Source organism: Macadamia integrifolia, chromosome 10 (genome assembly GCF_013358625.1).
Source record: "Macadamia integrifolia cultivar HAES 741 chromosome 10, SCU_Mint_v3, whole genome shotgun sequence".
NCBI lineage: Eukaryota > Viridiplantae > Streptophyta > Magnoliopsida > Proteales > Proteaceae > Macadamia > Macadamia integrifolia.
The window spans coordinates 22,108,807-22,252,985 of NC_056566.1; the positions used below are offsets into that span (position 1 = coordinate 22,108,807).

At 38.8% G+C, this 144,179-nt stretch overlaps 1 protein-coding gene across 4 annotated transcripts; it reads left to right on the forward strand.

Moving 5' to 3' along the window:
* The first annotated feature begins 27,403 nt into the window (after positions 1–27,403).
* Positions 27,404–110,689, forward strand: LOC122091379. 4 transcript variants are annotated; one of them, XM_042661278.1, is made up of 9 exons: positions 27,404–27,564; positions 27,811–27,941; positions 46,664–46,718; positions 46,848–47,007; positions 60,832–60,913; positions 61,858–62,074; positions 85,058–85,126; positions 109,705–109,769; positions 110,326–110,689. In XM_042661278.1, exons 2-9 carry the CDS (start codon positions 27,849–27,851, stop codon positions 110,578–110,580), a joined length of 996 nt encoding a protein of 331 aa, XP_042517212.1. In that variant the 5' UTR covers positions 27,404–27,564; positions 27,811–27,848; the 3' UTR covers positions 110,581–110,689. The 4 variants fall into 4 exon arrangements, with proteins under 4 accessions (XP_042517212.1, XP_042517213.1, XP_042517211.1 ...); XM_042661279.1 differs by having other exon boundaries at positions 46,851–47,007; XM_042661277.1 differs by having other exon boundaries at positions 27,405–27,564; positions 46,664–46,733.
* The last annotated feature ends 33,490 nt before the right edge of the window (positions 110,690–144,179 follow it).

Consider the following 144,179-nt stretch of genomic DNA (forward strand, 5'->3'; position numbering starts at 1 on the left):
ATCGTGAGTGGATGCACCAAGTAACCCTCCAAAATCGCCTTGAGTTGAGCCTAAGTGTAGAAGATGGAGAAATGAAGATCGAAGAGGCTTAAAAGCCCCTTTAAATCTGCCTCGGGTTGGACCCATGGGCCCTGACCCGAGTCGCCCATCTATGGTCGCCCGCCGGTGGCAGCCCGCCGGTAGGAAAAAAAAAATAATAATAATAATAGGAGAAATAATAACAGTAATAAAGGAAAAAAATTGAGCGGGACCGCCGTCCTACTTGTCGAAGCGCTAGCACAGTACTTTCGGGGCTAAGCTATGGCTAGATGCAAGACATCATATACTACAATACCCCATATTTTGGCATATGATTATGTGGCCAAGTTGAAAGGTTAAGTTCAATCTAAGAGTGTGTGAACCATAGAGTGAAATTGATTTTGTGGGCTATGTCATTGAATGGGAAATGATTATGTGCTTATGTAAATTCTAAGGTACTTAACCAATGTTTTGTGTACGGTATGATCCAGGTGCAAGAACACGATGGTACACACTAGATCCGGTAGCAATGCTCTAGGAACCTCACATCATGGTCCTCGTCCTATTGATCGACCACCAAATCCTCGAAGGTCCCGCTCTGTGGGGCAAACCCCACTTCCACAACCTCAAGAAACCCTTGACCAGGGTGTGGCACAAAGGGACCCACCTGTGACCACACTTCTGGATCCTTCACCTGTCATCACTCCGAGTGATGTTGCGACCATGGTCCAGCAGTCACAGCAAGCCTTCCAACAACAAATGCTCTAAGCAACAGCAGGCATTTATGGCTGTTATACAGCAATAGTTTGGCCTTCCTCAACCCGGTCAACATCCTCAGATAATTACTCCACAAGACCCACTTGTAGGGTCTGGTATGGGACCACAAACTGGAGGTGCCCCACTTGGTACGACACCAAATGAGCAAGCCGGAGGTACACCTCCAATTCCGCCACTCAGCACTCCTCCATATATGGTGCCCCCTCCATACCCTTACTATTCAGCATATTCACCCAATTACTTATTGACAAATAATACGACAAGGGTAGTGGAATCTTTCAAGAGGAACTTGCCACCTATATTCTCTAAGGTGGGGAGTGATCCTCTAGAGCCGGACCAGTGGATCCAAGAGCTAGAAAATATATTTGAGGTAGTTGAGTGCACTGAGGCACAAAAGCTTATTTGTGTAGGGCTGCAACTCAAGAATGAAGCCAACTCTTGGTGGCAAGCCTCTAAGCCTATATTGTTTGTCGCACATCCGGAACCCACATGGGAGAAGTTCAAGGAGTTGTTTTTGGCAAACCATTACCCTCGTAGCTTTAGAGACCGTAAAGAGACGGAATTCATAGCCTTGACTCAAGGGAATAAGACTATCCTTGAGTATCAGCAGCAGTTTGAAAGCTTGTTCCATTTTTCCCCTAAGCATATGAGGTCAGCTGAAGAAAAGGCTGCAAGGTTTCTAAAGGGATTAAAGGCATCTATTGGGTCAGTGCTCGAGGTCTTAGATTTGACAGATTATGGCCAGATTGTGTAAAAGGCTAAAACCATGGAAGATAAGTAGCAGGGAGAACAATCATTCACACCTGGATTGTGGAAGAGGACTAATCCATTTCCGGACATGGGCAACTCATCCAAGGTATACCGTGGGTCGTATAGTTCTGGGCCTACATACAGACAGCCCTATAGGCCATCTGGCTACCTTCCTCAACCAGCTGGTGGTCTGGGCTCTACATCTTTTCACCCAAACACTAGTATGGTGCCTACAGTCACAAGGCCACCCCGTCCCCCATCTACATTAGGTCAAGTACAAAAGGTCCCTGCCCCAGTTTTGACGTCATAGATCCGTTGCTTTAATTGCCACTCCTATGGGCATTATGCTAAAGACTGTCAGGTCGGACCAACCTTACCATCCAGTTAGCCCTCAGTATACAGACCTCCCCTAACTCGGGGGAATCAACCGCAAGGAAGAATGTATGCCTAGTCAGCAGAGGAAGCTGAGGCCAGCACGGAAGTGGTAGCAGGTACATTTTAATTTAAGATTTTCCTTATGCTGAATTTTGATGACTTGCTATACTTATATGCATTGTTACACTAGGTGTTCCACCTATATCGGGTATACCAGCCTATGTCTTGTTTGATTCAGGAGCTACACATTCATTCATATCTTAGAGATTTGCTGAGAAACTTAGTATGTCGCCTAGGACACTAGATCATGAGATGATTGTTAGTATGCCTAAAGCCAAAGTTACACAGTTGAAGGAGGTGTATAGGCCATACCCAGTTGAAATCAGTGGAAAGAAATTGAACGCACAACTCATCAAATTCAACATACAGAATTTTGACGTTACACTAGGCATAGATTGGTTGTCGACCCATCAAGCAAATGTGATGTGTGCTGAAAAATTAATTAGGGTGACAAATGATGAAGGGAAAGAACTAGTATACCAAGTAGATAAAATAAAACGGGTTAGAAAGGTCCTCATCTCCGCTCTTCGAGCGGTAATTTTTTGGAAAATGGATGTCAGGATTACTTAGCATTGGTACATGATGTTGATGCAAAGGTTATACCTCTAGAAGAGGTAGAGGTGGTTAAAGAATTTCCCGACATCTTTCCAGATGATCTGATGCAGCTACCGCCTGATAGAGAGTTAGAATTTACCATAGACTTGATTCCTAGAGCAGCTCCAATGTCTAAAGCTCCGTACAGGATGGCACCAGCCGAATTGAGGGAGTTACAGACGCAGTTGCAAGAATTATTGGAGAAGGGGTTTATTTGCCCAAGTGTTTCACCTTGGGGTGCCCCAGTATTGTTTGTCAAGAAGAAAGATGGCAGCTTGCGTATGTGCATCGATCATCGAGAATTGAATATGCTAACCATTAAGAACCGGTATCCATTGTCACGCATTGATGATTTGTTTGACCAACTACAAGGTGCAAAGGTATTTTCAAAGACAGACCTTAGATCAGGCTATTATCAGCTCAAGATAAGAAGCAGCGATATACCCAAGACAGCTTTCAAGACTCGGTATGGTCACTATGAGTTCCTAGTGCTATCTTTTGGGTTAACCAATGCACTGGAAGCGTTTATGGATTTAATGAATCGAGTATTTCACGATGTCCTTGATAAATGGGTAATTATTTTTATTGATGACATCTTGATCTACTCTAACACGGAAGAGGAGCATACTCAACACCTGAGGATGGTATTACAGAGGCTGAGAGAACAACAATTGTTTGCCAAATACAGTAAATGTGAATTTTGGCTTAAGCAAGTTGGATTCTTGGGGCACGTAGTGTCTAAGGATGGAATCGAGGTGGATCCTGATAAGGTGAAAGCAGTAGTAGAATGGAAAAACCCCAAGAACGTTATAGAAATTAGAAGTTTCTTGGGTTTAGCTGGGTACTACCGGCGCTTCATTGAGAATATTGCTCGGATCTCAACACCAATGACTAAGTTAACCAAAAAGGGGGTAAATTTTGAATGGACAGAGGAATGTGAGAAGAGTTTTCAAGAATTGAAGAAACGGTTGGTGTCAGCCCCAGTGTTGACAATCCCTGAAGGCACGGGTGGAATGACAGTCTACACTGATGCTTCTAAGGTCGGGTTAGGTTGTGTTCTCATGTAACGCGGTAAGATAATAGCATATGCATCCCGCGACAACTAAAGGAATACGAGAAGAACTACCCCACTCATGACTTGGAACTAGCCGCAGTCATTTTTGCCCTAAAGATTTGGCGACATTATTTGTATGGGGAGAAGTGCGAGATATACAGTGATCACAAAAGCCTTAAGTACTATTTCACCCAAAGAGATTTGAATATAAGACAGAAGAGATGGCTCGAGCTCATGAAGGATTATGACTGTTACATTCAGTATCATCCTGGCAAGGCTAATGTAGTGGCAGATACATTGAGTCGGAAGGCACAGGCTGTGTCACTCTCATACTTAGCAGTCAGCCCACGACTCGTACAAGAGGCGATGCTAATGGATGAAACCCTCTTATATGAAGGAGCAACCTTAGAGCTTGAACATTAACTAGAAAACCTTAAATGGTTGACTGTATCGTTGATGGCTCTACAGGTGCATCCGGCTATTAGGCAAGAGGTAATAATGAAACAACCTTTGGACCCTAAATTGCAGCGGATCAAAGTTAAGATTCAAGAGCAAACAATGAATAGCCCTGATTTTGTTTTAGCCAGCGATGGGGCATTATTGTTTTGAGGCAGGTTGTGTGTGCCCGATGATTTGGAGATACAAAACAAGATAGTGCAGGAAGCACATAGCTCTGAGTACTCACTCCACCCAAGAAGTACAAAGATGTATAAGGACCTCAAACAAAACTACTAGTGGCCAAACATGAAAATCACAATAGCCCTATATGTGGTGACTTGCCTTACATGCCAAAAAGTAAAAGCTGAGAGGCATCGACCTTATGGTACTCTCCAGCCACTCCCAATACTAGACTGGAAGTGAGATAGGATTACGATGGACTTTGTCACCGGACTACCACACACACCTAAGGGGATGGATGCGATTTGGGTGATAGTTGATCGGCTTACTAAGACCGCTCATTTCATTCCCATCAAGACCAAATTCTCTTTAGCCAAGTTAGCACAACTTTATATGGATAACATAGTGCGCTTGCATGGAGTGCCAATGAGCATTGTGTCAGATTAGGATAGAAGGTTCACTTCTTGATATTGGAAAAGTTTTCAGCATGATTTGGGATCATAAGTGAACTTGAGTACTACTTTTCACCCATAGACTAATGGTCAATCAGAGCGAACCATACAGATATTAGAAGACATGCTCAGGGCATGTGCAATAGAAATGTGTGGTAGTTGGGAAGAATATATCCCCCTTATGGAGTTTGCCGATAACAACAGTTATCAAGCTATAATTGGGATGGCTCCATATGAGGCATTATATGGTAGGAAGTGAAGAACTCCTCTGTATTGGAATGAGGTAGGCGAATGCCGAATGTTAGGACCCAAAATGATATAGATAACATGTCACAAGGTCGATGTTATTCGAGAAAGGATTAAGGCAGCTTAGTCACGTCAAAAGAGTTATGCAGACACCCGCAAGAAAGACATTGAGTTTCAAGCAGGAGAAAAGGTGTTTCTTAAGATTTCTCCTACTAAAGGGTTACATAGGTTCCATAGAAAGGGTAAGTTAAGCCCGAGATACATTGGCCCATTTGAGATTTTAACTCGGGTTGGCTCAGTAGCCTACATGCTTGCTCTTCCACCTTAGCTCGGAAATGTTCATAATGTATTCTATGTATCCATGTTGAAGCGATACGTTCACGATCCATCGCATGTGTTACCCATGGAACTAGAATATCTAGAAGCTAATATGACCTATAAAGAACAGCCAGTTGAAATCTTGGATCGAAAAGTGAAAACCCTTCGCAACCGCTCCATTTCCTTCATAAAGGTGCGGTGGGCTAACCATTCACTTCAAGAAGCATCTTAGGAGAAAGAGGATGAAATCCAAGCCAAGTACCCTCATCTTTTCGAACAACCAGGTACGCTAATTTCGAGGATGAAATTTTTAAAAAGGGGGGGTAAATGTGATACCCTACTTTTAAAACCTGGTTTACTTACACGGTTGACCAGGTTTAACCATGCAGGACCCGAACCAGAAAGGGTTAAGGTGGGTTCCCTATGGACCATGAAGGCAAGGGTGACTTTGAACACAGGTTGGCCAGACAAGTCCGAGTCAGTGCCAAAGGAGACGGGTGTACCCAAGTCGTGTACATGCACGTATTATAAGGCCATGTACGGGTAATGCTGGCATGTAGCCGTATCCTAAAGTGTATACGTATTATTTATCTTGTGCCAAGAGTGAGATACATGTCGAGAGTCGAATTCCATCGAAATCTCAATTGATTGGCTAAGTTTTGACCAATAGGTGGGCCGTCACAGGCTGGCGAACCCGCCCACAAGTGTGACCCACCCATGTGGTTACTAGATATTCTCTAGTATAAATAGTACTTATTGTGTTTTTTCCTTTTTCTCATTTAATGCATCAAAGAGTGGGTGAGAAAAGTAAAAAAGAGAGAAAAGAAAGGAAAAAAAGAGAACGAAGAAGAAGAAAGGAAAAAAAGAGAACGAAGAAGAAGAAAGGAAAAAAAGAGAACGAAGAGGAAGAAATGATTTTAAGTGATGCCGAGGTTTGATCTTCTCATTCCGGCACTGGAAAAGTGATCCCCAACACGAGACCTACGATTTGAGGTGAGCGAAGGCTATACTTCTTAAACTTTCACAAAACCCCAAGTGAAACCCTTGATTTGGGTAGAGTTCCGTGAGATCTTGTTAATCCCACTTGAGATGATAAATCTAAGGTTTAATAGATGGTCTATATGTCAATTTTGAAGGTTTAAAGAAGTGTTTACAAGATTTGAGAAGCATTGGTGATTTCTTGAGTTAAGAGGTGATTTTGTGGTTTTGGAAGAGTTCTTGAGCAAAGAAGGTAAGATTGCTTTTCAATCCCTGAATCTAACTTAGATCTAGGTTAGAATCATCTTATGAGACCTTAGATGTATATAAAATGTGATTGGAGCAGCCCCATTTGGTTTTCCCAAAGTTGAGGAGCGTTTCAAGGGAGAAAACCGATTTTCGCCCCCACAGGTGGGCAAAGACCGACGGGCGAAGCTGCCCGCCTGTTGGGGCAGAACCTTAATTCCTACAGGCGGCTGAAGACCTGTGGGTGAACCCGCCCGCCTGTTGAACCGGCGGGCTATCTGGCCCACCTGTTGGACCGACGGGTGAAGACAGGTGGGCTGTCTGGCCCACCTGTTGGCCCCCCAGTCGGATTTTTTATCCTGAATGGGCCCAAAACGGGTGGGCAACCTTCTTTTATGATTTTAAACATGATTTGAACATCAAACCTCATTAGTTTTGACCCCAAGGTGGTGAAATGCTAACCCCATTCGCTTATAATAGGTTCCACTAGAATTTACATTTCTCGCACCGGATCTCACCCGTACCGAACGTGAGCTTTTGTACCCAACAAGTAAGTGGGGAGAGGACATTTGACTTTATTTTAAGGCTTATTTTTGCATCATTAAATTGTATCTAGACTAGTCATGTCATCATGCAAATTATGTGTAGATTAGTCATCCTCGTATGCCATTTGCACGCACTGCTTGTGCATTCTAAACAAATGATTTATGATATGTGTGTTGTGCTTTACAATCTCAATGCTAAATGATTGATGTGCTTATGTGATAAATGGTTGGATTACTGTGCATGATGCATTATTAAACTAGACATTGTAGTCTGTTTGAAAACGAGTGCATTGGTGGCCCGTGGTATGGGACCCGGTGGCACTATGCAATCGTATTTTGTCATATAGGAGCATGCGGTTTAGGATTATCATTCCCTGAGCTACGACCCTTCCCAACAAGGGTTAAGGTGTTGGGTTATCACTTGGGGGAAAGCAGTGGTCGCGGTTTTCGGGTCACTATGGCGGTTAGGTATACTCCCAACTGGTCATTAGGACAGTTGACAACCTCAGTGGTATATTCAAGAGGGCCAATCGTACTGCTTTTAAATTGTCAGTGTCAACACCTTTACATTTCTGTCATTTACTTTTATGTTGAGAGCCAGTGGTCGGCATGCTTTACTTTTCTGAGTACTCACGGTGGGCCTTCTCTGAAAACCCTATGGGTGTATCGCGGGATGGAGTTCGCGACTCTTACCTGGGGCATACGCGCACTGTGATTGTGAGTAGCACATAACCTAAGACTTAGTAATGTGGTTTAGGTGGATAAGATTTAAAATGAAATGCATAGCATATAGTGCATATGGATGTAAATGTTTGTGTGGTCTTTCTTTTCACTTACTGAGCTAGTGGGCTCATCCCATGTGCACACCTCTTATAGATGATTTTGTAGGTCACTCGCCTGAAGATTAGGAGTCAGACCCCACAGTCAAGTTTCCTATTGAGGATTGGTGGGTCCCTAAGGAGTACAAGCACGGTGCTAATTACATATGCGAGGGTTGTGCTGCGAGACAACAGTAATGACACCGTACAGGATTTCGCTTTTTGATTTTTGATGACCTCCCTTTTGTGTGCTTGATATGTAAATTGTTATTCTTTTTTTGTAAATATCATGCTTGCGGGCCCACATGTACTTGGCTATATACTACAATTTGGGTATCAAGTGTATTGAGGATATTTACAGATAATTTAAGTCTTTCACTGAACTTTTGAACACTTATCTTAGATGTGGGTATGCTGTGGTGGGGTACTATATCAGATGATCCTGGCATGTTTTGGGTTAACCAGAGTTAACTCGGTCACCGGTCCTATTCTATGTGAACGGGGTATGACATGAAGGGCAAGTTGAGTCAAAGATATGTTGGTCCGTTCGGGATCTTAAAATGGGTTGGCTCAGTAGCATATATGCTGCCCTTCCGCCATCTTTCAGCAACGTGCACATTGTATTCCATGTTTCAATGTTGAAATGGTATGTACATGATCCATCAGATGTGTTAACTATGGAACCAGAGTACTTAGAGGCCGATATGACTTATGAGGAGTAGCGTACTGAAATCTTGGACCGGAAGATAAAGACTCTTCACTATCGATCCATAGCTTTTGTAAAGGTGCGATGGGCCAATTGTTCACTTAAGGAAGCATCCTAGGAGAAAGAAGCCGATATCCAAGCTAAATATCCTCATCTTTTCAGATTACTAGGTAACTTCAATTTTGAGGACAAATATTTTAAAGAAGGGGGTAGATGTAGAGCCTTACTCTTTAAACTCGGTTTATTGAACGATTGGTTCGGTTTGGTCTTACATGGTCTGAACCAAATGGGTTGATGTCGATGCCTTGTGGTACATGACGGCAAGGGTGACATCAAATGCGAGGTGGCCAGATGAGATTGAGCCGGTACCCTAGATGATCCATATGCCTAAGCTATGCCCTTGCACGTACCCTAAGGTCATGTATGAGTAGGAAATGTGCATTAACATATTTGAACGATAGGAACTTGATCTACAACATGTGGTGAGAGTGAAGTACATGTTAAGACTCCATTTTCCTCTAAAATATAGCAAGGTTGGCTTGCTTGGCCAACTGGTGGGTGTCGCTAGTAGGTACGAGACCCACCAGTGTGACCCACCTGTTGGGGTAATATGGGCCCCAATAAGCCCAACTTAGATGAGCACGTGTGTCTCGGCCTTCTCGTCTTAATAAGGTCTTATATGCCCGATGATGTTGGCTACCTCTCCCAAAAATGCGATTTAGTATGATTCGGTCCATAAATGAACAAAACCAAATGGACCCTAGAAGATATTTATAACACTAGTGTATAAATTGCCTTATAACACTCTCTCCCTCATTTATGGTTTTTAGCAAAGTGGGTGAGAGGAGTAAAGAAGAAGGAGAAAAGAGGAAGAAGGAGAGAAGGAAGGGGAAAAAGGCTCACCCCTTGGATTCCAGAGCCACTCGTCACCTTTCCGTCGTCAGAATAGTGTCCGGTGACTTGAGATCTTCATTTTGAGGTAAGTAACAACATGAACCTTGAGATTTGATGAAACCCTCTTTATATATGTTTGAATCTAGAGGATAATGAAGCCATTGTGTGATTTCCTTGAATTATTTGAGGAGGGAAACAAATATTTGGTGATTATTGAAGTGGCATTTGAGTTTGGGAAGAGGATTCCAAGATTTGGGGTTTTTCCAAGTAAAGGTATGATTTCTTCCGCCAAATCTTGTTGTTGTCTTAGATCAGATTAAACTTAGAATGTGTTGGAAATGATAGGGGAATCACCCTATTGGGGTTCCAAGAGTTGGAATGGAAGAACGAAGGAAAACAGAAAAATTTGAGAGAATCGACGGGTAAGACCGACGGGTGCCTGACCTGCCGGTGTGACCCACCAGTCACACCTACTCCCTCGGGTTCTACCGGTGGGTAAGATCAGCCGGTGCCTGATCCATCGGTGTGACCTACTAGTCATTCCTGCACCTCTGGTTCTACCGACGAGCAAGACCAATGGGTTCCTGACCCGCCAGTCTAGGTAGACTGCACAGGTGGAGAACCTACACACCTATATGACCCACCTGTAGCCCAAATGAGCTTCGATTGAACTCAAACTCGTCGACAATCTTCTTCACGCTATTATAAGTGTCATGTCTATATCCTACATCGATTATAATCCCAATTTGGATGCATTTCTAAACCCTTTATTTGTGCTAGGTTTTGAGAAACTCATCTTCTCACTCCGGATCTTACCTGTACTGTGAGTGCTGATTCTTCTACAAGAATAGGTAAGTGGGGAGAGGACTTTGATTCTTAATTTTTTGACTGTTTTTGGCATCCTTCGCATTCGTGGACTATATTGACATACCGATTGCCAAGCTCATGCATATGATTGATGAATAAGTGATGCATTAGAACTGAACATGTATATCTTAAATTCTATATGCATTGTTATTATATGTTGAAATCTTGAGAATGGATTTATCATGTGATGTTTATGATGCCGGCTTGCCGAACATGTGTGGGATTTCTAGAATAGATGTCGTAGTCAGCTTGGAAACAAATGCATTGGTTCATCATAGAATGGGACACGGAAGAATTATACAGTTATACTATCTCATATAGGAATATGTGCTTAGGATTTCATATTCCCTCGTGCTACGACCCTTCCCAACAAGGGTTTACGTGTTGGGTTATCACTGGGGGGAAGCATCAGTCACGAACCGCCGTGGTGGTTAGAAGTACGTCTGGCTGATCTTTAGGACAGTTGGAAACCTTGGTGATATCCAGAGGGCCAATCATACTACTTTTAATTTTTACTGTGGTTCGGCCACGATTTACTTTTTTGTTGTGGTTTGGCCACGATTTACATTTCTGCTGTGGTTCGACCACGATTTACTTTCTTGAGTACTCACGGTGGGCCTTCTCCAACAACCCTATAGGCGTATCGTGGGAGAACGCATCTCGGACCTAAAACATATGCGCACTGTGGTTGTGAGTAGCACGTTACCTATGACCTATAATGATTTGTTTAGGTGGAATAGGACTAAAATGAATCTCTTGCATATAGGAACATTTGCTTGCCATTGCTTGTGTGCTCCTTCTTTCCATTTACTGAGCTAGTGAGCTCACCCCTCGTGTACACACCTTTTTAGATGATTTTTTAGGATACTCCATTAAGGAGCCCGTGTTGGGTCCCACTGACGAAACCCCAGTGGGGGATTGGTGTGTCCCCGTAAAACTTGAACATGGTGAAGGCTACCCATGTGAGGGTTATGTTGCAGGATAACAGTGACGGATTATATTGACTGTACTCCTTTTTTATTCTTTTGGTATATTTCCCTTTTTGTGATCTCGATATTTAAATTGCTATTTCTTGTGTAAATATCATGCCTACGGGCTCACATGTAATTATACTATGTATAACAATTTGAGTATCAAGAGAATATGGGGAATTACAATTAATCAGATGACAAGACTTTAGCTGTATCATATTATTATATTCCATTGATCACTTGTGGGTTATTGTGCTATGGTTACTGTATCAGATGATCCTGGTGGTTTGGGTTACCTGGAGGGAACCCGGTCACTGGTCTAGTTCTATGTGAACGGGGCATGACAAAACGGGCCCACCCCCGGGTCCTAGGCCATACCCCTAGTGGTGAATCCAAATGTTTATTAAGGTTATTATTAGAATATACCTGAGGTAGATGGTCCCCGAGAATGGCGCATGTTACCCCCACAGCTTAGGTCATAAGATACCTTGGATGAAGAAATGATCAAATTGCTCATTTTAAGGTCAAGAGATGCTGTGTATGGCTAGTTTAACCAAAGCACCCCCATTGATGGCTAAATGATCGATTTATCGTTGTTCAGCTCACTAAATTCTTAGGATAGCCAAATGATTGATTTCCCCTTGTTGAGCTCAAAAGATTTTCTAGATGGTGAGTTGGACCTAAACTCCCTTTGCGTATGTCAGAAGAAGCCTTGGATGATGAAGCAACGGATTTATACTCATTGAGGTTAAAAGATTCACTAGGTGGCTAATTTTATCAAAGCAACATTTGTTTAGGTTAGAAATTACACTGGATGGCCAGTTTGACCAAAACATTGTTTGGTAACTTAACAAGAAGCCATATATGGCCAAATGAGGAATTTACCTTTGTTGTGGCAAAGAAATCCGCTGGGTCGTTGATTTGACCAAAATAACTTTCACGTAGGTCAAAAGATGCACTAGATGGGAAAATAACAAAATTTACTCGTTGAGCTAATGAAATGTTGTAGATGGTCAGTTTAACCAAAACACCCTTTTCTGAGGTTAGAAGATGCTCTAAATGGTTAAATGACTGGTTTACCTTGTTGAGCTTAAGAAACACCCTAAATGGCCAAATGACCAACTTACCCATTTTGAGGGTAGGAGATGCCCAAGAAAGCCAATTTGACTAAAACACCATTTGTTGAGTTTAGAAGATGCCCTTGGTGGGAAAATGATCAATATATCCTTTGTGCTATCAATAAAGGCCCTGAATGGCTGATTTGACCAAAACACAGTTTGCTGGGTTCAAAAGTTGCCGTGGATGTCCAAATGACAAATTTAGCCTCCTAATGTCCAAGAGATGCCCTGGATGCCTAGTTTAACCAAAATAACTTTATTAAGCTCAGAATATACCTTAAATGGCCAAATGACTGAATTAATCTTGTTGAGCTCAATAAATGCCCTGGGTTGCCAGTTTGACCCTAAACTCCATTTGTTGAGGTCAAAAGATGCATCTTTGGCCAAATGTCCAATTTACCCTTGCTTGGGTCAAAATAAGCCTTGAATGGCCAGTTTGACAAATGCACACCCTCTGCAAAGAGGTTAGAATTATGCCTCGGATGGCCAAGTGTTAGATTTACCCTTGTTGAGGTTAAATATTCCCCAACGTAGGAGTAGGAGTAGACGGTGTAGGATGCACAATAGGTGTCTCCTTAGCACGGATAGTTGTTGCTATCTCAATCATCATATCCCCATGTTGTTGCTAGACTTCTCTTTATTATTATTGAAGGTTTTGCTAGATGCCTTGCATCACATTAGTAACCATGGCAACCACATCCTAGGTTGTCATCACAGGTGGTGTAGGAGGTGGCACTGGTGATGCAGTTATTATCACATCTTCCCCCTCCTATTCAAATTCATGTGAAGGGTTAAGATTTTCCCTCTGGGTGTGATTGTGCTTTCACAGTTGTGGGTCATCTCGGGGATGGGCATGCTTCAGCATTTGGAAAATTCTCTGTGAAATGAACAGACTGATTAATTTCCCAAATGATTCATGCATACCATTTGACTACACAACATGCAACTCATACACAATAGAAATAGAAAATTAATGGTGGGAATCATCTGCTTAATCCACTGGCAGATGACATTAACCGACATCAAACTAATTCTCATATCCTAACTTGCAATATAGTTATACTTATGTATTTCCAATTTTTTTATCTCATTACATTTTATCTGTCCAACAACATATATATGATTTATGCTCTTTAGATTATTATCAGTGAACGGCTTTTGCACCTAGGGTAGTCTCCTATGGCTTGTACTAAAATTTATGTACTTATCTTGAAGTTTTTAAATTTTATCCAAATTGCCACCAGTAGAACTTGTGCATTTGTGGATCAAGGTAAAGCATCACACTCCAATACCATTCTATCACCCCCTGCCTTCACTAGGCCAAGGTATATAGCATTGTATACCCACATCTTGTCTGCCTAACCCTCTAAGATCACAGATGCAATACCTTAATTTCACAAATGCCACCAAGATCACATCTAAAATCAGAGTATGCTAACAAAATCATACAAATATTACAGGTGATTTACTAAAGTGATAAATTACATTATACATTACTAATGTCTGAAAACATCCACAAGTTATAATGGTATTACATATTTCACAAATATTTACATCAAAAGAAATAGCTGAAATAATAGAAGTGAAGTCCATCAACATCTTGGTGTCCTGCAGACACAAGTCTCACAACCACCGTTGAAATCCATTCCTACCTCAACACCGGTTCCACTATCTAAAAACATAAATCCACGAGGGGTTAGCTTCACAAGCCCAATGAGGAGTGTGCATGCAATCACGCACAAACAAATGATGCAATGAATGCTCAAGCAAATTATATGATGCTCATGATCCAGTTTTAGCACATAATACCTAGCAAGCAAATCCTAAGTCCAAGATAGGGTCTTAGTACTACTACAACATAGGTGGTATTCCTGGTCCCAAAAAAACCCATCGATCACCCGTGCTACATCCACCTCTGAGTACAGTACGTCATGCTGCGGATATGATATTATAGCATACCACCCCATGGGATTAGCCAGTACCTCACCCCCTACTAGCAAGGTGTGTAGCATCTGAGTTGTGATCCTAACCCGATGCAACATACATGAATGTATAACAGTCCCCACACATCACACACCATATATGCACACATCCTCTGACTTCTAGGCCCATGGTACTGGAACACACCTCGACCACACCGTGCCCTAAACCGTCAGAGTCACAGCTGTAACTATACTACTGACCTCTAGGCCCACGGTATCAATACTCCACCTTGACCATACCATGCCCGAGACTATCAATACCATAGTTACAACCATGTTCCATATCCACTATTGACAATCTCATAGTCACAATAACTTACCTCCACAATCCAAAAAACCATTCCATAGCCTCATCATGTAATATCAACAGGTTAGCGATAATAATAGTAAAAGATAAACTAATCAATCATATCATAATCACATGATAACAGTATGCATAGAAGCAATATAAAAATTCATCCATGCACATGATTCATGCAAAAATATAAACAATGCAAAAACACTCTGTAAATTAAGGTCAAACATCCACTCAACTTGATACCTAAATCTTGTCATTACCGTTGAATTCCCGTCACCACGTATCCTTGCCAGGTAATTTAGGCTCCTATGTAAATTATGTACAATCATGTTAAATATAGAGGACTCCTAACATAACTTAGTATAGGTTTTATGCTGAACCTAAAAAACCTTCAACAGTCCATACACTAACCTAATTCTAAAGCCTCGGAAAAGTCCCCAAACTACCTCTACCCATAGGGTCAATTTACCATAAGAAGATGTGTGGCATAACCCACAAGGGGTAGGGCATAAATCAGAAAAAGTAGGTGTTGATCAGACTTGAAACACTCCACCGGTGGAGTGTTTCAAGTCGATCAGCTGGCCACAAGACCCACCTCCGGGTCAGTTTCTGCAGAATTTTCTGCTACCCAGCAGGCTGCCCTTTGCTTGGGCTGCATAAGGCTGAGGGCCAATGCCCATGGCAGCATGAGAAGGGTCTTACCTTGCCTTTAAAGTCATTGTGCAGTCCATAAAACTACCAATTAAGTCCAATAATCTGTTACAAGGAAAAAATTAAATTAAGCAGTCTCAATTTCCCGAATCTGAAATCAGTTAAAATTCTGCCTACACTTTTCTGCAGAATTCTAACTATAAACAATCAATTCAGTCCCAATTTGCATCAATTTTACCTGAACACTGAAAGCCCCATGTTCTAGTGTTTACAGGGATAAATTTACTTTAAATTGAATCTCTAAACCCCTTTCAATTTTAAGGATTCGGCCATAGGGTATTGAATTCACTCCATAGGGACGCAGTCCCTAATTCTGTGAAATCTCTACCCGTAGCTAACTAACCTTAATAAACCACCTGATTTCACCAAATTAAAAGGGCACCAGTACATACCTAAGTGCAGGCAGCCCCAATCCAGCCCTCTTTTCTTCTTCTTCTTCTCCTTCTTCTTCTTCTCCTTTTCTTCTTCTTCCTTCTTCTTTCTTTCTTCTCCTCTATTGTTCCACCGAATTTTGCAACAAAATGAGGTCAACAACAGCTGATTTAGGTTTTTAAGGTTCAGCTGAAAGGGTCCTTAGGGCCTGTTTGGCTGAACCACCCTAATTCTTAAAACTAATTTTTAAAAACATAAAACTAATTAAAATTAAATTCCCATTGATGGACCCTACTAGGTGCTAATCTATTAGGTGGGATTTGATCAACATTAGTAACCCTACATACAGGGTAAGTGTGAGGGTCAGGGGTGTAGGGATGTGGGCCCCACAAAAGAAAATGCATAATTTTTTTTCTTTGGATAGTACCACCGACTGGCCAGTCGGCAGGTGGGCGACCTACCAGTGGCCTAAATTTTGCCCACCAAGCTGTTATCTGCCCTGGGTCCTCAGGTCTGAAGTGTGTGACAACCTAGAAACTCAAGGTGGCCCATCTTCCTTTACCCACTTGGCTCAATGTACACAGGCCAATTTTAAGTGAATTGTAGTCACCATGTACAATTTAATGGCTAAGTAAGCAACCCAGCTGCCCCCAGTGCCTGCTATGACTAAGCACCTGAGACATGCAGCTGGATTTTGATACGGGTATTACAGTCCTTCAACCCATTGGGAGTGAGACCCAATCCATTCCTTGTTGGCCATTTTCCTTCCATATATGGCCTGTCGAAGTTGCCAAATATGCTGGCCCAGAATGGGACAGACAGCTACCTTCAGTGTTAGTCAAGTCCAAACACTTGGGCATTCAGCTACTTCTGATTCAGGGTGTTACAATTCTCCCCTTATAAAAATTTCGTCCTCAAAATTTGTAAGGTCGTTCATCATCAAGGATCAATCCTGTTCATTTTAATAACACTCTGATCCACTAAGTTGCAACATAATTTCCACTTAGTGTTGCTAACATGGCCACATGTCTTGGTAGGCGGATTTCAGTAACACACATTAACACATCCATTGGCCATATTGGTCCCTTATCTATCCATGTCCTTAGTTTCTCGAGAAATGAGAAATCAACTTACCACTCCACTCCCTACTTTCCAATATCAACCATGTTATATCTTTGCACATACGAATATTGTTTCTATCTTGCACATGTATCTTTTACCAGGGTACTCGGATCTGATCTCTGTAAAGATTTGCAGAGTCCTAGAATTTCACACTAATTCTGTTTTATCTATTCCACAGTTTCACTCTCTTCACTTTATGAGAACCATACCTGTGGATTCCAATTTCCATATCATTTATCCAAAGTCATACTATTAATTATATTATTTTTTTATACTCCATCATTTACCTGGCTCCACAATTTGTCGTGGCTTCCTACTTTATTTCACCATACATATACACATACTTAGTGTACTATTATTATTTATTAATTTTTTTTCAGTCCCCTCTTTATGCAATCAAACTTTCATACCACCATTCACACTGCTTGACCTCTCACTACATTCAAGCATACTAAGTATTCTCAATATTCCACCAATGTCCTATTATCCATAGTTTACTCTAATTTAAAATTTAAATCTTCACAATTTCAGATCTCATGTTTTAACTTTTGGACAAAAAAAAATGTTTTAACTTTCATATACTTTCTTCACATACTCAGACATATATTAATTGATCATATAATCCAGATCTCAATGGTCCATAATGTTTCCTCACATTCTTACCTCAATTTTTGCTTTTTACCCTTAAATCACCTATACAACTTGGTCTCAAGTTTATTCACTTGGAAATGTTATCATTCTCATTATTCCACATTCCAGATACTGACACCACTCTACCCTTATTTCCAAAAAATTTATACACATAGTGTAGCCTTCATGTTTAGGGTCATTGTGAAGTCCAAGTTTGCTTCGTAACCCTTGAAATAACCTAGAGGGGGGGTGAATAGGTTATTCTAGTGAAAATTTAATCTTTTCGAAATAATATCCCCAATTGTGATTGTAAATTAAAATATTGCAGAATAAGTAAAATAAACACAATCACACAACGCCAATATTTATAGTGGTTCGACTTAATCCGAGTCTAGCCCACTCCCTATAAGATATTCTTGTAAGGTATTCCACTAGCTCTTCCCTTTCAGTATAGTAGGTAGGGAGGAAAACCTTTACCTTCTTTTAGAGATAAGAGTATCCGTATAATCCCCTTTACAAGTAGAGAGAAACCTTACAATCTTCTTTAAAGTAGAGAGGCACCTTACAATTTCCTTTAAGGTAGAGAGGCACCTTACACTCTTTTAAGGATAAGAGAATCCTTTACAAAAGCCTAAGTACAGTCTAGACTTATTGTAAAAACAGAGAAATAAGAGAAGTGGAATAATAGAGGATTATTTCTGGTGTGGTACAAATGAAATATGCAATGATGATAGAATGCACCTTTGAAGTCTTCTTAATGCTTGCAATACAAATGCCAAGATGTAGATGAAGACTTGTACATGGCTTTGAGTTCCTTTTGAATAAAAATTGAAGAACTTGAACTCAAGAGATGGTGTAGACCAATTCTCACTTCTAATGCTTAAATAATGCTCCTCTAAAGTTGAGATTAATTGTTAATTAATGAATAGCATTAGAGGTATTTATAGGTGAGCTTAGGTGGTCATTTTAGGCAATAAATCTCACTCAAACGGTCACATTCTGGGTCCCGATTGACCACCAAGAGCCATTGAGGCAAAATATAGCCGTTGGGGCACTTCCAGGCAGTCATTGATCGACCAGAGGATTTTTTCGATCGATCGGCTATGGTCTTGGACAGTGCCGGTCGACCGCCTCCAGGCAGGTCCAGATTTTGACAGATTACTGTTATACTGACTAGTGGTCAGTATTTTGGTCATATCTTTTCGGTACAACCTCAGATTGACTTGATTCAAGTTGCATTGCTATAACTTTTATGAAAGGTCCATCTCCTGATACCGAGTTTAACATTACCCAAAATGTCCTTGAGTCAGATCAATATGATTTTCGCAGAATTCCACTAGAACCTATTTCTCCTAATATGTTCCTAACCACTTAGGGACTTTCACACTTGGTCAAATTATGTCCTAAAGTCATTCTAGCATGGTGCAATGCAAATGCATGATGTACGTGCATGTATATTTTTGAAAGGTTACATATTACATATAAAAGACTATTCTATCCTAGAAGATCTTCATTGAGCTTTGTCACTTAGATCTTCCACTTCTTGGCACTTCTTCTTCAATCAATTCATTTGTAAATCCTTGTCTTGAGAGATGAGCTTCATGTGTAAAAGACTATTCTATCCTAGAAGATCTTCATTGAGCTTCGTCACCTAGATCTTCCACTTCTTGGCACTTCTTCTTCAATCAATTCATTTGTATGTCCTTGTCTTGATAGATGAGCTACATGTGTTGATTTCTTGAAGCTTGATACCATCTGATACATTCTTCAAGTATTGATACCAACTTGTTGTACTCTTCATTTGATGAGCAAAGATACTTGTAAGGATCCTTCCATAAAAGATATTTCCTTCATCTAGATTGTTGGCCCTATATATCATATGCCTCTTCATTAGGTAGGGGAGATTGAGTTGAACCCCTGTATACACACAAAAAGTGGCATATGTTTGCAACAAAGACACTTCATTGTAGTGCCCACTAGTTGGCACTACATTAAATTGTACAATCCGATATAACACTTTGAGAGTAGTTATAAGGTTCTTGAACTTAGCCCATCACCACACCTCATCTGTCAAGGTCAGGGTCATCTCGTCAGATTGTCTAGACTCAGGAATGTAGTTGCCTTGGTCTTTGATACACAATAGTCTTTGGCACACAATATAGTAATACAATAAAATTGGGCTTATATCAATGCCCCATAGTCAAGCTTTGCCTAGCATATGCATCCACAACTAGCTAGCATATGCTTACTGTTCATCCACAACCAACCATAGCATACATGCATATAATGTAAATCCAAGGTTAGAGAATCTCACAACCGGTTTCCTGGGATAACTGGGAACTTGCACTGACAAGTTTGGTGCTCACACCTTCTCTCCCCTTGCCTTCTTGCTCTTCAAAGCAACAACAAGCAAACTCTTCCTTGCTTTCTTCTCTAACTCATTGTTTTTGAGTTAATGCATCACCAACACACCTCAACCACCTCTTCCACCTCCTTTAATGGACTAAGAACAACTATCATCAAGCATTCATGTTCATTCAAGGACCAACAAAAATGAGGGAGCTTCTCTTGCCAAACTTGTAGCTTTTCCTCACTCAAAAGTTTTTTTTTTTTTTTTTTTTTTTTACTTCCATTGTATAGAGCTTAAAAAAATAAAGAAGCTGCAACTTGAATTGAGTCATTTGGCCTTAACGTTAGAAAGTTATGGCCATTTGAAGTTGGGCTAACTAGAAAGCCAGAAATGGAATCTTCAGAGCATAGGTGTGTGCAACGAGGGCACGATCTGAACCGTCGATCTTGTATAAGAATTCCCTTTAACACGGACCGTTAGATCATATAAAGGATCTTAAATCTGAACCATAGATGTGGAATCAATTGAAGATATGATTTGACTTACTGACATTATGCTGACATAGGCACATCAGCAACCTTTTGGTTGTCTATAGATGATTGGTTGTGACAGCACCTTTTAAGGAGCCTTGTCTCGCTTGCTTTTAAAAATGTGAAACATCTATCAGCCTTTAGATTTGAATCTGCCAGATTAAGTGCAATCTGTTTAGTCGATCTGGGATCTTCATAAGAGCCTCTATACACATGCGCTACACCCAATCCACTCTTCATTTTAAAACACAAATCAGCCCCTTTAGCCTTTAAAAATTGCAACTAGCCCCCTGAAATTTCAAAACAAGTTCCATAAAACCCTGCACTAGTCGAGAGCTATTTGAGTATTTTGGATCAGATTTTTTGAACTGATCTCTTGGAAACCTTCATAACTAACTCATACGAACTCCGATTGAGCCAAACGAAAAGTGTTGGAGCCATGACTCGATGCTCTACAACTTTTCAGAAGACTTGATCCTCCGACTCAGCCATACCAAATGACTATAATGCCCATGAACCTTCCCGATGTCGCAACTTCCTTATATGGAATAGAAATACAACAAAATCAGAAGCATTGGAAGATTGGATTTTTTTTGGTATCATTACATGGAGAAAGTTTCTTTTGAAAAATTTATCTTCAATGCCGAAACTGCCCCCAACTGCCACAAAACCCATTTTTTGATCGTGAATGACATAACTTCTTCATACGGTATCTAAACACAATGAAATCAGAAGCATTGTTCTTGATAAATTACAATATAACTTTTTTATGAAGAAACCTTCTTACAAAAAATTCAGTTTTACTACCAAAAATACCAACAACAACAATCATAACCTTATCCCAACTTAATGAGGTCGACTACATGGATCCGAGATAGGAATAGGATTATAAAGAGACAACATAAGTAGGGTGAGGTGAGGTACAAAAAAGGTAAACATAGAAGTCAAAGCATCACCGGAACATGCTCTATAAGGGGTCAGCAACTCGGGTCCTTGTCCTTCACAAAACTCTATCAGTGGCCATACTATAATCTAGCCCTACCATATGCATATCTCTTCTTACCACTTCACACAATAGTCATTTTGGGCCTACCCCTACCTCTTCTCGCTCTATCCAATTGAATCTGATCGCTATTCCTCACTAGTGCATCCATAAGTCTCTGTTGGACATGACCATACCACCTTAACCGGTTATTATGGAGCTTGTCTTGGATAGGGGCGACTCCCACATTGCTTCTAATGCGATCATTCCTTACTCTATCTCTTTTGGTCTTGTCGCATAGCATCCTCAGCATTCTCATCTCCATCAGACTCAGTTTATTCAAATTACTCTTCTTAACTGTCCAACACTCTGCTCTATAAGTCGTAGCTAGGCATATAACTATCCGATAAAATTTTCCCTTGAGTTTGATAGGAACACGTTTGTCAGATAAAACTCCTGACGCACCTCTCCATCTCATCCATCCCACTTTAATTCTGTGGGCAACATCATCCTTTATATCACCCTCTAGTGATGGATCTTAGGTATTTAAAATAGTCACTCTGAGGTAGTTCCCGATCTCCAAGTTTCACCACTCCATCCCTTCCACTAGTTTGGCTGAAGGGGCACATCATATATTCTGTCTTTGTTCTCCTTGCCATAAAACCTCTTGACTCTAAACATGATCTCCATAGTTCCAGTTTAGTATTAATCCCTTCCACTATTTCATCTATCAGGACAATATCATCAGCGAATAGCATACACCATGGGATTGGTTCTTGGATGTGCCTGGTTAGATCATCCATAATGAGAGCAAACAAATGAGAACTTAGAGCAGATCCTTGGTGTAACACAATCGAAAACTGGGAATTCATTACTTTGTCCCTCTATTGTTTTGACACCCATCACCGCTCCCTTATACATGTCTTTAATAATATCCATATAGTTATTCACACCACTTCTCTTCTCTAGGACATGCCAAACGAGCTCTCTCAGTACTTTGTCATGGACTTTCTCTAGGTCACTAAAGACTATATGAAGGTTCTTTTTGAGGGCTCTAAATATTTCCATAAGCCTCGGAAGGAGGTAAATAGCTTTAGTAGTGGATCTCCCTGGCATAAAGCCAAATTGATTCACCATAACCTTAGTTTCCTCTCTTAAGCAGGCTTCAATAACCTTTTTCCCATAGTTTCATGGTATAACTCATTAGTTTTATGCATCTATAGTTATTGCAGTTTTGGATATCTCCTTTGTTCTTGTAGATCAGTACTACAATGCTTCTCCTCCAATCATCTGACATTGTCTTTGTACTTAAAAACTTATTGAATAACTTAGTTAGCCAAGACACTCCGTGAACTCCTAGACTCTTCCACACTTCAATAGGTATCTCATCTGGTCTTGGAGTTCTACCTACATTCATCTTTTGCAGAGTCTCATGAACCTCAATATCGCTAACTTGCATTAGTTATGCTTGTGATGTGTTGGCATGATGTGTAATCTCGTCCACATTGGGGTTCATCCTATTAGTCAAGGTATCTTCATTAATAGGTCGTAAAAATAATCACTCCATCTCTTCATAATGTCTTCATTCCGTACAAGTACTCCACCCTCCTCGTTTTTAATGCATCTGACATGGCCAGATCCCTATTCATCCTTTCTTTTATCTTCACTATGTTATATATCTCTTTCTCCCCTTCCTTAGTATTAAGATTTTTGTAAAGATGCTCATCTTTTTTTCCCTTGTGCTCCCCACAATCTTTCGAGCTTCGTTTCTAGCTGTGTGATATCTTGCTCTATCCTCTGCCTTGTTAGTCCTTAGCCATATTTTAAAACAGTCTTTCTTAGTCTTAATGGTGGCCTGGACCTCTCTATCCCACCACAAAATCTCTCTAGGGGCTCGTCACCCCCCTTTTGATATCCCTACAACCTCCTTGGCCACCTTCTTAACACAGGTCGTCATCTTATGCCATATCTCATTAGTATCCCCTTCACATTCCAACTTGCATTGTCCAACCACTTTGTCAACAAAGGATATTAAAGAAGCTCCTTGTAGACTCCCTCATTTGATCTTAGGACATGTTTGCTTTGCCTTCTTGCATTGCCTCATACTTCTATTCTTCCTTCTCTTATGGGGCTAGCGTGCTTCCCTTAGCCGATTCCCCTTCTCGCTTTCCACAGTGAACTACGAACTTAGCACTAGTACCCCTCGACTCAGATTGCAAATTCTGACCCTAGGCTGGGAATGTGAGCCAAACGAACTTTTATCTCACTCGGAAAGGAATCTTCTAAGTTTAGAAGAAATTCAGTTCCCTTTCGAGCCAAGCTAGCTGCTATCTATCCTACCGCTTACTCTTGGTTGGCATCATGTTGAGAAGAATAAGGGTGGTTGTAGATCAGTCTCTATAGGGATAGCCTTACTGTCTTTACATATTAGTTTGTCAGCTCTTTTAGTCAGAAAAAAAAAAAATCAAATTGGCTTGCATGCTGTCCACTTATGTAAGTAACTAGATGCTCTTCTCTCTTTTCAAAGAAGGTATTGCAATGCAATAGTTATATGCCATTGCAAAATCTAACACTAAGGTTCCCTCAGCATTTCTCTCTCCTATTCCATATCCTCCATGCACCTCTTCATAGACTCTACGATCCTTTCCCCCATGTCCATTTAGGTCCCCTCCAATAACTACTTTCTCTCCTTGACCGAAACCTTACATTAAATCCTCCATGTGTTCCTAGAATTGTGCTTTAACACTTTCATCTAGTCCTGCTTGGGGCGCGTAAGCACTAGCTATGTTGATAACTTCACTGTCTAGCACCAATTTAATGGAAAGAATTCTATCTCCAAATCTTTTAACATCCACAACTTCATTTTTAAGGTCTTTGTCCACTACTATACACACTCCACCTCTCCCACTGTCTGTTCCTAAGTACCATAGTTTGAAGTCACTGCCAAAAATACCCCGAGCGTAATTAGGCCAAATTTACCAATTTTGACACGGAAACTCGCACCACCTACCATGGATGTATCAATCAACTCCATGCACACCATGCAACTATGTTATCTCATCGGCGACACTGAATGCTGCCACATCATCACTTTCAGCCATGTCACCAAACTGGCTACATTATCACCACCACATGGTCGGGTTGTCAACAAGGACAACCATAAAACAACAATCTCTTTATTAGAAACACTATTTTCAAGCTCCATTTTTTTTATCTGAATTCAAACACCTAAAAATAAGGATGTTAGGATTATAATAACCCTAATCAACAACATCAGCACCAAACAAATCCTTGAAGAAAGAAATTGCTTCCTCCTTTATTAACCGAGGCTCCTCAATAACACCATCAGCTTTTTTAATCTCCAAGATATCTTTTCTATTCTGTTGACAATTCATAATCTTATTCTTTACCAAAAAAAGACAATTTATAATCTTATGAAAGAAATTATTATTCCCATCTCCCAATTGCAACCACTTGACTCTCGACTTCTCTCTCAGATAGTTTTCTTCATCCCAAAGAGTTACCCATGACCTCCTTTTAGCTTCTTTTTCAAGCGAACAAGAGAAGTATCATCAGGAGAAGAAGCTAGATTGCTTTAAATCTATTGTAAATCAGTTTCAACATTTTTTATGCTCACAAAAACATCTCCAAAAGCTATTTTATTCCAGTTTTAAGTTCTTTTTTCACATTTCTTAATCTAGCTGCAAACTGAAGAAGAGGGTTATAGGTATTGTGAACTGAAACAATCCATCCCTTTCTTACAACCTCATCATAACCTTCTTTAGTAGTCCAAACATCAAAGAACCGGAAAGGCTTACGCCCAAAATTCTTTTCTTCTAACACGGTCAAATTAATTGCACTATGGTCAAATAAACCAGGCATAGAAAAGTAGCTTCTGAAAACTTTAATGAATCCAACCAAACACTATTGACCATTACTCTATCAAGTTTGCAACAAATTCTACCATGACCACTCTTACCATTACTCCATTTGAAAACTTCTCCTTTCCACTCGAGATCAATAACCTCTAACTCAGATAAACAATCATTGAACTCATCCACAACAATTTGCCGAGTAGGATCCCCTCCCAATTTTTCACCCTGATACCTTACCACATTAAAACCACCCAGAATAACCCAAGGTTCTAAAATACCTTGAGCTAAATCAATCAAATCCCTCCACAGTTCACGTCTTTTGTCAACATTATTAGAAGCATAGATAGCAGTGCATAAGAAAATAGTAGTTGTACCAACAATACTAACTGTCAAATGAATCAATTGATCACTTTTTTTTTTTTTTTTTTTCATCAACCTTCACAAACATTGGATCCCAACTTGTCCAAATACGAATAGTTGATTCGCTTTCACCATTATGAACATACTTCCAACTAGACATTAAAGAATGAAACACCCCTTGGGCATTACTTTCTTTGACCTTGGTTTCAAGAAGAATTCTCATTTTAAATCTTTTTTCAATAAGAATTTTCTTAATACTCCTTTACTTCTCAGGCGCATTCATACCCCTCATATTCTAGCATGAACAGTTCATCAGAGATAGTATTTAGAATTGACTGCCCCAATCTTTTTGGCTCCATTCATACCGGCATCCTCAAGAGAATCCTTCATTCTACTCTCAGCTCTCCGTTGCTTAATTTTGGTTTTTCCTTTAACTTGTTCCAAAAACAGCTCCATTTCCAGTCCCCCGATTCGATTTCCAACACTCCCAACACATTTATTCTATAAAGCATGAGACTGAACATCGAGATTCGAGAGTAGAAATAAGGGAGGACGACATACCTTTCCTAGATGGCAAATCTCTAAATTTCCTAAGAGTTTGATTCGTGCCAAATGTAGGAGTAGACGATATAAGAGAAAGCTCCACCTCGTTAGCTATCTCATGAGATTTTGATAGATTACGTTGTATGGCCATTAATCCCATCTCCCTATCTTTATTTGCCAGCTGTTGTAGAATCTTTCCTTTGCAGATCACCAATCTGAGGAGACATATTGCGAGGGGTGTCCACAGATGGCTGTAAAATCGGAGGAAGTGTAAAATGGGGGTAACAAGAGTAACTTCTTGTAGATTAGATTCTTCCACCTTGCCTTTCTTAAGAAATTACTCGTTGTTGGCTCCTTCAAAATCTTCTTTGACCGTGGCGATAAAGCAGTTTTGTTAACATATTCGCGTTACCATCTATACTTCCTTTTATCACCCTTTGGTTCTTTCTTTGAACATGGAATTTCCTCATTAGTCGGAAAAGGGAAATTCCCTTCCACAACTGATAGGATATCCTCATTAATCTCAACATCCTTATCCTTCCCATGACATTGGCCTTCACTTTCCACATTAGATGGAAGATTTAGTCCATCTAATCGTACTTGAGTAGGCAATTCTTCCTCTAAGTTTGCTAGAATGGAAAAAGGATTTCCACTCATCCCGTGACTAAGTTTCCAGAATTTTTTATACTCCCTTTGAAATTTGAACACAATTTCCCAATGCCAACTCAGCACCTTCGCCATTGACAATTGGCTCCACCACCACCAAGGCCTAAGACACAACCGTCGGCACCCCCTCTTTACCTCCAATGTCCACTGGAAACTCATGATTTGGTTTTTTCATACCTTTAACTCACTGTTGTTGCACGGATATGACTTAAGCATCAGAGAGTCTTGCAACGAAGAGTCGCTCATCAAAATCTACTTCGGGCCTCTTTTTCTCATTTCTTAGTTCACAGGTCATCCACTTGGACGATAGCAAATTCTCTATTTCTAATTTTTATTTTTTTTTATTTTTATCGTTTAATAATGAATTTGAAGAGAATTAAAAAGTGACATTGAGACAAATATATCTGAGAAAAAATACTTGTTTTGAGCAAGGAAAATCAAGTCGGAAAGCCTGATGTCTTATTATTTAATTTATTTTTAATCGTTTGATAATATCTCAAAATTTTTTTTTTGACGCATTCTGACTAGGTTTGACTCGCCCCGAGTCACTATGTTTTGTGAAAGGCGAATCAAGAACACAGAAACATAGAACTACTCTAAAAGAGTGATGTAGCAAAACAGATCCTAAACGACGACTCTTCTCACGGTCAGACGACTCAGGCCATATAGACGAAGGTTTGTTACGGTGTGTAACCGTGAAGGCGCGTGCGTACCCACAGTCGAACAACCAACCTGCGAGTAATCTCTCCTCTCTCTCTCTCTCTCTCTCTCTCTCTCTCTTACACGCACACACACATTCAGATTTTTCAGTTTCAAGGAAAAATCTTTTTTCCACCCCCCCTTTCTTCCGATAATTAATTTATTTCAAAGGCTTTTAATTCATTTCAAAGGCTTCAGCCTTCAGTTAATTTGGAGATGAATTAGTAAGGCTATAATCGGTTTCTTTTGCCTTTTTTGATTACTAATCTCGAAACCCATTTGCAGAGTGTTTCGTGAAGAAGCTTCATTATTTCAAGGAAGATATGGTCCCTAGATGTTCAGTTTTGTCAAATGAGGTTCGGTTCTTCCGTAGTTTGATTGGAATTCGATCCCTTGCTGAAAACCGCCCCTTCAAGGTAACCCAAGATTGAAACTGCGAATTGACGAAGCGAGAACGTAGAATCCATTCATTACTTCTTTTTTTTTTTTCCCCTTATTATATGTTTTTCCTCAAGTAGGAATTGAAGTTACAAGTTTGAATAATTTTACTCAAATGGGTTATTTGAATTCATAGCTATTGAAGTCTAATAATGAATTGGTATTAAGTCCAAGATAACTCTTTCTTTCACGTGTTGAGGATTACATCACAGCTTGTTTAACCTAAATTTGAGTGGCGGTTCATTAGAAACAATCATAAATTTGAATCTTCTACACTAGTTGAAGCTAAGTACTATAGTGATTTCAACCTTTCTTATTTTTCCGAAGTGTTTTGATGAGGATTTTTTTTTGGGTGAATAAGAATTTCATTACCAAAGGAGGAAAGGGGAAAAGGAATATACAGCCCCTAAGGTCGAAGAAAAAAAAAAAAGAAAGAAAAGAAGAGGGGGGAGAGGAAAAAAAGGAAGGAGGGAGGGAGGCCCTAGGAGACAACAATAAGCGTGCTCCATAGGGAATCTCTAACGGGGCGAGGCCGGATCATCTTCAGTTTAGAGCTAACGTCAAAGAAGATAGCTTTCCAAATCACATCAAAGGAGCGAGAGTTGGAAGTCCATCTTCGGAGGTTTCACTCCATTCAGATGGGAGAAGTTTTCGCCTTTTTAATATATTATTCCAATTAATAATTAAAAAAGAAAAGACATTTTTGGGGTCTGGATTTCCTTATGTTATATTAAAAGAAATTGAGGGAGACAAATCAACTAATCATCTGTGATGCGGATCTGGGTTCCAAAAACAGGGATCGGATCGCTTAGGGCCCACTAGGACACTCAATAAAACAATGGCAATAACTAATGGCAGGTTCCTATTGAAGTAAAGCTTCAACTAGATGGCAGAATTGTAATTAAACTTAAGTTTCAAAGATGGAAATTCTATAATTACATTGGAATTTCTAAATAGTGGCAAACTTGTAATTTATGAGCTATTCAGAACCCCTTTAGAATTTGACGTTCCCAAGTTGACACTGAGAGGGGGTGAATCAGTGGTTCAAAAAATTTCCTTGTTTGCAACCCAACAATCAAAACTTCCAATCTCCAACTTCTAGATTGGCCAGGACAATTTCGTAATTACTAATCACGCAAACAACACGTCCATCTCACACCACAATGTGGCTGGGTCTACCAGACAGTGTCCCACCACTATGTACAACACGCACTTCAAATATACGTAGAAAAATAAATGCGAGACAATAACACCAGATGTACGTGGTTTGGCCAGTGTGCCTACATCCATGGAGGAATACCCATATAGGGTTTCGTATTTCTCCAGTACTCAAATTTTTCAACTGCTACAACGGTCCAGGAACACCTATCCTTGCTTCAATCTGAGATGCAACTCAGACAAGGGCAACAACCCCACACCCTAGACAAGCCCCAACTTGCTAGGTTCACAATTTTAAATCAATAAAATAAAATCCCAACTCAATACATCATTGATCTAGAGTTTCTCAACAATGAACAGACTCTAGAATACAAAAATAGGGATTTCAGATATGGATTACTTCAGCCTGTGTAATCCTGTTGATGATCGCTTGCTTGACATATAGAAGAAGAAAAACAACATGCTCAAGCCATTAACATAGCAGCAAAAGAGTAACTTTACTTTCTTGTTTACAATGAAATCTCCATTGCACGCTCAATATAGAAAAGGTGTGATAGCCATTGAACTTCCTTTTCTCTTCTTGCTTTATTTCTCTCTAAAAGGGCTGCCAAGGGTTTTCCGTTTCGGTTTTGCAGCACAGTCCGAGACTCACGACCCTTCTAATCTGATATAATATTCAATAGCAACTGACTCAAGGATTCCGTATTAAAATCGAGATTGAGTACTGCAAAAGTCTCTAATGGAAACATTCCACAACTAATGAGGAATCCTCACCTTTTGAAACTCACTCTCTATTTCAAATTCTGCTAATATATTGAGTAGCAGCAGCTCACGCACATGAAACAAATGTCCCACTTCAATAGCTACTTTCTAGCTGTCCAATGAAATACTGACACATAACATCAAGGAATCCTCTTAAAAAATCAGATTGTATAACCTCCTTGTTGAACCAATAACACCATAGCAGCAACCGTAGGAGATGTACACCTGTGTGAAAGGAGTTCTACTCCTATTGGACTGCTATGCTAATAGAGCTTTCCCATCTCTTTTACAATTTCTGGCCGAAATTAGCTTTTAGTAACTGATAATAGAGTCATGATTGAACTCTACTGATGCAGATTCTTCACCAAAGTAGGCTTGTTTTATTAGGAATAAGCTTAGGGTTGGGTTGTATATGTGTTGGGCCTTCAGTCCATGTGGTTTGGAGTGTATTGGGCTACTTTTATGGGTCTAAACTAGGGGTTCTAAGGTTGCATACGGGATTCAGTGATTTGTTTCCTTTTTCTTTAGTTTTCTTTATAGATGGGGTTATTTAGTTTCTAATTTCAGTACCTAAATTAGTTTCTAATTTCAAGTCATTGTTAGTTTCTAATTTCTGTCTAGACTAGTTTCTATTTTCATTAGATTCTAATTTCCAGTTTTTAGTAACTTCTTGTAATCAATTTTTAGTAATTCAGATTTAGTAACTCTGAGTTACTATTACTTGTAAACCCTCCCCATCATTATAAATAAAGATGATGGCTCTTTTAATGAGCCACGATTTATGCTTAAAAAAAAAAGACTTGTTGCTGTCGTTGGCTTCAATGACTACTCCTTGTGTTTGATCAAGGCCTAGGGATTGGTGTTTGATCCAATCGACACTTTACGGCGAGAAGTATGAGTGGATCTGCTATTATTTTTTGGTTTTCTTTATTCTGTTATTGTTCTGCAACTCAGGTAAGAGAACTAATCTACTGTTAAGTTCAGATCTGAGTTTTTTTCCAGAATTCTCCAAGTATCGACTACTCTTACTGGGCTATCTAGCCATCGGATTGAGCTCCCCTTTGGATCGAGTGTCCCCCCTGTTGGAAGGAGGTTCGATCCTGATTCCATGCCCATCAGACCAGGGGATTGTCTGGTCTGGTTAATTTTTTGAATCTGGCCGATTGTGTTTCTGTCCAGAATTGAAATCTGGTTGGTATGTTCTGTCTCTGTGGTGTTGCTACTGAGTATGGTCTATTTTAATACCCTATTTTCTGCTACTGATTAGTCCTATAGTTGGTGTGATAGCTGATTTCTGAAACTCTAGTTCTGAGTTGAAATTTCTGCTTTACCAAGGGCTATTCGATTCCTATTTCTGGATTGTTGTGTATTGTCTATTTCTTAGGTGATTAGTGGTTGTTCTTTTGACTAAAAGTTCCTGCAATTGGATTAGTTTGCGTTTTCAAACTTAGTCATACATTAAGTGGTATCAGAGCATGGCTGAGAACACCCCCACCCTAACTTCTATTATGGAGTTTCTACAAAAATGGAAAACTGAATTGAAGGCTGAATTGGATGCCAAGTTGTTGAATGAAGAGACCCCACCACAACTGCCTATTGACGATTCACGTACAACACCCGAAGTAGAAACCACATTGAATGTAGTTGCTCAGTTGACTAACAGGAGAGCAAACCCTAATCTGAGAGCACCACAAAGGGTTCCGGTAGCACAACCTACTTTTGAAGAGCATGTAAGAGGATATTTTGAGACTGAGCGTCCCATGCAACAGAGGTAATCTGGAGATTCACAGAAGGTCAAGCTCGATCTGAAGGAGTTTGATGGGAGATATGACCCCCAATTGTTCTATGATTGGGTAGTCGCACTAGACGACTATTTTGACTATTATGAGTTACCTGAAGAACAGAAGATGAAACTAGCTCGTGCTAAGCTAGTTGGGGCTGCTCGTGAGTGGTGGAGGACCTATGAGCTAGAGTTAGAAGACCGTGGTAGAGACCCTACTAGTTGGGAAGAGATGAAGCTTGAGTTATCAGATAAATACTTGCCACGCAACTTCAGAGCTCGCATACAAGACCAGCTGAACTCTCTTCGTCAAGGGTCTATAACTGTTGCCGAGTACATGAACAAGTTTGACGCACTTTATTCTCGTACAGGCATAAGGGAGAATGAAAGGCAACTATTATCTCGGTTTCGACTGGGATTGCGAGTTGAAATCAACAGGGGTATCGGAGTTGTTGAAGTGCACTCAGTGAGGGATTGTTTTGACAAGGCCCTACGAGCAGAGGAGCTTTTAGCACAGCTAGTTCGAAGGTTTGGTTTCCAAGCTGGGGAGGTAAATAAGAATTTTTCAGCTAATAAACCTAGTACCTCATCACCTCCAAAGTCCACTCTTCCTCCACGAGTTGATCATAAAGGAAAGGCACCCATGACAGGTGGTAATAAGGTACAGTGTTTTCATTGCCAAGAGGTAGGACATTTTGCTTAGTCTTGTCCGCATAAGCAGAGGGTTAATGCAGTAGTTGAGGTCGAGGACTGCAATGAGGAGGATGAGTCAGCTCTGTACCCTTATCCTTTAGAGGATGATGATGATGGTGGATGTGGATATGACTATGATATGGAAAACACTAATGAGGATGATACTCAGGGAATAAATATTGTTACTCGCATATTGGTGGCTGAAACCAAAAGAGATGATTGGCGATGTAACTGCATATTCTACAGCCGTATGAAGTCAGGTGAGCATACTTGTCAGATTATCATTGATAGTGGCAGTTGTGTCAACGTCGTTTCTGAAGCCTTTGTGAAGAAAGCAACCTTGAAAGCTGACCCACATCCTCAGCCTTATATAGTATCCTTGCTGAATGGTAATACTCTAGAGGTGAATAAGAGATGCTCAGTTCCTTTGAAACTTTACCGATATGAAGAGAAAGTTTGGTGTGATGTGATCCCAATGAAACTCACAGATGTATTGCTTGGTCATCCCTGGATGTATGATAATGATGCCATGGTTGGAGGGAAGAAGAATCAGTGTACTTTCATGTGGAAGGGTGTTCCTACAACTTTCTATCCGATAAATGTGCCGGCTGAAATACGGTGAAAGAGATCATTAAGGTCAAATCAGAAGGACATTGACAATGAGAAGAAGGTATTAGCTATGCCCACAAAGGAGTTGCTAACTATTTCCCATAAACAGTTCTTACGCACAAGTCATGAGACTGGAATGGTTATGACACTTGTTACTAGGGAAGTCACTCCCCAACCTGAAGTAACGCATAGTGCACCTATCAGAGAGCTCCTATCTGATTTTTCTGACTTAGTCCTTGATGATCTCCCAGATGAGTTGCCTCCCATGAGAGACATACAGCATGCTATTGACTTGGTACCTGGTTCGGTTTTACCCAACCTTCCTGTTTACAGACTTAGTCCTACTGAGCATGCCGAGCTGAAACGACAAGTGGATGGGTTAATACAGAAGGGCTTCATTGAGGAGAGCTTAACTCCTTGTGCAGTACCAGCTTTACTCAAGCCAAAGAAGGATGGTTCTTGGCGTATGTGTGTTGACAGTTGAGCTATCAACAAGATAACAGTCAAGTATAGGTTTCCTATACCACGACTAGATGATATGTTGGATATGCTGTCTGGGGCAAAGGTCTTTTCCAAGTTAGATCTGAGGAGTGGCTATCATCAGATTCGCATCCATTCTGGGGATGAGTGGAAGACCGCCTTTAAGACCAAGGATGGCTTATATGAGTGGAAAGTCATGCCGTTCGGTCTGACAAATGCACCTAGTACTTTTATGAGGGTGATGACACAGGTCCTTCGTCCCTTCATTGGTCGCTTTTTGGTTGTTTATTTTGATGACATTCTGGTACATAGTAAGAACCAAGAAGAGCATTAGGATCACTTGAGGCAAGTCTTGAGAGTACTCCGTGCTGAGAAGTTATACATTAATCTCAAGAAGTGTTCCTTCATGCTACCCAAGGTTGTATTCCTTGGATTTATAGTGTCATCAAAGGGGGTTGAAGCTGATCCGAAGAAGATCAAGAGCATCACTGATTGACCCACACCTAAGACTCTAATAGAAGTCCGTAGCTTCCATGGGTTGGCTTCCTTCTACAGGAGATTTATTCGGAACTTCAGTGTAGTTATGGCACCCATCAGTGAATGTATGAAGTCGAGTAAAGGGAAGTTTGAATGGACAGTTGCAGCGACCAAAGCCTTCGCTCTTGTAAAGAGGAAGATGACAGAGACACCCATCCTACGCCTACCAGATTTTGACAAAGTATTTGAGGTAGCTACAAATGCTTCACATGTTGGGCTAGGAGGAGTGATAATGCAAGGAGGACACCCCATCGCTTTTTATATCGAAAAATTGAATGAGGCCAAGAAGCACTATTCGACTTATGATCTGGAGTTGTATGCAGTCGTCCAAGTGCTACGCCATTCGTAACTGTATTTTCTATAGCATCATGAAGTCTGGGGAGTATACTTGTTAGGTGATAATTGATAGTGGCGGCTGTGTTAATGTTGTCTCAGAAGCCTTTGTGAAGAGAGCAACCTTGAAGTCTAACCCACATCGTCAACCTTATAAGGTATCCTTACTGAATGGAAATACCCTAGAGGTGAACAGACGGTTCTCAGATCCTTTGAAGCTTTACCGGTATGAAGAGAAAGTTTGGTATGATGTGATTCCAATGAAACTCACAGATGTGTTGTTTGGTCGTCCTTGGATGTATGACAATGATGCTATGGTTGGAGGGAAGACAAATCTGTGTACATTCATTTGGAAAGGTGTTCCTATAACTTTTTATCCGGTAAATGTGCCGGCTGAAATAAGGCGACGAAGATCCCTAAGGGCAAATCAGAAGGACATTGACATTGAGAAAAAAAGTGGTTGCTATGCCTATGAAAGAGTTGTTAGCTATTCCCCGTAAGCAATTCATATGCACAAGTTATAAAAGCGGAATGGTTATGGCTCTTGTTACTTAGAAAGTCACTCCCCAACCTGAGGTAACTCATAGTGCACCTATCAAAGAGCTCTTATTTGATTTTTCTGACTTAGTCCTTGATGACCTTTCAGATGACCTTCCTCCCATGTGTGACATACATCATGCTATTGACTTGGTACCCAGTTCGGTTTTACCCAACCTACCCGCCTATAGACTAAGTCCTATTGAACATGCTGAGCTGAAACAACAAGTGGATGGGCTATTACAAAAAGGCTTCATTGAGGAGAGTCCTTGTGCGGTATCAACTTTACTCACGTTGAAGAAGGATGGTTCTTGGCGTATGTGTGTGGACAACTGTGCTATCAACAAGATAACAATCAAGTATAGATTTCTTATACCACGACTTGATGATATGTTGGATATGCTGTCCAGGGCAAAGGTCTTCTCCAAATTAGATCTGAGGAGTGGCTACCATCAGATTCGCATCTGTTCTGGGGATGAGTGAAAGACAGCCTTCAAGACCAAGGATGGCTTGTATGAGTGAAAAGTCATGCCTTTCAGTTTGACGAATGCACCTAGCACCTTTATATGAGTTATGACACAGGTACTTCGTCCTTTTATTAGTCGCTTTTTGGTTGTTTACTTTGACGATATTTTGATTTTCAGTAAAAACTAAGAAGAGCATATGGATCACTTGAGGCAAGTCTTGAGAGTACTCCGTGCAGAGAAGATATACATCAATCTCAAGAAGTATTCCTTTATGCTGCCCAAGGTTGTATTCCTTGGAATCATAGTGTCATCTAAAGGGGTTGAAGCTGATCCAGGGAAGACCAAGAGCTTCACTGATTGGCCTATACCATAGACACTAACAGAAGTCCGTAGTTTCCATGATTTGACTTCCTTCTGCAGGAGATTCATTCGGAATTTTAGTGCAGTCATGGCACCTATCATTGAATGCATGAAGGCAAGTAAAGAGAACTTTGAATGGACAGTTGCAATGACTAAAGCCTTCACTCTTGTAAAGAGGAAGATGACATAGGCACCAATACTATGCCTACCAGATTTTGACAGAGTATTCGAAGTAACTACAGATGCTTCACATGTTGGGCTAGGAGGAGTGTTGATGCAAGGATGACACACCATTGCTTTCCATAGCGAGAAATTGAATGAAACTAAGAGGCGTTATTCTACTTATGATCTAGAGTTATATGCAGTCATTTAAGTGCTACGTCATTGGAGACACTACCTCATTGGTAAGGAGTGATGCGGATTCGGATTCTAAGGACTGAAATCGGATCGCTTAGGGCCCAAAAGAATGACTAAAAATCTCAAATTTAATGGTTGAAGGGTATTCTTGTACTTTCAGAAACAAACAGAGCTTTAGAAATAATTATATGACAACTGGGGTAGTTCTAGAACTAAAAACTTTAATATAAGGGCTTATTCTGAATTTTTTTTAAGAAAAGTGGCAGAATTGTGAATAACTTGAAGTTTCTAATAAAGGGTGGCAAAATGGTAAATAGATGATAACTTGAACATAAGAGGAAATATCAATGGGAAAAAGCAACGTGCAAGATGGGAGGGGTATTCCTGGAAAGATGGGTAAACTGATACTTAAGGTAACAACTAGGTAAGGGGAAGGGCAATAGAGGAATAAAGGGTTAAATTATTAAATAGGTTAAACAAACCCACGATTCTGTTTGGGGGTTGTCTTCAACGTCTAGACAGCCAACACAAGAGGCGGTAGAACAGAGAAACAAAAAAAAGAGAACCTCGTCGATACCTGTCGGCTGGGTCTGATATTCCAGGCAAAGCATCAGCACAACTTGACCTCCCAAGAACACTAAGATTCAACCTGAAAGAACCTGCAACAAGAGAGATTAGAGGACCTGAACTAGATTTGGCGGTAGGGTGAATATCAGTTCTGAAACGGCTATTGAACTTCACAAATCAGAAGTGCTTTTGATCTCAGATTCAAATATCTGAATCGCCTTAGGGTTTGCAACAGCTCCTCGAAGTCTCAAACCAACAGATTTGGGTATAAAGAAGCTTGAACCAAACTTGATGGGTTGTTAGAGTCGGCTAATAGGGAAACCGAGAGGAAAACCAGAGAAGAAGAATAAAAAGAAATAAAGAGGGAAAGAAAGAAGAAGTAGAAGAAAAAAGAAGAAGATCAAAGAGGGAGGGAGGGATATGCAAGCCTCACGGCAACCATAGTTTCACCCAAAATACTCTTTCAATTTCATTCAATTCTTTACACTGAACTTCTCCATTGTTTACGTGTCCAATATAAAGGAAGAAAATGAAACAATTAATGGCAACTACTTGAAAGGAAACTATTCTAAAATTAAAAGCTAGCTAATTTAAAGATAACTTGTTTCTAAAACAAAAGAAAATCAAATCAAAAGATTTTTTTTCCCTAAGTCTATCGTGCAACTGCATCAGCTCTTCCCTAAGTCCATCGTGCTCCCAAGACTCCCTTGCAAATCGCTCGCCGATGAGGTGGCACATATTTCGAAACAGAAGATGGGAACATAACTCCAAGAGGAGGGAGAGTATGCTGACATGTCACTGGAGCAGGAGTCAGTCGACGATGTGGCATGTCGGATAATGCATGTGGCCTCATTAATTACATATGACCTCCTTGTTTCACCTTGATGGTGTTCCGTGCACCATCGTAGAGAATGCCTGCATGTCGCTGCCAAGGTCACCCTAGAAGAATGTCACAGTGTGCCAATGGGGTGACCAAGCAGGTGACATGGTACTGTAGTGGCCCAAACTGTAGGTGTACTCAAACAACTGCAGTGGCCTCTTCTCGAGCTATGGGTCCAAAACCTCGCACGTGAATCTTCTTGAAAAGCTGCTTCTGTGGAAGGTTGTGTGCTCGAACAAATTCAGCAGATATAAAATTTGCTTCTGCCCCAGTATCAACAACTGCATGAACATCAGTATGGTCGGAGCCGTGCAGAAAAGTACCCTTCTGTCTGAAGAGAGGAGCCTTATCAACTAGTCTATTCGAAAAAGATGAAAGGCTAGCTGAATGAGCTTCTACATCCTCATCTTCATCATCGACAATATCATCGTCCTTGAGGGGATAAGGATATAAATGAGATTCATTTTCACTCTTCTCGGTCGGCTGCTTCTCTGCTACATTCACAGAACGAGTCCTGTTGGGACACTTGTTGGAATAGTGACCCTTCTCGCCACAACTATGGCATATGATATTCTTCACCCCAACGCTATTCTTGTTGAACTCTGACCTTTTCTCTTCAACTCTGCGAGCTTCAGGCTTCTTTTCCTCCATACGTGGTGGAGGTCTATAAACTGAAGAAGTCTTGAGCATACCCTTCCAATAAATGGACTTCTCTTCAGCTGTCTTGGTATGAGTTGTTGCCACATCAACAGACCTGAAATCAGTGTTAGCCAACTCAAGTCGAATCTCAGTACTTAACCTACTGATGTATCCCATCACCCGTTGCTGGTTTGTTTCCTGAAGTCGACATCTTGAAGACAGTTTGTGGAATTTGAGGGTGTAGGAATCCACATCTTTGTTCCCTTGTTGCAAGTTAAGTAATTTATGGAACATTACCTTTTCATAATTAAGAGGAACAAATTTTTCAGTCAGGATTTGCTTCATGCCCTCCCAATTGGTAACGGGTCCAAGTCTTCTGAAAACCTTGCATGTAGTACATCATCCAACCATGAACATGAATACCCAATAAACTTGGTGATGATGAGTTCACACTTCTTCACGTTTGGAAGAGACTTATACGCAAAAATTCTCTCCACTTTGGTAAGCCAGTCAAGAAATTCCTCAGGTCCCTTTTCACCACTGAACTCGGGAACCTCAACTTTGATGCCATAATCTCTGTCAAAAAATTGCCGAGTAACATCTTGTGGAACAACTGGATCAAGTTGCTGCCTCTGAGGTGTATCTTCGATCCGTAAAGTGTTGAGCTGAGGAGGTAATGTAGAGGATCCTTCTTCAGCTCGCTTGTCGGACCTCTTCATAAAGGTAGTCATCTCTTCCATAAACTTGTCAAACTTGGCTTCAATCCTCTCAAGCCTAGCATCAATATTCTGTTAGTTCTCGGCTAACTCGCGATACAATTTGTGCAACTCAGCATTAGTGATGTGACCTGTCATGGTTAGAAAATTGCAGGAAAATTTGCTCTGATACCACTAGATGCGGATCCGGATTCCAAGGACTGAAATCGGATCGCTTAGGGCCCATAAGAATGACTAAAAATCTCAAATTTAATGGTTAAAGGGTATTCTTGTAATTTCAGAAATAAGCAGGGCCTTAGAAATAATTATATGACAGCTAGGGTAGTTCTAGTACTAAAAACTTTAATATAAGGGCTAATTCTGAATTTTTTTAAAGAAAAGTGGCAGAATTGTGAATAACTTGAAGTTTCTAATAAAGGGTGGCAAAATGGTAAATAGATGATAACTTGAACATAAGAGGAAATATCAACGGGAAAAAGCAACGTGCAAGATGGGAGGGGTATTCCTGGAAAGATGGGTAAACTGATACTTAAGGTAATAACTAGGTAAGGGGAAGGGCAATAGAGGAATAAAGGGTTAAATTATTAAATAGGTTAAACAAACCCACAATTCTGTTTGGGGGTTGTCTTCAACCTCTGGACAGCCAACACAAGAGGCGATAGAACAGAGAAACAAAAAAAAAGAGAACCTCGTCGATACTTGTCGACTGGGTCTGATATTCCAGGCAAAGCATCACCACAACCTGCCCTCCTAAGAACACTAAGATTCAACCTGAAAGAAGTTGCAACAAGAGAGATTAGAGGACCTGAACTAGATTTGGCGGTAGGGTGAATATCAGTTCTGAAACGGCTATTGAACCTTACAAATCAAAAGTGCTTTTGATCTCAGATTCAAATATCTGAATCGCCTTAGGGTTTGCAACAGCTCCTCAAAGTCTCAAACCAACAGATTTGGGTATAAAGAAGCTTGAACCAAACTTGATGGGTTGTTAGAGTCGGCTAACAGGGAAACCGAGAGGAAAACCAGAGAAGAAGAATAAAAAGAAATAAAGAGGGAAAGAAAGAAGAAGAAGAAGAAAAAAGAAGAAGATCAAAGAGGGAGGGAGGGATATGCAAGCCTCACGGCAACCATGGTTTCACCCAAAATACTCTTTCAAATTCATTCAATTCTGTACAGTGAACTTCTCCATCGTTTACGTGTCCAATATAGAGGAAGAAAATGAAACAATTAATGGCAACTACTTGAAAGGAAACTATTCTAAAATTAAAAGCTAGCTAATTTAAAGATAACTTGTTTCTAAAACAAAACAAAAGAAAATCAAATCAAAAGATTTTTTTTCCTAAGCCCATTGTGCAACTGCATCAAAGAGTTTATTCTATATACTGATCATGAGGCCTTGAAGCACCTTCACTCTTAGAAGTCGATTAGCCACCGGCATGCCAAATGGGTAGCTTACTTGCAGGAGTTCATATTTGCTATGAAGTACAAGGCGGGAAAAGAGAACACAATGGCTGATGCACTTAGCTGGAAAGTGCTCATACTTAATACATTTTCAGCACATGTTATTAGTATTGATCAGATACGGGGTGATTATACATCTGATCCTGATTTCAGCACTGTCTTTGCGGAGTTGCAACAGTGTGGACAACATTTAAAGTACTCCATTCATGATGGGTACTTATTCTTTGGCACACGACTATGTATTCCAAACTCTTCCCTACGTCATCACATTATACGAGAGTTACAAGGAGGATTAGGAGGACATTTTGGGATGGATAAGACTCTTGCACAGGTGACGGATTGATACTATTGGACATGCGTTGCAAAGGATGTCGATCATGTGATTCAAAGATGTCGTGTATGTCAGTTTGCAAAAGGGGAAAAACAAAACACAAGGTTATACTCTCCACTACTTGTTCCTCATGCACCGTGGCTTGATGTCAGCATAGGTTTTGTTCTTGGGCTACCCCCTACTAGAGAGCGATATGATTCCATTATGATGGTAGTGGATTGTTCTCTAAAATGGTCCATTTCATACCTTGTCGCAAGACTTTTGATGCTTATCAGGTTATAAAGCTCTTCTTCAAGAAGGTAGTGCGACTACATGGGCTGCCCACGAGTATTGTGTCTGACCGTGATGTTAAGTTCATGAGTTATTTTTGGAAGACATTGTGGTTGAAGACAAATACAAAGCTGAACTTTTCAACTGCATTTCATCCACATACTGACGGACAGGCAGAGGTGGTGAACAGAAGTTTGGGGAATTTGTTGAGATGTTTGGTTCAAGATTATGAGAAGACATGGCCTTCCATCCTCGATATTGCTGAGTTTGCCTACAACAGTTCAGTGAATAGGACAACGGGTCGTACTCCTTTTGAGATCTTACTTGGAGTTCAGCCTAAGCGACCTATTGATCTTATGTCACTCCCACCCCAAGCTCGAGTGAGCATTGAGGCTGATGAGTTCTTGCGCCATATTGTTGAGGTGCATGCCAACGTCCTACGACGTATTGCCTTGTACAATGGGATGTTTAAGGCTTCAGTTGATCGTCATCAGCGTTATGTGGAGTTCAAACCCGGGGACATGGTGATGATACGATCCTGAACGGTTTCAGACGGGTGTCAACACTAAACTCCACCCGCTGAAGATGGGTCCCTATAAGGTGTTGAAATGTATTGGACTAAATGCTTATATGCTAGAGTTGCCTGATGATATGACCATAAGCAATGTGTTTAATGTGGTTGATCTTCACCTTTATATTAGGCACCATTTGGATGATGGAGACAAGGAGCAAATGTTGAGGCTGCCCCAACTGAAGCCGCCCACTTTTGAAGCTATTGAGGATGTCCTGGATGATAATTATAAGACTACCCGCCGTGGTACCGGCTATCACACTTTCCTTGTCAAGTGGAAGGGCCGTCCCTGTAGTGACTATACTTGGATCCATGCTGATGACTTCAAGAGACTTGATCCCGAATTATATGAGCGTTACATGTCCCTTGTCCATTTGTTGGAGACGAATGTTTTCAAGCTGGGGAGAGTTGATGCAGCATTGAAGACCTACTCAAGGAGGAAGAAGAGGGTCGACCATAGTGGCTGAGATGGGTCGACCATGCCTAGTTTATTGGCCCATGATTTGGGCCTTGATGGGGGTTAATTAGTTGCTAATTTAGTTTTTAATTTCAGTCATTAGTTAGTTTCTAAATTCAGTCAAAAGTTAGTTTCTAATTTCAGTCTTCGTATTTTCCTAGATTCTATTTTCAGAATTGGAAACTAGAGGAGTTGTCTTTCATTTAGTTTCCTAATTGTAAACCCCCCCATCATTATTATAAATAAAGGAGAGGGCTCCCATTAAGCCCCACGATTCTTAAGAACAAAAAAAACTCTGTTGCTGCTGCAATGTCTCTACCGAGATGCTTCTTGTGTTTGATCAAGAACAATGGGTTTGGTGTATAATCTAGTCGACGCCTTGCGGTGAGAAGCTCAGGTGGTTCTACAAGTATTCTCTTCTCTCTTCAAGTCTATTTTAAACATCTACAACTGAAGCGATTACAAGGTACTTTCCTTCTAAATTCTCTGCCCATAATTTTCTGTAGAGGCACAATCGGCCCTTTGCTGTTGCAGTAGTTCTAGCCGTGAGTTTGTTCCCAAACTCTGGTCGATACTTTCCCCTTACCCACTAAGGATCGATCCAAATTTGGGCTGATTCTATCCAGCCATTAGTGAGTTATTCGAAATCACTATATTTTTGTCTTCTAGTGCCTGTAGTGTCCAGAATTGAAATCGATGGGTTTATTTCAGTTTCTGTTGGTTCTTAAACCTGTGTTTTAGATTATTCTGTTGATCTGAACCTAATTGAAGTCTTATCAATTCCTGGTTTAGTCCTAAAGGATTACTGTTGGTTTGATCTCTGTTAGTATTGCCTCTTAAGGTCGATAACCTGCTGGACTGTTATTTGTTATTCTGATTTTCTGTTATATTGTTGGGACTGGTTTTGGTTGTTCCTTTGATTAAAAGTTCTTGCAGTTTGAAACTTGGTTAGGCCCCTATCCTAGTCTACATTACACAACTCTAAGAGGAGGGAGAGTAGGTTGACTTGTCACTGGAGCAGGAGTCAGTTGCCGACGTGGCATGTCTGATTGTGCGTGTGGCGTCGTTAAGTACGTACGACCTCCTTGCTTCACCTTGATAGTGTTCTGTGCGCCATCATAGAGAATGCTTGCATGTCATTGCCAAGGTCGCCTTAGAAGAATGTCACAATGCGCCAATAGGGTGACCAAGCAAGATACATGGTACTGGAACTGTCCAAACTGTAGATGTACTTGAACAACTGCAGTGGCCTCTTCTCGAGCTATGGGTTCAAAACATTGTACGTGAATCTTCTTGAAAAGTTGCTTCTATGGAAGGTTGTGTGCTCGAACAAATTTAGCAGATATGAAGTTTGCTTTTGCCTTGGTATTAACAACTGTATGAATATCAGTAGGACCTGAACTGTGCAGAAGAGTACCCTTTTGTCTGAAGAGAGGAGCCTCGTCAACTAGTCTGTTTGAGAAGGATGTATGACTAGGGGAATGAGCTTTTACATCCTCATCATCATGATCATCGTCAATATCATCTTCATTGAGGGGATAAGGATACAAAGCAGGATCAACATCATCACTCTTCTCTATCAGTTGCTTCTCTGCTGCATTCACAAGACGAGTCCTATTGGGGTACTTGTTGGAGTAGTGACCCCTCCCCACAACGACATCTGATGTTCTTCACCCAACCACTATCCTTGTTAAATTCTGACCTCTTTTCTTCAATTCTACGAGTTTCAAGCTTCTTTTCCTCCATACGAGGTGGAGGTCTATAAATTGGAGGAGTCTTGAGCATACTTTTTCAGTGAATGGACTTCTCTTCAGTTGTTTTGGCATTAGCTATTGCCACATCAACGGACCTGAAATCGTTAGCGAATTCGAGTCGGATCTCAGTACTTAGCCCATTGATATATCGCATCACGTATTGCTAGTCTGTTTCCTGAAGTTGACACCTTGAAGATAGTTTGTGGAATTTGAGGGTGTCGGTATCCACATCCTTGTTGCCTTGTTGCAAATTAAACAATTTATGGAACATCACCTTCTCATAATTAGGAGGAACAAATTTCTCAGTCAGGATCTGCTTCATGACCTCCCAGTTGGTAACAAGTCTAAGTTTTCTGACAAACCTTGCATGCAGTACGTCATCCCACCATGAACATGCATACCCAATAAACTTGGTGAGGATGAGTATTCACACTTATTCGCGTCCGAAAGAGATTTGTTTGCAAAAATCCTCTCAACTTTGGTAAGCCAGTCAAGAAATTCTTCAGGTCCCTTTTCAGCACTGAATTCTGGAACTTCAACTTTGATGCCATAATCTCTGTTAGAAAATCTTCGTGTAACATCCTGGGGGACAATTGGATTAAGTTGCTACCAATGATGTGTATCTTCGATCCGTAAGGTATTGAATTGAGGAGGTAGTGTAGAGGATCCTTCTTTAGCTCGCTTGTTGGACCTTTTCATAAAAGCATTCATCTCTTTCATGAACTTGTCATACTTGGCTTCAGTCCTCTTAAGCCTAGCATCAGTATTCTGTTGATTCTCACGCAGTACCTGTTGACCCTCAGGCCTCAGCTAACTCACAATACAATTTTTGTAGCTCGGCATTGGTGATGTGACCTGTCATGATTGGGAGATTGCAGGAAATTTGCTCTGATACCACTTGATGCGGATCCGGGTTCCAAAAACAGAGATCAGATCGCTTAGGGCCCACTAGGACACTCAATAAAACAATGTCAATAACCAATGGTAGGTTCCTGTTGAAGTAAAGCTTCAGCTAGATGACAAAATCATAATTAAACTTAAGTTTCAAAGAAGATGGCAATTCTGTAGTAATTTCTAAATAATGGCAAACTTGCAATTTATGAGCTATTCAGAACCCCTTTAGAATTAGATAATTGGCTTGGGACACAAAAAGGAATTAAATTAAAAGGAGACAGTTGATTCTGAGAAGTAAAACAGAGGTGGAATTTAACTGAAATAATAAATTCAAATCAGGGCCTTCATTGTAATATCAGGAACTAGGGCTTTAAGTGTAAAAAAAACTTTAGCTTCTTCTTCCTCACACAATAGGGATGAACCCAGTGGTAGAAGTAGCTAACCTCAAAGGCCAAACTCTCTCATGGGATGTTTGATTGGGCGGGAACTTCAAAGTGGGCTCTGATTATAGAAGACCTTTGGATACCCAACATCAATAGCCAATGGAGATGTCTAAAACAGCAGTGCAGATTCTGCAAATCTCACCAGGCGATGATTGCAGGTCCAACCCTAGTTTCAGAAATAAATCTCTCACAGGAAAGGCGTTAGAGCTAGGGCTTCAGGGGTTTGATTCGCCCCAAGGAGGAGTACTTTCACCCCTAGTTTCAGACTGAGAGCTGCAGAATCGAAGGAGTTTGAACTCCTTCACTGGCTGCAAGTACCGCCTGGACTGAACCAGAGAAAGAGAACAAGGAAGCCAAAAAAGAAGAAGGAAAGGGGAAAAGAAGAATAAAGTCTGGGATGGGAAGAGGGAGATGCAAACCTCACGGCAGCCATAACATTCATTCAATTGTTCAATTCTTCAAATCTGTCAACAATGGACTACACAATAGTTTATAAAGACTAAAAAAGAACCTACCTTCCTAATCTGAAATAGAATTAAACTTGCATCTAAATCTAAAAAGAAATAAAAATCTCACTCAATTAAGAATACTACCAAACTAGTTCTAGCTCTAAAAAGGAAAGAAGGAATCAAATCAAAAGCTAATTTAAGCCCAATGCCCAACTGCATCAATTTGGCTCTTGGATAGCCAATTATATTATGCCCATATGTGTAGCCAATTGTCACTCCCAATATAGCTGAGGTTTTAGTTCCTTAAGATTTGGTGTTAGATTGATCTCACTCTTGGGAAAATGCAGGCTTGGAATAGCCTTACCTGAATCCCGGTAAAGCAGAAATGTGACATTTGGTTCTAGGCTCCCAAAATTTTCAGTATGCAACTGAATGCACATTTCTGGGCAACGCCTAGCCTTTTTGTCCTCTTGATTCTTCCTCGTTATTAATTAAATAGTTTCACCAGAAATTTTTTATTGAACGATTAAATGTTGTGGGATAGCAATAACTTGATCTGTGGAACTATTAAACTATTTGGGAGTGAAATATTCTATAACTTAGAAAGAAAAGTAGTCTGTAATTTAAATCAGGACAAAGTTTTCCTTCACTGGTGGCTGAACGATGGGACAGTCCAGATGTGACCCTCATCTCTCCCCACCTCTCCCCCCCCCCCCATTGTACATGGTTGTGATGGGCCACGGTGAATGTATTCCCTTTCACCGTGGCATTAGGAAAACTCGGTCTTTTAAATTATCTTCTTATTCATTTGATATTTTAAAGGATTAGATAATTCATTTTGATATTTTAAAGGATTCTTCTAATCCACGGTGAATGTATTCCCTTTTCACCGTGGCATTAGGAAAACTCGGTCTTTTAAATTATCTTCTTATTCATTTGATATTTTAAAGGATTAGATAATTCATTTTTTCTAGGTGCCACTACACCTAGTGAAGTTTAATGCTTCAATAGTTGCCACTTGGCAGTACATGGGTTCCTTGTCTGGTCATCACTCTCACAAGGATGTACCCATTACTGCCATGTGGCAAATAGTGATGTGCTATACTTGACTAGGCATAGTGATGTATAAATTTTCCCTATTTTATCGTATGTTGCACCCCCTGAAATTTTCGCACATAAACTGGTGGATATGCAGGCGTGGTTTTTAGATCAGTTTGGAGTTCTTCATGATGGTAAACAACCTTATCCAGGTGCCATTTCAACTTGTAAGTTTTGAATTGCCGACTTGCATTTGCTTAAGCTTATGGACTTAGGTTGCTTTTCAGTTGCGTTGTATTAAGGTGCTTATAATTGGTTTAACTTTATTTTCTGGGTAATAGTAGAAAAACTTGCCAGCCATGGAGCCAAGATGGTGATAATTAGTAATTCATCGAGACGTGCATCAGTTACTATGGAGAAAATGGAGAGCCTTGGGTTTGATCCTTCATTGTTCATGGGGGCAATCACTAGTGGAGAATTAACGCATCAATACCTGCAAAGGTCATAACTGCCATATCTTCTATAAACACGGATTAAGTTCTTTTATGGTTTTAGGCCATCAGTGCTGTCATACCATAATGGAATATGGAGATATACAAGTCACAACTTATGGAATGTGGAGATATACGAGCCACAGTTTGTACTGTTAATTCATCCTGCAAATCCCTCTCGAATAACTCTGCATTATGATGACCTGATCATCTATATTCGAGTAGGTTCAGTATTAGTTCTGAATTACCTTAGTTCCGAAAAAAAAACTATTTTTCCTGTTCTCTTATGTTTTTAGATATGAGCTAGGCATTAAAGATGGTTGTGTGCTGTTCATGCTAAAAAAAGCAGTCTAGCATGTGCCTTGATCGGACAGCTATGTTCTTTTTATTGGAGAATTAACCCATATGAGGATATAATGAAGAACTTAGGATTCATTAATTTGGATTTTTGTATTGGGAATAAAATTTTCAGTTATATTCATAAACAGAAGTTCTAAAAACATCTTGTCAACTTTTCAAGTTTAACCAAGCTGAGTATTTGTAGATTTGTTGATCCTATTGAATGTTAAGAAATATTTGACTTGGATTTCTTTTTCTTTCCTACAGAAAAAAGAAAAAGAATTTTCTCTTCCCCTATATATTTTTTTTAAATGACGTTAACTTATCCAAATTATGGTTTTTCCAGTATCAGTTAGGTCACAAAGCATTGACTTATGCATATAAATAAGTGACTTGTTTATATTGGAATATCAAAGTCAAAAGCATGCATTCAATGAACTGGGTAATCCTTCTTTGTTTACAATTGTCTCAAGTAAATGTGATTGTTTTAAGGAGGTGTCTAGGCAGTGGACCCTTCAGGCTCAGAGAAATATCATGTTTCATGTTCTGGGATCTGCATCTTGTGGAGGTTGATGTATGGGAAGATTTACTCTTTAAGATGTTTGGAAAAAGTTAATCCCATTGGAATCTTATAAGTCATAGCCATTATGACTATGTCTGTACAAGTCATTAACTTTCCCTGACAGGTTGAAAAGAAAAATAAATAAATTTTATATCACAATAACAGAACAAGAACCAGCAACCCAGACAAGTCAAAGAATCGTGTATTTGAAAACCCTAGTTATAGAGAAAACCGAAGGAAGCTGCCGCTTAGAGCAGCCTGGCCGTTAGGCTGGGCTGCTGCCCCCCTCTCCCTGTCCCTTCGCCTTTTCCCCCTTCTTTCTTCTCTTCTCCCTCCCTCCTTCCTCCTTCACTCTTCTTCCCTTACCTCTAATCTGCATCTCCCCTTCCCCTTCCCCTTCCCCTTCCCCTTCCCCTTCCCCTCTTCCTTCTTCGTCTTCTTCTTACTCCCTCTCCCTTCTTACTCATCCTCCTCTCTCCTTCTCCCTTCTCCTTCTCCCCCCCTCTCGTCTCTTCTCCCTCCCTACCTCCACCACTCTTCTTTCCCCTTCCTCTGCATCTCCCTTTCCTCTCTTCCCTCTCCCCTCTTCCTCTTCTTCTTCTCTCGCCCTCTCCCTTCTTCCTCCTTCAGTCCCTTTCCCTTCTTCTCCTGTGCTTGCTAGTGTCGTTTAACTCGATCAGTGTTGAGGCTGCTGCAACCACTCGGCTAGACTTCCCGCCGGCTACCTGCCCTGCTTGGCCAGTAGATGACTTGGTGCTGACTCCTCCTGGACTATCTGCTTCTTGATTGCTGTCCCGCTAGGCTCGCTGCTCTTTGGATGCCTCCCCCGTCAAGCCTAGTGTCCACCCTTCCGATTGGCCTTCAGGCTCGTTTGGTTTGTCCATTGGCTCGTCTGCTCCTCCGTTTCTGCCTCTTAGTTGGCTACTCGCCATGCTTGTAGCCCTTTTGGATGCCATTCTTGTTAGGCCTGCTATCTTGTTGGTCGTCTCCCCTTCTGGATGCTGGGCTCACTTGCTCGCAGTATTGGCCTCCATCCTCGTTGTCTGCTTACTTCGGTGGGCCTGTTGGTCTCTAGGAACTTGCCTTTTGGTTTGTTGGTTAGCCTCTTCGACACCAGCCTGCTGGGCCGTTCTTAGTCGACAGCCACTCTGTCGTTGCCCTGAGAAAGGCCAACACCCTTTCGCCTTGGAGACCCATCCACTAGGCCATCTGACCACTTGGCTATGGCCCTCCATAAGGCTAGCGCTCCATCGTGGCTACCTCTTCTCAACGGTGCTCCTTCGTATTGGCGGCTTGGAATTGTTGTGTTGAGTTGTTAGGGTTAGGGATTGTGGTTCTCTTCTCAGTTAGGATCGATTTGCCCTCCTTTCATTGGGCATCCGGGCCTGTCTGTAGAAGTTCTTTGAGGCCATGTGGGCCCTGATTGGTGTCCTTATGGGCTTTTATATCCCTTTTGAGTTTGTTAATTTTCCTTTTGGGTGGCATATTTCCCCCCTTCTTTTAATGCATTTTTCTATTCACCAAGAAAAAAAAACATCATGAAAGTAGGAACTAGTATCGTGAGTGAGTCTTCTCCCTCCCTATTGATGTTTACTATAAGAAACTAGTTCTCTTAGTCAATTAGGAATCTAAGACTAAGAGAATCTAGTCTATAAGGAAACATAATAATAGTTAAATAATAGAAAATTAAAGGGAATAAATCCTCACAGTAGTGACAGTCCCCTTATCGTGGGAGACTTAAACATTGTACCCCCATGGAGGGTCCATTATTTAACACTTTCCTCAAGTTGGAGCATATAAATCTTCCATGCCTAGTTCGAATAGTTCTCAAGAAAGTAGGACCAAACAGAGACTTGGTAAAAACATCACCAAGCTAATTAGCAAAAGACATAAAAGGAGTAGCAATCAACTTCTTTATGATGACACTTCTCATAAAATGACAATCTTCAATGTGCTTGGTTCTCTCATGAAACACCAAATTATTAGCAATGTAGATCAATGTTTGGTCATCACAAAAATCTTCATGGGCTGAGTTATCAGAAATCCCAATTCTTGAAGCAAAGATTTCAACCACCTCAACTTAGAGGCAATATGAGCCATAGCTCGATATTCAGATTCAGCATTGGATCTAACCACTGTAGTTTGCTTCTTGCTTAACTAGATTGCCGTCAATAAATATGCAATATCCTAGCATTGATCATCTGTCATTATCAGCACCAGCTAATCAGCATCAGAGTATTCGACCAAATCAACATTCTGATGGGGATGATAAATGAGTCCCTTCCCTAGAGCTCTCTTCAAATATCTCAATATATGACTAGCAGCCTCCCAATGAACCTTTTTTGGTGACTGCATGAATTGATAACACCAAAAGAAAAAGATAAATAAGCTTGTCTTCAAGGTTTTCACCATCACTAGTCACAAACTTTTGATAAGGATACATCGGAGTGTCAATTGGTTTGGACGCAAGCGTACTTTTCTCATGTAAGAGGTGTAAGTGTATAACACATATTTTCTCTATCATAGACTAATTCGTTTTTTACTCCGTAGGACTTAAATTTAAAAAAAAAATGTCTGAGGGTACCCAAGTTTTTGGTTTGAAAATGTTGGTGAATGTAGGATTTCACTTCTGCAATCCTAGGTGCATCGTCTCCAGATATAATAATGCCATCTTCATAAATGACTAATATAACCACCTTGAAAGCAATGTAAAAAACAACAATGAGCATAGTTGTCATGGCGTCGCCTAGGCGGCGATTTGGCGTCCTGGCGGAAAAAGAAGTTCATGGCAGTGCTACGATTTACGTGACTCACAAATGGCGGTCACCATTGGCTGATAGGCATCACCATGGATGCTAGGTCATGCTTGATTCACTAGGCGGTCATTTTTTAGTAAAATGCAGGGTGATTTTGATAGGGCTATGTTGATTTTTGATGATTTGATGTTGCTTAATGTTGGTTTTATATGTTATATGGTATATATTGTAGGCTTGTAGCATGCTAAATAACTTTAGAAAATAGGGAAAATGAAAATGTAGCATACTAAATAACTTTAGAAAATAGGGAAAATAAAAAATGACACATGGGCGATTTGACTGCCATGGCAACGCCATAATGGGCGATTCATCGCCAAATCGATTAGCCACCCCTCCACCGCCTTGGATCGATTTGACGCCTTGAGAACTATGACATTGAGTAACTCAAGGTGATTGTTTTTATCCATAAATGGCCTTTTGCAACTTACAAACTTTTTCAGAATGCTCCCTCTAAGCATCATACCCAGAGGTTGCCCCATATACACCTCCTATGGATCGCCATAGAGGAAAACATTTTTTATGTCCATATGATACAAAGGCTAATCTAAATTCACATTCAATGATATTAATGTTAGAACAGAATTGAGACGAGCAACAAGGGAAAAGGTTTCAAAGTAATCAAGACTATATGTTTGATTATATCCCTTAGCTATCAACTGAGCCTTAAGACATTCAACAGATCCAGCAAGATTGTATTTGATGGAGTACACCAATGACAACGCACATGATCCTTACCTGGAGACAAATCCACTAGAGTCTATGCCTGTTAAGACAATAAGCGATCCATTTCCGTTTCCATTTCCACTTTCTAGCCAGGGTGAGAGAAAGCTTCATGATGAGTCTTTGGAATAGAGTTTATGGACAAGGAAAAAGCAACATTATGGAATGGAGATGGATGATGATGATATATATATATATATATATTTAATTATCTCATCATCATCCAAAAAAACCGATTAATTTAATTTGGGTCCCAAAAAAAAAAAAAAAAATACATATGGTCCCTGTGAATCAATTCCCAAACCTTTATAATGAATATCATATTTGGGTCATGGATTCACGGTTTGGGTCCCATATTGGATCATGGTTTGGTCCCATATTGGGTCCCAAAAAAATATATATATGTTCCCAATGAATTAAATCTGAAACCTTTATAAAGAATATCAGATTTGGGTCCCATATTGGATCCCATATCGAGTCCCAAGAAAAACCCTAATGGGTCCCAAGAACCTTAACCGTACAACAAAACCCTAAACCCTAAGAATAATTAGGGTCTCAAAAAAGAAAAACAGCATAACCAAAACTTAAACTAAGATAAATAAGACCTCTATTGGGTCCCAAAAGAAGAACTAGCAGAAAAGAGAACATCATTACCTGAAGAAGGTTGAAAAACAGAAGAGTAGACTCCAAAATCCCTCTTCCTCTCCCTTTCTTTCTTTCTTTCTTTCCCACGATTCTATTCTCTCTTTCTTTCTTTCTTTCTTTCTTTCTTTCTTTCTTTCTTTCTTTCTTTCTTTTCTTTCTCACTATTCTGTTTTCTTTCCTTTATTTTTTTTTTCTTTTCTTTCATATCCTACGTCTCTCTCTCTTCCCACGGTTTTCTTCCATTTCTCCCCCTTTCTCACTCTTCTAACTTAATGTTTTGTTTAAATGGGGTGGGGTCCACAAAGAATTTAAAAAAAAAAAAAAAGAGAGAATCTTAAAAATAAAATAAAAGAATCTTAGAAGTAAAAGAAAAGAATTTCAATTAAATAAAACTCCCTTATTTACCATACTAACAAGATTTGAACCTAGGACCTCTAATTAGTCAAGGTACTAACCGCTAGGCTAACTCATTAAGTCATTAAATACACCCTAACTTTAAATATTTAAGCAAGCATACAAAGTATATATATATATATATTCGAAGGTTCCAAAATTTGGGGCATTACACCAACTTTGCCACCACAAGCTCCACTGCTTCTATCAATTCATCATACATTCCTAGATTGTACTTGTAGTGGTACTTAGGATTGAGATAATACGCTGCAAATTCCATAAGTAACTTGTCATTAACTGTAATGTGTAAAGTAAGTCTTTAATAGTTAAGTTTATAAACTCACCCTCTTTATGTAGTGGATGCATCAAATGTTTCTCCCATCTCTCCTCAATAATTCTTATGTAGGATTTTGCACCCCTAGGGATAGATGCTCTCACCTTCTCCTTCATTTTCTCCATTGCAGCATACACATATGGTAAGGTAGGCTGCTTCTTTGAGTCTACCAACCTCAAGACAGTTACAATTAGGCCAAATATAAGAAGAACCTTCTCCACATTTTGCCAAAATCCTTCACTAGAGATGGTGGTCTGTGCTGTGTTGCCACCTGGCGAACCCGATTCCCTCCATCCAAACCACTCTTTACTGGCAAACAAGGATCTCAAACCAACCATCTTCTCTTGAAAGCTCTTTAATGCAATGTAGTTGGTTGCAAATCGGGTTGTACCTGCCCTTACCAAGTCTCCACCACATTTTTCCCTCAACAAAGAGAGAGCAAATCCATGGTTGTAAACAAATGTGGTCACTTGTCTTGCCCGTTAAATCACACTTGCTACCAAAGACTTCTTCGCCATTTCTTTAAGAATTGAGTCAATGGATTGGGCAGCACATGGTGTCTAAAAAAGGTGGATGCTTTTGCTCTTCCTATTCATTAGTCTCTCCCTCGCTTTCTTGAAGTTGCTCCCATTGTCTGTAACAATCTGAACCATGGTTCGAGAACTCGAGCGAAACATGCGAAAGTATCGACCCAGGTCGAAACGAAACCATAGGGGATTTTAAAAAATCACATGTTTCAACAGGTTTCGACCGAAACATGGGAAATTTCAACCTTCTCTTGTGCATTTTTTCTCCTAAGTGTGAGAAACTTGGGGAAACAATGGAGATTTTATTTTTTGGCACTTATATATGCCAAATATCATTTACTTAAGATATTATTCATAAATAAAGAAATATCTCCTATTTGAATCTAATAAAAATAGTTTAAAAATCAAATTCCTAAGGGATTAAAAGTCAACCCCCATGTCCAAGAACAAAACTAGATTTTGGTTATAGGGGCGATTTTCAACTTGTAAATGCTGGGGTTTTTCTCAATTATGAAAATTTTATAAATCCTATAATGTTAAAACATTGTTAAAAATCAAAAGTCTGGTAAAATAATCTTTTGTTTTGTTATCTCTAAAATTATTTTCATTCATGCGATTTTAACAGCATTCGCACACTTTAAAATAAGTTTGACTAGAGCATAACTATGTCATTACAACTTAGATTTAAGTAATCTTAAACTTGTTGGAAAGCTGGTTTTATGTTATACCTAATACAAAAAGTCTCATGTAAAAATAAAAAACATTTGACCAGTCAAACTTATTATAGAATAAGAGCATTTCTCTAAATGTTGATTCTTTATAACTTAATGTGACTTAATGTTGATTTTTTATGATTTGATGTGGCTAAATGTTGATTTTTATGATTTTATGTGGCTTTATGTTGATTTTTGTGATATAAGGTATATATAATAATGTTAGAAAAGATAACTATGTGCCTTGAGGGTAGTGACTAGTGAGTCACTACTTGGATGGAACCGCCTAGTCACTCTACTTGGAATTGAGCCACTACTTTCGAGTGTTGAGTAATTGAGTCACTACTGTTCAATGTTGATAGATAACTGTTGACGATGTAACAGTTTAATCTATTTAGGATCATTTGGATTATATCTTATGTTTTGATGTAGATTGTAGACTATATATAGTCATTATGTAGTAAAGTTTTAGAATTTAAGCCAACAAGTCAGCGTAATGATTATCGAACCTTTGGTTCACCACATAAGTAAGACTTTATGTGTTTTTTTTTTTTTTAATGAAACTAATGATGTGAATGTGTTAGAAATGTTTAAAATAGGCCGTACACAAAAAATCAGACAAAAAAAACATTGTTTGGGGGTCAAAACCTAAGTTTTCACCATACCAGAAAAAATTCCTCGGTATCCTTGAAATTTCCCAGGTTTCCACCGAAATTTCAGTCTCCCCAGAGGTCGAAACCTAGTCGAAACCCGATTCCGTGAACCTTGATCTGAACAACATTCTCAGGCCCCACCTTTGTGACAACTTCCTTCAACAATTTGTATAAGTACATTGCATCCTTCTTCTCTTTGGATGCATCAACAAACGTTAAGAATACAATCTTCCCATCACAATACACCATGAAGTTGATGATGGACTGTCTAGTTGGTCTAGTCCAACCATCACACATCACAGTAACTCCATATCGTGCCCACTGAGTCTTCAACCCATTAATGTACTCATCTAACTCCTTGTGAGGCAAATAAACATTCATCAGCTCATAAGGAGTGGGCCCCTTCCTGCAGTGTCAATCATAGCCTGGTAATATGTCTCTTGTGCAATATTAGCTGGGATGCTATTATATAAAATTTTTTTTGACATTGCATCCCCAAGTTGTTTCCATGTACCCAAAGCTTGCTTTATGGTTCTATGATATGTATCCTGCTGTCTAAATAACAAGGGATCTTGCTTCTCATCAGAATCTCTTCGGCGTGGTGATGGGGGTGTGGTAGCCTTCACACTTTGAGCTCTCCTTAGAGGCACATCCACATTCCTTTGCTTCTTGTTCATTCTTCCCTCTGTGGGAGGCACATTTGATGCAGCTGCTCTAAAATCAGAGTCACCTGCTTCTCTCTTCATCTCTACTTGCCTAACCTTTTCTATTTGATGAGAGACCAAGCTCGCTGCCTTAATTTTTTGCAATTATCTCCATTATGCCCTTGACATACCTGATTCTGGGTTGTAATCACTATCAGAGTCCTTAGAGTCAACATCCACTGTTGTTGGGTGAGGATGACTCTCTAAGACTGCCTCATCGAATTCTTCGTCCAAACTTTGTTTCTCTGCCTTCTTTAACCTTCCACCTCTTAGACTATGTTGTACATCTTTTATGACTTCATATGGTGCTTGGGGGCATTTGGCAACATCCTTATATTCCCCCAACCAAATGCTGCTTCAACCTAGTAGCACCTCCAGAATTATCATCTTTTGACAATACCTAAAACATTGACCTTTTCTTATCATCGGACATAAGGATCCCCATGTAACCATGCAATATCACTACCATGAGAAGTAGACATTGTTCCCCAACTTTAATTCTTCAACAGTATAACATAAAAGTGTTTGTGCATAAATTAGTAAATAGTAAGTTAGTAACTATTCAACATAAACACTATATTGTAAAGAATGCATGCATTAAGAGCTACTCAATAACATGTAGCTATTACATATTAATCCCCTACTTTTTATAATTTTTTCTGTAATTTTAAATCATATTTTTTTATTAATAATAAATCAAAATTTATAATAAAGTATACTAAAGTGCAACTAATAACACCATTTTCATTTCAAAATATACAAACAATATTTACACAACATTAGAGTAATTTTCCATCGAAAACAGAATTTTTTTTCATAATTTTTTGATTTTTCTGTAATTATTTAATATATATTAAGTATTTCATAAAATTAATTTATTGGATAAAAAAAAAAAATGGCCGCCATGAGGCTGTAGATCAGCCTTTGGTGACCAACATATAAAAAAATGAGTACCAAACATCTTACATAAATCATATTTTTCCAATTTTTTTTCCGAGAAAAACATTTATTGTAACAAAAAAAGAAAAAAATTAATTTAAAAACAGAAAATTAATTTTTCTTCCATAAATGTATAAATCACCTTAGTGTCATGGCATATAAAAAAACGAATGGTAAGAAACAAGATTTGATGATGTTACATTGAAAAAGATCGGTTTGGAAAGAAGTTTTTATCTTAGAGTGTTCTTGAGGGGAAAAACCACCACCAATCTTGGATATCTTGGCTTCAATGCAACTTAGAGTGAAGATCCCAGCCAAAGAATAGATGTCCCACAGTTTTTTTTGTTGATTTTTTCTAAAAAATGAGAGCTAGAGGAAAAAAGAGGCGAAACTGGGCGAAACTAGCGAGAAATCTCGCCAAGTCGAGTTGAAACATGGCTTTAATAGTATTGTTTGGCCAAAAATGGACTGAGATGAACTGAAATGGTTCGAGATGAGTTATTGGACCGAGATCTCGGCGAGATCTCGAAATCTCGCTCGAGATATTGCAGTTTTTCTACCTCGCCTGTGTGAACAACTTGCCTTTTCAGAAAAACGAGATCTCAGCAAGATCGTTCTTGAACCATAAAGGCAACTTCAAGTTTAATGGCGTGAGCTTAGAACTTGGACGAGATGCAGTATGAGTTGACGGGAATGTATCTATCTAAGCATGAACGAAGAATGTACTTCCCTCCATCAGATTTCCAAAAGCCACCCACAATTGACAAGAGCATGAATGAATCATCGTCCTCTATTGCAAAGGAGCAATAAGAGAAGACACCTTGGACCAGTGAACCAGAGTCAGAAGTGGAGGTTAGTGTTGGTGAAAATCCAGCCACTCCTACTGTCGAGGGAGAGGTAGTCATTGATGTTCCTATCAGAGAAATTAATGTAGATGAAATTGAAAGCAACATAGTTACAATTGTGGACAAGGAAATCGAACCCAAGGAGAATGGTGCTTCAACCTCTGTGATGACTGTGATAGCCAAGAGGAAGATCCTAAGGAGCTTGAGATTGAAATTGTTGAGGTCAAGAACACAATGGATGAAGGCATTCATGTGGATGATCCCATAGATACATTTGAGGTTGTTGAAGCTGAGCATGTGGAGTTCGTCATTCATCCTTCAAATCTGAATCTTGCGGTGGTTACAACCTAGTTTTTAAAAATAATAAAAGACGCCTAATTGTAATGTAAAACTAAACTGAAATTAAACTCTAAAACAAACTCTAAATAGATGTTGGAATCAAATAGGAAAATACCCCTAATGTTATCTAATTATAACAAAGAAATAGATAAATAAAAATAACTCAAAGTTAATCCCTCTACTGGACCAAAAAACCCAAATTGGATCCGGTTCTCGATTTAGCTTCTCAAACGTGTTCGAACCGACCATGGAAGTGCTCTTGCATCAGCTATACTTTATTAATAACCAAATGTTTACAGTTGGAAACTATTTCTCTTAGTCAACTATAGGAAACTATTTCTCTTAGCTAGCTAGGAAACTAAGAATAAGAGAATGTTGTTTGATAACGAAAGAATCAGACAATGCTACCTCCTCTCCCCCTTTCTCTTATCTTTGGCCCATAAAGTATTTTCTAGATCTATTCAATCCTCCACTGACCTGAATCTTATCTCCTCCATTCCTAAGTGCAAATCTCTCCTTCTCACCCATCTTGCCTTCACCGATCACCTCATGATTAATTATCTCTAAGGCAGATCCTCCCTCCATCTCTTTGAAGGGCTCTTGGGCCTTCATGTTGACCTCTTCAAACCCCGCATTTTCCTCTCTGGTGTCCATGAAGCTTCCAAAGCTCGCCTCCTTGAGCTTATTGGCTTCACGTTTGGTTCTCTTCCAGCCAAGTACCTTGGGCTGCCCGTCATCATTGCTAGGCTAACTCCCCACCATTGTACCCCCATGATGGACCTCATGAAGAAAATACTTTAGCTTTGGAAGGTAAACTTCTCTCTTATGCCAGTCGGTTGGAGCTCTCCAAATCTATGCTCCAATCAATGTACCTATATTGGTCGGGTATTTTTGTCCTTACCCACTCCATAATCAAATCGATGGAGTCCCTTCTCAAATCTTGGAAAGGAGTTGACTCTACTAAGTTTGTCCACCCTCTTAGCTGGGCTTCTGTGTGCCTCCTTAAATCTGAAGGGGGTTTGGGTCTCAGAAGAATCAAAGAGGTCAACCCCATGAGCATCCTCAAGCTCATTTAGAAGATTGTGTCCAAAAATAATAGTATTTGGGTCTCTTGGGTTTACTCCTCCCTCCTCAGATCTGAATCCCTATGGACTGTCTCAACTCCCTTTAATACTTCTTGGGTTTGGCGTAAGATTCTTAGCTTCGAGCACTCTGCTGTTGCCTCCATTTCCTCTTTCATTGGTGATGGCATGGTTTAAGATTTCACTCTCGCCCCCCATCTCGCTAATCCAAAAAAGAGAGATCTCGCCGAGATCATGTATTTTTTCGCGGTCAACTCGGTGGTTGGTCTCGGTGGTCATATGGTTTTTGTAGTCCTTGAAACTAGGTATTTACCCTATTTTAGGACTTCTAAACATAATGGAAACATCCGTTTTTTAAAAATCAAACTTAAAATGGTACTTTGACTTCGTACTAAGTACTAAATAGTCTCCGGCTCTTCGGACCCTAGGCTAGTATGCTCTATTCCACAATCCACATTTCACAACCAACACATGACACACCATAATCTTAAGAATTTAAAAGACATCATAGATAATTACTTAATTGATTAACAATTAACATTGATGACTAATGAGTCACGCTAACATACATTTGAAAATTTGAAATGACATGAGATAGGAATGGAGATCCTAAAGCAAAAGCACCAAAATTCTTGCCCCTTAGTGTTCTTGCTTCAAAAAAGTAGAGAGAGGTGAGATCTAGCGAGATTTGGTGAGATCTCGGTGAGATCTTGTTGTTTTTACACCTCACTGGTGATCTCGTCTTGCTAATCTAAAAAAAGGGAGATCTTGAACCATGGGTGATGGTACCAAGACCTCCTTATGGCTTGACTCTTGGCATCCTTCAGGCGTCTTGTTAGGTCCAGAATCATCTACTCCTTTGGCTTAGGCAAAAATTCCACTTTCGCCTCCATCATATTGAATGGTGTTTGGTCCACCCTTCCCTCTCTGGCCTTTCCGACATCTAGGCAGCCCTACCTCCAATTCTCCCTGCTCACCACAAAATTGATGGTAAAAGCTTCTGGCTCTCTTCATCCTCAGGCAAGTTTTTCTCCTCTGCCTGGGATCTTGTCAAATTTAAAGATACCTTTGTATCTTAGAATAAGGTTTGTCTTGTTTAAGGGCCACATTCCCATCCATAGTTTCACTGCCCGGCGGGCCCTCTCTAAGTGCCTCTCCACTCAGTCTTTTCTTATCTACCGACACATCTAAGTCCCCTCTCCTGCTGCCTCTGCTGGAATGGTACTGAAGGTGTTGACCATCTTTTTTTCTATTGACCATTCTACTTAGTAATTTGGGAGAGGGTCCTTAGAAGCCATTGGCCTACTAGTAGAAGAGCTCTTCCCCTCTGTAGAGGGTGGATTTGGGTTGACATAATTTTGGTGGATCTTCTATTTGTAATACTGCGGGAAAGCTTGCCTTTTATACCACCATCAACCACATCTAGATGGAGTGGAATCTTCATTGATGGATTGCGAAATCTAGATACTTCGACAAGATTTGGAATGCCATCTATTTTGATGTTAACTCTAAACTTGCTTCCCTCCCCCCCACTGTAGTGTTAAGAATTCCCCAAGGAACTGGCTTATTGTTGTCTCTTGTGGTCTTCCTTCTACCATCATTCTTTCTCCCTCCCCCACAACCCCAGTGTTGGCTCAGATCCTCCTTTGGGTTTGTGAATTTTTTTCTCCCCTTCCCCTTGGGTTTGTCCCCCTTCCTTCGGCTGGCTGATAGCCTCCCCCCACCTTTTATTTCTCCTCTTGTATATTTTTCTCTCCCAGTAATGAATTATTTATTCATCCAAAAGAAAAAAAAAAAGGTGTCGGCTGTAAAAAAAAGGGGAATAAATTCCCATGATAGAGACATTCCCCCTATCGTGGATTCGTGGTAGACCTAAATATTGTATCCCCACGGTAGTGAGGGTCCATTCTGTTCACATTTTGTATGTTAGTATCATCCCTTTGGGCCAATCTTTAGTAATGAATATCTATACTGGGATTTATTAAGTGGTTAGTTGTATCCTCCTTGCATGTGCACCCTATTTACAACATTTCTCTGGAGCATGGTCTTCACCCAGTATTCCTTGTGTGGACGTAACAAACACAATGTTGTGGGTTTTTGGAACATCCATTTGATTTGTTCTCAATTTCTTGAAGTATAAATCATGGTATTGTTATCATTTTTTATTTATGTGTTGATTACAATCTGAAACTGTGATGGGGTTGTTGATTTTGATGCAAATAGGAGGGATGATGCATGGTTTGCAGCATTGGGAAGGGCTTGCATTCACATGACATGGAGTGATCGAGGTGCAATCTCTCTCGAGGTATGTAAGAGTTGGAGTGGTTTTAAGAGATCATCTCTACATCTTTATTCTATGTTGTGGGGATATCCACAATTTATATATCTCTAGCAAAACTCATTTGCAAAATGCAAGCTTCATATGACTACAATGTTGACTTGTTAACATATGTTCATGAATTTTGTTACTTAAAGAGTATCAAACTGTAACCCCAAAGGGTAGCTCAGTTGGTAAGTGACCAACACCTCACAATTAAGAGGTAATGAGTTCAACTCTCTTGGGGCCTACCTATCCCCCACCCCCCCCCCCCCAAAAAAAAAAAAAAAAAAAAGAGTATCGCTCTCTCCAATTTACCTTGCTAGAGACTTGTCCTCTTTTCTGTCAGTGTCTGCAATTCCAATGTATATCTACAATCTTCTTGCCTGTGTGCATGAGCTTATGAGTTTCCAAAATAGTTACAACACTTTTCCTTTGAAATTGAATGACCATTGTCATCCATCAAGTTTTTCTTACCTCTAACTCAGAATTCTTCTTTCTTAAACATGAATGAAGATAGACACTAATGGTATGCTAGTAATTAAATGTAATTGAAGCAGAATTAACTGTTAGAAATGGAATGGTTATTTGTGAATCTGGACGTACATGACATTTCCAGTTTGAAAGAAGTGCAATGTTTATTCATCCTATGCATTGGAGGAATAATCTTTCCATTCCTATATGTGGAGTCGTTGACTGGACTCTGACAAAAAATGGTGAATGAAAGAAACCTATCCTTTGAATTTTAGTGAACCCTGGTAAAACATCTAGACATTATCCTACTTACAGAAGTTTCCAAATATCAATTCTCATGGCTGACCACATGATTGTAGTTCAATACTTCTGTATCAATTTATTTAATTACTTCAAAAATTTTAGGGCATTTCAGTTTTCTGTACCTGTCAAATTTCCTATATAATTCCTCGTTTCAGGGTCTAGGTTTGCAAGTTGTGGAGAATGCTGAAATTGCGGACTTTGTTCTGATCCATGGAACTGAAGCACTTGGTCTTTCATCCGGAGCAACACTTCCTATGAAACTCGAAAATCTTGAGAAAATATTGGAGCGTTGTGCTGCAAAGAAGCTTCCTATGGTTGTTGCAAATCCTGATTATGTGACTGTTGAAGCTAGAGCTTTGCGTGTTATGCCTGGTAAGGATTCTAACCTAATAGAAATGGTCTGACTTGGCAATTACTTAAATTTAAAATATGAATCCTATGCTACTAAGTGCATCTGTGTACCTGGCTCAGGGATCCCACTGATGCAGGATGGTTAGTTGTTCAGTTACCTTTTTGATGGAACCTACCCTGAACTCTCAGAGGAACCAGAACTTTTAATCTCCTCCTATGCACATACCTTTTTATTACGTTTAATGGTCCTAGTGTAAGGTTATTCACCTAAGTAAACAACCCCAGATAATATGTAAACTCCAAACCAATTTCAGTCTCAGTTTCAGATCTAAACTCCAAGAAGAAGTGAAGAATTACTCAGATGTGGACAAATAGGCTGAAATAAAAGAAAATAGAGAACTCACAGACCAAGGTTCTGATGAGCCAGCAAACCCGGTTGAGTGGTACTAGATATGGCCTCAACAAACCCTCCAAGTATGGCTGGAAACCATCCATCAGATACAAAACAAATCAGCGAAGAAGTTTTGCTGACAGAACTAGGATTAGAAGGCTCTATAGGGAAAAAAGTTTCTGTAGCTTCAACCGGCCTCCAAAGGCCACCAAGATCTGTTCGAGTGCTCCTTTGGAGGGTAGAATAAACCCTCATAAGAGCTTAGGCAGCAGTCTCAGATCTGGGAGATCTGAGTTTCGATCCAAGGGGCAAAACCCTCATTTGCTGAAATCGATTTTGGGGGGTTTTGGCTGTTCTTCGATCTCAATAAGGTCTGAAACTTCGAGGCTTCAATCTTCAAATAACTCTAACACTCTCACAATGAACAATTAAAAGAGGAGAAGAGAAAGAAGTTGTGGGATAGATGTGGGTGAGATGGACTATTTGATGCAGATGCACGATGGACTTAGAAAAAAAAAAATCTTTTGATTTGATTTGATTTTCTTTTGTTTTAGAAACAATTTCTTTTAAATTAGCTAGCTTCTAATTTTAGAATAGTTTCCATTAATTGTTTGATTTTTTTTTTCCTTTATATTGGACATGTAAACAATGGAGAAGTTCAGTTTTAGATTTTGAAGAATAGAAATTTTGATTAAGAGTTTTGGTATGAGAACCATGGCTGCCGATTCCCCTTTCTTCTTTCTCTGAATTTTTCCCATCTCTTCTCTTCCATTCTTTTACTTCCCCTTTATTTCTTCTCCTCCTTTTTTTTTAAATTCTGGTTTTTCTTCCCTACCCTGTTTCTGGCGATCGTTGCTGTCTCCTTGAAGCTGATCGATCTCCCTCATGCATTGGTTTTTTGGACTGAGATTTTGAGTGAAGGTAACTCTTTCCTAGGCGATACAAATCCTAGGTCATCTCTTTCGAGGCTTGGTTCTGTTGTGAAGAAACTCAACCCAGAATCAGATCTGAATTTACCATCGCCAGATCCAGTTGCAGGTGCTTCCCACGTCACTCCAGCCTGCTGATCTGAGCAGCCCCCTGGTGAGTTTGGTACGCCTTCTCCTTAGGAGTCTACACTTGAAGTCCCAAGATCAACCGACCAGATTTGAAGGAGTTCTCTGCGTTGAAGGCTTGCTGGCTGCCGCTTCTGAACTCCATTGTGAGGAAGAAGAAAGGTCTTTATTTTCAAAATATAACTTCTGCTTATTACAGATAAGTCCTTTCAAGTTTTAAGTTCGTTATTAAAGACATCCTCTCTTTCCTAGTTTGCAAAGTAACCCTTCATTCCTGGTTTTATTTCAATTTAACCCCACTACTATTTTAATTCCAGAATTGCTCCTCTCTCTGAAGCTAATTTTAAGTCGTTAGTCACTTATTTCAATCTATAAAGCTCCTAAATCATATCAGAAATTACATTTATTGCCCCTGGTTTGCCTAAAATGAACTATTTGGTTCTTTAGTGGGCTCTAAGCGATCCGACTCTCTCGGATCCGCATCACTATTCTCACCCGTGGGTCTCTTATCCACAACTATCTCAGCTATTGAAGGAATTCTTTCTCAGAATTTTGTTGCAAACAAAGCTGCAAATTTCATTAATAATCAGTAGTGTATTGTGTTATGGCAATGGCTCTTTATATATTAGAGGTTAAAGGACTCAAATACATAGAACCAAAATAGGAGATAAACTGAAATAGAAACTTATTTAGACACAAAACTACCTAATATCAATAACTTGCTCACTAAGAAAATAATAAATGACATAACTAGACTCTTCTAAAGTCCAACTTGACACTCCAACCTGTAATTGACTAAGCCAAACCACAAAAGACAAAAATACAGCAAAGCAAGGATCGTAGGAGAGGAAAGGGCCTTAGGAAAGGCTGCTGCTGAGATGGTTCAATGGCTGCTTGGATGGGCTTCTAGAAGACAATAATGATAAAACAAATTTGCAATAAATAGCTGGTTCGAATGGCCAAAACAGGGTTGACTCTAAGCTGCAAAACTGAACGAGAGTATGACCCAAAACTGGGCCAGCTTGGGCTGGCTTGACAGCCCTAAGGCTGGGCTGCTTTCTTCCTCCTCGAGAATGTAAACCAGCATGGGTACATCAGGTCCCTAATGTAGATCGCAGGAACAAGGCCAAAACCTGTCCAGACCGGTTGTGGGATTCAACTGCTGTGAGAGACAGCCTGGTCAGGTGTGGCCTGGTACTTAATTGGATAAAAGCCCAATAAAGGACCTAAGGACAGCTTGCATGGAAATGATCTTTGGAGATGATTTTTTCAGATTTTCCTTCCCTATTGACTTGCTGATTTGAAGGAGGAATGGAGGATTGACCCCAGATTTCACGGGATTAGTGCCAGCTGTATGAAGATGGACTGTTGCCTTCCAAGAAGTTATCAACGACAATAAGGAAGGATATTTTCCAAATTTCGTGGGCCCATGGCCATATGGAGCTTGGAGCCAGCTTGCGAGTGAAGGGGAATAGTAATTATTTACGTCTTTATGTACTTACTATTTTTTTCTTTCCATTTTATTGTAATAGCTATTAATTATATTTAGTTTCTAATTCCATTTATTTTATTGGAAGTGTATCTGGAAGATATATTTCTCCCATGCATGGGGAGTAGGTTGTAATTGATTTTCCTTTATTATAAATAAGAGAGAAGGGCACAACTATAGCCACAACTGAAGTTTGATAAAAAAAAAAAATGGCTTTATGCTGTAGCTTTGAGAGCTGTGAGATGCAGTGACGGTGAGATGCCGTGGGTGAGGGGCCTAGGACTGGGATAGTCCCCCATTTCCCTTCCCTATCCCTTATCCCCTTCTTCTCTTTTAATTTTCTGTTGAAGACTGTTTGAAGTAGTATTTCTATTGTTGGACATCAGTGTAACAATCCTACTGTTGTTAGATTTTTGTTTGAACTAACCTCTTCATTACCTCCCTATTTGAGATCTTAGACTGTATATGTATGTTGCCGCAAGCTTAGTGCTAAACAGGATGGGAAACCATACTACTTGACAGATTTTCTGCCAAGGCATCAACAAGATTCATAAAATAAGTTGCAATAGAGCATAAAAATAGCTGACCACCATGACATCTTGAATGGTGCTCTAAATAGAAGCTTCATGCAAATAGGCTACAACCAATGATTTAGGTGACTGATGGAGGACAACTAGTTGGACCCTTTTCTCTTGTCAAGATTGGGGCCTCTAGAAATCCTATGGTTAAAGAATGCATAGGGGTTTAGCTTATGATTGAGGAAGTGGAAAATGAACTTTGTGCTCAAAGGGCTAGTGGCAATTAATAAAGTTTATTTTTAATTAGTCAAAACTTTATTGAAAATTGAGACAAAGTATAACTGTTAAAAGAAACATCCAATCACAGATTGGTTGATTGCATCATAGTAATACAAGGGAAAGACGTAAGTACATACAGCCTCAATGCAGAAACACCACAGCTCACAAAGGAACACCATCTCCAAAACATATTCTCTGTCAAAGAACTCCTTGCTTTGCCAAGTCATCATCTGTGTGACAGTATTAAGCCTAATAAACCAGCAATACCACAATGAAGAAGGAGAAGGAGAGAGAAGTCAATGGAAGAGGGAGAAGAATTCTGCAGTTTGAGGAGAAGCAGAATCGGTGAGTGCTACTGCCCACCTATTGTCCAATATATATAGAACGAATTAGACTTACACATGAAAGAGGAAACATAATATATCTGGATGACTTGAGTAAAACCAAAACCCACAAGCACAAGCTATTGGTTTAGCTTGTTAATGTCCCATATGGACCCCCACGGTACATATGGTCATCTATCCCTTATTACATTTTTTTTTTGGATGAATAAATAATTCATTACCAAGAGAAGAAAGAATATACAAGGGGGGAAAGAGGGGGAGGGAAGGCTTAAGCCTACAAGGAGAAGCCAACCCAAGGGGAGCAAAATTAGGCAAAATCTACAAAACCCACAAAAGGGAGGGGAGGGGAGGGGAGGGGAGGGGAAGGGGGGAACAATCCACCAAGGGATTAACAAACCAAGGGACTAACTATGGGAGACAGCCATTGGGGGGAGGGGGAGATGAAAGATGAAGAAAGACCCCAGGAGACAACAATGAGCCTGTTCCTTAGGGTGTCATGAATCGGGTGGTGGCTAAGAGATCTAACCTTGTAGGAAACATCAAAGTAGATGGCCTTCCAAATCCCTTCTAAGGAATGGGAGTTGGTAGTTCATCTACAAAGATTTCTTTCCATCCAAAGGTGATTGATGGTGGCACAAAATGCAAGTTTCCCAACAGTATTGCATATGGTGGAGCCATTATAGGTCATGTCTACCCAGATCCATTCACAGGGAAGGGGAAGGATGGGACAGGTGGAGGGCCAACAAGGACGGAGAACCTTTTTCCAGATGGAGGCGAAGAAAGGGAAAGAGAAGAAAAGATGGTTAACATCTTCAGAGCTATGCCAACACAGACAACAAGAGGAGGGGACCTAGATGTGACGGTAGTTTAGTAAAGACTGAGTTAGGAGACAATAGGAGAGAGCTCGCCAGGCGGTGAAGCTATAGCGAGGAATGTTACCTTTGAACTAGATGAGATTTCGCCAAGGCGAAAGAGGGTCTTTGGAACGGGTAAAATCTAGGCTGAAGTAGAGGAAAAGCGACCCAAAGGGGAAGGAAGCCACTTGATGGAATCATGTAATCCTCGGTGTCCAGGGGGATGGGGGGAGGGTGGACTAGAGGTCCGGCAAAGGGGGAGAGAGAGGGAGGAGCCTAGCCACTAGTCACGAGGATGGAGGCAACCGTGGCAGAACGAGTCAAACAAATTGAGGAAATGATTCTCGGGTAGACAAGGGGGAGGAGAATGCCCCGGGGTGCCAAGGGTCGAGCCAGAGCAAGGTGGAATGACCATTGCCAATGGAGCAGGAGATAGTAGGGAGAGCAAGGGGCCTGGCATTAAGAATACATCTCCAGATCCAGGAGCCATCAGCAGAGAGGGAGGCAGTCCAAAGAGAATCTCTTTTGAGGGGGACCGAGTAGACCCATGAGACCCAGATACTCTTTTGCTTGGAGATGATTTTCCAGATAAGCTTAAGGATAGCAGCCGAGTTGATATCCTTGATTTTGCGAAGACCTAGACCTCCTTCAAATTTGGGATGGCAGACTTTGGACAAGCTTATGGGGTGGAGGAATCTAGTGGTCTCATTCCCTTTCCAAAGGAAGGCGCAAAGGAGAGAATCAATGGCTTTAGAGGTGAAAGAAGGGAGGAGGAAGATGCTCGACCAATAAAGGTAAGGGGATTGGAGGACATACTTGATGAGAACAAGGAGACCCGCATAGGAGAGGAGCTTGCCTTTCCAAAGGTGAAGTCTTTTTCTGATAAAATCAAGAATGGTTGAGTAGTAGTGGGGAGATAAGAGAGAGGGGATGAGGGGGAGACCCAGATATTTGGCGGGAAGGGTACCCGGGGCAAACCCAGAGATGGCAAGCAGGTGGGCTCGACGGGTGTCCGAGACTCCTGAAAGGAAGAGGTTGGATTTGAGGAGGTTAATCTTCAAGCCAGAGAGGGACTTGAATGCTCGAAGGGAGGTCATGATATTAGAAATGGAGACTGGATCAGCTTTGGAGAAGATCATGAGATCGTCTGCAAAAGCTAGGTGGGTAAGCATAAGGGCTTTGCACTTGGAGATGGGGGAGAAAAGGTGATGCTCCGTGGAGGATTGAATAGAGCGGGATAGGACTTCCATGGTCAGGCAAAAGAGGAACGGGGAGAGGGGACATCCCTGATGGATGCCAACCGTAGAGGAGAAGTACCTAGCGAGACTCCCATTGAGGAGGATAGAGAACTGGGGGTGGAAATGCAGGATTGGATCTAGCGAACAAAGGAGGGGGGAAGGACTTTTGAAGGAGGACAGAAGAGATGAAATCCCAACGGATCAAGTCAAACGCCTTATAGATGTCAATTTTCATAAGGGCCACAGGAGAATGGGATTTGCGATTGAAACCTCTGACGATGTCATGGCAAGGGATGATATTGTCCGAAATACTTCTACCAACAATGAAGGTAGACTGATTAGGACTGACAGAAGAGTCGATTACCTTTTGAATCCTATTGGCTAGGATCTTAGCAATAAACTTGTAAAGAAGATTGCAAATGGATATGGGTCTGAAGTCCGTCATGCTTTGCGCTCCGTCCTTTTTGGGGATTTGGCAAAGGAAGGAGTGGTTAATGCCAGAGATTTGGGAGGGGTTGAGGAAGAAGCTACGGATGGCAAAGATGAGGTCATCCCGAATGATGTGCCAACAAGTAGAGAAGAATCCCATACTAATACCATCAGGGCCCGGATCCTAGTTGGACTTGTGATGGAGAACAACAAAGAGGATCTCCTCGTCCGAGGGAATGGCTTGAAGGGATGGTAGAAGATGGTCAGGGATGAATTTGTTGAGGGAGTTGGGGGGAGGGTCGAGGAAGAGGTGGATGGAGGGTGGAAGAGATCATCAAAGTAGGAGACAACTTCGGCTTTGATGTCATTGGGGGAGGTGAGATCCAAACCAGAGTGAGAGGTAAGCTTAAGAATGGAGTTGGCATTGGTACAGGCTTTGAGGGAGCGGTGGAAGTAAGCCGTGTTAGAATCACTAAGCTCAAGCCACTTAATCCTGGATTTCTAGCGGAGGAAGGATTCTTCTTGAGCAAGGCAGGAGGAGAGATCTAGGGTTGCCAACTTTTCTTCTTGAGCAAGAGGGGTTGAGAGGGTCAAGACAAAGCCTGGACTGGATAAGCTTATCTTGGCAGAGAAGAACTTGATCAGAGATGTTACCAAAGGTGGCCAAGTTCCAAGCTTTGAGGGCCACTTTAACATTTTTGAGCTTTTTGGCAAAAGTAATGAGAGGGGAGGAGACAAGCGTGGGGGTGGCCCAGGTATCACTAACCAAGAGAAGGAAACCCTCATGGAAGGACCACATGTCAAAAAATTTGAAGGGTTTGGGGCCAAAGGGGATGTGTGGCTGGACGAAGAAGGAGATGGGGGAGTGATCGGAAATGCTAGGGAGATCGAAACTGGCGTGGGAGGCGGGGAAAGAATATTAACAAGGAGACGGTCAAGTTTACAAGCCACCCGGTCATGACCACTGCGACGATTATGCCAAGTGAATTTCGAATCGGACCATTTAAGGTCATCCATCTTAATATCGTTAATGCAATTATTGAAGGAATCCGAAGAGAGGGCATCGATGGGCATACCACCAAGCTTCTCATGGGACCTAACCACATTAAAATCCCCACCAATGCCAGGGGAGGGAGGAGTAGGTGGTGGAGAAAGAGAGGAGGTCAGACTACAAAGGGAGTCTATCAAGGGCCCGATTAAGAGCATCGATAGCGGAAAAGGAGAGGGTAGAGCCTGAGGGTTAGGAGAAGGAGAAATGGATGACTTGGGATGAAGAGGCAAGTAGGGAAATGTGAATGTGGAGAGCATTCCACAAGATCCAGATGCGAGCATTGAGGGAATAGGCATAATTGGAAATAAAGGCCCATGAGGGGGCAATAGAAGCAACAATACGAGGGGCGTTAGGTTCATGAACTCTGGTTTCAAGGAGGCAACAAATGACAACTTTGGAAGATTTGATACGAGAGTGGATGGAAGCTTGTTTGGCAGAGGAATTAAGGCCTCTGACATTCCAAATAGTCCAAGGCCAAGACTCAATAGAGCCGAGGGGCAGGTTTGGACGTAGTCCGGTGGGAGTACTCTCGTAGAGGGGAGGGCAAGGGGGTGGTGGTGAGCTTGGGTTTAGCGAGACCCGTAGAGCGATGGAGGGTAGACATGGTCTTTTTCTTGATGCCAACAATTAGGGTTTTGGATGGAACAGGGGGGTCGGATGGTGTAGGGTGGTAGGGGATGTTGTTGCCAAAAAAAAAGGTTCCCAGGAGGGGAGGGGTGGTGTAAGGTGGTAGGGGAAGTCTTAGCCAAACAAGCAAGGTTCCCAAGAGGGGAAATGTCAATATGGGAGGAGCCCAACTGATGTGTAATAGGATTCCCAATGGGGGAAACACAATCATGAACAGTAGTGACCTGCGGGTGGGGAGCACCCGAGTCATCAGTAGTGGACGCCTTCGAAGGGGAGATGCTTGGAGGTAGGGCCCAAAGGTGGTAGTAGCAGCATTTGGGGTAGAAATCATCGAAGGGGAGGTGTGACGGTCGGTGATGACGGCTTCTAAGGCGTGGTGAGGCGAGGGGGCACTTGAGAGGATTGCCAATGGAGGAACATGCAAGGTAGCAGGACCAATGGAGGTAACGTTGGAAGAGGCAATGATACCCCTAGTGGAAAAAGTCAAGGTAGCAGCAGGAGCATCAACCGGAGGAAGAGGAGGGTGAGAGCAGACGTAAGCAAGAGTAAGGGCAACAAAATTGCAGGCGATGGCGTGATTAACTTGCAGAGAATTCATTGGTGAATCGATGATGGCGCCTTCCAAGGCGGCAGAACAGACAGGCAGCGAGGCCGACGAGATAGGCCTAAGGAGCCTCGAACCAACGAGAGGGGCAGGGGGTTCGAAGGAGTGACACATGCGGTGGAATGGGGTGGTAGAGAGTAACTCTCGCAAGGGAGAAACGGGTGAAGAAGATGTCGGTTGAGAGTGGCGGGTAAGATCCAACAATGGTGGAGTTGGGTTTAGTATGGTTGAAGGAGTTGGAGGAGGGTTTGGGTAAGGGTTAGGGTCAGAAGAAGTCCTAAACGGGTGGGTCGGGACATATAAGTTAGTTGGATATAGGGGGTGGTCAATGGGGAATTGAGAGAATTTAGAAAGTTCGACTAGGATAAAAGGTTTGAGGGTAAAGAAGGGTGGTTCAAGGCTGGTTGGTTTAGAAGGGAGAGATAAAGAGAAGATTGTGGAATGTTCGTAGAAAATGACACAAAAGAGAGAGAGAGAGGTAGGGGAGGAGAGGAGGGAAGTCAGAGGTAGCTGGGACAGAAGGAAGGGTGGTAGGCTCAGGGTACGAGGTATCAGGAGAGGGGGAGGCGATAGGAGGGACAAAAGGTTAAGACAAAGTATCAGGCATCAGGGGTCCATCGGGGCAAGCAAGGACAAAGAATATGTTATTATCTAGTGGATCAACCAACAGACCAGCAGTAGCAAGTTCTTGGGTAGAGACGCCGGAAATGGCGACTGCAGGCGATAGCAGACGGCTACGATTCTTCCTGGAGCAGTTTCTCCGAGAGATAGGAGCCCGAAAATGGTTTCCAGGCTTAGATGCTTCCATGGATGAGCATGCAGCTACGATTTGGAGGTCCGTCGAGCATGGGATTTCTGAATTTTCCAGCAAGGATTCCGATATTGGTGGAATTATTGTGGTATTTTTTCTGCAAGTCACTATGGAGTGACCGAAACTTTTGCAAGATGCGCACATAGGGGGAATCCAGTCGTATTGTATTTCTTGTTCAAATGAATGATCGTCTCCTTCTAGAACAGTAACAATGGAGGGAAGGATGTCACACCCTACCTTAATTATGGCACAGGTATGCCGGCACTGGATACCTCACCGCATCCAGTCAGTCTGTTTTCCCCAGGACCCTACTCTAGGATTGTTCACAACACCACAATTAAACAACTAAAGATCAGAGTCACAACAAATATCATAAAATCAGATATAAAGTCCATTTCCATCCAGTGCATCTATGTGATACCATATGTACAATAAATCACGGTATCATATATTATTGTAATCCATATCTTACAATTATCCCATTATAACGAAATATTAACGCAAAAATATTTTCTTCCTGTGTCATGTCATCAACCTGGATCATCAAAAACTGATCACCACAATTACATATATGTACACAAAAGAATGGTCAGTTACATCTACTCAGAATTGCTGTCTTCCATAAACACAATCATCACACTCACACTCAGGTCCATGGCTGTAATCTTCATCCTGGATATATGCCAACTGATCCATGGCCATAATCTCATACTTTGTACTGGTAATCGGCATGTGACTGCTCTCATCATCTAAAGATCAAAGTAAAAAGGGGGTGAGCACTGGAAATGCTCTGTGAGGGGTGGGATAGGCAAACACACACAAACATATGATGCAATGCATGCTTTACTTAGAGAGATGATGCTCATGATTCCATTTATTTAACTATAGAGATCCCTAGTCCATTACTAAGTCTCATCTGCTAAGGGTATAGTGCTACGCTACGTAGGTTGCCTACCCTGTACATTGGGCTTCAGGAATACAAACTCGTTGCAGGCAAGAGCTAGCCAGTCCTGGTCAGAGCCTCAGTCCCTCGGCTAACCCCTAATTAGTAACCCCGTATAATATATATATATATCCACCAGGCATACAATACGTCGTATCCTGTCTCACATCCATCTCTGGTACAGTACGTTGTACCACACAAAGTGCACTGCTGATCAGGCAGTCACATAAGCTGGGATTAGTCCGCACCTACGGACAAGGGGTGTAGCACTTAGGGTAGTGATACCTAGCCTAGCATACTACATGATGCGCATCCGTTCATCCAATTCACACATACAAACATGGGCACCTGCATATGTCCCATCTTACCTATCTTACCTTTCACATTTCATGTCCATCAATTTCACCATAATAGAGATCATAAAGTAAAAGAATATGCACATCCACAAACAATTGATGCATGAACAACAATAAGAAACACTCTAAAAGAAAGGGTTCGGGGGCACCCACTCACTTTGGTTACTCTGAAACTGATAACTTCCCTTCTGGTACTGAACAAGCTCCCACAGTGCTATTTAAATTTCCTAAAACCAGAAATATATACATACATGGCATTAAAATCAATTTGAAATCCTTTATCCCTAATAGGGTCATCTATAATCTCCTCTATAAGTTCTATACGTCCTTTTTTAGTCTAACAAGTCCCAATTAAATTCTGGGAGCAAACTGGTCTCTGGAAGTCTAACCGGCTAGAGACTCTGGTACCAACTGGCCGGCCTGTGGTCTCCCACCGGTTGTCCTTTTTCTGCAGAATTCAACTGAAATCAAAGCCTATATTAGGCCCATACATATCTGTTTTAAGGCCCCATTCACATAATAGCAGTACATTACCTTGATTCAAGCCCTCTATTAGTCCATTCATCATTTCCATTTTTAATTTCTTAAATTATACATGTAATTTCAGCAGAAATTTCAGATTTTTCCCAAATTGAACCATGTTCTCAGTTTCTCACACAAAGTCATGAATTAAAGGTGGGATTTCAGCATCCAACCTCCAATTTGATGATCACTGATCAGTTCCCAAATTGAACATGCATGCATAGAATCCATCCCCAAATTTCCTTTGCATGTATCTCAAACCATAAAACAGTAAAATCAAGATGGGATTTCACCTTAATTTCACGTAATTGCTCTGTTTTAAGAAATTAAACAGGAACCTCAGTCTTCCAATCCCATTCGGCTATGATTAGTGAACAGACCCTTTTCAGATTTAATCTTTCTTTCCATATTCAGTAAAGAAGCAAAACTCCATGTTCATATGCCTTGCTGAATTTCAGATTTTCACATTCATCTCCCTATTTAGCCAAATCGGCCAACTCAAACCACCAATTTCATAAATTTTCTTTCCATTACATGTTCATACTAAGTTAAATTTCTTACTTGGTTGCAGAAATCTCCAATTGCTGCCTCAAGAAACTGATTTCTCTCTTGATTTCTCCTTCTTTCTTTTCTCTTTCTCCTCTTCTTTTCCTTCTTCTTTCTCCTTTCTTTCTCTTGCTGTACATGTGAGAAAACGAGTGTGCTAAGGGTCGGTGGAGCACTATTTATAGTCTTATCTCTCTTATATATATATTAAGGTTCAAGGTATCGGGTTTCGACCCTTGGGGAGACCAAAATTTCGGTCGAAACTTGGGAAATTTTCTTGGTTGAGTGGAAACTTTGGTTTCAACCCCCAAGATGTGTTTTTTTTTTTTTTTGCTGATTTTTTGTGTACGCAAGACATTTCTAACACATTCACATAATTAGTTTCATGGAAAAAACAACTAAAGTTATACTTGTGGGGTGAACCAAAGTTTGGTAATGTACATTGGGTCGTTGACTGAAAGTCTGAAACTATACTACATAAGTACATACTCTACATTATATGTAGTCTACAATCTACATAAGTACATAATATATAATGCAAAGGATCCAAAATAAATAATAATATTATATAATTGTGAGTTATCTCTCAACACTCAACACTTAACACTCAACTCTTAAAAGTCAATTCCAAGTAGAGTGTCTTGGCAGTTCTAGTCCACAAGCTGCATACTATTGCAGATGTCCTAGCCGCTCTTTTGAATGCACCACATATGAGTCCCATGACATGTTTTGGGCCCAATTGTTTTGGTACTTCATCACTGCCCATCTTTAAGATGCATCATCAACATTAGCTAGGTATCCCAGCCTAGGGAATGGCTCAATCATAGTGACAAGATGCTGATGTGGCACACAAGGTTGGATGGATACCCAAAGATACTGTCGACAAAAGATGACCCACTACCTAAACTACCCTCCTGTCCAAATGAAGTAGAAGATCCACCATACTATCCATACCCACCTCTATATCCAATGTACCGGTTGTTTCGAAGGATGGCATACAAGGTTTGCAGAAGATGAGATTTACCTTTTTTGTCCCAGCTCCCTTCCTTAGGTAGATTTGCTATGAATGTGCAACATCCAAGCTTAAAATGAAGATTAGATGGCGCAAGGGTAAAATTCGGAGTGTTTCCCAAGTTTCCCACTTTATAGAGAAGAAATAGGGGGAGAGGGTAAATTTTGATATAAGAAGGCTTGGCTTCCCATTTAAGAAGGTTTTATAACGGTTGACCCATTGATCCACTTGAAAATTCACAAATTTCGAGGAAAATTCTCACATTTCGACCGAAATGTGAGAATTTTGGTCGATACTGGTCGAAACAAGTGACTTTTAAAAGTTACATGGTATTTGGTATCGGAGTCCTGGGATACCGTCGAAATGTGGGAAATTTCGACGGTATCGGTGGAAACCTTGAATTATGCCTTTGTCCAGAGTTTGGTGATACCTAGTATTTTAGTACTTATGCATATTTAATTTTACATACTTTAACTTTGATTCATATACCTCTTATGTATATTATGTATATTATTATTTTATTTATTTTATCATAAAAGGCTCAAAGAAAGTAGGCCCTCATGCTAAATTATAAGTGTGGGACCCACAATAGTCAAAGATGACTATTCTGCCCAACTAACGGGCCAGCTTGTCTTGCCCAGGGCTCTCTAGCCGGTTGAGCTAGATTTGTTCCCCCCTTGGGTCTTCTGCTTTCCCTATCATTTCTAACCCCTTTTAAAGGTTAATAATTACCTGTTGGCCCACTTTTCTTGCTGACTCTTCCAACATTGTTGGAAGAAGGCACAGGTACATGTTGGATCATTCTTCCCTTCTTGGCATTCTACTGGTGCCAGCCATGTTAATGTTGACCTTTCCTGCCTGGTACTCTTGCCTGTTCACAGTTAATCTAAAGAGGTGAGATTAGGGTGTTACAAATGATCCCTTCAGCCGAGACCTCAATGCAAATGCGGGCGGAGGAGAGTCGATCCATGGTTTTTGTTCTTATGTCTGAGTAAAGAGGCTTACCGATGATGGACCCAACTATGCTCAATCCCTTAACACACCAAAAGTGGACGGGTAGGTTGGGAAGGGATACCCAGAGGGGGATGGTCTTAGGTTCAGAGCTATGGAGGGAGGTACGAGCATCCTATTGCCGCAAGAACATGGGTTTCTTGCCCACGAACCAGGGGCCTCCATCTAAAGCTACGGATTTGTCTTCGGAGGACGAGAAATTGAAAACAAAGATACTGTTATCGAGCATGTAGACAAATAGAGGGCACAAGGGCCTCCATTACTTAAGAACAGAGGTTTTGACAACCGCAAACGGTGGTCAGCTCCCTAAGAAGGAACCAACAACACAGAGTTGCTATTTGCTGATTTCAGAGTCATGAAGCCCAGGGGGCAGAGGCCAGCAGGGATAGAGTTCAGGGAGGAGGGGGGTGGTAGTGGAGAGTGTCCAGAGGTGGTTGGCTGAGAGAGGGAGGGAGAGGGAGAAGAGGATACAACAAAAGACCAAGGGCAGTTTTCGGTAGGAGGGAAGGGACAGCAGAGGAGGGCGGTGCAGGCTGGTTAGGAGCTCCGTCAGCTGAAGCTGCCAGAGGGGAGGGGGAGAGCATGGGATCAGGTCATCGTCGAGGAGGGTCAGCGTCGGGGGAGGTAAAGTTTTTCGCTGCTAGGCCATTTTTCTCTCTAACAAAAGTGAAAATCAAGTTGTCCCCTTACAACATTAATTGGTAGACTTTAACATTCCCCCTCAAGCTAGCGGATACAGATCACCCAAACTCAGCTTTAAACCACTTTTCCGGAAGGTAGGCCTAGATGGAGGCTTGGTAAACATGTCCCCAAGTTGATTAGTAGGAAACAAAAGGTGTAACGATTAACTTCTTCATGACAACATGCCGTACAATATGACAATCAACCTTGATGTGCTTCATCCTCATGGAACATAGGGTTGCTGGTGATGTAAATGGCAGCTTGGTTATCACAATACATCTTCCTAGGATGGGGAAGGAGAGAACACAACCGCATTAACTTAGTAGCGGTGTAGGCCTTGGCACTATACTTAGCTTCAACATTATATCTAGCCGCAATGGTCTACTTCTTGCTACTCCATGACTAGATTACCAACAACAAACGTGCAAAATCTTATAGTAGAATATCCTGCTAGAGCAATATTCTGATGAGGCCAATAAATGAGCCCCTTTCCTGCAGCCCCCTTTAGATACCTCAAAATCCAGCAAGCTGCCTCCCAGTGGATCTTTTTAGGTGATGCAGATAGGTGCTGGGTTAATTAGGGACTTAATATAATTTGTGTCCTTTTATTTTAATTATTTCCCTTATTTAGAGTCGAAACAAGTAGGATTGCATCATCCAAAGTCTGTTTCAGTTTGAGTCTAAGATAGAGTCAAAGTCTATTTCAGTTTCAAGATAGGATTAGGTTTAGGAGTTGCTTTCCCTTTAAATACTTGGCTGTACCCAACGATTGATGTTGAATTCTGAAATTGAATGAATAGTTTTGAGTTGATACCTGGCTGCCAAGAGCTGCGAATCCTTCTCCCTCTCTTTTGATCTTCCCCCTACCTCGTCTCAGATTGTTAAATCCCTTCAGAGTTATAGGCTCCAACGTGATACCGGCTAGCCCCCCCCCCCTGCAAACCCCCCTAACTTTTGTAATATTACAACTCACCATATTTGAGTGAAATGCCCAAAGTACCCTTTGTCGACCTCCATTCTAGTCAATAGGCTCTTATGCATGCTACTACCAAATTACCATTTCAAGGTACCCTTAAATATTTTTTTTTCCTGTAAATTACCTATTTTACGCTCATATAGTTAACAAATTTACAGCTTGGGTATTATAGTCTCTCCCCCTTCCTCTTCTCTCTAGCTCTTGAAGTTCTTTCCAGATCCATCCAGTCCTCCACTGACCTTCTCCTGATCTCCCCCCTCCCCAAACGTAAATCTCTCAATCTCACCCATTTAGCCTTTGCAGATGATCTCATATTCTCATGATTTTCTCCAAAGCTGATTCACTCTCCATTCAGTCCATCCTCTCATCTTTTTGAAGATCTCTTAGTGCTCCGCATCAACCTTCTCAATTCTCATCTCTTCCTTGCTGGGGTGTTTGAGGCTAAAAAAGCATCTCTCTTAGATCTCTCAAGTTTCTCCCTTGGATTCCTTCCTGTCAAAATACATTGGCCTTCCACTTATCTCAGCTTGGCTAACTTTTTACCACTACTCTCTTATGATTGATCTTATTCATAAGCAGCTCCAACTCTGAAAGGAAAACTTCTTTCTAATGTGGGTTGTCTAGAGCTCATCCAATCCATCCTCCAAACTTGCTACATCTATTGGTCGGGGATCTTCAAAATCCCCAAGTCTACCATCATTGAGACCGTCATGTGTTCCTTCCTTTTGAAAGGCATTGACTCTTTTAGGTTCCTTCCTTCATCCAATGAAACGGTTTATCTCCCTAAGAGTAAAGGGGGGCTTAGCTTGTGTCAAATAAAAAATGTTAACTCCGCTAGCATCCTCGAACTCATTTGAAAGCTGGCTTCAAATTACAAAAACATTTGGGTCATTAGTTTTTTTTTTTGGATGAATAAATATATGTAAACCCAAGAGAGAAAATATACAAGGGGGAAGAGAGGGGGGGAGAGGCACTAGGCCAACCAAGGGAATAAAACCCAATAAAAAATGGGGGGCTACAGCTAATGGGAACAATCCCCCAGGAGGGAGGGAGAATGGAAGAAGGGAGATTCCAGGAAGCAACAATAAGCCTGTTCCTTGGAGAGTCAGAGATCGAGCGGTGTGGGAGTAGCAATTTTGATAGTGATCTCGAAGAGGATGGCTAATGTAAGGTTAGAATCACAAGTGATCCTAATTCCAGGCAAGATCTCAAATCTGGCTGAATAGGGAGAAATTGAGAACTCACAAACTGTGGCTCAGATGGAGCTGAAACTTGCAGTCGATGAAGGTCCTATATAGGTTAATCTACAATCCCTCAAAAGATGAGACAATTCCGATTGTTGAATTGAGAGAGAAGTTGCTGGCATGAATTAGGAAACTTTCTGGAGTTCTGCAGTAACAACAGCTACAAGTCTTCAACTGGTCTTTGGATGGAACTTCTGAACTTCAACAAGATTGATCACTCACTCTCTCACAGCAAGCAAATAAAAGAAAAAGAAAAAGAAAAAGAAAAAGAAAAGAAAGAGAATTTGATGGAGGGGTTGAGAAGGGGGAAGAAGAACTAGTGAATGGGCATCTCACCCCTTAGGTTTTGTGCATCTCGCCCTATCAGGTAATAGCTATCTCAGCCATGAGTAAACACTCAAATTTATAAACTTCAATCATTTTTTTCCATTATGATCAATGGGCTTTAAATAGCCTTACAAAACTTGGACACAAAGAAATAACAGAAAAAGGAAACTAATGGACTGAAATAAGACTTTCTAATTGGTGTATAACTTGCTAACCAAGCTTATCAAAATTAGAAAGCAAGTGAACATAAATAGGAAACTAGCTTAAATCACAAAAATAGAAACTTCTTTGACAAACAAAATAGGAAACAAACTAGCTCACTAAGAAAATAGAAACTAACTAAAGTAAACTAAATAAGAAACTAAAAAATAAATACTAATATCTAATATCCTAACAAGTGCTGGCAACATCTTTACCAAGCCAGCTATCAATATTGGACCCCAAGGCACTGTTCACGGGAACAGTACCTACGTGAACAGTAACAACAGGTTGGTTGATCCGATTAGAGAAAAATAAGGCTGGTTCGATGTGAAACTGAACCAGATCTGAACCAGAATTGGACCGGCATTGAATTCTCCTTTTGACAACTCGATCTACATCAACTTTCCCCCTCTTAAAAAAAAATCGTCCTCGAATTTTGTATAGCGTAAGGAAGAAACCCACATGGTGTATGTCCATCAACAACCCATAGAAAAATTCAGGCAGCTCCTTGATCATATGGATGTAGTCGTATAGGAACGGTTGATGCTCTTTAAGGTACTTCAAGAGGATGATGAACTCCATATGTTCCACTTCAATGTCTACGGAGTTGTCCATGGGGTCATCTTCTAGCACATTCTCTACATGCTCTTCTTCAAACATAGGCTCTTCGAGTCCCTTGTCCTTGTCGTCACAGTCTCTTCAACGATGTCGTCAACGATTACTTTAATCTCATTCCCTTTAGGATCTTCCTCTTGGCTGTTCAGAAGCATTACAGTTGTTGGAATTTCTTCAATACTAACCTCAACTTTTGACTCTGGTTCATTGGTTGGAGGTGCCTTCTCTTGTTGCTCCTTTGAAATGCGTTGCACAATAGAGGCCGATAATTCCTTCATGCTTTTGTCAACTGTTGGTGGCTTTTGGAAATTTGGTGGGAGGAAGTACAGTCTTAGTACATGCTTAGATAAGTACATGCCTGCCAACTCATACTCCATCTCCTCTCAAGTTCTAGGCTCACATTCTTGAGCTTGAAGTCGCCTCTCATGGACTCTCCATTTGATTCGATCATAATCACTCATTTGGAAGCAAGCATATTGAAGTTGTTGTGTCTCTGTCAGGTTGTAGGAATCAAAGTAGATCTTCAATATGCTTGCTCCCAAATCCTTCCTCATCCACCGCCTTATCCCTGTCAATCCTTCTTGCTGTCCTTACCCCTTGGGTGTAGAAGACATTCCCCACCTTTTCTTCTCCTGCCCCTTCTCCTCCCTTGTTTGGAAAACTATCCTTTCCAAATGTTGGCCGACTTCAAGATCTATTCTCCCATTTGTCAGGGAATGTATTTGGATTGACATGACATTCTCGAGCCCTTCCATTTGTGACACCGTTGGTAAATTGGATTTTTGTGCAACTATTAACCATCTTTGGATGGAACATAACATTCGTAGATGGACCTGTTAGAATATTTGTATTAGGGGTACATTAGGAACTATGTTATGTTAAGTTGTCCTTCTATGTAATTTCTTTATTTCCTTTATTTCTCTTTTACCTCCCTTAGGGAGGGATATGTAATTCCCAAAAACATTATTTGAATCTAATATGGGTGAGATGAGCAAAGGAGCTCATTCATGTTTCTCTCTCATTTTCTTCTCTTCTCCCTACGTCTCTCTCTCATCTTCCTTACTCTCTTCTCTCTTCTTCCTTCATCTCTAACCCTAATCCTTATTTCTAACTTGGTATCAGAGTCATTGTACAAGGTTTGAGAGTCGATTAAGTCCTCTTGTTCTTGAGTCTCTCTTGGAACCCTAGAAAAAGAAAAATGTAACACCCCAAAATCTCACCTCTTTACATTGACTATGAACAAGCAAGAGTAACAGGCTAGAGAGGTCAATACTAGCTTGGTTGGCAGCAATGGAGTGCCAGGAAGGAAAGAATGACCAAACATGTACTTGTGCCTTCTGCCAACAGTGTTGGATAAAACACCAAGAAAAGTGGGCCAACAGGTACTTATTAACCTTTCACAAGGATTAGTAATAAAAAGGGACTAAACAGACTCTAAAAGAGCAAATTTGGCTCAACAAGCTGGAGAGTTCTGGAAATGATAGGCTGGCCTGTTGACTAGACAGAATGGTCAGGTTTGACCGAATGGGTCCCATTCTTAGAGTCTTGACATGTGGACCTATTTTTATGGGTCTAATGTGACTAAAAAGGATGAATAATAAAATAATGGATTTAAAAATTATAAAGAAAGATGGGTACCTATAAGTATTAATAATATAGTAATTGTTAGAGATGTGCCCACACTCCTGTAGTTGGTTTTGATAATAACAAACATATGAAGGTATTTCACAATTTGCCTTCAAGTATTGTTTTGTAGAGACTTCATATCAGAGATCGAATTTAATGAATGAAATAAAGAAATGAAGATTGAAGTCATCAAATGAAGTGCATCAACAATTTGGATCAATGCTTAAAGAAGGTATTAGAAGAATTCAAGCTTCAAGATGTCAAGCTCAAAGACATGGAATTGCAATAAAGAAGAATGGAAGAAGAAGTGCCAAGACTAGAAATCAAGAAAAATACTTTAAGGTTCAAGTGGAGAAGAAGACCTCTAGGATAGAATGGTTGTTTATATGTAATTTGTAAACTTACATATATACGTGCACGCACTTCATGCATTGCATAACATCATGTTAGAATGACCTTAGGACATACCTTGACCAAGTCTGAAAGTCCCTAAGTGGTTAGAAACATATTAGGAAAAATATGTTCCAGTGAAATTATGTGAAAACCATAATGACCTGACTCAAGGTCATTTTGGGTAACCTTATAGTTGGTATCAAGATATGAACCCCTCATGGAAGTTGTAGGAAATCGAGTCACGATTCCAACGCAATTGATTTCAGGTCAATCCTAGGTCGGGTAAAAAAGTTATGGTCAAAACACTGATGATTGGTTAGTATAAACAGAGACCAAGCGGCAACTGCCGGATCGAAGTGGCAATTGCCGCTTGATCTCTGTGATCTGTTTTCTATCAGAGAATGGCAACAGAGACCATCCGGAAACTTTCGGATGGAACCGGCAACTATCGGATTTAACCGGCAATTGAACCGGCTTGCCGGATCAATTTTGGATCGAATGAATTCCCCCCATGGCTATATTCTAAGTCTAATGGCTACTTTTGTTCAAATGGACTTGGAAGCGGCAACTGCCGGTTGAGAAAATTTCTATCCGTTAGACACAATTTCAAACTCCTCTCTTATCCCACTCAGTCTATAAATAGCCCACATTAATGAACAACAAAAGAACATTGATTACTACATATCCAAGTGCATTTATTGGGCATTAGAGTGAAGAGAAGGAAGTTATATGGTTAAGTTCTAGCCTTGTATTTGAGCATATCTTCAAAGAAGAACTCAACTCTCTCTACACAAGTCTTCTCCATTATTTAGCATTCTACAAGCATTGAGAAGACAACAAGGTGCATTCTTATATATCATTACATTTCATACATGCACCGCACGAGGTAACTCTAAACTTCTATTCCACTTTATCTCTATTTTACACTTGTCTAGACTGTACTTAGGCTAGTGTAGGGTACTCTTGTCGTAATAAGATTATAAAGGTGCTTCTCTACCTGTAAAGGAGATTTTAAAGTGCTTCTCTACCTGTAAAAGAGATTGTAAGGTGCCTCTCTACCTTAAAGTAGATTGTAAGGTGTCTCTCTACTTGTAAAGGGGATTGTACGGATACTCTTATCCTTAAAAGATTGTAAAGGTTTTCCTCCCTACCTACTGTACGGAAAGGGAAGAGCTAGTGGAATACCTTACAAATGAAACTTGTAGGGAGTGGAGTAGACTCGGATTGAGTCGAACCACTATAAACCTTGGTGTTGTGTGATTGTGTCTATTTTATTATTCTGCAGTTTTTAATTTACAATCACATTTGGGAACCATTAATCGAAAAGGTTTAAATTCACTAGCATAACCTATTCACCCCCCCTCTAGGTTATCTTTCAGTAATGTTGGTCATATGGTACTATATACGCACATATATATATTATAAGGTAGTGGGTATATTAAAATAAGTTAAATAAAGAAATTATGAAAATTAGAAGTTGTAATTTAATATGGGTATATAATGTATAAATCTGAAATTAGAAATCATACAGTATAAGTATTAAGGGTTTACTTGTACATATGTTATAACATATTATATAATATATTAGTTAGTGGGTCACTAAGGGGTTATGATAGTGGGCCACTGAGGGAGTTTGTGGGGCTATAAATTGCCTCCACCGACCATAATAGGCTCATTTATCATCTTCACAAGTTTTGGACAGCAAGAAGAAGAAAGAAGAGAGAAGAAGAAGAAGAAGAGAAGAGAAGAAGAGAAGAAGAGAAGGGAAGAGAAGGAAGTTCGGCTGGAGATTTCAGTCCTTAGGTCTTTGATAGAGGGTTCAGCTGCAAGGTAAGTTCATCTCTTACTCATGCTAATCTATAATAGTAAGTAATTTCAGAAAATGAAAAGGGTATAAACCGATTCTGTCTATGGGAAGAAAGTTCTAAAATTTCAGCAAGATCTTTGCCATTTGGAGTCTAAATTCTTGGATTCTTGAGGGATTGATGAAATGCATGAAGAGTGTATGAAAGAATTTCATAATTGGAGCCAAGACCATGGCCGATTGGAGACTATGATATGAGAATCCTTACTAAGCTCTTAAAACAGTAAAATCACATGAGAAAGAAATGAAATTTTAGTTCCATGTTACTGTTCTAAGGACTAAGAACACATGCAAGGAGAAATTGATGGAAGATTCATGCATCCATTCTCTAATTGAGGTGTGATCATCAAATTTAAGGACTTGGATACTGAAATCCCATTTTAATTTTACTGTTTAAGGGTTTTAAGACATGGATTTTTACTATTAATGATTCCAATGGTGCATGCAAATGATTGAAGTTTGATCCTTCACATGTAAAAGTAAGATTGATGATGAAATCTAAGCATGCAACCTTAGATTAGAGGTTAATTTTGATAATTTGATTTTATGTCACATATGTGGATGAAATCATGTGAATCTGAGGTTTGATTCTGAAATTCTCTGCTGAAATGGGTAATTGTAATTAGTCAAATGAAAATAAATTAATAGTGGACTCAGAAAATAGTGAAATTGAGGTGATACCTTCACTGGTGTGAGCTTACGGCATAGAAACAGGTGACTGATGGCCAAAACAGAGGTGATAATCAACAGAGAGGGTGGCAGAATTGATTTCTGCAGAAATTTGGTCAACCGGCGGGAGACCACAGGCCGGTTGGTTGGACCAAATCTCTCCAGTTGGTTGGGATTCCAGAGGCTATATTGGCCTGAGTGTTTGACAGTAATACATATGGTTAAAAATGAACCTATAGGGCCTATTAGGGGGAATTTAGATATTACTATTGAGGGTGAATAAAATTAATTTGATTTTTAATACTTGTATGTAATTTTTGATTTCTAGGAATTTCAAATAACTGTGAGAGAGCTTGTTCTGCACAAGGAGGAGAGATAATTGGTTCTGATTTTCATTGTGAGTGGGTGCCCCTCTATCTTACTTCTTTTGGTGTGTTTATTACTGTTATACATGCATAACTTCTTGTGTTTGTGCACATGCATTTATTTTCTATATTTGCATTTACTTCTACGCACGTGGTATGATGAAAATGATGGTGATGGAAATATGGAAGGTAAGGTAAATGAGATGGGTCACGAGCAGGTGCCCATGTATGCATGTGTGATATGGATGAATTGATTGTACATCATCTAGTATGCTGGCCAGGTATCACAACCCTAAGAGCTACACCCCTTATCCGTAGGGGGTTAAATACGGACTAATCCCGACATATGTGGCTGCCTGATCAGCAGTGCACTTGGTGATGTGATGTGTGATATCAATTGTTGATTTGGATAGGATACGACGTATTGTATGCCTAGTGATTATTTTTATATGGGATTACCATCTAGGGGTTAGTCGGGGGATCGAGGCTCTGACCGGGACCGGCTGGCTCTTGCCTGCAACGAGCTTGTATACCTGAGGCCCAATGTACAGGGTAGGGTATGCCACCTATGTTGCGTAGCACTATACCCATAGGTGATGAGACTTAGTAATGGACTAGGGAATTTGAATAGTTAAATAAATGGACTCATGAGCATCATTCTTATGTGTGGAGCATGCATTGCATATGGATGCGTGTGTTTGCTCTACCCCATCCCTCACTGAGCATTACCAATGCTCACCCCCCTTTCCTTTGATCTATAGATGAGGAGAGCAGTCATCTATAGAATTCTAGTTCTGAGCATGATGCTATGGCTATGGATCAGTTGGCTTGTATACAGGATTTTGATGATTTCAGTCATGGACCTGCATGCGAGAGCGACTATTGTGTTTATAGTGGACAGTGTTTATGAGATCTGATGTTTACAATCATTCTTTTGTGTACATATGGATGGTCATAGAAATCAGTTTTTGGTGGTTCAGACTACAAGTGGGAGACTTGTTATGTTTGACAGGTGGGAGATACATTTTGTGTAATTAACAGATGGGAGAGAGAAGTTAATGATATGACAGGTGGGAGATTCTTTTGTGTATATATTTGGATATATGGATTACTGTATATAACATTTTGGATCATTGTGAATCTAATATCAAGTATCACTTAGATGCATTGGGTGAATATTAACTTTATTTGATTTTAATTATTCGCTGCAAAATTATGTTGATTCCGATTATGTGTCACATGAGGGATGTGGTGTTGTGGACTCTCCTAGAGTTGGATCCTGGGATAAGTAGGCTGATTGGGTACGGTAAGGTATTCAGTGCCAGCATGCCTTTACCATATGAAGGTGTGGCAAGGTAGATGGCATGACAAGAAAGGGGTCCATTGGAGGCTATACTATGTAAGAAGAGTATACAAGGTGTCCTAATGGCGTTTTAGAAACAAGTTAAAGACATTTGGGGGAAGATTTGAGGGCTACATGGATTGATTGAAGCTCACACAAAGAAGAAGGGCTCTTCCAAAGCTTTACCGCTAGCCATTGCTTCCAGCTCCTCTTTCTCCTCCGACAGTGGTTGAGGATGTGACCTAGCTGGACAGAATGGCCCAAGGGTCTTGTATTACCCCTCCAAGCCTCATTTGTTGTGTAGTTGTGTTGGGGGAACATAACTCCATTTTCTGCCTGCTGCTAGGTATCATCGTTTTTTCTGGTTTGGCTTTTTTTTGTCAGAAATAGCTGGTAGTGGATTCTTTGGTTCCATTTGATGGATGTGTTATTTTCTATGATGATTGTATATACTTTTGGATGAAGCCCCATAGTTGTAAGTGGCCTCTTTTGTTTTTCCATCAAATTTCCATGGTTTACTAGTCGCTGACTCGCTGTAACTTTTTTTTAGGTTCTAAGAAAACAATATTTGGGACTTGTGTATCCCCTCTTGGTGTGGATCTCCATTGGTGTTGTTTGAGGAGTATCCTTACATTATGTCTGATCTCACGAAATCTCTTGAAGCTACATTGGGTGGGTTGAGTAGTATTAACCCCAGTTCGATTGTCTTTAACAATCCTAACACCCAGATTTCTCTTGTGAAGTTGGATAGTATCAACTACTTGGATTGGTCACACTCTGTGAAGCTGTCCCTGTGGAGTAGAGGGAAGCTAGGATATATTACTGGGGCTATCAAGGTTCCCATTGTCGCAGATCCAAGGTACCAGAAACGGGAGACTACAAACTGTACTGTTATGACTTGGCTTCTCTTCTCCATGAAACCTGAGATAGGTAGGAAATACATAAGGAAGGAAACTCCAAGGATATTTGGGATAGTGTCTCTAGAACCTATAACAGGGTAGGTGACTCTGTGAAGGTCTACCAACTTCTTCAGCAGGCTCTCTCCATAAAGCAGGGGACTAAGTCCATTTCTGACTACTATAATACTATTATAGGATTCTGGGAGGAGTATAATCATTACTGAGATCTTCATTTGACCAATCCTGATGATGAAGCCAAAGTCTATAGATCTCTTGAAAAAGAGCGGGTTCTGATTCTTCTAGGTGGGCTGAATTCAGAATATGAGTAGATCCGGATACAGATTTTGGGCCGGTCACCCTTACCTACACTTGATGAGATGTGTAGCTACCTCCTGAGTGAGGAAACCAGGAGAGTTGCTATAGATTCTACACTTCACTTGAGCGCTCTGCCCTTTCCTCCACTACTCAGAGAATGGCGTGGAGGCAGCCGAGGTCAAGGGCCATCCCGTGGAGATGATAGGGATAGACGACATTGTGACCATTGTGGGAAACCTGGTGATGCAGCAGCGCTCCGATGGATCGATCCAAGCCTGCTCTAGAACCCAGCCAAGACCCAGATCCAATTTGGGTTCCATGTTACTAATTTGGATTCAAGATTAATAGAATATTCTAGGATTTTATTTTATTTTGAGAATATTTGTTATCTTTTATTTTAGGTTATTTTGGGGTAGCTATTACGTAAGTAGAAATTTTCAATTTTAGTTTTATTGTGTTTCTATTTTATTAGACTTTAACTTAGGAAGCAATTAGGATTCTCTATTTCATTCTTAAGAGTTTTTATTTTGATTTAATATAAGTAAGGCATGTTACCCAAGGAATGAAGTTAGTTGATTAATAAAGAAATAAGTGATTGTGAAACATCCCCCCCATGTGTGGCTGTCTTCTCCCCCACCTTCTTCTTCTTCTTTTTCTTCCTCGCAACCTCTCTTCCCCCCTCTCTCTTATTCTCTCCTATCCTACGAAACTCCTTCCCCCTTCTCTCTCTTATCTCTGCGTTAACTCCCCCTGCCCCCTTCTCTTTCTTCAACCTCTCCCTTCTTCTTTCTTCTTTTCTGTTCTGTATTTTCTGTTTCTTTGAGAATTATTACAGGTCTATTTGAAGTTCAGAAGATCAGCCATCAAGCAGCCTTGAAGAACAGCCAAGAGAGGAAATCGACATCAGCTTTTAGGGTTTGAGGAGTTCGACCTCTAGATCTCACAAACCTGAATTCTAAATCTCTAAGCCCTTTTGAGGACTCATCCTACCACACAAAAAGTGACATTCGACCTGCTGCTTGGGGCCATTGAAGGTCTGTTGAAGATGTTGCTGAAAATCTCCCTAAGATTCTATTTTGGGATCCAGGTTAACCCTCACTATATCTCATCAACCTGCAGCCTGATTCAAGAGCCCTTTTAAGGGTTGTTTAAGAGGCCCAAGAAGAGGACGCAACCAGCCTTTGGGCCTCATCCATGGTCTGGTCTGTGAGATATTGAAAATCTCCAGTTTAGTCTTAATCTTGCCCTAGAGCCAGCGCCTCTGGTTCCTGTCCAGAGGTTGAAGACAACCTCACAATCGTGAGGGATTCAACCCTTTGTTATTCTTCTTCCCAATTTTACCCTTCTCTTCCTCCATAATCCACTTTAAGCCCCATACAAGTCCCCTTCCTAGTTTACCCTTGAACTATAATCTAAATTCCCCATTGTGTCCTCCCTCCTTAACCGACCCATTCAAGCTTAGAAACTTCTGGGTATTTACAAAAAGTGCCCTTCCACCTTATGAACTTGTTTGCCACCCAATCTTAGATCTGAATCAATTAAGTTATTAAGTGTGCCCTCATCCAATCGGGATGGTTGTGGGCCCCTCATTACCTGGCCACACTCGAGAGAGGTGTTGGGTCCTTCATGGTCGTCCTAGTACACGTGGTGGATCTACTGGTGCCCGTAGAGGAGGGGCTACAGCCCGTGCTACTATAACAGAGACTGATACTAGAGGCCCCATATAGATAGATACTAGCTCCTTCTCTAGGGATGACATGTCTCAGCTTGATAACCCGTCTATCTCACAGGATGCCTCAGCTTCTGCAATGCATGTCACCACCTCTGCACCTTCCACAACTCCGACGTGGGTCATCGACTCTGGTGCCATTGACCACATGACTGGTAAGTCCAGATAGCTGATGGTACTTTCTCCACCTCTGGTAAAGGCAGTATTCTCATTACCTCTTCAATTTCACTTGCTTCAATTCTTCATGTCCCTAACCTTACCTTGAACCTATTGTCTGTGAGCACTTTAACTAAAACCTTGAATTGTTGTATCACATTTTTTCCTTCTCATTGCCTTTTTCAGGATTAGGGGATGAAGAGGATTATTGGCATTGGACGTGAGGGCGGCCTATACTATCTTGAACCGCAGTTACCTTTTTTTCCTACACCACAATCCTATGCATGTGGCCATAGTGATGCTAGCTCTATAGACTCTGTGATGCTTTGGCATCAGTGCTTGGGACATCCATCTTTTGTTATTATGAGGAAACAGTTACCTCATTTGTTTACACTTTTTTCTTCTACTCATGTATTTCATTGTGAACCATGTACTTTTGCTAAACATTGTCATTCATGTTATCCCTATCATGGTAAGGGATCTGTTGTTCCTTTTTATATTGTGCATACTGATGTTTGGGGACTTTGTCCCACTATCTTCCTGTTTGGCCATCGATATTTTGTTTCTTTTGTGAATGACTTTTCTCGTTGTACTTAGACCATTCTTATGAAGCATAAGAATGATGTTTATGATGCCTTCAAAAACTTCTATCAAATGGTCCATACCTAGTTTGAAACCAGGATCAAAATTGTCTAGTCTGATAAAGGGGGGAGTATATATATGGTGGTCTACAAGACTTTTTTACTGACAATGGTATTATCCATCAGCTTGCTTGTGTTGATACACCCAATAGAATGGGGTAGCTGAGAGGAAAAATCGTCATTTGTTAGAAGTTGGTAGAAGTCTTTTATTTGGTATGCATGTTCCTAAAACTTTTTGGTCTGAAGCTATTCTTGCTGCGGATTTCCTCATCAATCGCATGCCTACCAAAATTCTTGGGTCTCAAAACCCAATTACACTCTTATCTCCTCAATCTTCTGCTTTCACTCTCTCCCAAAGTGTTTGGTTGTGTTTGTTATGTGCATGTTAACAAATCCTCCCGCAGTAAACTTGATCCCAAGGCTCTAAAATGTCTCTTCCTTGGGTATTCTTCCACCACCAAAGGCTACAAGTGTTATCACCCTTCATCTCGCAGGCAATTTCTTTCCAAAGATGTCACCTTTCTTGAGTCTGTCCTTTACTTTGCACCTCATTAGCATTCTCTTCAGGGGGAGAATGGAAATAAAAGTGAAAAGGCTACTGATGTCATTCCATTTCTTACCTCATTAACTCTTACTCCTTTTTCCTTTTATTAAGATATGTACCACGATATGGGGAATGTAGAAACGCAACCCTAAAAAGATGCAGAAGATAATGGAAAAACAGAACAAACAATGCTCAGAGATTTACGAGGTTCGGCAAGGTTGCCTACTTCCTCGGTGAGATGAGATTCTGCTTTACTATCAATAGAGAATAGGGTTACAGCGCTCGTCCTCACACCTCTCAGTATTGCTTGCATTACAGAGAAAGAAACCCTCGTTACAAATATATAGCGAAAAACCCTAATCCGGAAAGTACACAACTACCTTCAAATAAAAAATTCGAGTGGGGGGCTGCACCCCCTACACCCCTGCTATGCAGTGGGGCCTCTTGCCCCCCTTGCAACCCCCACGGCCCGCTAACCGGTTAGCGGGACTGCTGTCCTGCCTGTCGAGGTGCTGCACCAGTACTTCCTGGATTAAACTATGACAAAGGATTAAAGTATCAGTATCGGTCGCCATATCGGTCGGCCAAAATTAAGATACGTATCGGAGGGTATCATATCGTATCGGAGATACACTAAGATACGCTAAAGATACACATAAATAGATAGGAAACATTTTTTTAAATACTTTTGCATAAAGAATTTGTTAAAAAAAGTTATTGATAACATGTATTATGCATAAACACTAAATTGAGGGTATTGCACTAAGAATTCAAGGTTTGTAGTTGTCCCATAAATGTAAAATCCTTATTCTCAACCTTGATTTCCACTTTAGTTGGAGAAAAATATGGCTGGTGGCAAATTTGGAACAAAAACCCCTAAAAAAATCATGTTTTTTGAAAAATTATCCATCTTGGCCATTATATGACCGTAGTGATACGTACCGATCGATATATACCGATACTCACCGATACGTACTGATCGATACATACCGATACTCACCGATACGTACTGATACATACCATCAATACTCACCGATACGTACTGATACATACCGAAATGTACATTTCACCTCGATTTTATATTTTTCATAAAGTCGTATCGGTGTATATCATATCGATGTGTATCGATGGTGAATTGATGCATATCGGTATGTATCGTAGGATATATATCGATACGAAAGCATTTTAAAAATTTCATGTATCGTATCGGTGTGTATCGTATCGGTCAGCTAAATTTAAGATACGTATCGGAAGGTATCGTATCGGTATCGGAGATACTTTAACCCATGCTGTGACGGAATACAAGGCATCATCCACCAACAGGGAGTGTTCCTATTGTGGATGAGTTTTACTTCCTTGCTCTAGTTTATTTCTTTCTCTAGTTAGAATAGATCTCTACTTCGTAATTAGGATAGACTTCCTATTTTATCTTGCTTGTGGCACATATTGACTATTGAGGGCCCGTTTTGTATCGTTCTAAAAAAATGTTTCTGGAGTTTTTTCGTTCTATTGGAACGAAAAAACGGAATCTTCTGTTTGGTGCACTTATGGTCCGTTTCTGTTTTTTTGGAACAAAAAGTGAAAAAAAAACTGAAAAAACGAGATTGGATTGGAGTTCCGTCTTCCTAGTTTCGTTCCATTTTACAAAAAAAAAAAAAAAATATTCCCGATAAAAATCTGAAATTTTGAAACACCATTTTTTCGTTTAAAAACTGAGTTTTGACACAGAAACTGAAATTTTCGTTTTTGACACGAAACGGCGTTTCTGGAACAGAAATGATACCAAACGGGCCCTTAGTTTCCTAGTTTGATTATACTACTTTGGGTGTTAATAAATATTGATGGTATGGGGGATTGGGAAACACACTCAGCTGCTCCCCTCTTGTAGTCTCTCTTCTCTTCTTCTCTCTCAATCTCTTTTTCTCTTCTCTTACTCTCTCAAGTTACTGGTTACAGATGTTGGGTTTCTTATATGGTATCAGAGCTGTAACCAGTAGCAGTTTTGAGAGTCGTTCCAAGGTCTTTTGCATTTGATGAAACCCTAGTTCTTATAAAAAAGAACTAGGGTTTCCATGAAGATTATTTGTATAAATAACCTATCTGCTGCTAATGCTACTGCTATTGATCCCCATGGTTGCTGATTTCTGCTATTGTTTTCTGTTCTAAGCCTCCATCTGCTGCTGTGAAGCCTGTGATTTATTATTAGTTGCTGGAATATTGCTGTCGACTTGCTGCTCTTATGCCTTCTCTCCTGCGGACTGTTGGGCTGATCCGAAATCTGAGTTGTACGCTGCTTAATATATTTGCTGCTGGGATTTTCTACTTCTTCCAATCGATTTCTACTTGATGTGGTTCCGATTGCTGCTTGCCTACCTTCCAGAATTGATTTTCTGCTGTGATTGCTGCTATCAATTTGGTTCTTCAATCTCCTCCTTTCGTCCTCAGATTTTGTGGGTTGGGTTAATACCCTATGGGGACCCAGTGCCAAATCTGAGACCCAACCATTGTCTGAACTGGAAGCTCCAACTGGGCTTTTAGTTCTGGTTTTTTGTTCTACCGCCAGTAGCAATTTTGGGTGATTTAAGGGCTGTTTCATTGGGCTATTGCCTGGACTTCATAGAGTTACCAGTTGTGATTCTGGATCCAGAATATTGGCTTGATTGGATTTGTGGTGTGGAAGTTCTCCTCATCGCATGCCTTTACTATCTCCACTGGCCTCTGTTGCTTGAAGGTAGAAGATGACCGATTCTACTTCTTCAATTCCTTATCTCCTATTTTATTAAATCTTCTTTTACTTCTCTTTCCCATATTACCCTCCTTTAAGTTAATTCAGCACCATCCCTTATTTTACCTTGCTTCCAAGATTACCCTTTACCCATACATGTTATATCTTTGCAAGTTGTTACTTGAACTTTCAATATTTACATTGCTACCACTCCTACACAGTTTTCAACTTAATTACCATTCTGCCACCCCTCTAAGCTTCCATTTAATTATAGTGGGAGATTGCAAATTATTTTTATGCTCTTGATTATGAGATTATTTGTGCTGCTCATAGTTTGAAATGCTGCTTCTTGGCCATTGTATGTCCACGTGTAATGCTACATGTGGGGGAGATTGGAGTTATCATCTACTCAATTGCAGTTCTTATATTATCTGCTTTATTCTGGTACTTGTTACCTTGGCACCCTGATGTTGTTACTTGCTTACCCCGGCACCCGATGCTACTACTTGCTTATCTCGGCACCTAATGCTGCTACTTGCTTACCTCGGCACCTAATGCTGCTACTTGCTTACCTCGGCACCCTGATGTTGCTACTTGTACCTCGGCACCTGATGATGTACTTACCCCAGCACGCGATGCTGCTACTTAATACTTGGCAACCTGATGCTGCTTCTTGGTCCCCGACAACCTGATGTCTATATATGCTTACCCCCACAACCTGTTGCTACTTCTTACCTACTACCTGCCTTCCTTGGGAAGTGCCTTTGATGCTACTGACTTTATGATGTGGATGATTGGAGTTCTCCCTATGCTCTCTAGCATCTACCACTACTACTCAAGACTGGTGTTATGTTTAATTTTCTATTATTGTTGGTCCAAGTTGGAAGTTTTCTTTTGATATATGTATACTCCAGCTTGAGGGGGAGTGTTAAGATATATACCACGATATGGGGACTGTCGCTATCATGGATGAGTTTTACTTCCTTGCTTTAGTTTATTTCTTTCCCTAGTTAGGATAGATCTCTACTTACTAATTAGGATAGACTTCTTATTTTATCTTTCTTGTGGCACAAGGACTTAGTTTCCTAGTTTGATTGTATTACTTTGGGTGTTAATAAATATTAATGGTAGGGGGGACTGGGAAACACACTCGGCTGCTCCCCTCTTGCAGTCTCTCTTCTCTTCTTCTCTCTCAATCTCTCTCTCTTCTCTTACTCTAGTTATTGGTTACAGATCTTGGGTTTCTTACACCTTTGATATTGGTAAAAATAAAGAGGTGGATGATGTTGCTACTATGGATGAACCTTGTACAGAGAAGGCATATATTATTGTGTACACAAGAAGGACAAAGAAGACTTGCCTAGAGTCCTCTTTGAATCCACATCTTGAGCTTTCCCTTCCTCAGTTAGGTAACATCTCCTCTCCTTATTTGGAGTTGGATCTTCCTATTGTTGTTCGTAAGGGTAAGAGAGCTTGTGCAAATCCAATTGCCCAGTTTGTTTCCTATGATGCTCTCTCTCCTACAGGTGTTGCTTTTACAGCTGCTCTTTCTTCTGCTTCCATTCCCAAAACTATTACCGAGGCTTTGTTAGACCCTAAGTGGAAACAAGCCATGTCTGAGAAAATGATAGCTCTTGAGAAGAACTATACCTAGAAACTAGTTGACCTGTCCAAGGGGAGAATCCCAGTTGGATGCAGATGGGTCTATACGATCAAGTATCGATCAGATGGTGCTATTGAGAGGTACAAGGCAAGATTGGTGGCCAAAGGGTACAATCAGGTGTATGGAATTGATTATCAGGAGACCTTTGCTACTGTGGCCAAACATAACTCTATAAGAGTTCTTCTATCTGTGGCAGCAAACAGAGATTGGCCCTTATATCAGTTAGATGTGAAGAATGCCTTCCTCTATAGATATCTAGAGGAAGTGTATATGCAGCCCCTTCTTAGCTTCAAGTTTCCAGCAGCCGATGATAAGGTGTGTCTCCTAAATGAGGCACTTTATGGTCTGAAGCAGTCACCAAAGGCTTGGTTTGAGAGGTTCAGACAAGCCATTCTGAAAAATGGATATTCTCAAAGTTAAGCAGACCACACTTTATTTACTCGGAGAGGTAATGGCACCATCACAGCACTGATTGTGTATGGTGATGATATTGTGGTGACTGGAGATGACAATGAGGAGATAACTAGGCCGAAAGCTTATTTGGCTAAACAGTTTAAGATCAAGGATCTAGGACACCTGAAATATTTCTTGGGTATTGAAGTGTCAAGGTCTAAGAAGGGAATCAATGTATGCCAGAGAAAATTTGTTTTAGACCTATTAAAGGAAACAAGAATGCTGGGTTGTAAACCGACAAGTTCTCCTATTGAGCAAAATCATAAGCTAGGAGAGGATTGTGGCCCTTCCCTTGGCAGTGCAGAGAAATACCAGAGGCTAATGGGGAAGCTGATTTATCTGTCTTTGACTTGCCCAGACATTTCTTATGCAGTGGGAGTTGTGAGCCAGTTTATGCATGCACCTAAGAGTGGGCACTTGGATGCTGTGTGCCGTATTCTCAGATACTTGAAGTCCTCTTCAGGAAAAGGGCTTTTGTATGCCAGGAACAATCACTTGAGGATTGAAGGATATTCCAACACTGATTGGGCTGGATCCATTTCTGATAGGAGATCTACATCTGGTTATTGCACATTTGTAGGTGGTAGCCTGGTCACATGGAGAAGCAAGAAACAACCGGTTGTTGCTAGATCCAGTGCAGAGGCTGAATACAGAGCAATGGCTCTGCTGTTTGTGAGCTCACTTAACTACGTCGGTTAATTCTCGAGTTTAGGTATGACACTGAAGGACCTATGAGACTCTACTGTAATAACAAAGCAGCAATAAACATTGCTTACAACTCAGTTCAACATGATAGAACAAAGCACATTGAAGTAGATTGATATTTCATCAAGGAGAAGATTGATTCTGGTAATATTTGAACACCCTTTGTGAGGACAGGGGATCAAGTGACAGACATCTTCACCAATGGACTCATTCCTCACCAATTCAGTACCCTCTTATACAAGCTGGGAATGTATAACATTTATTCTCCAGCTTGAGGGGGAGTGTTAGAATATTTGTATTAGGGTATATTAGGAACTATGTTATGTTAAGTTGTTCTTATATGTAATTTCCTTTATTTCCCTTTTTCTCTTTTACCTCTCTTAGGGACGGATGCTTAATTCCCAAAAACATTATTTGAATTTAATTGGGTGAGATGAGCAAAGGAGCTCATTCACGTTTCTCTCTCATTCTCTTCTCTTCTTCTCCCAACATCTCTCTCTCCTCTTCCTTACTCTCTTCTCTCTTCTTCCTTCATCTCTAGGCCTAGTCCTTATTTCTAACTAGACCCTCAAATCTAGATCTCTGGACAACATTTGGAAAGCTATCTAGCCCTCCACTCCCTCCCGGTCCCTACTCCCAAAAAATTCCCACATCATTACTTCTTGGAACCTGCAGGTTAATCTCATCCATCCCACTTGACGGTGCTGGCTCCCCCCCCCCCCTTGTTGTTTTGATAATTGGTCCTTGTGATTGGGCTTTGTAGTTCCCCTTGGGTTGGTTTTTCCTTGTTGGTTTAAGCTTCCCTCCCCCCTCTTCCCCCCTTGTATATTCTTCTCCTCTTGGTAATGAATTATTTTTTCATAAAAAAAAAATAATAATAATAAAAAAAATAAAAAATAGGCGTTCAATTCCTTTACCCAATTAAGGATCATGTATGAAGTAACTTTTCTTTGAAAATCACGCGGCTCCTTCCCCGGTTAGGATAGCTTTGATACCAAATAATGTAATATTAGAATCACAAGTGTTCCTAATCCCAGGTAGGATCTCAAAATCTGGCTGAATAGGGAGAAATTTGAGAACTGACAAACTGTGGGTCAGATGGAGCTGAAACTTGGAGTAGATGAAGGTCTTATATAGGTCAAAAAACCCTGAAAAGATGAGACAATTCTAATGGTTGGATTGAGAGATATGTTGCTGATATGAATTAGGAAACTTTATGGAGTTCTGCAGTAACAGTAGTAGCTACAGGCCTTCAACTGGTCTTTTGATGGAACTTCTGAACTTCAACAAGATTATTTTGATCACTCACTCTCTCACAGCAAGAAAATAAAAGAAAAATAAAGAAAAGAAAGAGAATTTGATAGAGGGGTTGAGAAAGGGAAGAAGAACTAATGAATGGACATCTCACCCCTTGGGTTTTGGGCATCTCACCCTCTCAGGTAATTTCTATCTCAGCCATGAACACTCAAATTCATAAACTGCAATCCTTTTTTTCTTTTATTATTATGATCAATGGGCTTTAAATAGCCTTACAAGACTTGGACGCAAATAAATAACAAACAAATAAAACTAATGGACTGAAATAAGACTTTCTAAATTGTGTCTAACTTGCTAACCAAGCTTAACAAAATTCGAAACTAACAACTGAACATAAATAGGAAACTAGCCTAAATCACGAAAATAGAAACTCCTTTGACAAACAAAATAGGAAACAAACTAGCTCACTAAGAAAATAGAAACTAACTAAAATAAACTAAATAGGAAACTAAAAAAATAGAAACTAATATTTAATATCCTAACAACTGCTGGCAGCATCTTTCCCAAGCCAGCTGTCAATATTGGACCCTAAGGTACTGGTCACCTGAACAGTTCCTGCATGAACAGTAACGAAAGAATGGACTCTTCTATTAGATGGCCAACAACGAGAAAGAACTTTCTTCCAAATGGTGGAGGAGAAGGGGCAGGAGAAGAAAAGATGGTCAGCATCCTCAGTTCTTCACCAACAAAGGCAGTAGACAGGGGAGACCTAAATGTGACGATAGATGAGGAAAACGGCATTGGGAGGCAGTAGGTTAGAGCCCTCCAGGCTGTAAAGTTGTGGCAGGGAATGTGGCCTTTAAACCAGAGGACTTTTTGCCAAAAGGCGGTATGGGCTCTAGACCTAACAAAGTTCCAGGTAGAGGAGAAGCTGACATCTTGGAAGGAGAAGGATTCCAGAGAATGGTACCCTCCCTCTTTATGGCTAGAGAGAAGAGGAAGAGAGGTCTAGTTGCTACCTAGTGAAGGGGGAAGGGGAGAGGGGGCCCATCCATCATTAAGGAGGACGGAGGAGACGGAAGCCATCATGTCCAATCCCGAGGAGTAAACAGTCATGGGACTGAGGAGATGGAGGACTCCCCAAGGGTGCCAGGGGTCCAGCTATAGAGAAGTAGATTGGGAAGTAGATGATAGCCTCTAATGCCAGAGGTCTGAAGCTAAGGATGCCTTGCCAGACCCAAGAGGAGTCTGGACCCAGAACAGTGGACCAAATAGAGTTCAATTTCAGGTGATAGGAGTAAACCCAGGAGACCCAGATGCTGTTCTATTTTGATGCAATTCTACCTACCAGCTTGAGGATACCCGCCGAGTTCATATCCTTGGTACGCCTAAGGCTAAGACCACCTTCGGCTTTAGGGAGGCAGACAGAGCTTCAACTGGAGGGGCGGAGGAACTTGGTGGAGCCGGATCCTTTCCAAAGAAATGAGCTAATGAGAGACTCAATAGCTTTGATGGTTGAGGGAGGGAGGACAAAGATTCCAGACCAATAAAGGTACATAGATTGGAGTACGGATCTGGAGTACGGACTTCAGGTTTTATTCCTCTCTGCTTTGGAAAGATTCTATCTGGGCTGTTTCCTCCTATGCAAATGCTTCATGGGGTTTGGCATTCTATCATATCCCTGCATGCTGTTGCCCTTTCCGTCATTCTTTCTTCTATTGGGGATGGTCTCTCCATCTCCCTTTGGCTTGATAACTTGGAACCATCTGGTATTCTCCTCCCCTTAGTGGGCGGTAGAACAGTTTATTCTTTTGGGCTATATAGAGACTCTCATGTGGCCACCATCATTTCTAATGAGTTTTAGTCCCCCCTCCCCTCCTCCCCCCTCCTAGATATCTGGTCCTCCGTGTAACGCACCCAAAACCACCATAGCGGTTTAGGGACTAACGGTCCACAGGATCTGGGTTAAAGGCCATGAACTGGAATGAAACCATAAGCACACACATCAGCAATGTGAAATAAAGTGGTTTACTAAATAGCATTATTACAACCATTTCAAATTGAAATCCAAATCTGAAATTTAACATCTCCTGAATAATCTCCAAATAAAGTGATAATGCTCAACTAAAGTTGAAATCTAAATGTCTTCATTGTCATCATGGTCATCCTCCAAATACTCTCCTCCATAGGTTTGTCCATAATTGTCTAAAAGTGTTAATGATGTAAGCTTTGGGAAAGCTTAGCAAGTAAGTCTGACAACAACACAAAGCCTAAAATAGTGGCATGCATAACCAAGCAAAAGACAGGCATATATCATAGTATAACAACGAAGCTCATTATCATAGTCATGCTAATGATAAATTGCACAAAACGACAACGAATAAAAGATGATGAAATAATGAAATAAATAACACTCTCCCTAGAATAGCTAGTGATAGGTCATGGTCACCGAACACCCTCATGGTCTGTGGATGGCACTCATGACAACATGTCAGTCCCCCATTCCCACTCACTGCCTCCACTTTGCGTACAAAGGTCATGTAGAAACCAGTGACACTAATGTGAACAATGACAAAACATACCCCCAGATGGTTTTGCATGGCATGCCCCCCCCCCCAATAGAATAACCATTAGGCATAGAATCCCATACGGCCTCTCAACAATGAAAGAAGGAAAATGAACAAACAAGATCAGAAACTAGGGTTTGCAACTCCCTACATCCACCCTAACCACTATATACATATATAAAAGATCGATTCTGATTTCTAATTTTCATTACACATTAATACAATTTACAACGAGAATATGGAAGATTAATACAGAACCTTCACACAAATCTCAATTTTCCCAATTAGATCATTGGAACGTATTTTTGAAATAAAGCAAGTAAAAATGGAATAGATGCACATACAATGCATGAGGTGATAATCATGGAATGCACTCATTACATTCGTCCAAACAATTACAAGCATGATAGTTTAATTATCTTATTACATGCTTCATTAAAAACAAGGTTGCACACACATATCTAATTAAATGGCGAAGTACTAAAAGTAGCTTCTCAAACCCTCATGTTGGGAATATGCCCAAACTCCTATATATGTTTTGGTAATAACAAACAAACAAGTAGCTTTAACCTTGATTGCTAAGTGTTGCCTAGCATAAGAAGATATCTCAAAGCTACGTATATTTGGAGACTTCAAGTCAAGACACAAAGACCAAGACATGGAAGCACAATCAAGAAGTATAGAAAATGGAATGCTAAGAGTGGGAGCGTCAAGTGATGATGAAGATTCCAAGTGTCAAGTCAAGATGAAGATTTCTAGGATAGCTTAGACTCTTCAATTGTAACTTGTACACTCTATATGTATATGTGCAAGCACACCATACATTGCATATCATCATACTAGAATGACCTTAGGACATTCCTTTGACCAACTATGGAAGTCCTTAGGTGGTGTTGAACATATTAGGAAACATACGTTCATGTGATATTATGTGAAAATCACGACGACTTGACTCAAGGATATTTTGGGTATTCCAGATGTCAGTATCACGAGATGAACCCCGCATGAAAGTTGTAGGAAATCAAGTCACGATTCCAACGCAATTTGAATCAAGTCAATCCGAAATCAGACCGAAAAGATATGGCCAAAAGACTGACGACTGGTCAATATGACAAAAGTCTGTCAAAGCTGGACAGAGCCTACGGGCGGTCAACCAGCTGGAAGCCCTGGTCGACCGGCACTGTCCAAGATCGACTGGATGAAACTCCTGGTTGATTGGTGCATGCCTGGAAGTGCCCCAATGGCTATATTTTGCCTCAACAGCTACTGGCGATTGACCGACTACCGATGACGGGCGACCGTGGACCCAAAATATGACTGTTAGAGCCTAATTTTCTGCTTAAAATGATCACCTAACCTCACCTATAAATACCTAAGATGCTCTTAATTAATAATGAATTAATCCTAAGCATAAGAGCATTCTTTAAGAGCATTCAAAGTCAAAAAGGTATTCATTATTGCTTGAGCAATTTGGTCTTCATTACATCACAAAGAAAAGCTCAAGTGTCCATCAAAAGTCTTCCATATTCTCACTGTGCAAGTCAAAGACCTAGTGAAGAGTTTTATAAGGTGCATCTATTCTATTATTGCATTCATCATTTGTCCCACACCAAATGTAACCTCTTTATATCACTATTTCTATTTTTCTGTTTTACATTAAGTCCTAGACTGTAATTAGGCTTGTGTAAGGATTCTCTTATCCTTAAAAGAGTGTAAGGTGTCTCTCTACCTTAAAGGAGATTGTAAGGTGCCTCTCTACTTGTAAAGAAGATTTGTACGAATACTCTTATCCTTAAAAGATTGTAAAGGTTTTCCTTCCTACCTACTGTACTGAAAGGAAAGAACTAGTGGAATACCTTACAAGAGGATCTTGTAGGGAGTAGATTAGACTTAGGTTGAGTCGAACCACTATATAATTCTTGGTGTTGTGTGATTGTGAGAATTTTATTTCATTCCGCATTTCTTTTGTTTACAATCACACTTGGGATAATAATTTTTAAAAATTGAATTTCCACTAGTATAACCTATTCACCCCCCTCTAGGTTATTTCACCTCATGTGTGGACATAATGAGTTAAATATGTAGTGAAGTAGACTGTAGACATGTTTAAAAAGTATTTAAAAACACAATAACATGTAAAATTTACTATTTTGGTGAAAAGTAAGAAAAGCATGTAAAATTATATCCAAAGCAATGCACAATTGTTGGATCTACTCACCGATAGCTTAAAAGTAAGCTAGATTCGATTTGAGGTGAAAACAGAATTTTTCTAAAAAAATTGCTGGTTTATTGGAGATTGAAGAAGCTCCTAAGTTCTATATCTAGATGAGGAAGATGAGCTTTGAATGTTGCAAAGGATCCCCCCTCTCTATCTTCTTCTTCTTTTTCTCCCAAGCTTGGACTAATTTTCTCTTGTTCCCCCTTTCAAACTATTTTGCAAATTGATGCTCCAATAATGAGTTTTAATTATATAAAGAAGCTAGCCCAAAAAGGAGGTGGAGGCCCCTTCTCCTTTTGGGACTCTTAAGTGCCTTCTAATCTAACCTTCCATTAGAGATATATGTGTAGAGTTAGATTATACTTAGTTAAGATGCGTAGTTGGATTAGATTAGTTATTAGTCTATTAGAATTAAATAATAATAAAAGAGGATAAAAAGGTGAAGTTCGGATAAGCATAGAAGTCCCTTTCCCTTTTTTTTTTTTTCCTCCCATTCAGCCTTTTTGGCCTACCTATCTCATCCAACCATAAAGGGGACGATTTTTTTTGGATTGGGGCTGTAGTTGCACATCCATGGTGTGCGGGTAGGTTTAGGTTGGTTTGGTTCAAGGCGAAGGTTCAAAATATCGGGTTTCGACCTAGTTCCGACCCTTGGGGAGACCAAAATTTCGGTGGAAATCTAGGAAATTTCGACGAAACCAGGGAAATTTTCCCAGTGGTGGAAATTTTGGTTTCGACCCCCAAAATGTGTTTTTTTGCCTATTTTTTGTATACGTCCTATTTTAGACATTTCTAACCCATTCACATAATTAGTTTCATGGAAACAATACCTAAAGTAATACTTGTGGTGTTGACCAAAGTTTGCTAACGTACATTAACTCATTGACTAAAATTATACTACATAAGTACATATATAAGTTACTAACTAAAAATGTGAAATACATTATTAAAAGTTTAAAGCAAACAAGACATAATGTAAAGGATCTAAAATAAATAATAATATTACATAATTGTGAGTTATCTCTCAAGTCTCAAGTCTCAACAATCAACAGTCAACACTTAATAATTAATTTCAAGTAGAGTGTTTAGGCGGGTCCACGAGCTGCATACCACTGCAGATGTCGTAGCCGCTCCTCTAAATGCACCACATATGAGTCCCAATTGTTTTGGTAGTCTGTCACTGCCCTTCTATACGATGCATCATTAGCATCAGCTAGGTATCCCAACCTAGGGAGTATAGTTGTCATGGCATCATGGCGACCGATGGCGGTGGAGGGGTGGTTAATCGATTTGGCGGTGAATCGCCTGCTATGGCATTGCCATGGCAATCAAATCGCCCATGTGTCATTTTTTATACCCTTATTTTCTAAAGTTATTTTGTACGTTATAATATATATCCTATGACGTAAAAAGTCAATCAACATTAGGCAACATCAGGTCATAAAAAATCAACATAGTCACACTTCCAACAAGTCGAAGATTACTTAAATCTGAGTTGTTATGACAAAGTTATGTTGCGGTCAAACTTATTTTAAAGTGCGCCAATGCTGTTAAATCGCCTGAATGGAAATAATTTTATGGACATCAAAACAAAAGATTATTTTACCGAACTTTTGGTTTTTAGCAATGTTCTACCATGATAAAATTTATAAAATTTTCAGAATTGAGAAAAACCTTAACATTTGAAAGTTGAAAATCGCCCTACAACCAAAAAACCAGTTTTGTTTTTGGACCGGATTGACTTTTTATCCTTTTGGAATTTGATTTTAAACTATTTTTATTGGATTTAAATAGAGGGTAATTGCTTATTTATGAATAATATCTTAAGTAAATGAAATAAAAAAATATAAAATCATTTACAAACAAAATGGTATTTGGCATAAATAAGTGCAAAAAGTATAAGGTGACATACAGTGCAATAAGGTGATAGTCACCCAGGCCCTAGGCAAACCTCTTGGACGCCAAGGTGCCGACGCCTTGACAACTATGCTAGGGAATGGCTCAGTCATAGTGATAGGATGTGGATGTGGCAGACAAGGTTTGGATGGACACCCAAAGATGACCATACTGTTCAAATGAAGTAGAAGATCCACCATACTGTCTATACCCACCACCATATCCAAATGAACCGGTGCTCTCCAATGATGGTACACGAGGTTTGGGGAAGATGGGATTTACCTTTTTAGTCCAAACTTCCTTCCTTAGGTAGATTTGCTAAGAATGTGCAAGATTCAAGCTTAAAATGAAGATTTGATGGCACAAGAGCAAAATCTTGAGTGTTTTCCCCAGTTCACCACTTCATAGAGAAGAAATAGGGGGAAAGGGTCAAAATTTGAAATAAGAAGGCTTGGTTTACCACTTAAGAAGGTTTTATAAAAGTTGATCCATTGGTCCACTCGAAAATTCCCACATTTTGGTCAAAATGTGGGAATTTTGGCCGATATTGGTTGAAACCAGTGACTTTTAAAGTCGCATGGTATTTGGTATCGGAGTCCTAGGATACCGTGGAAATGTGGGAAATTTCGACGGTATCAATGGAAACCTTGAACCATGTTCAAGGCTGGTTCGATGGTTCAACCGGTTTTGGGTCATTTTGGCTTAAAGGGTCCAATTGGTCCCTAGAATAGGAATGTTATAGTCACACTAGGATTAGGTTCAGAAGTCCTAATACAACTAGGATTAGTGAAAAATAATTATTAATCAATTATTTGATTATTTAAATTTGTTTATTAGTTGCTTAGGTGTAGCCCTAGGGTGAGTCCCACGCCCCTCCCAAAAGTCAACAACTCCTAGTTAAGTAGTATTCAAATTTTGAAACATATAAAAAGGCCTAGATCAACCATAAATATCATATTAAAACTAATATGGAACTTTTAATTCAAAATTCTACTTTGTTTGTCTTATATGGAGGGAGGCCCCACACCGCCTCTAAGAAACCCTAATTTCTGAAAGTTCCAGAGTTTCCCAAAATTTGTTTCTAAGGTTTATTAGGTTAGTTTAGGATATTGAGTTTGTCAGATTATGAAAATTCATTAGTTAGTGTTTATTTTAAGTTAACATGTAGTAGGGGCAAAATGGTAATTTTTAGGTTTTCACTAGGCATTTAAATTTTCACACAAGCTATGGCTAAAGGTAAATCTCTACTACATAACTATTATTGAAACACCATCAAAAGAATCCAAAGTCATCCCCAGTCATCCTGACCCTGCATTAGGTCAAAAGACAGAATTATCCCCGGTCCAAATTTAGGGTGTCACACTCTCTCCCCCCAATCCCTCTTGGGAATTGAGGTAGAGGTGATTTAGTCATTTGGTCCCCCTCGCCTTCCAACCTCTTCAACTCCTCAGCTTGGGATCTTGTTTGCTCTCACAATCCTCTCGCCTCCTGGCGTAAGATTGTTTGGTTTAAAGGCCACATTCTTTGGCATAGCTTCACGGCTTGGAGGGCCCTCTCCATCTATATCCCCACTCATTCTTTTGTTATCCACTGCCACATTAATGTCCCTCCAACTTATTGTCTTTTCTGGAATAGGATTGGAATTCCTAATCATCTCTTCTGTAATTGCCCCTTTTCCTCCATATGGAAAAAATCTCTCAGTTTCTATTGGCCTAGTAGGAGAAAAATTGTCCCCCTCAGTAGGGAATGGATCTAGGTTGATATAACCTATGTTGGTAATTCTATTTGTGATTTTGGCGGTAAGCTTGCCTTCTGCACCTCCATTAACCATATATGGATGGTAATTCTTCGAAGATGGACCTCTAACTTCTGCTCGTTCAGTATGATTTGGAACACCATCTCCTTTGATGTTAGAGTCAAGCTTCGATCGCTTCCCCCCCCCCTCCGGTCTGTTCGTGATTCTACCTGGAATAAGCTCATTCTTGCCTCCGGGATCTCCCTCCCTCTATCCTCCCCCCTATTGGGCCTGTTGCCCCTTCCCCATTGTTGTTGTATATTTACTTCTTTTTTTCTCTTTACCCTAGGGATCCTGTATATTCCCTCCCCCTTCGTCCCTTGGTAATGAATTTGTTATCCAAAAAATGGAAAAAAAAAAAAAGAACTTATGTTAAAATTGGCTGAATGAAAATAATTTCATGGATGGCAACACAAAATTTAATTTACTACACTTTTGGTTTGTAGTGACGTTTTACCATGATAATATTTACGAAATTTTCATAATTGAGAAAAACCCCAACATTTGAAAGTTGAAAATCGCCCCTACAACCAAAAATCTAATTTTTGTTGTTGGACTGGGGGGTTGACTTATCTTTTTGGAATTTGATTTTGAAACTATTTTTTGTTGGATTCAAATAGAGGAGTATGAATGTCAAAATAAATTACCAAAGGGGTTAACAGTCCCATTGAAGTCCAAACAAGATCCATAGTCACTTAGAACAAATCAGATTAAACAGAGAAGAACAGATCTGAAGACAACCAGAAATTAGGTCAAATAGGGCTTGAAGGGAGAAAACTCTCAATTGTCAAACCTGGCCTAGGATGGCCTTCAAATTGGGATCGAGTGTAGCCAAAAACATCCCCAAGTATGCCTCCAAAGATGGCTGGAAACCACCTAATAGTTTGGAAACCAATCTCAAAACCAGATCTGGGCAGACTAGGGTTTCACAGGGTTTTATGGAGAAAACCTGCAGTTGCTTGTGGGGGCCGCCAAGGGCTTGCTGTGCTGGTTGACTGCTCCTTTGGGGGTCTGGAATAAAACCCAAAAGGGATTGGTGGGTGCTTGGAATGTCTGAGCCTTATAAATCAAAAGAAATATACAAAAGGGTAGGTGGGAGCTTGGAGAGTGCATTGAATCAACCTCAACCACCATTTGGAGCATTGATGCACCCATAGTTTTTAAGGCGCTGCTAAGGCGACGCCTTACTAGCGCCTTGGCACTGATGCGGTCTAGAGATGGTAAAGCAGTGCTCCGCCTTACGTGAAGGGGCGCCTTATGGGTTTTTTTTTTTTTTAAACACATTTTAAAATTACTTGATGAATATTCCAAATATAGATTTTTTATTGGTAGGTGTATGATTTTATTAACACTTGAGATGTATGGGATCAACTTTACTCCACCAAAAATAACCAAAACAAACGAAACAAAAACACGATTCACAAATAGGGTTTGGATTTTGTCAAGGGTTTTAAGAAAGGGCTTTGAGAAGGAATCAAGGAACAAGGAAGAACCACTTATCTAGGCGACCATTTTGCTCCGGCAGCGGTGAGCTTCATTCTTCATTGACAGGAGTAGAAATATAGTGGATGATCTTAGGACTTAGGCACTCATTTTGGCATTATAGAGGTAAGTATAATAAATACTTGTATTTTTTATGTCTTCTTTTCTTTATTTTTATAATTTTTCTTCATAATTATGTATTTATATTATATGTTAATATGTTATGATGATTGATGATTGATGAAGATGAACTTAGTTTATTCACTTTATTGATTTGTTTTCTTGATTGGTATGAATATGAACCTTTAATATTTATTTAACATATGAGTAATAGGATTCAACTAGGATTTGAGCCAAATAGATTGGTTTTATAAACAAATTACACAAGAACGCTTTAGTCAATAAGGCGACGCTTTATGCCCGCCTTATCGCTAAGGCGCTCCGAAAGACCCTCGAACGCCTTCGTCGCCTTACCGCCTTAAAAACTATGGATGCACCATTGACGGCCATTGAAGGTCGGTTGGCTTTAATGGAGCTCCATTAAGGACTCCATGCAAGAAAGAGGAGAGAGAGAGAGAGGGAAGGGAGGTCCCCACAAGCAAGGCTCACTTGAAGATTCAAGTTCTCCATCATGAGGGGTTTTTAAAGATTCTAGTCCCTTGGAGGGTTGATTGCCCCCGGCCCTCTTTTTGAGGGTTTTGTCTCTTTGTTCCCCCGCCCCCTTTCTTCCCCTTGTATATTCTTTTTTCTCGGTAATGAATTTTTTATTCATCCAAAAAAAAAAAAAAAAGATTCTAGTGAGCATCGAAGCATTGGTGGCGACAAAGATTCCATTAGGTGTCAAGACTTTGTATGGGAGGGACGAGGGTTGTAAGGATCTCTATCACTTATTCTTTTTCATTTGTACTCTTGTATCCATGTATGCTAGCTAGGTGGTGTTTGATAAAATACCTAGTCTAGACTATGCATGTAGGGCATTGTATAACCCATTTACGTTATTATTATTTGGGTGTTCAATGGGTACTGGACCTGATAGTTGTAGCTACCATCTTGTAGCACTTCCTGATTATATGCTGGGTAACTGGGATAGGTGTACCTGTCAGTTGTAGCTGACTAAAAGCGTAGTGTTGAGTGACGAAGCCCATAGTGACATTGCTCCAGGGATGTAAACAACTTGCCGAACCACGTTTATCTTGTGCCGTGGATTGCATGTGTTATGTTTGCAGGATGGGTGTGTACACCAGCAAGGATTAAACTACTGGTATAGGTCACCATATCAGTTGGATAAATTTAAGATACATATCAGAGATATGCTAAGATATGCTTAAGATCAAGGATTGAAGTATTAGTATCGGTCGCCGTATCGGTCTGCTAAACTTAAGATACGTAGCGGAGATACTAAACCATGTCACCAGGTAGACCTTGCCACATGGTTGTATGTGCGCCTGGGCTTGGTGTGTTTCACGAACATGGATTTATTTGTTGTGTAAGTGCCAGGAAGCAACTATAGTATGGTAGGGCTGAAAAAGAAAATAAATTAATTACACTGATTTAAACCCCCCCCCCACTCCCCCAGTGTCGGCCATAGTTCCAACATACCAAAATATAAGTTATTTTATAGAAAATTTGGTTACCATATTAGTATGATCTTTAGTTAATTTCCCAATTATTGGTGGCATCGTTGTAGAATTGTTCTATTTTTGTTTCAACTGTACATTACTTACAATAATTCAAACCTGAGGCAAAGCATTTTAGAAGGCTTATTTTCAATTAAAGGGTCCAATCATGAGAAAGGTATTGTGATGACCCGCTATTTTGAGTTGTAAACCTTATGAATTAGTCATGTGTCAAATTTAGTTTCCATCTTAATCTTATGACCCACCATGTATTGAGCTTTCACCATTGCATTTTCAATGGTCAAAATAAATTGCTAAAGTTGAAATTCCAATCATTCAAAGCTTTATTTTTCCTTCTGAAAAATTATTTAGGCTGAGATTTAGTAACTATTATATGGTGATGTAGAGAACAACTGCACAAACTTTTAGAGCCAATGGATCTGCCACGTGGCAGATATTTGGCCATCATGATAAGCTGGAAAACTTTCCCTGAAGAAATTCTGTGCTGATGCTTTAACTATAGTGTTTCTGCAGTTACTTCACTAGATGACTTTCTCATTCTTATTCATGTCCTTTGTCTTGATCTTTGTATTCTTGACTATGCCAGGTATGCTAGCAGCCAAATATGAGCAGCTGGGAGGTGAAGTGAAATGGATGGGAAAACCTGATAAGGTGATGTCTGAATATCATGACTTTGTTACTGGATCTGGTAACATATAGAGATGATTCTACCCCTCTCCTACCCCACCCAGAGAGAGAGACAGAGAGAGAGAGAGAGATGTCCAAGTTGGAACATCTAATTCCTGCTCTAGGTTAGGCTTATGAAGTGATGGGTTCCATTTAGACGGGATGCAGGCCAAAAACAACCGAGTGGATGATTTTAGACCAAAGCAGTGATCTGGGCCCCTTTGTGGTCCGTCACAATTTGTTTTCATTTTGTAATTATGACAAAGAATTGAAAATATAAATTTGATTGATAGGATCATCTGATTAGACTGATTGGTCAAATTTGTCCTAGAACATTCATAAAACCTGCAAGTGGTGAGTCCTCTATATAATTCTGCATGTTGTGCTCTTACCTGTTTTTTGGTACTCATGCTATTGCATTTAGAATGCAGAACATGGAAGGTGAGCAATCTTCTGATAAATTTCTATTATTTATTAGTTATCTGATGTCAAATACTTGAGTTGTTTATTGAGTGTTTTGTCTTATCAAACCTTTTAACAGGTAATCTATGAAGCAGCTATGGCCCTAACCGGTGTAGATGCTTCTGACTGTATCGCTGTTGGTGACTCTCTCCACCATGACATTAAAGGTGCTAATTTCACTGGAATCCAATCAGCATTTATCACTGGAGGGATTCATGCAAATGAACTTGGACTAGATAGTTTTGGAGAGGTTGCAGATCCAACTTGTGTCCAAGCTCTTGCATCCAAATATGATGCTTATCCATCATATGTACTTTCTGCTTTTGCTTGGTAGTCTAATCTTGCTCTTGATGAAGATTCTTTTTTTCTGTTCTAATTATGTAATAAGAATTACATATTTAGGAATCAAATTCTTATATTTCAAATTGCACGTTCAACTTTCAGGGATTAGGGTACCACCGACCTCGTAACATTCCTTTATTCTGTGTATCTTTCCTTCCCCGATCCTGAGAGTTCTTTCATGAAAAGCTGAAAATTCATTCTAAAGAGGGAATGATATAAGTACGATTCTGTAAGTCCCTTGAACGATATTATGAAATAGAATTAATCAAAATTAAATTGTTTTTTCATTTGAAACAATTGGCTTTAAATAAATCCAAACCATTCTGCCCATTCCCCAGCCTTTCCTGCAAAGTGACAGCACATCAGTCAAAGCAAAGGATAAACTACAATCGGTGCTTGGATGACTTGGCATTAACACTGTCATAATCATCATTGGTTCCAAATAACTACCTTCAACATCTTCTCAACATCTTCTCAACATCTTCTTCAGTACTCTGCTCCCGAATTATTTTTTCCTGAATAAGTTATATAATTTTCATCTCCTTGCAGAATTGCAACAATCTGGTTGATTCTAGGCCTCTTGGATTCTTCACATTCGATGCAAGCAGCTGTAACTTTTATCTTCTTCAATTGATTTGAATCACATGGGCTAAGTCTGAACATTGGGTCAAGTAACTCCTTCATTAATCCTCCTTGTATCAGTTTGAACATTGGGTCGGAAGGTGCTTTGGCTAGGAGGCTCGGATGCGTAAGTTAGTTTCAGACAACAATAAATTATTGGAATAGTGGAGAGAGATTATGAAAGAGATTGACCACTTTTCTTTAGTCTTTCTTTCCTTTTTTTTATAGGATACATGTAATGAAGCTCTAATTTCAATAAGGGGTGAAATTCCCTGTTTACCCTTGTAGGTAGGAGCTCGGAGTTGGTGGAAAGTCCCTTGATTTTATGCTTAGCTCTTTTGAATGCCACATGTCATGCACCTATTGGCAACGTGAATTTGGGTATATTAGATGCCCCCAATTCCCTTGGGTCGTCACACGACTCACATCCAACCTCTCATAGGCTAAGGCATACGGCACTGGACACCTAATCGTATCCAGTCAGCTTGATTCCTCAGGATCCCAAAGTTGTAGGCTAATATGCATAATGCACCAAGATCACTAAAATCACATATATAACAAAAATTTATACTTAATTAGTGTCCTCTATGTGATACTAATTACAAACATACACAAAAGTTAAAATTTTAAATTTAGTGCATCTCCAAGTCGTTACATATTTGATCATCCATATTATATGCACAAAATATATACACAAAATGTAAAGTAAGATCACTAAAGACACTCAACAATCCAAGCCACCAAAGGCACAATCATCACATCCGCAATCAGGTTTATTGTCACACCCTACCCCAAATTTGGCTAAGGCATGCGGCACTGGATTCTAGATCCAGTCAGCCTACCAATACCCAGGATCATGGACACAGTGTAGTAACCAAACCAGAATGCCTATCAAAATCAGAGTACGGATATACAATCCTTAGGAATCATATATGTGGTGAACAACTACAATGATAGTTATAAATACATGCATGTTATAAAGAAATTCACAGGTTACAATAATAATAAATAAACCTTACAACCCATTAATAATAAAAATAAATGTAGAAATAGAAGGGATATCCATCTAGCTACAATGTGTCCCATAGACATAGCTTCACAACCATACTGATCTTTTGTTTTTCTCAGTTCCGGTTCCACTATCTAAATACATATATCAACGAGGGGTGAGATTCACAAGCCTAGTGAGGTGTGAGCAAGCAAGCACGCATATACAAGTCATGATGCCAGCACATGCTCACACATATCATACCAAAATGCTCCAAATGCATAATCCACAAGATTCATTTATTATTCTAATTTCCATTTTAATTACTAAGTCTCAATATGTGGGTATAAATTCTATAAGCAACATAGGTGGTATCTACGTCTGGCTTCAGAGATACAAGCTAGCTGCAAGCATGAGTCATCTAGTCTTAGAAAGAACCTCGGTCCCCCAACCAACCCCTAAATAGTAATCCCTGACAGCCATGGTCTCAGAATCCCAGTCTCCTATGCTGTCTGATGGCCATGCGTATAGTACGTCATACCATGTTGTGCCTTCTCAAGATACAGTATGTTGTATCTGGGCATAGTAGTCTTCCGTGACCTACCACCAAGTGGGATTAGCCAATATCTTACTCCCCTATTGGCTAGGGGTTATAGCATTGGGATGTGATCATAACCATTTTCATCTACATGCATCCATTCACACATCTGTGGCCATAGCTGTAAGACTGACCTCTGGGACCACGATCCCATAAAGAACCACAGCCACACCATGTCTCAGACCGCCAATATTACATTCATCACCACACAGCTAACATACTACACATCCACAAAACCTCGATCACATCCAAGTTGGTGAAATCATGCAACATGTGAAATATTTATTTTCATATAATATAAATCCATAACGTGGTAATTATCACATTCCACATGAGCATGTAGAACACAAAAAGTATATAGAAACACTCCGTAAAATAAAACAAATCACCCACTCACCTGATTCCCAAATCTGGTGTTCTTTCTCTGAATTCCCGATCACGTGTATCCTCATCAGGTATTTCAGGCTCCTAACTAAACAATTCATATTAGAGGTTAATTTTATTTTAATAATCATTTATTAATTTCAATTCCTATGTTTTCAGCTAAATTCCTGTGCCGGATTCCACACTCAGCTAATAAGGAGTACTTTGACCTTAGGTTTGTATTTTTCCAGCTAACCAAGCCAGTATACCAGTCTAGCTTCCGATGCCTATGTAGGTTTTTCACCCAACTCACATAGTCAATGAGTCCATTTTTTGGACTAGCGGAACAAACTTATAGATATTTGGTCACCAATTATCCAACTGGACTTGTCTGTAATATCCTCAACTCCTAAATGCACTTAGCTAAGGTTACCGGGCATAGGTAGGTTCCACACTGGTATTCCACAACCCAACTCTTTCCTGGCATTTTTTTCCTTATTTGAGTCATAAACCATACCCTCATTTCCAGGTAGGTTGGGTCACATACTCATAGTCTATTGGGCATTCGGGACCAATACTATCCCAAAGCCACTATTCTATCAGGGCCAAACTGGCTAGCTGGTTCCCTGGCAAAATAGGCCATTTTCACCCAATTCCTTGCCTTCTCCTTGGAAGAATTATACTGGGCAATTCCCTATACCAGCGCCTTGCCTTACACATGTAGTTTAATAATTTACATCCTACGGACCTATCACCCAATTCCAATTTGGGTATTAGGGTAATTCATTGGGTCAGTTGGGTCCCAGTTCTCCCAATTTGCACCCTAGGTGTGCCAGCTAAAATTTCTACTCACTTCTGGGCAAGATTGTGATTTTGTGGGGGTCAATCCCACTACCAATTGCTATCAATTTAGCCCAATTTGGAAAATCCCTATGACCTAGGTTTGGACAACCCTACAACCAATTGGGTTTCAATTGGGGTCCAAGAATTGAGGCTTTTGCTATGGGTGGTTGTATTGGGGTCCCACAAGCAATTTTCCACTCCCAATTTCAATTAATGACTAACCCTGTCACTCGCTGAATTCTACCCTAGCTCAATTCACTTGGATGGGTTAGGGTATTTTACCTCTTTAGGGTTTCTGAGGTAGGCAGGCAGGGTAGGTGATGCTCAGGTGCATACCTTCTCTAGCCATGGTAGCACCTCTGGCAACCTTCTTTTCCTACTATCAACAGGTGAAGAGAGCAGCTACAGCAGCAGCAATAGAGAGGTGGTAGCTTCTCTCTCCCCCTTCTTCTTCTTCCCTCTTCCTTCCTTCCTCTTTTCTTTTCTTCTCCGTTTACATACGTATGTAGAAGAAAAGGGAAAGGTGAACAGTGGCCGACCTTCCTTCATTTAAAAGCCCAAAACAGATCTTAGGGTCTGTTTGGTTTCGTACTTTACTGAATAACCCATTTTTGTAATTCCCTTAAAATTAATAACAAATTGTAGGCTCAATGGTTCCACATGAAACCTGATGCATTTGAACCTTTAAATATGCCCCTACATCCATTATGTCATCCATCTAGGTATGGTTGTACACATGGAAATCTTTACTGACTTTCCACATTCTTTTTAATATAAGATTTTCTTCTGAATCCCACAATGTCATGGATTATATTAGGTATTCCCTTATATTTTCATATCTTTCTCTTTACTTAGGGAAGTGAATTTTCGTTTATCATCACAAATAATTCTATTTTACTTCTTGAGGCACTTCCATATACCTTGGATTTATTGCATGGCAAATTCCAATTAATTTCTCTTTCTTTACTATTTAACCCCATATATTACCATCTAACTTCACAGATTACCAATATTCCCTTAGCATTACCTTCTTAGGATTTCACTTGGTATATCTTGACCCATGTTGGGTTTTCCTGTATTCATTTCCATAAACCACATATGACTATACTTTTCCATATGTTTCAAACCCTCATATTCCGATTTCGAACTTCCGTCAAAAGTCATAACTCTGTTTCCCACATATAAAAATACCATTCTCATATTTATTTAATTTATACACCCTTCTCCCATAAGTCCTCCCTTTGTTTTTGGTATTCTTTTTCTTCCATACAAGTGTAAAATTATAAATTTTATGGTGCCATTGTAGCAGAGCTTAACACTCACTTTTCACACCATAAAATTTCCAAGGTTTGCTTGTAACACCTCAAATATCACCTCTTTACATTGACTGTAAACAGGCAAGAGTATCAGATTGGAGAAGCCAACATTGGCTTGGTTGGCAACAGTGGAATGCTAGGAAGGGGAGGATGACCCAACATGTACCTGTGCCTCATACCAACAGTGTTGGAAGAGTCAGCAAGCAAAGTGGGCCAATAGGTGATTACTAACCCTTAATATAGATTGGATATGATAGAGCATACAATAGACTCAAAGGGGGAGCAAGTCTGGCTCAACCAGCTAGAGAGTTTTGGACATGACAGGTTTGCCTGTCATGTGAACAGATGGCCAGAATTGGCTAAAATGGATCCCACCCTTGGAAATTTGACATGTGGACCTATTCCCATGAGTTTGACATGATTAAGTTAGTTAATTAATAAAATCATAAAATTAATTTAATTTCATAACATAATTGGTTTTATATATATATATATATATATATATATATATATATATATATATATATATATATATATATATACATCATATTGTATAAGTAATATAAGTATATATACATATATAATATATATTATGTTATATATATATATTATGGTTTAGTGGGGCTATATAAGTGCCCCCACCATTCTCACACAAATCACTTGGCCAGCAAGAGGAAGAAAGAAGAAAGAAGAAGAAGAAGAAGAAAAAGAAAAAGAAGAAGAAGAAGAGAAGAGAAGAGAAGAAGATTAGAGAAGAGATTGTTGCTCTCAGGACCTTGTTAGAGGATTCATCTACAAGGTAAGTCACTTACTTCATGTTAATTTGTAACAAGAAATTATTTCAAAAAATGGGGGAAAAGGGAATGATATGATTATGTAGAATGGAGAAAAATTCTGAAATTTCAGCAAGGAATTGATGTAAGGAGGTCTTGATTATTTTTTTTTTTTTTTATGGTTTAACTGAAGGACCTTAAAAATCAGAAATTGGTTCCAAGAACCATGGCCGATTGGGACTTGAGAGTGAGGATTTTCACTCAGATTCTTAAAATAGATATAATACATGAGGATTTAGAGAAATCCTACCTTAATTCTTAGTTCTAAGGTTGTAAAAGTTCATGCATGATAATTAGGGTTGAATTTCTTACATGAAAAGTGACATTAGAGAAGAATTTCATGCATGCAACCTTAGATGAAGGTCTGATTATGAAGTTTTTACTCTAATCCTTACTTTGGAGTGAGATTATGGGAAAATGAGGAATGATTTTGGAGATTCTTGCTGAAAATGTATAATTAATCAAAGTTAATTAGTGGATTAATGAATTGATTAATGCATTGATGGAAATTAAGTAGTGTATCACTGTTGTGGAAGATCAGTATAGGACTAAGGCAACAATGACCAGAATTATTGAGAAATCTGCAGAGAGAATTGAACAGAATTGAAATTCTACAGAAAAGGCATGACCAGTGGGAGACATCCGGCCGGCCAGTCAGACCAGGGTCTCCATCCGGTTAGGCTTCCAGAGACCATTTTGCCCTCAGACTTTGATAGCAAAGTGTGGGTCTGAGAGGGGATCTGTAGGGCTTGTAGGGGAATATAAAGTGATTCAATTAGGGTGTAAATTAACTCAAGTCTATTTTAATATATATATATATATATATTGATTTTAGGAGTTCCAGTTAATAGTGAGGGAACAAGTTCAGCACTTGGAAAAGTGGAAACTGATTCGGATTGTCTAGGTGAGTGGGTGCCCCTCTATCTTACTTCTTTTGGTGTGTTTATTATTGTTGTTCATACATTTCATGTTTTGTTTGTGCATATACATTTATTTTCTTCATTTGCATCTACTTTCATGTTTGTTGTATGATGGAATTGATGGTAATGGAAATGTGGAAGGTAAGGCAAGTGAGATGGGTCACGAGCAGGTGCCCATGTATGCATGTGTGGTATAGATGAATTGGTTGTGAATCATTTAGTATATTGGCTAGGTATCACAGCCCCAAGTGCTACACCCCTTGTTCGTAGGAGGTTAGGTACGGACTAATCCCGACATATGTGTCTGTCTGATCAGCAGTGCACTTTGTGATGAGATGTGTGATATCGGTTATGGATTTGGATAGGATACGACATAGTGTATGCCTGGTGGATATTATTTTACGGGGTTACCATCTTGGGATTAGCCCGGGGACCGAGGCTCTGATCGGGATCTGTTGGCTCTTGCCTGTAACGAGTTAGTATTCCTAAGGGCCCAATGTATAGGGTAGGGAATGCCACCTACGTTGCGTAGCACTATACTCATACGTGATGAGACTTTGTAAAGGACTAGGGAATTTTTATAGTTAAATAAATGGATTCATGAGCATCATCATTATATGTGGAGCATGCAATGCATATGGATGTGTGTGTTTGCTCTACCCCACCCCTCATAGAGCATTACTAGTGCTCACCCCCCATTTTCCTTTGATCGACAGATGAAGAGAGCAGTCACCTACATACTACTAGTACTGAGCATGATGCTATAGTTATGGATCAATTGGCATGTACTCCGGATTTTGATGATTTTAGCCATGGACATGATTGCGAGTGTGATGATTGTGTATATGGTGGACAGTTTATTTGAGATATTATATTATAATTATTTTTGTGTATAAATGAGGATGGTGGAAGAGAGCAGTTTTTGATGGTTTGACAGGTGGAAGGATTCTTTTGTTGTACATATATTTTGATTACTTGGATTAATGTATTATATGGATCACTATAAGTAAATTCTAAATTTTGTTTTACATATATTATCAGATACCACTTAGATGCACTGGGTGAGTATTATCCTGCTGCAAGTTCTTTTGATTCCGATTTTGTATATCATTTGGTTGTGGTGTTGTGGACTCTCCTAGAGTAGGATTCTGGGGTAAGCAGGCTGACTGGGTACGGTAAGGTATCCAATGCCGACATGCCTATGCCATATGAAGGGCAATGTGTGTCACAGATAGGGTGGTATCAGAGCAAACTCCAGGACTGAAGGTTGACAACCCACAAGGCCTTAGGATCATCCAATGCAATAGGAAACAAAGAAATAAAAACTTTAAGATAAAAGCCTAATTGTTGTGAATTTGATGTGTGTGATAGAAACATGATTAGGATATGATTGAATCCTTTTAATTTTTTAGGAAATTTGTGTATGATCAGTTGCTGCATTACTCATCCTTATTGAAACTATATGTGTTGAGCATTGGGAATTAATATGCTATGATTTTCAGGAAATTTCCAGTATGCCACCAAAACGGGCTCAACCTCAGCAAGGAACACGGCACCGAAAAAGGGGTCGGCCCACTACTAGAGCTCATCCTGTGTTGTCTGTGAGTGATGAGAGGGAAAGTGAGTCAGTATCGGGACCACAAGAATTGGTTCCTGCACTTGCCATTGCAATAGCGACAACATCTGTGTCATCTCTTGTACCTCCAGTGCTTACAGCACATGATGTGGTTGCTTTAATGACTAATATGATCCAGGTATATAGCAAAGGCTACAACAAACAATACATTAGAGTTTGTAACATCAACAACAACAATAAAATAGGGTTGTTGAGGAATTGGTCACAACAATGCATGTAGGGGAATACTAGTTCGACCTGCACAAGTTGCACCACAGACTACAGGTGGGCAAGCAACCCCGGATGTACCAATTCTTGGTACGTAGACAGGACAACAGGTTTAGAGAACCCACCAATAGTACAAGTATGGGTTGATATGAGTAAGTTGATGGAGAAATTCCAGAAGTAAAGGCCTCCATACTTCGATGGTGTGAATTCTGACCCATTAGCACCATCAAAATGGGTGGAAGGAACTAAAAAGGCATTGGCAGTGGTAGGTTGTAGTGATGAACAGAAAATCATGTGTGTTACCTATCAACTACAAAATGAAGCCTTGGTAGAAGGCTACCAGAACCATATTGCTAGCCACACATCCACATCCCACCTAGGATAAGTTTGTAGAGGTGTTCTATGGGAACTATTTCCCTATCAGTGTGAGAGACAGGAAGGAGTTAGAGTTCATGGCTTTGACTCAAGGACCAAAGTCAGTGTTGGAATACCAACAGTAGTTTGAGGACTTGTACTATTTTCCCCCAGAATATATGAAGAATGACAATGCAAAGGCAAAGAAATTTGAGTAGGGTTTGAGGTCTAGCATTGGAGCTATGTTATTAGCTTATCGGCTCCAGAATTATGCTGATGTGGTTTAGATTGCAAAATCTATTAAGGACAAGTAGAGGGAAGGTTATTAGATTCAGGCAGTAAGAAGGGCCAGAACAGGAAACATAGGGAGACAGTTTGGAAGGTTTGGAAGGGGAGCTTCTTCTTCTGCCATTGCAACTAGACAGAGAGAGAGGCTAGTAGAGCACCTACCCAGTCACAGTTAGCACAGTCATAACCAACAATGTCTATAGCTCAGCCTATTAATGTGAAGTGCTATATATGCTAGCAGTTGGGGCATTATGCAAGATTTTGTCCTCAGAGGAAACTGAGTGAGCAGAGTGTGACCTCATCCTCTTCTGCACCCACCAAGAAGTCACAGGCAACTGGGAAGGTCTTTGCACTAACAGCTGAGAAAGCTAAGGTTGTCTCTAATATACCAACATATGTATTGTTTAATTCTGGTGCATCTTATTCATTTGTATCTTCTAATTTTACTCCAAGGCTATATGTGAAACTTAAAAAGTTAACTTATTAGTTGATGGTCAGTAAACCTACAGGGTTTATTGTGAACTTAGAGAATGTGTATGAACCCTGTACTATTCAGATTTGTGAAAGGGAAATGATAGTTCATTTGATTTGCATAGATATGAAAGACTTTGATGTCATATTAGGAATGGATTGGCTGTTAGCATATTGGGCCAGTGTGCTCTGTGCTGAGAAGAAAATATTGTTTAGACCTAGAAATGGAGATGAGTTTGTATTTCAGGGACTCAGAAAGGAAACAAAGAAAATGTTGATTTCTGCTATCCAAGTAAAAAAATTGTTAGAAGAAGGATGTGAAGCATACTTGGCATGTGCCCAAGATACAACAAGAAAAACTGCAACACTGGAAGAATTGAAAGTAGTAAAGGAATTTCCAGATGTATTTCTAGAGGATCTGTGTAGTGTGCCCCCAGATAGGGAGACTGAATTTTGTATAGATCTAATACCTGAGGCAGTACCAATGTCAAAGGTATCTTACAGGATGGTTGCTGCTGAATTGAAAGAATTGAAGGAATAATTGCATGACTTGTTGAAGAAAGGTTTTATTAGACCCTATGTATCACATTGGGGAGCTCCAATATTGTTTGTAAAGAAGAAGGATGAGAGTTTACGGATGTGTATTGATTACTGGGAGTTGAACAAATTGACAATTAAGAATCGGTATCCGCTTACCCCGCATTGATGATCTATTGATTAGTTACAAGGAGCTAGTACATTCTCCAAGATAGACTTGAGGTTAGAGTATCACCAGTTGAAGATTAAGGAGAGTGATATCCAGAAGACAACTTTCAGGACTAGGTATGGCCATTATGAACTTGTGATTATGCCATTTGGACTGACCAATGCACTAGTAGCTTTTATGGGATTAATGAATAGAGTGTTCCATGATATGCTAGATCAGTATATGATTGTCTTCTTTGGTGATTGATCTATTCCAAGAGTAGAGAGGATCATGCAGTCCATTTGAGGTCAGTATTACAAAGTTTAGTAAATGTGAATCACAAGTGAATTTCTTGGGGCACATTCTATCTGCTAGGGGTATTAAAGTTGATCCTGGAAAGGTAAAGGCAGTATTAGATTGGGAGTCTCCCAAGACTGTAAGTGAGATTCAGAGTTTACTGGGCTTAGCCGGTTATTACAAGAGATTTATTGAGAACTTTGCCTGGATTTTTGCCACCATGACTCGGTTGACTAGAAAAGGAGTCAAATTGGACTAAGGAATGTGAAAGTTTTTTTTCAGGATTTGAAGAACCGACTGGTGGCAGCTCTAGTCCTTGCCATCCCAGATGGTACATCAGGTTTGGTGGTATATAGTGATGCATCCAAACAAGGTTTAGGATGTGTGTTGATGCAGAATGGTAAGGTAATTTCTTATGCTTTTAGATAATTAAGAGATTATGAAAAGAATTATCCTACCCATGACTTGGAATTGGCAGCAGTCATTTTTGTTTTAAAAATTTGGCGTTACTATTTGTATGGTCAGAAACGTGAGATTTATAGTGACCACAAAAGCCTTAAGTATCTCTTCACCTAGAAAGAACTAAATATGAGGCAAAGAAGATGGCTAGAATTACTGAAAGGCTATGACTGCACCATTCATTACCATTCAGGAAAAGCTAATGGAATAGCAGATGCTCTTAGAAGGAAACACAAAGTCACTACATTAGCCACAGTTATTGCAAATCCTATGTTGATTGAGGAAGCAAGAGAATTTTGTTTGGAAGTAATTGTGGGAGTGGAGACACCTGAAGATATGACACTTACCACACTTACCATTAAACTATCTTTATTTGAGCAGATCAAGGAAGCCCAACCTAAAGATGATATGTTGAGGAAAACTATTGTAGAAACCCAATTTTGTCACCCTCCCCCGGTTATGATAACTTATGGATCTTGGATGCGACCTCTCACTTCCGATCAACAGAGATGACAGATGACTGAGGAAACCCAACCCGGTAACATTCCATACTCATCTAAGAATCCTAGAAATCCCGTGCGAGGGAAAAGAAGGGTCTAATTATGACTTCTTATATATGAAGGAATCCAGTCCAAAGTGACCGCATGGATGGATAGTACTCGGAATCACGATTCCAACGATATATGGTACGTCAAAATCGAACCGTCGAATCTTCCACAATCATTCCTAGAAAAATCGTATCTCGCGCACATGCCCTGCTACCTTACGCATGCCTTGCCTGCCTCGTGCATGCCCCTGCTTGCCTCGCACACGCCCCTGCCTACCCCAAGCTGCCCCTGCCTACGTCACTGGTGCCCCTGACTGCCTCGTGCCCCCTGCCTACCTCTCACGTGACCCTGCTGCCTTGTGTGCGCCCCTGAGAGCCTTACAGGCCCCTGCTACCCTGCGTGTGCCCCCACTGCCCTGCACGTGCCACCGCAATCCTTGCATGCCCCTACGTGCCTCACGCACCCCCGTTGCCCTTCGTGTTCCCTTGCCTACCTCACACACGCCCATGTTTGACCCACGTGCCCCTTGCCTCGTGTGCTCCTCCCTACCTTGCACACCCTTGCCCGAACCCCTTGCTTCTGTTGATAGCCGGAATCTTCACTCCAATGACGTAAGTTTTGAAGAGATTCTCCCTTCACCCATTTGTGCACTTTGAACTACCCCGCTAGCGTACCCTACATTGCGACCTCCGATTGGCCCAAAAATGCATTTTTTCATCTCATTGGCCCAAAAAAGAATCTTTACACCTCATTGGCCAAAGAAATTCACCCTTCACCCTATTGGTTTGGAAAAATCACTTTTTTACCCCTTTGGTCCAAGAAATCTATAAATACCCCCCTCCCTTTGGTTTTTCACACTCAAGCCTCTTTGTGAGCACCCCTTGTAGAGAAGCTCTACCCTCTCTCCTCCCCTTCCCCATTGAGGGTTTCAAGTCTCCGGAGAGATCTTCATAAGACCCGAAGTGTTCTTCGGGTCTTCGAAGTTCTTCAATCATCTATTTTTTTTTTTAAGTGAGCATCTTGTGTAGGAGAAGCTTTGCCTTAGTCCTCTCTCCTCCCCTTCCCCCTTGAGGTTCTTCAAGTCTTCGGAGATCTTCATAAGACCCGAAGTGTTCTTCGGGTCTTCGAAGTTCTTCAATCATCTATTTTCTTCGGGCCTTCGAAGTTCCTTAATCATTTAAGTTTCAACCTATTCCTAGCGGAAGCTCTGTCGGAGTGCCACCTTAGCCTAGGCCTCCCATAGCTTGTCTCCAGCGGAAGATCTGCCGAAGTATACTCCAGCCTATCCCTAGCGGAAGCTCTTTTGGAATGCCACCTCAACCAAAGTCTAGAAGTGGCCCATCCCTAGCGAAAGCTCTGCCAAATTGACACCTCAGTCTAAGTTCAAAAGTAACCATTCCTAGCTAGAACTCTGTCTGAATATTACTACAATCAGCAACTCTTGAAAATGGAAGTTAGAGGTTAAGACCATCTTCCCCTGAGCCAGGAGAATCCACAAGAAAGTTCGTGCTCTTGACCCAAAATAGGGGTTAAGCTCAGGTATAATTTCTCACCCAAATTAGCATAATGTAGACTTTATATTGACCTTGTTTTAGTATACATAATTATTTAAATTCAGTCAATGTATATATGTGTGATAATTTAGTCATGCATACGGAATAAGAATAATTGTGTAAAATGTTCGTTCTTAAGCATCTAGTAGGAAGACTGGTTGAACCGAGTAGATTGGGTGCCTAACACCTTTCCAACTCTACAACCTAACACATACCCTAAATCTTTGGGACCGACTAACTTTTTGGCCCTTTACTCTGGAATCGGGCCCACCCCCGGGTCCTAGGCCCATAATCCTATGTGGCGACTCCAAACCCTTTTGCATGATCTCAATCTCCGATATTGGACCATCATCAAATCCCTATCTCAATGACGACCTTTACACTCTTACAAAATAGGCCTCCACGTATCTCCGAGCGGTGGTATGGCAGTGCGGGTCCCATGGTTAAGCACACACGAGACACCCCTCCCTAAGCAAGAGAAAGAGGGGAGAAGAGGCCAAATGCAAGTCTTTTTTCCCCCAAGGGAAGAGAACCTTCGGCCGCTACCCTCACAGCGGCAACTCCATTGGGAACCTTTCAAGCTTCCAATACTAGATTCTACCATTAAATGCAAGAACATTTTACACACCATTTGTTTGAAAACATGTTTGGCCAATCCTATGTTTATAATTGTATTCGCTAACCACATCATGCATCGTGCTTAAAGTGAAATCATTTGGCGAGGGACTCCCTATCATGCCCCCACCCTCAGGGAGGCCAGTATATGTCATAGAGAGTACTCTGAGAGCAAATGGTAGCCACTTCTTGTACAAGGGTGTGGGGTATTGTTAAATGATGAGGATGTTCGTATTCGTGCTAGCACCCTTGGGGAGGTCCGCACACTTTATGACATTCTGAGACCTGCATTACACTTTTGCACACTGTAAGTTTCTTTTTCTTTCTTTTAAATATACCAGAGCTTCTTCTTCTAGCATCAGACTGAAGCCTACAGTCGAGCCTCTCGATTCTGGCTGCTACATCCAGTTAAGCTCTTCCTTTACTTTTTGTTTCTTTCTATTAATTTTGTTTATGGTTTAATTTAATTATGTGTGAGTAGTTTCTCAAGAAGGATTAATGGATATGATGTAAGGTTTAGACAGAAATTTTTCCTTTTGTTTTGTAAATTCTTTTCAATTATTCCGTAATGACTGAAAGAAGGTTAAGATCGAAGATCTTTCCTAGGGAGCAATTACGACACTTGAACTCTGTATTATGTCAGAAGTAGTGGACTGGCATATAACCAGAGAGTAGTCTAAAGCTCTAGATCTAGATCGGTACATCTGACAATCAGACTGTGTAGCCTTAGGTTCATACTGCTTGTCCTTCCAGTAATATTCCAAAAGAATAGGTCTTTATGCTCTGGACGTTGAGGCAAGGTGGCCGTTTAGTCCCTGAGAGCAGAACCCCTGTGTGAGGGTATGAATCATGTTGGCATGGCGTCCCACATGAACTAGAAAGACTTGCAGTTCCTGGCTAAGTATTCTCTTAATTAAAAATGACAGTCTGAGTTAGCATACCAAAAGAACTGAGCCTAAATACTGTGCGTGTATCACCGGTTGATCCCCAGTGTGAGGATGTGAGTTGTATGAGCATGGCGTCTTATACAAGCTTAGATTATGTTAAAAAAAAAAAAAAAAAAAAAAAAAAAAAAAAAAAAAAGGATCGGAGAAAGGTTTTCATACCAATCTCGTTCTGATTGCTATACAGAACCAGGAGATCACTATTTCCCTGGATTTTAGCATATCTCGATCCTGAAATTTCTCTTTTTCTTCATTTCTGTCAAAATCCTACAAAATATCCTCATATCCTTCTTCTCCTTTAACCCCCTTCCTGGTACATTTTCTGCGCCCTCTGACCAGCACAAATCCTTCTGTGCTACCCTGACCTGAACCGGCAGTCTCCGGCCAAAACCCCCCCTTGGTATCAGAGCAGTGTTTATTTTATAAGAAGAAAATTTTCAATTTATTGTATGTTCTCAGTTTATTTAAATTATTTCAGTTTTTTAGAATATCTTGTTAGAGAATATAATAGAATTTACCATTATGATTATTTTAGAATTGAATATCTTGATATAAATTCTTTAACTGGAATTGTCGAAATATATTATAAAGATTTTTGTGAATCGATATTAGAATCATCAGAAGAATTAAAAAATTTACCAGAAGAAGTTAAAAGAATCATTTTACAAAAAACTTATCTAACTCCAGAAGGATTATTCAGAAAATATAATAATCATATTATAAGGTATAATTCTTGGAAGAATTCTCATAGAAATTATTATCCTTTATTAGCTTTACCAAGAAGTCTTACTGAATGGACAGAATAGATTATTTACAATCAGAAATTTTTAAAATAAGAACAGAAGTAAGTAAAATACAACAAAATTTAGATTATATTAATAGAATTATTACTTTATTGTTAAAACAGACTCAACAAGATAACGAATCAGATAAAATGGTTATATTAGAATTATTAAGACTATCTACAAAGATAGAACAAAAATTTTTAGAAATAACTAACCAGTTTGATACAAGAATCAAAAATATAGAAGACTTGTTAAAATTTTATAATACATAAAATTTCAGAAATCTTATTAATTGAACAAATAAGAATAAAACATTTAAAGTTTCTAATGACAAATTTAGAACCAGAATTAACAGAGTTAAAAATTTTGTTAGAAGATTATTCATTAGGATTAACTATAGAAAATCAAGGCTTAACCAAATATAAGCCACCTGCAACTCATGATCAGATTTTAATAACACAGAATAATTTGATTATAATTGGATTAATTAAAATATTAAAGAAATTAGAATTAATAAGTGGAAAAATTAACTTTACCAGAGAACTTGATGATATAGGACAAAAACTAAGTAATTTAAAAATATCTACATCCGAAGATAATATAAAAATAATAAAAAAGACTTGTAATGGCAGTTTTATACCAGCAGAAAAGATTTTAGAAGAAGGAACTTCAACAAAACCATATATATTAAAATGAATAGATTTAGACCATTTTCAGGCAGAAGTAGAACGATACAAGAACAAGATACTAGACCTCAGAATACAACCAATGAAAGTATGTTTAGAAGAATATTAAGAGGAAGTAGTAGTAATAGTAATAGTGAAGATATCAGATTAGAAGAAATAGTTGATGTTGAATCAGACATCACTAGATTTAGTACACAACAAGCCCATATGATAAACCCAAGACAATTATATGCACATAATAGATTTTTAAGAGACACTAGCTTATTCTCAGGATATCAGGAAGTAACTTTGTCAGTATCAAATGATGAAGTTGAAACCATTGATGTAATTAGTCAAGAATCAATTAGACAACTTTTATTAGCAAATAAAAGATATTTCCATTTAGGATTATTTATAATAGGAATTAAAGGATTTGCCAGAAAGAAAGTAGGAACAAAAGTTCTAATATGTATAATAGATGAAAGATGGGATCTTAAAACCCAGTTAAGACAAGCCTTACTAGCTATGACAGAAGTAGATTTATCAAATAATAAAGCATTATATTATGTAGCACCAGATTTTCAATTAAAAATAAAAGAATTACCGAAATATATAAAAATAAAAGTTATGACAAAAGGATATGATTCGTTTAAAGGAGATAATCTAATGATGTGTATAGGATTGATAGGAAAAATAACTAATAATTCTACAACAAATTACAAAGTCTCGATTGAAGAAGTTATTGAAGGAATAGGATCTAAATATAGTAAATTATTAAAACCTCCAGAAATTGACCCAATGATATTAGCAGGACAAGAATGGAATTTAAGTAGAATAACAGAAGATAAAGATTCCAACACAGTTTATGTACCAAGAGACAGTCTAATATATCAAGATAGTAACAATAATTATAGATTAAGATTTCTAGATTATGAAACAAGACCAGGAGTTGAAAATAGTACAGCAGATACTATGGATAATGAAGAACGAGATAGATTAATAAAAGAATTAGAAAATCAAAACAACAGTGATAATGGAAGATAGGATAATAACACAGGACGAAATAAAAACATTAAAACAACATGATAAATATGGTCTAATAGGAACTTTACTATATAAAAGAAAATTAGGAGTTGAACTATTTAAAGAAGATAAAATAAGATTAGAAAATCTAGCAATAGAATCAGGAGTTATAACAGAAAAAGAAGAATTAATTGATAAAGGTGATAGATTTATTATCAGAAAAATAATCGAAGAAGAAAATATTACTGATAAAACCAGTGAAATTAGTGAGATAAATCCTAGATTATTAATTAATGAAGAAAATGAAATAGATAATAGCTTAGAATCTGATATAGAAGAATTACAAAATATTGAAGCAATGAATGATGTTACTTATGATCAAACAAGACCATATGGACCGAATAATCCAAATATGGCTTGGGGAAATAGACCAAGATGGAAATTAGAACCAACAGAATTAGAACAACCAAAAGATGATTTTAAATTTTATAAATCTAGAGGGAAAAAATTACCAATAGAAGAACCAGTAGTATTTGCAGATAGAAAAGAATCAGGAAAAATATTAAACATAGGATATCATGACCCCCAGAAATTAGACTCAGTACTTGATATATGGAAAAGTAAAGTTTTAAATGACTGTTTACAATTTAAAGAACCACAAGAAACTGATGAATTATACCAATATTTAGAAACATTCTTAGGAGAAACAATGAAAGCAAATTGGGAAAGATATAAGGTAGAATATCCAGAAGAACTTAGAGCATTAAAAACATTTGGACCAAATCCATATAATTTTGTTAATAAGATACATATGTTAGCAACAGGAAGAGATCCTAACAGTTCTCGGATAGAACAACAGACAGAAGCTTTAGCACAGTTAGAAAGATTAGTTTTAACAGATTATAGGTATGCAAAAAGTTTTCTTAAAGAATATTATTATTTTGCAAGTATAAGTGGAAATTATTTTACACAATCTGTAAAAGATAAATTATTTCAGAAGTTACCAGGACAATTAGGAGAAGAAATAAGACAAAAATGGCATCCTATAAATGATATTCCAGAGAATGATAATATAGGCATTAGAATACAACATATTATAAAATGTTTAAAAGAAAAATGCATAACTATACAAATTCAACAACAATTTCAAAAAGAACAATATAACTTTTGTAAAGATATATACGTACCCCAGATATATGGAAGAGAAGGAAAAGATATTTATAGAAGAAAACAAAATATAAGACCTAGACTACAGAGACCCCAATATAGGCCTCGATACCAGAAAAGAAGCAGTTATAAAAGACCACAGAAGAGATATTATCTTAGAAGATCTGATGCAAGAAGACCATTCTTAAATAAAGATCATCATGCTAGGATGTATGATCCAGATAGAATCTATAAAAGAAAATTAAGATGCTTTATATGTGATAGAGATGATCATTTAGCATCAAAGTGCCCAAGAAGAATAAATGAGGATACAAAGAGATCTTTAGTAGTACAAGATTCAAAATGCTGTTTGATAGATGTTGAAGATGATTTAAGTGATACAGAATCAATATACAGCATTGTATCTATAGAGATATATAATCCAAACATTGAAGAAAGAGATAGTGAAGAAGAGATACCAAGTGTTATGCAACAATATTTAGAAGAAAACATATGTGTATTGACAGATACATGCATAGAGGATAATCATCGATGGAAAAATGGATCAGGATCACATGATATAGCATGTAAGAAATGTAGAGGATATCCATGGATAACATTACGATATAAATGTGAAAAATGCTTTGAAGAAAGATGCAAGAATTGCTTAGATAGATCAGAAATTATTCCAAAGATTGATGAAAAAATAGTAAAATTACAGGATAAGATAGTTACTAAAAAAGTTGAGATTTTGGAAGATGAAATTACTATATTAAAAGCTCAGCTACAAAGTAAAGAAGATCTTAGTCCAAAAATATATGAAGACCCAAGAATCGAATGGATGGAAATTATTGAGAATGGAGGAATAAAACCAGAAAAATCTACAAAAGGATCTTTAGGATATGATATTTTTTCACCCATAGAAATAGTATTATTACCTAACGATATAACAATAATAGATGCCCAAGTTAGATATTCTATTTCAGAAAAATATGGGATAAAATTAGAAACAAAATCTAGTATGGCAGCAAGAGGATTAATGGTCATAGGAGGAATCTTAGATTCTGACTATGAAGATAATATTTATGTAATAATAAGAAACTTTACCCAAACTTCACAAACCATAAAACCAGGACAAAAAATAGCTCAGGCTATAATATTACCAAACTATGAACAAGGACCAGATATAAGAAGACTAGGAGGATTTGGATCAACAGATAGACCTAGTACTAGTAACCAAGTCATAGATAACTATACATTAGCTACTATTGAAAAACCAGAAAATATTGAAACAACTATATTCTGTCAGGTAAAGAATAGTTTAAATAATTTACAAACACTTTTTAGAATAAAAATAAATAAGAAAATAGTATATTTAAAAGCCATAATCGATACAGGATGTACTAGTTCTATAGTAAATCCAAAATTCTTTGATAAAAATGATTTTGAAGAAACAAAAAATCCAACAATAGCAACATCAGTTGATGGAATAGAAACTGAAGATAAATTCAAATTGAAACCAGCTTCTATAAGTTTTAAAGATGTTTGTGATAAATATTCAACAGATTATCCACTTAATAACGTCTACCTAAGGAAATGTCCTTGGGATATGTTATTAGGATTAGGATTTATATTAGCTCAATCAGGAGGATTATATGTTAATAAACATAGTATTATAATATTCAAAAATATAACACAAACACCAACCTATCCTCCATATCCAAAACCTAAACAGAATACAGATTTATTTAAAGAATGCCCTTGTAGTATACCTGGACAGTGTAAAATAAATAAAGAAGATACTAATATTGGCCTAACCCTAGAAGAAGATATTATAGAAAATTGTGAAGAATTAATAGAACAACAAACAATTGACTTTGAAGATGGAATAAATCCGTCATTAATTATAGCCATATTAGAAAACACTAGTAGTATTAAGAAGACTATAGAAAAACTAGAAAGAATAGAAATAATCCAAGATAAAAATCCTCTAAGACATTGGGATAAAGACAAACCTGTCATGAAGATAGAAATTATAAATCAAAATTTAAAAATAAATTCAGGAGTACCAAAATATCATCCTATAGATTCAGAACAATTTAAATTACATATTAAAGAATTATTAGAATTAAATTTAATAAGGAAATCCAATAGTCCACATAGATCAGCAGCTATGATAGTCATGAAAGAAAGTGAAAAAAGAAGAGGAAAAAGCAGAATGGTAATAAATTATAAAAGACTAAATGATAACACAATAGATGATGCATATAATCTACCCCAAAAGAATTTCCTTATTCAATTTATACAAAAAGCTAAAATCTTTTCAAAATTCGACTTAAAATCAGGATTTCATCAAATAGCCATAGAAGAAGAATCTAAACCATGGACAGCTTTTACAACAACTGAAGGCCATTACGAATGGAATGTAATGCCCTTTGGATTAAAAAATGCACCTGCAGTTTTCCAAAGAAGAATGGATGATATTTTCTTACCCTATAGAGAATTTTGTATAGTCTATATAGATGATATATTAATTTTTTCAAAAACCGAAATAGAACATATAGCACATCTCCATAAGATATTTTCAGAATTCTATAAGCATGGATTGGTAGTATCTAAGAAAAAGATGGAAATAGGAAAAGACCAAATTAAGTTTCTAGGACTAGAAATAGGACTAGGACAAATAAAACTACAACCTCATATATCTACAAAAATTTTAGAATTCCCTTCAGAATTAAAAACCACAAAAGAAATAAAAAGTTTTATAGGATTAGTAAATCAAGCAAGAGATTTCATTCCATGATACCAAGGGGGGGTTTTGGCCGGAGACTGCCGGTTCAGGTCAGGGTAGCACAGAAGGATATGTGCTGGTCAAAGGGCGCAGAAAATGTACCAGGAAGGGGGTTAAAGGAGAAGAAGGATATGAGGATATTTTGTAGGATTTTGACAGAAATGAAGAAAAAGAGAAATTTCAGGATCGAGATATGCTAAAATCCAGGGAAATAGTGATCTCCTGGTTCTGTATAGCAATCAGAACGAGATTGGTATGAAAACCTTTCTCCGATCCTTTTTTTTTTTTTTTTTTTTTTTTTTTTTTTAATCTAAGCTTGTATAAGACGCCATGCTCATACAACTCACATCCTCACACTGGGGATCAACCGGTGATACACGCACAGTATTTACGCCCAGTTCTTTTGGTATGCTAACTTAGACTGTCATTTTTAATTGGGAGAATACTTAGCCAGGAACTGCAAGTCTTTCTAGTTCATGTGGGACGCCATGCCAACATGATTCATACCCTCACACAGGGGTTCTGCTCTCAGGGACTAAACGGCCACCTTGCCTCAACGTCCAGAGCATAAAGACCTATTCTTTTGGAATATTACTGGAAGGACAAGCAGTATGAACCTAAGGCTACATAGTCTGATTGTCAGATGTACCGATCTAGATCTAGAGCTTTAGACTACTCTCTGTTATATGCCAGTCCACTACTTCTGACATAATACAGAGTTCAAGTGTCGTAATTGCTCCCTAGGAAAGATCTTCGATCTTAACCTTCTTTCAGTCATTACGGAATAATTGAAAAGAATTTACAAAACAAAAGGAAAAATTTCTGTCTAAACCTTACATCATATCCATTAATCCTTCTTGAGAAACTACTCACACATAATTAAATTAAACCATAAACAAAATTAATAGAAAGAAACAAAAAGTAAAGGAAGAGCTTAACTGGATCTAGCAGCCAGAATCGAGAGGCTCGACTGTAGGCTTCAGTCTGATGCTAGAAGAAGAAGCTCTGGTATATTTAAAAGAAAGAAAAAGAAACTTACAGGAATGATGAACAAAAGTTCTAATATGTATAATAGATGAAAGATGGGATCTTAAAACCCAGTTAAGACAAGCCTTACTAGCTATGACAGAAGTAGATTTATCAAATAATAAAGCATTATATTATGTAGCACCAGATTTTCAATTAAAAATAAAAGAATTACCGAAATATATAAAAATAAAAGTTATGACAAAAGGATATGATTCGTTTAAAGGAGATAATCTAATGATGTGTATAGGATTGATAGGAAAAATATTTTGTTTTCTTCTATAAATATCTTTTCCTTCTCTTCCATATATCTGGGGTACGTATATATCTTTACAAAAGTTATATTGTTCTTTTTGAAATTGTTGTTGAATTTGTATAGTTATGCATTTTTCTTTTAAACATTTTATAATATGTTGTATTCTAATGCCTATATTATCATTCTCTGGAATATCATTTATAGGATGCCATTTTTGTCTTATTTCTTCTCCTAATTGTCCTGGTAACTTCTGAAATAATTTATCTTTTACTGATTGAGTAAAATAATTTCCACTTATTCTTGCAAAATAATAATATTCTTTTAAGAGAATATAATAGAATTTACCATTATGATTATTTTAGAATTGAATATCTTGATATAAATTCTTTAACTGGAATTGTCGAAATATATTATAAAGATTTTTGTGAATCGATATTAGAATCATCAGAAGAATTAAAAAATTTAGGATTAACTATAGAAAATCAAGGCTTAACCAAATATAAGCCACCTGCAACTCATGATCAGATTTTAATAACACAGAATAATTTGATTATAATTGGATTAATTAAAATATTAAAGAAATTAGAATTAATAAGTGGAAATATAGCAGTAAGACAGAAGAACAAATCTGTAGATATGCCTCTGGTATTCATAAAAGAAAAAATCTAAGTCCAATTGACTGTGAATTAGAAGCAGTAATAGCAGGATTACAAGCTTTTGATTTCTTTATAATACTAAGAAGTTTTACTTTAAGAATCTGAGTAACTAAGAAAAATAATCGAAGAAGAAAATATTACTGATAAAACCAGTGAAATTAGTGAGATAAATCCTAGATTATTAATTAATGAAGAAAATGAAATAGATAATAGCTTAGAATCTGATATAGAAGAATTACAAAATATTGAAGCAATGAATGATGTTACTTATGATCAAACAAGACCATATGGACCGAATAATCCAAATATGGCTTGGGGAAATAGACCAAGATGGAAATTAGAACCAACAGAATTAGAACAACCAAAAGATGATTTTAAATTTTATAAACCTAGAGGGAAAAAATTACCAATAGAAGAACCAGTAGTATTTGCAGATAGAAAAGAATCAGGAAAAATATTAAACATAGGATATCATGACCCCCAGAAATTAGACTCAGTACTTGATATATGGAACAATTCAGGAGTACCAAAATATCATTAGAAGAAATAGTTGATGTTGAATCAAAATTTAAAAATAAATTCAGGAGTACCAAAATATCATCCTATAGATTCAGAACAATTTAAATTACATATTAAAGAATTATTAGAATTAAATTTAATAAGGAAATCCAATAGTCCACATAGATCAGCAGCTATGATAGTCATGAAAGAAAGTGAAAAAAGAAGAGGAAAAAGCAGAATGGTAATAAATTATAAAAGACTAAATGATAACACAATAGATGATGCATATAATCTACCCCAAAAGAATTTCCTTATTCAATTTATACAAAAAGCTAAAATCTTTTCAAAATTTGACTTAAAATCAGGATTTCATCAAATAGCCATAGAAGAAGAATCTAAACCATGGACTGGTTTCAATTTGAATTTGTATTTAGTTTCTATTCCATCAACTGATGTTGCTATTGTTGGATTTTTTGTTTCTTCAAAATCATTTTTATCAAAGAATTTTGGATTTACTATAGAACTAGTACATCCTGTATCGATTATGGCTTTTAAATATACTATTTTCTTATTTATTTTTATTCTACAAAGTGTTTGTAAATTATTTAAACTATTTTTTACTTGACAGAATATAGTTGTTTCAATATTTTCTGGTTTTTCAATAGTAGCTAATGTATAGTTTTCTATGACTTGGTTACTAGTACTAGGTCTATCTGTTGATCCAAATCCTCCTAGTCTTCTTATATCTGGTCCTTGTTCATAGTTTGGTAATATTATAGCCTGAGCTATTTTTTGTCCTGGTTTTATGGTTTGTGAAGTTTGGGTAAAGTTTCTTACTATTACATAAATATTATCTTCATAGTCAGAATCTAAGATTCCTCCTATACCCATTAATCCTCTTGCTGCCATACTAGATTTTGTTTCTAATTTTATCCCATATTTTTCTGAAATAGAATATCTAACTTGGGCATCTATTATTGTTATATCGTTAGGTAATAATACTATTTCTATGGGTGAAAAAATATCATATCCTAAAGATCCTTTTGTAGATTTTTCTGGTTTTATTCCTCCATTCTCAATCCATTCGATTCTTGGGTCTTCATATATTTTTGGACTAAGATCTTCTTTACTTTGTAGCTGAGCTTTTAATATAGTAATTTCATCTTCCAAAATCTCAACTTTTTTAGTAACTATCTTATCCTGTAATTTTACTATTTTTTCATCAATCTTTGGAATAATTTCTGATCTATCTAAGCAATTCTTGCATCTTTCTTCAAAGCATTTTTCACATTTATATCGTAATGTTATCCATGGATATCCTCTACATTTCTTACATGCTATATCATGTGATCCTGATCCATTTTTCCATCGATGATTATCCTCTATGCATGTATCTGTCAATACACATATGTTTTCTTCTAAATATTGTTGCATAACACTTGGTATCTCTTCTTCACTATCTCTTTCTTCAATGTTTGGATTATATATCTCTATAGATACAATGCTGTATATTGATTCTGTATCACTTAAATCATCTTCAACATCTATCAAACAGCATTTTGAATCTTGTACTACTAAAGATCTCTTTGTATCCTCATTTATTCTTCTTGGGCACTTTGATGCTAAATGATCATCTCTATCACATATAAAACATCTTAATTTTCTTTTATAGATTCTATCTGGATCATACATCCTAGCATGATGATCTTTATTTAAGAATGGTCTTCTTGCATCAGATCTTCTAAGATAATTCTCAGGATATCAGGAAGTAACTTTGTCAGTATCAAATGATGAAGTTGAAACCATTGATGTAATTAGTCAAGAATCAATTAGACAACTTTTATTAGCAAATAAAAGATATTTCCATTTAGGATTATTTATAATAGGAATTAAAGGATTTGCCAGAAAGAAAGTAGGAACAAAAGTTCTAATATATATAATAGATGAAAGATGGGATCTTAAAACCCAGTTAAGACAAGCCTTACTAGCTATGACAGAAGTAGATTTATCAAATAATAAAGCATTATATTATGTAGCACCAGATTTTCAATTAAAAATAAAAGAATTACCGAAATATATAAAAATAAAAGTTATGACAAAAGGATATGATTCGTTTAAAGGAGATAATTTAATGATATGTATAGGATTGATAGGAAAAATAACTAATAATTCTACAACAAATTACAAAGTCTCGATTGAAGAAGTTATTGAAGGAATAGGATCTAAATATAGTAAATTATTAAAACCTCCAGAAATTGACCCAATGATATTAGCAGGACAAGAATGGAATTTAAGTAGAATAACAGAAGATAAAGATTCCAACACAGTTTATGTACCAAGAGACAGTCTGATATATCAAGATAGTAACAATAACTATAGATTAAGATTTTTAGATTATGAAACAAGACCAGGAGTTGAAAATAGTACAGCAGATACTATAGATAATGAATATCTCGTGAATGATTAATAAGAGAATTAGAAAATCAAAACAACAGTGATAATGGAAGATAGGATAATAACACAGGAAGAAATAAAAATATTAAAACAATACGATAAGTATGGTTTAATAGGAACATTATTATATAAAAGGAAATTAGGAGTTGAACTATTTAAAGAAGATAAAATAAGACTAGAAAATCTAGCAATAGAATCAGGAATTATAACAGAAAATGAAGAATTAATTGATAGAGGTGATAGATTTATTATCAGAAAAATAATCGAAGAAGAAAATATTACTGATAAAACCAGTGAAATTAGTGAGATAAATCCTAGATTATTAATTAATGAAGAAAATGAAATAGATAATAGCTTAGAATCTGATATAGAAGAATTACAAAATATTGAAGCAATGAATGATGTTACTTATGATCAAACAAGACCATATGGACCGAATAATCCAAATATGGCTTGGGGAAATAGACCAAGATGGAAATTAGAACCAACAGAATTAGAACAACCAAAAGATGATTTTAAATTTTATAAACCTAGAGGGAAAAAATTACCAATAGAAGAACCAGTAGTATTTGCAGATAGAAAAGAATCAGGAAAAATATTAAACATAGGATATCATGACCCCCAGAAATTAGACTCAGTACTTGATATATGGAAAAGTAAAGTTTTAAATGACTGTTTACAATTTAAAGAACCACAAGAAACTGATGAATTATACCAATATTTAGAAACATTCTTAGGAGAAACAATGAAAGCAAATTGGGAAAGATATAAGGTAGAATATCCAGAAGAACTTAGAACATTAAAAACATTTGGACCAAATCCATATAATTTTGTTAATAAGATACATATGTTAGCAACAGGAAGAGATCCTAACAGTTCTCGGATAGAACAACAGACAGAAGCTTTAGCACAGTTAGAAAGATTAGTTTTAACAGATTATAGGTATGCAAAAAGTTTTCTTAAAGAATATTATTATTTTGCAAGTATAAGTGGAAATTATTTTACACAATCTGTAAAAGATAAATTATTTCAGAAGTTACCAGGACAATTAGGAGAAGAAATAAGACAAAAATGGCATCCTATAAATGATATTCCAGAGAATGATAATATAGGCATTAGAATACAACATATTATAAAATGTTTAAAAGAAAAATGCATAACTATACAAATTCAACAACAATTTCAAAAAGAACAATATAACTTTTGTAAAGATATATACGTACCCCAGATATATGGAAGAGAAGGAAAAGATATTTATAGAAGAAAACAAAATATAAGACCTAGACTACAGAGACCCCAATATAGGCCTCGATACCAGAAAAGAAGCAGTTATAAAAGACCACAGAAGAGATATTATCTTAGAAGATCTGATGCAAGAAGACCATTCTTAAATAAAGATCATCATGCTAGGATGTATGATCCAGATAGAATCTATAAAAGAAAATTAAGATGTTTTATATGTGATAGAGATGATCATTTAGCATCAAAGTGCCCAAGAAGAATAAATGAGGATACAAAGAGATCTTTAGTAGTACAAGATTCAAAATGCTATTTGATAGATGTTGAAGATGATTTAAGTGATACAGAATCAATATACAGCATTGTATCTATAGAGATATATAATCCAAACATTAAAGAAAGAGATTGATGAAGAAGAAATGCCAAGTGTTATGCAACAATATTTAGAAGAAAACATATGTGTATTGACAGATACATGCATAGAGGATAATCATCGATGGAAAAATGGATCAGGATCACATGATATAGCATGTAAGAAATGTAGAGGATATCCATGGATAACACTACGATATAAATGTGAAAAATGCTTTGAAGAAAGATGCAAGAATTGCTTAGATAGATCAGAAATTATTCCAAAGATTGATGAAAAAATAGTAAAATTACAGGATAAGATAGTTACTAAAAAAGTTGAGATTTTGGAAGATGAAATTACTATATTAAAAGCTCAGCTACAAAGTAAAGAAGATCTTAGTCCAAAAATATATGAAGACCCAAGAATCGAATGGATGGAAATTATTGAGAATGGAGGAATAAAACCAGAAAAATCTACAAAAGGATCTTTAGGATATGATATTTTTTCACCCATAGAAATAGTATTATTACCTAACGATATAACAATAATAGACGTCCAAGTAAGATATTCTATTTCAGAAAAATATGGGATAAAATTAGAAACAAAATCTAGTATGGCAGCAAGAGGATTAATGGTCATAGGAGGAATCTTAGATTCTGACTATGAAGATAATATTTAAGTAATAATAAGAAACTTTACCCAAACTTCACAAACCATAAAACCAGGACAAAAAATAGCTCAGGCTATAATATTACCAAACTATGAACAAGGACCAGATATAAGAAGACTAGGAGGATTTGGATCAACAGATAGACCTAGTACTAGTAACCAAGTCATAGAAAACTATACATTAGCTACTATTGAAAAACCAGAAAATATTGAAACAACTATATTCTGTCAGGTAAAGAATAGTTTAAATAATTTACAAACACTTTGTAGAATAAAAATAAATAAGAAAATAGTATATTTAAAAGCCATAATCGATACAGGATGTACTAGTTCTATAGTAAATCCAAAATTCTTTGATAAAAATGATTTTGAAGAAACAAAAAATCCAACAATAGCAACATCAGTTGATGGAATAGAAACTGAATATAAATTCAAATTGAAACCAGCTTCTATAAGTTTTAAAAGATGTTTGTGATAAATATTCAACAGATTATCCACTTAATAACGTCTACCTAAGGAAATGTCCTTGGGATATGTTATTAGGATTAGGATTTATATTAGCTCAATCAGGAGGATTATATGTTAATAAACATAGTATTATAATATTCAAAAATATAACACAAACACCAACCTATCCTCCATATCCAAAACCTAAACAGAATACAGATTTATTTAAAGAATGCCCTTGTAGTATACCTGGACAGTGTAAAATAAATAAAGAAGATACTAATATTGGCCTAACCCTAGAAGAAGATATTATAGAAAATTGTGAAGAATTAATAGAACAACAAACAATTGACTTTGAAGATGGAATAAATCCGTCATTAATTATAGCCATATTAGAAAACACTAGTAGTATTAAGAAGACTATAGAAAAACTAGAAAGAATAGAAATAATCCAAGATAAAAATCCTCTAAGACATTGGGATAAAGACAAACCTGTCATGAAGATAGAAATTATAAATCAAAATTTAAAAATAAATTCAGGAGTACCAAAATATCATCCTATAGATTCAGAACAATTTAAATTACATATTAAAGAATTATTAGAATTAAATTTAATAAGGAAATCCAATAGTCCACATAGATCAGCAGCTATGATAGTCATGAAAGAAAGTGAAAAAAGAAGAGGAAAAAGCAGAATGGTAATAAATTATAAAAGACTAAATGATAACACAATAGATGATGCATATAATCTACCCCAAAAGAATTTCCTTATTCAATTTATACAAAAAGCTAAAATCTTTTCAAAATTCGACTTAAAATCAGGATTTCATCAAATAGCCATAGAAGAAGAATCTAAATCATGGACAGCTTTTACAACAACTGAAGGCCATTACGAATGGAATGTAATGCCCTTTGGATTAAAAAATGCACCTGCAGTTTTCCAAAGAAGAATGGATGATATTTTCTTACCCTATAGAGAATTTTGTATAGTCTATATAGATGATATATTAATTTTTTCAAAAACCGAAATAGAACATATAGCACATCTCCATAAGATATTTTCAGAATTCTATAAGCATGGATTGGTAGTATCTAAGAAAAAGATGGAAATAGGAAAAGACCAAATTAAGTTTCTAGGACTAGAAATAGGACTAGGACAAATAAAACTACAACCTCATATATCTACAAAAATTTTAGAATTCCCTTCAGAATTAAAAACCACAAAAGAAATAAAAAGTTTTATAGGATTAGTAAATCAAGCAAGAGATTTCATTCCAAATTTAGGAAAGATAATAGGACCATTATACTCTAAAACAAATCCTAAAGGTGAGAAAAAATTTAATTCACAAGATAAAATATTAGTAGAAAAAATAAAAAATATTGTACAAAATATTCCACCCTTAAGATATCCATATGATTCAGAATATAAAATTATTGAAACCGATGGATCAATAGAAGGATGGGGAGCAGTTTTAAAAACCAGACTAAGTGAATATAGCAGTAAGACAGAAGAACAAATCTGTAGATATGCCTCTGGTATTCATAAAAGAAAAAATCTAAGTCCAATTGACTGTGAATTAGAAGCAGTAATAGCAGGATTACAAGCTTTTGATTTCTTTATAATACTAAGAAGTTTTACTTTAAGAACAGATTGTGAAGCTATAGTTAAATTTTATAAAACTCTTAATGAAAAAAGAGTAAGTACAAGAAGATGGTTAATTTTTAGAGAATTAATTATAGGAAAAGGATATAAAATCAAAATAGAACATATAAAAGGAAATGATAATCATATTGCAGATTATTTATCTCGTGAATGTTTACCTAAGTCACTAACATAAGTTTGACAATTTTTCAGAAGTCAAAAAGATCTGAATCAAGAAGGAGTTTCTCTCCTGATTCTGATCAATTCCCCAGTTTAGAAACAGTATACAAGAGATATAAAAAGAAGATGGATAAAGGCAAGAAGCCTATGACTCCAGAAAGGAGCCCTTCTCCTGATACAGCAAGAAAGACAGCAGAAATGCTACGACAAGCCCTTGGAAATATCGGAATAAAAGGCAGTATGAAAGCAGCCCCAGATAATGGGATTCAGTATGGAAGAAGTTATTTAAAACCGATAGATGAACCTTTTGGGTTCAGAAGCATGTATACAGTTGGTACCGAAGAACAGATTATCCTTGATAATCTGTGGGTATCATATAATAAGATCCTGAAAGATCCATATAACAAGCAAAGAAGAGAGCATTTTATGACCAGCATAAATTGCTGTAGTTATCAATTTGCCAAGATAAAAGAAGCAAGAAAAGAGAATTATCCATATTATGTTCTTATTGAAGGACATAATCCTGGAGTATATGATAGATGGACAGAAGTCTTACAACAATTGAAAAATTATCCCAAGCACCCTTGGTTTAAGGGATTTCATAAATTAGAAGAAGCACTAGATTATGCTAGACGTAATCTAGGACCTAACTTCTTTATAACACCAGCCCTTAGATTTCCAGTATCTAAGGTCAGGGATTCAACAAGCTTTAAAGAAGCATTGATCAAATGCGACCAATGCGATACAACAAGTTCAAGAATTGCAGAGATACAAAAGAATGAGTCCCAGCTTAAAACAGAACTCCAGACTATCAAAGAATCTGAACAAAAATATCATCATCAATTAGCAGCAAAAATACAAGAAGTGGATGAATTAAAGGAAGCCCTAAGACTACTTCAGCAAGCAAGATCTGATACAACAAGCATCCCAACACCTCCAGCATATGAAAGTCTCCTTGACAGGATTCAGAAGATGGAAGAATCAATCAAGAAGAAAGAAGAATATGAAAAAATTCTCATGGCAAAGACAAGCTCAGAAAATATAAAATCAAAAATTGAAAATATATTTGCAAAAAATTTTTATCCAGAGTCTTCCAGTGCATCCACGGAAGATTTGGCAAAAGACAGATAAGCCCCGGAATTATTCAAGAAGATTAAGATCAAGCTACAAAAGGCAAAGAAGAATCTCTTCACCAGAATAGTAGAAGACCCTTTTTGGAAAAACAAAGTGTTTGGCCGACACTTGTGGATATGTCCAAAAAGGTGGGCCCCAAACTTTGAAAAAGAAGACCAATTATAGAAAAAGCTCAGAAGACTTATCCGGATCTCTCCGGATTTCAAAAAACTTTGTAATATACTTTGTAAATTCTGTTTATAAATAGAAGGGAGCTCTTCAGAAAGGGGGAGACTCTTATCTTAGAAATAATTTTAGAAGTTTTAGCTCTGTAATAGTTCCTGTACGATATCCCCAGTTTAATAAAAGAAGTTCATCATTCCTGTAAGTTTCTTTTTCTTTCTTTTAAATATACCAGAGCTTCTTCTTCTAGCATCAGACTGAAGCCTACAGTCGAGCCTCTTGATTCTGGCTGCTAGATCCAGTTAAGCTCTTCCTTTACTTTTTGTTTCTTTCTATTAATTTTGTTTATGGTTTAATTTAATTATGTGTGAGTAGTTTCTCAAGAAGGATTAATGGATATGATGTAAGGTTTAGACAGAAATTTTTCCTTTTGTTTTGTAAATTCTTTTCAATTATTCCGTAATGACTGAAAGAAGGTTAAGATCGAAGATCTTTCCTAGGGAGCAATTACGACACTTGAACTCTGTATTATGTCAGAAGTAGTGGACTGGCATATAACCAGAGAGTAGTCTAAAGCTCTAGATCTAGATCGGTACATCTGACAATCAGACTATGTAGCCTTAGGTTCATACTGCTTGTCCTTCCAGTAATATTCCAAAAGAATAGGTCTTTATGCTCTGGACGTTGAGGCAAGGTGGCCGTTTAGTCCCTGAGAGCAAAACCCCTGTGTGAGGGTATGAATCATGTTGGCATGGCGTCCCACATGAACTGGAAGACTTTCAGTTCCTGGCTAAGTATTCCCTTAATTAAAACTGACAGTCTGAGTTAGCATACCAAAAGAACTGGGCGTAAATACTGTGCGTGTATCACCGGTTGATCCCCAGTGTGAGGATGTGAGTTGTATGAGCATGGCGTCTTATACAAGCTGAGATTATGTTAAAAAAAAAAAAAAAAAAAAAAAAAAAAAAAAAAAGAGGATCGGAGAAAGATTTTTACCAATCTCGTTCTGATTGCTATACACAGAACCAGGAGATCACTATTTCCCTGGATTTTAGCATATCTCGATCCTAAACTTTCTCTTTATTGTCATTTCTGTCAAAGATCTTACAAAATATCCGGCCAAACCCCCCTCCCTTTCTATCTCTCCCCCTGGTGTGCCTCCTGTGCCCTCTGACTAGCACATATCCTTATGTGCTATCCAACTGAACCGGCAGTTTCTCTCCGGCCAAACCCCCCCTTTTGGTATCAGAGCCTTGTTTATTTTATAAGAAGTTTTCAGTTTATCTAATGTTCTCAGTTTATTTAAATTATTTCAGTCTTATAGAAAATATTGTCAATGAATATAATAGAATTCATAATAACTATTTTAGAATTGAATATCTTGATATAAACTCTTTATCAGCGGATAGTAGAAGTAGAATATAAAGATTTTTGTGTATCTATATTAGAATCTTCTGAAGAACTAAGAGATTTACCAGAAGAAGTTAAAAGAATTATTTTACAAAAAAGTTATTTAAATCCAGAAGAATTACTTAGAAATTATAATCAACAAATTATTAAATATAATCAATGGAAAAATTCTCATAGAAGATATTATCCCATATTAGCTTTACCAAGAAGCTTTACTGAATGGACAGAATAGATTATTTACAGTCGGAACTTTTTAAAATAAGAACAGAAGTAAACAAAATACAACAAAACTTAGATTATATTAATAGAAGTATTACTTTATTATTAAAACAGACTCAACAAGATACTGAATCTGATAAAATGGTTATATTAGAATTATTAAGATTATCTACAAAAATAGAACAAAAGTTCTTAGAAATAACTAATCAATTTGATATAAGAATTACAAAAATAGAAGATTTATTAAAACTTTATAACACATAAAATTCCAGAAAGAATATTAATAACCGAACAA

Bases quoted from the DNA above. Each gene is read 5' to 3' on its own strand.
- LOC122091379 (XM_042661277.1), top strand. From the start codon at position 27,849: ATGGTCCCTAGATGTTCAGTTTTGTCAAATGAGGTTCGGTTCTTCCGT. The intron at 27,942-46,663 runs GTAACCCAAGAT...GTGGATATGCAG, and splicing joins CTGAAAACCGCCCCTTCAAG to GCGTGGTTTTTAGATCAGTT. The intron at 47,008-60,831 runs GTCATAACTGCC...TGATGCAAATAG, and splicing joins ACGCATCAATACCTGCAAAG to GAGGGATGATGCATGGTTTG.